The following is a 144,179-nucleotide window of genomic DNA, read 5'->3' as shown; positions in this document are numbered from 1 at the left end:
CAAACAACTGAATAAAAGTGTTTGCATAATATAATTCTTAGCCATGTTTTCTTCACAATCCACTTGTAAATCTAAAAGAAAATTATCACTCCTTTCTTAATAATAATTTTCTTTGTTGCAATAATTGGAATTGTTTTCCAATTGGCCTATTTATCTTGCCTGGCAAGCAGAACAGCTTTCTCTTTTCCAGCACTGTTGCAGAAATCTTACCAGCTTTTCAACATCTAAGAGAAAGAATCAATCTTTTTGGTATTTGGAGAAATGAATTATAAGATGAAAGATGATGTCAAGGTAAAGTTACAGTCAGATATCAACACTGTTTTCAGATGCACATCAAGTTTAAAGATCATAGTAGTGTAGTAAGGTAACAGAAATAACCCAGATGGCATGCAGAGGAAAAAATTAATAAACACATAGCCAGGAGCCATAGCCAGAGAAAACCACACACGTAGCCAGGAAGAGGTTACACTAGGTCACAAAAGAAATGATAATAGGATTAGGAAAAGGGTAACAGAGTTGGGAAATCCCCGAATTTAGCAATGACCGGTCAGAATAACAAAAGCACAAAATCCAGTTCCAAGATAACATAAACATCATGACCATTTACATAAAGCAGATACCTTTGTATAAGCACCCCAAACAGGAAAACACCCTCGTGTTTTATGATAGGATTAGCCCAAGGACGAGATAACGGATGAACGAAACCCGAAGACAAAAGAATCAAGATCAGAGCAATCATCCAGAATAAAAGAACTTTTGTAAAAAACGAATTTTACACAATAGCCTGGGGCAAGAAAAACTGTATATAAAGGGAAACCAAACTGTATATGGGTGCTACAGACCCGGGAACGACAGCTGCGTCTCAGCCTTCCCGTTCCTTTTTCTTCAATAAAACTCATAACTTCCAGGCGGCTGTCTTCACGAAACTTTCTTTTAGCGTCGGGGGTGACTCCCGGCTGGGAACAGACCGGAAACCTTTGCCTTCCAACAGTAGAAAAAAAGCAGAACCAGAAAAGCTTTCTGTCTGTTAAGAACTTGAGAAGCCTGAATAGGTGGGACATTCAGTTAAAGAATTCTTTGTACCAAAATCTTCAAAATCTCAGAAAGGGCAGTCAAAAATGTAAATTAAAAACCATCAGCCAAATTGTCTGTAGTGATCTAGAGTAGCAGCCCCCAATCTCTCCGGCTTTGCAGACCAGCGGGGGAAAGGGGGGGACAATTCTGCACAAGCAGCAAATGAGCATGCTCACACAGGCAATTCCATTTGCAAGGCCCGGGGTTGGGGGGCCCTGATTTAGAGACTTCTCCTGCATAATGTAAGTTGAGGACCAAATTCCGTATGTTCCTTGTTCTTTAAAAGCAAACAACCTCATACCATATAAATATTTTCATAAGTAAGCATTTTAGTGTAAAACGTTTAATGAAATTTAATAGGCAGAACAAAATCTAGAAAGAAAATAACTTTTTTCTTCAACAATTTAGCCTAGACAAAATGATATCCAATAAAATTTGTTTATTTTACCACTAGGTGTGAAAAAAATAAACCATTACTTTATAGCATGTGCTCTAAATTCTTTATGCATTTGTTTAATCAGACAGAAATAATAAAATTAAGTATTTTGGAAAAGTTCTAAGGCAACTTTAAAGGCAGAAATAAAAGGCCTCTGGTTCAACACATTATTCATATAATTTTCATATAATTTTCTACAATGCATCACCCTGGGCTTGTTATATTAAATGATTCACCAAAATGAAGCACTATTTTTTTTTCAAGTATTTGTTTGGGGTTTTCATTATTAATCAGTACTGTATACAATATGCCTTTGGTCAATTCTGGTTGCTTTAAGTGTTTGTTTGTTTTTGAAAAAAAATGTATTGGTTTTTACAAATGTTTTAAGGAAAAGGGGTTAATAGGTATAAAAATTTTTGACAGCTACATCATGTGGAAGGTGGTAATCCCCCCAAATCTCGCAACTTTTACAAAGAAAAAAAAGGAAAATATCAAAATTTGAATAAACATTGGCAGCTTTTGATGTTACATTAAATCATCAATATATTCAATCATTTTTTGTATCACTTCCAACAATTACATTATAACAACAATTGCAATAATGTTTCAACTCATTTTTGTGACCTGAGTCTTCTCAGTGTTGCATCCTCCCCCCTGTCTGCTGGCAGAGCCTCAGCCCCTCGCTCTTTCATATCTTGTTTGCTGTCCCCTGTTTCATCTAGGAGGGCATTGTGTTTTTTTAATGAAAGCCTCTGCCTCCATAACTGTATTAATTCGAATTCTGCTGCCCTCCCTGAAAATCAGCATACCTTCTGGCAATAACCATCTAAACTAGACTCCTTTATTATATAATTTCTTTGCTAAAGAGGAATATTTCTTCCTCTTATCTCTTACTTTCTTCAGAATCTGTTTAAGAATGGTTATTTCTTTGTCTTTATATTTTAGTGGTTCCCCGCTTTGAGCTCCTAGGACCTCATCTCTTGTGGTCTTTCTAAGAAATTTGACATGGATTTCCCTTGGAACATTGTGTGTTCTAGCGTATGCTGAATTGATCCTATAAATCAGATCAATATCCCACCATAGCTATTGTTTATCTCTTTTGATATATTCTGCTAAGATTGTAGTCATAATCTCCTTAAGATCTTCATTCTCTGTTTCTGGCAAGTTTTGGAATCCAAGGAAAAAAGACATTCTTTCAAATTCCATCTTTATTATATGATTTTCAAATTCTATATTCCCCTTCTGAATTGTCTTAATCTCCTCCCTCATCCCAGCCGCGCCCTCCTCCAGTACACCTATTCTCTGTTTGTTTTGTGTGGCTTGTTGTTGTATTTCTCTGAGCTGGTCATTTAAATCTGTCAGTTGTTTTTTCAATTCATCCTGTCCCTTTAAAAGAGTTTGAAGCATTTGGTGAACAGATAAATCCTTTGAACTCTCTTCAGGAGCTTTAGGTTGTAGAAATGACGCCAGTTGTGTCTGTTGAGTAATCGGGCTGGATGTAGAGGATGTTGGGGCCGAAAATGCCTTACCAGGTGGTAATTTTTTAGGGCCCATTATTAAGTTCAGAGTCTGTACAAAGAAATGGCATCTGTGGAAAAGCACAACCAAGAGAGATCGTAAGGCAGGCAAGCCCAGAAGAGAATGTTAGTCTTCGTATACAGCTCCAAGCCAAATAATTGAATCAAATATTCCAAATCCAAGGGAAATACGTGGTAGGAGAGGCTCCTGGAGGTCTCTGGGGTGTGAAATAGTACAAAGCCAGAAAATCTTTCAAGAGAGGAACTTCATTCGTAAAGGCAAGGAAGAAGGAGGAAGTTGGCCATCTTGGCTCAGCCTTCACAGGAGGTCAGAAAGCAACAAGTCAAAAGTTCCCATAAAATAGTTTAAAAGAATCAACTCAGCCATCCTTTCTCGCAATTGTAGTAAAAAGTCATTCTCCCATTGCTTAGAGGAAGTGAAAGTAGGTTTTTAACTCTCTCTCTCCTCCAAGAGAGAGAGATATTACGAATGCCGCTTTTCCGAGGAGGGTGGAACCCCCCCACCAATCTTAACACTTCCAAAGTTTGAAACAAAGCTTTGAAAAGACTGCTGTTCATCAATTGAATAGATTAGCAAGAGATTTGGGGAGACTTCCCACCTCACCGCACTTCAGCTGTAGCCTTCAATTAGTTGTTTCCTTCCATGCTCCGCTCGGCGAAGACGCGCGGTGACATGACAGCGCCGCCACGCACCCCCCATGCTTCCCAGCTCCTGGGGCGAAGTTGGAGACCCCCCCGTGGCCGCCACTGATCCAGGGGGTCCCAACAAGCCACCCTGCGGCAGAGAGCCCCTACAAGGCCCCCTGTGCTCCCAAAGGGAGCCTACTGAAAAGACGAGTAGTGGACGCGCACGTCCGTCGCCTTCAGGGACCGGAAGTCGTCTTGCTTTAAGTGTTTTTTAATACTCAATAAAGCTTCAGTTTCAAGTAATTGCATAAGATTCATGCAAACAATGATAGAACATACTTTCCTTGAACTGAATTAGTAATTTGAATCCCTGCCAATATTAAAAAAAGGATTATTAGTTTTTTCCTCATTTGGAATTCATTGATTGGTTGATTGATTGATTCATTCATTCATTCAACATCTTTCAAAACTGATGCCTCTATTTCCTGTTGAAATACTTTTAAGCAATTCACCCTAATATTTAGGTCAAGCCATTCCCCACTGCTGATTTTTGCCAACTCAGATTACATTTTCTACTTCAACACATTTTGTTCTATACGTATAGTAAATTTTAACTTGCAGTGGTCACAGTAGACTTTGTCCAAAATAAGACTACAGATTCCATTCATACTCTGTGATGTTCAAGACAAGGACATTACTTTTGATCATTTTCATTAAAATACTGGTATTAAAATACTATTTGTATAGGTAACTCGGAAAATTTGTGTGTAAAAAAAAAGGTATAAAAATTCCCAATAGGGGAATCTCCCCCCACCCACCCAGAAATCTATAAAAATGAAATTTTGGGGCATTTGCACACTAGCTAAACTCCAGTGCAAAACTGAAATGTTTTGTAAATAATTGCTAACATTATGTTATACAGGTAGTCCTCGATTTACGACCACAATTAAGCTCAGAATTTATGTTTCTAAGTGAGAAATTTGTTAAGTGATTTGCCCCATTTTATGACCTTTCTTGCCACATTTGTTAAGTGAATCACTACAGTTGTTAAATTAGCAACACAGTTTTTCAGTGAACCTAACTTCCCTATTGACTTTGCTTGTCAGAAAGTCTCAAAGGGGATCACATGATGCCTGCAACTGCCATAAATATGAACCAATTGTTAAAACCCGAATGTAAATCATGTGACATGGGGATTCTGCAATGAACGAAAGTGTGAAAAATGGTCATAAGTCACTTTGTTCAGCGCTATTGTAACTTTGAACGCTCACTAAGCAAACTGTTCTAAGTCAAGGACTACCTGTATTTATTCTGTATGGACAATTTTTAAGATTTCCCACAAATCTTAATATTCAGTTTTGCATTCCAAAAAGTGGCACAATGTATATCTATGATGGTGAACCTATGCTACGCGTGCCACAGGTGGCACACAGAGCCCTCTTTGTGGACACGCGAGCCGTCACCCCAGCTCAGCTCCAACACGCATGTGCACATGCCTCCTGCCAGCCAGCTGGTTTTCAGGTCTCTCCCGTGCAGGGGCGGAGGGCACAGCGCATGTGGAAGTGCATGTGCATGTGCAGGGGGCGGGGGGAACACGGAGGGTCGCACACCCATGCGCAGAGGCGAAGCAAATGGGGGGTCACACACACATTCCATTATGGATGCGTCTCTGCTTGCATTTTCAGCACACGATGACAAAAAGGTTAGCCATCACTGATATACAGTATTTCCCCGAAAATACGACAGCCATCGTAACCTGGCTTTTTCCGTGGCTTCCAACCCGAGTCTTTCGGCAGTGGCCGCTCTGGGCACATCCTCTATGGTTGTGGCCCAGCTGCCTGCAAAGCATACAACCATAGAGGGTGCGCCCAGAGCAGCCACTGCCGAAAGATTTGGGTTGGAAGCCACAGAAAAAGCCAGGCTGGGATGGCAGCGGTGGCGGAAGTGCCCTGGCTCCATAATGAGAGCTGGGCCATGCATCGTGAGGCTGGGTGGTGGGTGAGCGAGAGCGGAACACCCGCTCATGCAACCCCCCTCTCCAGCCGTGCAGTGCGCCATTCACTGGCATTTAGAAGGCGCCAAGCTGCGGGAGGTGGGCAGCGGCGAACAGGCACTCACATGGCTTGGCGATACCCCTAGGTCAGTGAATAGTGCTGTGCCCGGCTGCAAAGGGGCTTTGCCGGGTGGCTGCTTGTGAGGGTGGTTGCTTCATGGTTATTGTGCGGTGCTGCTGCGACAGCGCAACACAGCCATTCGCCCATGAGGCTGTGCCTGGTTCTTTGGGAGCCCGCTCACAAGAGAGCAGCCGCCCAGAAACCCCCCTCTTCAGCTGGGCACAGCGCTGTTCACCAACCTAGCAGTATCCTGAAGGCGGCAAGCAACGCAATCACCTTTGCCTCCCCCCAGGTTCCCGCGGCTTGGCACCTTCGGGATACTGCTAGGTTGGTGATCGGCGCTCTGCCTGGTCGGAAGTGTGGGTTTGCCAAGGGGGCTTATATGCGGGGGGGGGTTATATTTTTGCCCACTCTAAAAATGTGGCATGGCTGTATTATGAGGACATGTTGTAATTTTGGGGAAACACAGTATATTGTTACTGATTATCAGCTAAGTACACAAATCATGTTCCAATTTAATATACTTAATAATAGGACAAAAAGAAGAAAATAAAATAACATTTATTATAGCTAAACTCATATGTTCTAGCCCAGGAGCAAATTGATCAGAGATAAAACAAAGTGTTGCAACAGTTTTTAAATACCATACCACAAAACCCACCCATTTAGAAATTTATATTTTCCTGTATGTAAATATATTTTTGAATATGTTTATCTATTTAGAGCTATATTTTTTATAATGTCTTCCATTTTTTAAAAAGGAAAAATCTATTACAAACATCATAAAGGTATCAGGAAGAGCATCCAGCCAGTGAATTCTCAGCTCCATCCAGTCACCCCGACTGTACCCTGAATTAAGAGACTACAGGATCATAAAAAGGAAGTTTTTCTTTCACCAGCAAAATACTTTTCAGGTTATTTTACAATATAAAAACATTTTTAAAAATCAAAATTTTAATACAAAATTCACAATTATTCACTCTAAAACTGGTATTTTAATAACCCCGTTGATTGGAATGATTTTCAATCATAGGAGTGGTATTAATTAAAACAGACATACAGTAAACAATTGGATTTTTACAGTCTATTTAAAAGCAAGTTAATATGGCAATAAAAGGAATTTGTCCCTAAACATCAGAATGCTGTAATGAAGAATTCAAACACTTTAGAGTTGTAATTGGTAATGTTTTAAATGAGCAAACATTTATAGAACAGTGCTATGCCATATGAAGAAACAAACTACTGGAATAGCATAGATTGCCTGTGAATCGGTTATTTGAACAATTATCATAACATACTGATTGTTTACTTGAATGGAAAATTGGAATGCATACCCTGATTGTGTGCCAGTATTACATGGACCTTCAAGCTAAAGAGAGGAGAGCAATAGTATCCAAGATACTATCTAGATTAGAGAACCTAGCTTGTAGATAATAGCATAATAATGTTTGGGATAATATTAGATTTGGTTGTGCTTTGGCATATTAGCCAATATCTGCCAATATAAGATCGTACTATCCCATAAACACATTTAAGTAACACGGGAATCTGGTCTGATCTTAAATTCTGCAGTTCTTAGCGAAATGTATTCTGCAAGTTGGCCATGTATCCAATTTTACTGAGGATAATTTAAAGGGTTGTCAAAAGTCAGTTTACTCACCATCTATCTGAAAGGTTATCCAATCCAAATCCAAATCCAAGGTAAACAATTAAAAGAGAGGAAGTAAGGGAATTTTCCATTAATAACTATAAGCTACTATCATAGCCCTTTCACTATGGCAAGAAATGGTTATTTAACTAGCAATTATTTTTCTGATTATTTGCCTTTATACTTTATCCTAAACTGCACATTTAATGTAAAAATATGTCATGTTTTTCCTTTTTGTTGATGATGCAAAAGTAGCTACCTAAAACTTTTGGTGGGCTCTTGTCTCTTGTCAATAATCTTCATTTGGGTAGCCCTGTTACAGTTATTTCCTAACTGCGGTATGTTGTAGTATGATGGATGTTAATGGCAGCAGTATGTAAATCAGCACAAGTTTTCAATTAAATTTCTCACAACAGACTTGACTGGTATCATTCAAAATATGTTTGGCTGGGCACGTCATTCTGATTTAAATAATATTTATTTATTTAATGAATGTGTATCCCGTCTTTTTTATTTTCACAAAAAACTCAAGGCAATGAGCATATCCAACACATCTTCCGCCTCCCATTTTTCCCACAGCAACATATACCAAAGGTTTAGAGTGACCTATGAGGCTTCTCTCTCTCTCTGGTCTCCTGCTAGACTCTTCTGATCTTCATAAGCCTTTCGGTTCTCCATCTCTTGGCTATTTTCTGTCTGCTAAGAGCAGTGGTGGGTTTCAAACATTTTTGGAACGTCTTCTGTAGGTGTGGCCTGCTTTGTGGGAGTGGCTTGCCACCCATGTGACTGGGTGGGAGTGGCTTGCCACCCATGTAACCAGGTGGAGTGGCCAAGACGATGTCACTGAATTCTTTGCCCCAATGGATAAACTACAATAAGATTAAAATAAGTACACAAAACAATAAAAGAGTTACTTACAGAAGGAAGATGACTGTCCTTGCCAATCTTCAGTATCACTGACTGCAATGAATGGCCTGCACGAAGAAGAGACACAGAAATGAACTCTTCCATTGCACGCACTGCATTAGGATGAAACAAGCACACAAAGCAATAAAGACAGCTACTTACAGAGGGAAGATTACTGCCTTGCCGGGTCTTCTGCACACCACCACCTCACCACTTTGCTCCAATAACCTGCACAAAGAAGAGACACAGAAAGGAGGACTTTAATTGCATGCACTGCATTAAGATGAAACAAGCACACAAAATAATAGAAAAGGAAGATTACTGTCCTTTTCTCCGTCTTCTGCACCACCACTTCACTGCCTTGCTCCAATAACCTGCACTAAGAAGAGACACAGAAAGGAAGACTTTAATCGCATGCACTGCATTAGGATGAAACAAGCACACAAAATAATAGAAAAGGAAGGTTACTGTCCTTTTATGTGTTGAAGTCACCTACTGACCATCTTGCTCCAATGAATGGCCTGCACAAAGAGTTTCAGAAAGGAAGACTTTAATTGTTTGCACTACTATATTAAGGATGAAACAAGCACACAAAGCAATAAAACATAAGAAAGATGACTGTCCTAGCGGTCATACTCTGTTGCCTCTTCATCCTGTTAAATAATACTAACTGCAGAAGAAATAAAACAATATTGGACTCAATTGTGGTTGTAAACTGAGGACTACACTACAGGTAACAGAAGGGACCTCTGTTTTTACCCAACAATGTACAGTCTTTTCAGGAAGAATGTCCCCCAATAAACAGGAAAGATATAGTCTTTCATCCAAGAAGTTAGATCAAGAATGAATGTTATAGGTAGATTCACAGAGCAATACAGATTTCTTTTTCTGAAATTTAATTCTCAGTTCAAAAAAACAAGAATATATGAATTAGGTTCAGTACTTAGGTCGGTCCAAGTAGCTATTCAAGAGTTAGTGGTTAGAAGCAATGGTAAAGCAAAATATGGATTTAAAACCAGAAATATTTTATTGGCTATTTGAAAGGGAACACAATACATATTTAATTTTACACATGTTAGCAACTGCTGGAATTGTGTTTGCACAACAATGGAAAAACAGAAATATGACAATGAATAAATATTAGAATGTGCAGGAATAAATAAATTGACAATTAAAATCAAGAAGGCTTCGAATACTTTTTCATGTGAGATTTGTTTTATCAATTGCTAACTAACAGAAATTAGAAATCTAAAAGTATGAAAGAAAACACCAATTATGTAAGGAAAGGTCACTAAAATGTATAAGGAAATATTATTAGTACTTGGTCATTATTAATGTGTAGATAACTGCGGGACATTACACACATACACACTATGATAGTGCCAGGAAAACACCAAAAAATAATAATTTTCCCCCAAAAGGCTGCAAATGAAACCAGTTTTTTTCCCCTAACCCTAAGGACAGGAAAGACAAACCCACTGGAATAAAAACCATCAAGGCATTGTGGGAAATTATAAAGGACAGTGCCAGGAAGCTCACAGAACCAGCAATCACCTCACAATTACCATAAACAACCAGGTATCACACAGAAACACACAAAATCTGACAAAGCTAACTTGCACCAACCTGGCCTGCCCATAGAAAAGCAGCCACTTTGAGACACATAAACCATGCACCAACCTGCACACTTAAAAGCAAAATATTGCATCACAAATAAACCATTTGCAAAAAGGAATAACATTTCTTGTAATAAATATATTCTATAAACAATACATAACTAAAAATTCACTAACAATTATTTTCAAAAATATTCTATAAATAATTTTTAAAAATCCTTAAAAACCATTAAAAATATTCTATACACAATAAATTACAATAAAACCATTTAAAATATTCTATCCACAATACTTTGAAATGTATTGAGTATAGAATATTTTTAAATGGTTTATTTTAATTTATTGTTGATAGAATATTTTTTGAAAATAGTCTTAACACAATTTAAAAAAAGATTCCACACACAATAAATTACAACAACACCATTTAAAAATATTCTATACACAATACATTTAAAAGTATTGAGTATAGAATTTTTAAAAATGGTTTATTTTAATTTATTTTGATAGAATCTTTTTTTAATAGTCTAAGACAATTTAAAAAAAGAATTTACACACAATAAATCGAAATAAACCATTTCAAAAAATTCTGTACTTAATACTTTTAAATAAAACAATTTAAAAAAATTCTATACACAATAAATAAAATATTCTTTAAAAAAACATTAAAGCATAAAAGAAAAAAAAAACCAGGTCACTTACCAGCAGGCAGAATCAGCAGCTCTCCAATGCAATGGATGTAGCAGGGATCTGGCAGGTGACGAGGCAGCAGGTAAGCTAGACTGAAGGGACAAGGGACAACCTGGTCAGCTAGGCCCGCCACCTGGCAGGCTTAGCCAGCCAGGCAAGGCTGGAGATGGGGGGAGGGGGTGGGGGGTAGCAAGAAACCCCCTTTCGGCCACATGGTGTACACCAGATCGTGGCTTTCGCAAGGCAAAGCCTGAAGGCCTTCCCTTGCGAAACTCGCAAGCTGCCGTAAGTTAGCCTGCCACCGCCACCCAACTCCTTTCGGCCACGCAGCGTACACCAGCTCGCAGCTTTCGGGAGGGAAGGCCTGAAGGCCGCGAGCTGGCGTAAGCTAGCCTGCCGCCGCTGCCACCCCACCCCACAGCCACTGCCGCACACCAGCTTGCCCCCTGCTGCCGCCGCACACCAGCTCGCCCGCTGCCACTGCCTACCTCGTTTCGGCCACACGGCGTACACCAGCTCACAACTTTTGCGAGGCAAGGCCTGAAGGCATTCCCTCATGTAAGCCGTGAGTTGGCGTAAGTCTAGCCTGCCACCGCTGCTGCGCCCCCCTGCTGCCATAGCATGCCAGCTCGCCCCCTGATTGATCTCATTCAAGACAACAATGAAACTGCATACAGATGGGAGGTTGAACATGCGACCGGAACAATCTGGAACTGAACACACGCAAAACCGTATAAATGGTGGTAGACTTTAGGAGAAACCCTACCATACTACCACCTCTTACAATACTAGACAACACAGTATCAACAGTAGATACCTTCAAATTTCTAGTTTGTATCATATCTCAAAACCTAAAATGGACACCTAACATCAAAAGTGTCATCAAAATGCAGAACAAAGAATGTTCTTTCTGTGCCAACTCAGGAAGCTCAAACTGCCCAAGAAGCTGCTGGTACAGTTTTACAGAGGAATTATTGAGTCTGTCATCTTCACCTCTATAGCTGCGTGGCTGAAAGGAGGTGGGCGGCGTTAGGGAGGCGAGCTGCCATACGGCGGCAGGGGGTGAGCCGGCGGCAGCAGCAGGGAATTGAGCTGGCGTGCGGTGGCAGTGGCGGCAGGCTAGCTTATGCCAGCTTGCGGCCTTCCCTCACGAAATCTGCAAGCTGGTGTACGCCGCATGGCTGAAAGGAGGTAGGAGGTGGCAATGGGCGAGCTGGTATGCGGCCCACCTCCTTTCGGCCACGCAGCTTTTGCGAGGCAAGGCCTGGAGGTGTGCGGCGAAAGCAGCGAGCTGGCGTAAGCTAGCCTGCCACCGCTGCTGCCACCGCCGCACTGCTGCACGCAATCTTGCCCCCCGCTGCCGCTGCTGCCCACCTCCTTTTGGCTACGCAGCGTACGCCAGCTCGTGGCTTTTGTGAGGCAAGGCCCACGCTTAGTTGCTTACCTGAGGGAAGCAGCAATCTGCTGGAAGACGAAGCGAAACAAAACGAAATGAAGGGAGGACCCACCACGCTTTTAACAGGTGTTAGAGGCGGATGGGTTGACTCCAACACGCTCACTGATTGGCTGGACTGCAGCCAATCAGTGAGCGGCGGGCTGGGCTACTTTAGTGCAGACGGGCGGGGGAGCGAGCGAGCTGCGACAGAACGTGCAGGGCATGAGTGAGCGACAGGGCTGGGGCAGGCGTTCCAGAACTTACTTCCGGGTCCACCGGTGGAACCTCTTCTAACCGGTTTGGTAGATTTGACCAACCAGTTCTACCAAACCGGTGCAAACCAGTAGGAACCCACCTCTGGCTAAGAGACACAGAGAAGAAAGATACAAGAAAAAGGGATCTGGGAGTCCTGACACTTAGATAAGTTTCTTTCTTCCACTTTCTTTCCAAAGTATTGGGCACACTGCTTACAAGAAAAAATAGAATTCTTTATTGGCCAAGTGTGATTGGACACACAAGGAATTTGTCTTTGGTGCATATGCTATCAGTGTACATAAAAAGACAAGATACATTCATAAAAATCATTAGGTACAACACTTAATGATAGTCATAGGGTACAAATAAGCAATCAGGAAACAATCAATATCAATATAATCATAAGTGGGAGAAAATGGGTGATAGGAAAGATGAGAAGACTAATAGTAATGCAGCCTTAGTGAATGGTTTGACAGTGGTGAGGGAATTATTTGTTTAGCAGAGTGATGGCATTCGGGGAAAAATGTTGTTGTGTCTTGGTGTATAGTGCTCTATAGCATCATTTTGAGAGTAGGAACTGGAACAATTTATTTAGGTGGTAGTATGGTAGGGTTTCTCCTAAAGTCTACCACCATTTATACGGTTTTGCGTGTGTTCAGTTCCAGATTGTTCCGGTCGCATGTTCAACCTCCCATCTGTATGCAGTTTCATTGTTGTCTTGAATGAAATCAATCACTGTTGTATCATCTGCAAACTTCAGTAGTTTAACAGATGGGTCATTTGAGATGCAATCATTGGTTTATAGAGAGAAGTGAAGCCCTGGGGGGCTCCTGTGCTAATGGTACATGGATCTGATGTGATCTTGCCTAGCTTCATCTGCTGCTTCCTGTATTCTTGTATTTTGTATTCATGAATTCAATAAACTTTCAATATATTTGAACTGATATTATTAACTGGCTGTTTACCTCTATATCTGTAGAAGACATTGAAGTGTCAGAATATTTATTAGGAATGCTGTTGTTTGATGTACAGTATTAATAAATGATGGCAACCCTATTTTGATATGTGTGAGATGAGTTCTAATAAACAAATAAGGCCTTAACTTATAATCACAATTGGAACAATTACTTTGCAGCACAACATGGTTATTAAGTGAGTTTTAACCAATTTTATGACCTTTTTTGGTTTTGTTAAGTAAATCACTACAGTTGCTAAATGAATCCTGTGATTATTAAACAATTCCAGATTACCACATTTACTTTCTTATCAGAAACTGGTTGGGAAGATTGCAAATGGTGATCACATGACTCTAGGATGTTGTAACCATTGTAAATACATGCCAGTTGCCAAGTGTCTGAATATTGATCACATGATTGTAGAGATGCTGTGAAAGGACTGGTTGTAAGTCACATTTTTCATGGCCACTGTAACTTTAAACAGTTGATAAACAAATGGTTCTACGTGAAAGAGTATCTGTATATCAAATAATGGTGATCTATAGCTCTGTTCTATTAACTACATATAGCAGGGTGTCAAACTCGATTGCATTACGGCGCATATCAGTATTTTGTTTGTCTTTGGGGGGCTGGGGTTGGTGTGACCTGGTAATCGCAGCTGACTGGGTGGGCATGGCCGAGATGGGCCAGGGTGGCATGGGCCAAACCCTCACCATCTCCAGTATGGCCCCACAGGACAACTCTGGGCCTATCATGGGCCGGATCTGACCCACGGGCTGCATATTTGACACATCTGGCATATAGAATGACAGATACACTTCAAGTTCTATGCAATGAGAAACATGGTTTTAAGGCACAGTAACTTTTGGATAAGTTCATAGATAGGAAGTTACCAAAGTGTGTGAATTAGATACTAGGTACAAGTCAACTGATATATGACAGAAAAGAACATAGCTGCAATTTGTTTAGCAGGCAATTACAATTCTAATTTTTACTAAATGAGAAGTGAAACAGATGACATAGCAAAGATACTTGGTAATTACTTTGAAGTATCAACAGGAGGCCTTTTTGTTTTTCTATAAAAAGTTGTACAACATAAGTCATTTTGATATATCTAGTTATTTTCTGTTGATTTCCAATGAGCATACACTTTTTCTATTCTATTCAATGGGGTATACAAGTATAGACACTGAGTAATAGCAGAAGGGCCATAACAAAAGATAGAACACATGTTTTACAAGCTGAACATTCAAATTTCAACCTACACAATTTTTAATCTATAAGAACCACTGCCAACCATTGATCTAGATAACTATTGGTTTAATTTGATATAATGCCTCTTCCCTTACTGTCGTATATAGAACCATTATCATTAAACCAATTAGCTGCTTAGAACTAATAGTCTATTTATAGTAGCTGCTCAGAAAAAACAGTTAATACTGTGATACTGTGCAAATGGAAAATGCCTAACATTTTCCTTCTAACAATTTAAGCTGTGTGTGTTATTTGAAGTTCCTTGAGGGCCATTAAATGTTCTTCCAAATCTAGCTCTTTATACATGTTCATGGGCAGGGAAAAAAACGAAACGACGGGCTTATACGTAATCTGAGCTCTTATGAGATCTAACGGCTTTATGTCATGCCACTACTAAAGCAAAATATTTGATGTTTTGCAGCTAAGAAGAGTGGTAGCTCAGTCTTTTTTAAATTAAATCTGAGCTAAAAATACTATCAATTATATGTGGATTAAGCATTATCCCTGAAGAGAAAGGAGATGCATCCATTCATGTGGAACTGGTAGAGTTATCTGCCTTATTGAATGCACAGAAGAAAATGCATATAATTTTGTGGGATTTTTCTATTTTGTTCCTTAACACTGTAAATGAATTCTCTATTCTTTATACCATATAGACTCATAGAAAACTTTGCTTTTGATGTATGACTTAACACATTCTTGTAAAAAAAGAAAACAAATGAAAACAGGTGTGGGTTTGTACAGTTCTCACCCTGTTGAGGTAAACTATTGAAAACCTGATTATTCCATGAAATGATGGTGGTGGTGATGATACTGGGTGGGCTTTTTTTGTTATGTTTATCTTGTCTGCAGAATAGCCTCACGAATTATTTTCCAGTCCTTAGTGGTGCTTTTTTACTTCTATCTCAGTAGATTTTTTTTCTTTATAAGCAGTTCAGAGTTGTCAAGGAATAGGACAAGGTCAAATTGGGAAATAATGTAACAACATAAACAAAAATCAAATATATAAATGCGACTCCTCCTCCAAAATGGCTGCTGCCCAGTAGGGAAATTTTTCTCCCCTACCATAGATCTGCTGTTTTTGTTGCCAAAGCCAGTTCTTCGGCAGCGTTGCTCCGACTTTTGGATGGCTGTAGACCCACTAAATAAGGGCAATCTGGAAGACTGCAGCTCCCTGTGGGATCAGCCGCAAAGTCATTGATCTTTTTTTCCAACTCTTCTTATCAGCAGAGTGTTCTCGTAAGCAAGCCTTGGTTTTAACTTCACTTTTTAAAGTTTTGTTCTTTATCTTTAAATGTTAATTGGCTGGCTGAATTTATTTTACCCCCATGCTGGGTTTTATCTGGTTTTTTTCTGCTTTTTTTCTTTCATCTATTTGGTTATTCTCATTAATTTCCTACTTTTCTGTATGGAAACAAGGCACGTGCCTTTGGATGGTGAAAGTGCTTCTACGGGATTTATATTTTATTGGACATTTACTACAAGGAATTTGTATTTTATTAACTTGCAAAAAGGTTTTGGATTGAAATATCCAGTAAATAGTTTCCCTATTCTTTTGTCTTTTCCCTGTTTTGCTTATCTACTACATATTGGATTACAGAGAGAAGAAAGCAGATACTCGGGAAAAACATGGCAACATGCAACATTAGCTCAGTGATGGCTAATCTTTTCTGGACCGAGTGCCCAAAGCATGCCCAAACCCCAAAATGCAATGTTCGCAGGTGCAGACTCATGCGCCCTACACCCACGCACATGTGTGCGTGCCCCCTGCATGCCCCATGCACATGCATGGCAGAGACCAAACCACCAGCTGGCTGGCGAGAGGCGCACCTGGCACACATGCCATAGGTATGCCATCACGGATTTAGCTGAAAGTTTTTCTTAAAAGTTTGATGAACTCATAAAAAACATGGAAAACATTCAGGGAAACTCACTGTAAATAAATCACATCACGAAAAGAATGTGATTTCATAGCAGTAGATTTCTTGGGAAGAAATATAGACTCAGAAATAATAGAGCCAACTTCATATACCTTCCTCAAGTCCAAATCTGTACCTCTACATAATAGTAGAATTCTACTATATATAATAGAAAACTGTCTGGATGGATAAGTGGTAAATTGGTCTTTTTTAAATGGATTGAAGGAGATTGGAGAATGAACCAATTTCATTTAACGGGGGAACAATTTCATCTTGATCTTTTTGGAAGATAGACTGGCTTTGGAGATTAGACTTATTGTATTCAATCAAATCGCAATTGATAAGAGACATTATTAAGAAATAAGCATGGATATTTGATGAGAGACCAATCAGGGCTACTTTTTGGGATGATTTGGGATAGTTAAGAACAGTGGTGGGATTCAGAAAATGTTACTACCGGTTCTGTGGGTGTGGCTTGATGGGGGGTCATGTGACTGAGTGGGCATGGCCAAATTGACATCACTCATGCCCCTGCCAACTCAGTCACATGAAACACCACCACCAAGCCACACCCACAGAGCTGGTAGTAAAAAAAATGAATTTCTACCTATCTACCTATTTCCTGCCCAGGTCTGGCATAATCTGTCAAAGGACACCTCCTGAATGCTGCCCACATTCCCTTCGCCAGTCCCGTTTCCACTCCTTCAGAGGTCCTAGCCCTAGCTCCACTTTCTCCCCCATAACCACTTCTTTCTTTGGGCTTACCTTCCTCCCGTGGTGACTGGTCTGGACTCCAGAAGGCAAGCTCTCTTTTTTGGTGGGACTGCAAGAAGCCTCCCAGCCACCACCTCTTTCCAGCCGCTACCAGGCACCGGCAGCTGGTTGGAGGCCACCAAAAACTACCAGGTCTTGAACGTGTCGAAGAAACCGCTGCCATAGCCACCTTATTCTTCGTGCTGGCCATGCACACCATTCCCCAGCTCTGGCCTTCCCGGGCAAGTGCCTCTAGTGCAGCAGGCAATGGGATGCACGTCCCCGGATGGTGCGAAGAACAGGGCAATGACAACAGCAGCTTTTTTGACACGTTCAAGACCTCTGGTAGTTTTTGGTGGCCTCCAGCCAGCCACTGATGCTGGCAAGCAGCTGGCAAAGAGGCGGCAGCTGGGAGGCTTTTGGCAGTCACATTGAAAAAGAGAGCTTGCCTTCCGGAGTCTGGACCAGCTGCTGCAGTAGGAAGGTAAGTCCAACGAAAGAGGTGGTCATGGGGGAGGAAGTGGGGCAAGAGCAGGGGCCTCTGAAGAAGCAGAAATGGGACTGGCAAAGGGAGAGTGGGAGGCATGCAGGAGGAGGCCCGGGAAGGCCAGACCCGTGGAATAGTGCGTTCTCCGACCCGGCCAAGGCGAATGGCAAGTGGGTGGAGGTTCTGGGGCCTCAGGAAATGGTGTGTTCCTGGGCCCAGGACCCTGACCAAAGGTGAAGGGTGAGAAGGTGGCATGCTTACCTTTGGTGAGCTGAGATGAGCGGGTGAGGCACAGAGGCAACTGGCAAGGCAATTAGCTGGGCTGCGTGGTAAAGGCAACATATATAGGGCTGGGATGGGTGGGGCAAGGGGCGTGGGCAGGTGGGGCAAGCGAACGTTGAGTGGGCGGGGTGAGCAAGTGCTGAGCAGTTGGGCGGGGTGAGCGAGCAGTGACTGGGCCGGGGGCAGGGCCAGCCAGAGATCACTATCAATTCAGCAAACCAGGTCAAATTTCCCCTACTGGTTCAGCCGAATAAAAATAGTTTTCGTCTGACCCCCACCTTCAATATTATGACTGGATATGAATAATTTAAACAAATTGAAACAGATTCAGAAACAGTGAAGGGTTAGGGTTAGAAAACTAAAATTAATTCCTCCAAAGAAATATTGAAAGGAAGAAATATTGAGCCTTTGCCCTCAAGAAGAGAATGTTGAGAGGGGAATATGATTGTGCTCTTGAAATACTGTAAGGATGTCACATAGATCACAATCATCCCACAGTACTGGACACAGAATGATGGATTTAAATTTTAAAACAGCATAATAGCAGAGGTGGTATTCAGTAGGTTCTGACTAGTTCTGGAGAACTGGTAGCGGAAATTTTGAGTAGTTCAGAGAACCGGCAAATTCCACCTCTGACTGCCTCCACCACCATCTATTCTCTGCCTCTTGAGTCCCAGCTGATTGGGAGAGAATGGGGATTTTACAGTATCCTTCCCCTGCCATGCCCACCAAGCTCGCCCACCAAGCCATGCGATGCCCACCAAGCCACATCCACAGAACTGGTAGTAAATTTTTTTAAATCCCACCACTACATAATAGGATATATTTTGTATAGTATTCAGCCATAGAACTAATTACCAAGGCAGGCAGTGTAATTTCTTTTTCTGGATGTGTTAATGTGAAATCTGGACACTCATTTATCACTCTATCATGCTAAGATGGTTTGCCACATATTAAATGTATTGAATTGAATGAATGGCTACTATTCTTCTAAGGCAGTGATGGTTAACCTTTTCGGCAGCAAGTGCCGAAACTGGAGCATGTGCGCATGCGCCGGACCACCAGAACCTGGAAGAGAGCAGCTGGCGGGTGCGCATGCACGTGGTAGCCAGCTGTCTTCCAGGTTCTGTTGCATGTATGTGTGCTGGACAACTGATCTTTGAAGTATGCCCCTTGTGTGGCATGCCATCTCTATGGCATGTGCGCACTGGAACCTGGAAGAGAGTAGCTGGCTGGTGTGCATATGTGCCAGACCAGCTGTTCGGCATGCATGTGCATGACAGAACCCATAAGAGCAGCTGGCGATGGTGCGCATGCCCGACAGGGCTCTGTGTGCCACCTCTGGAATGCGTGCCATAGGTTCGCCATCACAGTTCTAAGGCTTCCAAAATCTCAGTTTATGTTGTGCTGTAACTGGATTTTTCTGAATTATTCTTTTTTTATTATTATAGGCAGTCCTCTTTTAGCAACTGCCTTATTCAGCAACTGTTTGCAGTTATAACAATGATGAAAAAGTAATTTTCAACCAATCCTTCCATTTACAACCTTTTCAGATCTGTAAAGGAAAAGAAAGCTGAAACAAGATCATAAGCAGAGTCCTGGTTTCACCTAGCAACCGCTTCACTTAATGACTGACTTGATTCCAGATATGGCTATTAAAAGAGGACTACCAGCAATATATACAAGTTGAGGCCTCAAAATCAAATGTTGCTTATGTAGACAGTTGTCAAAGTCTTCTAGGCTTCACTTTCTGATGTAAGAAAATTCTCTAGGATAGGAAACATTGCTACCTTATTTGTATTTTCAAGTGCGCTTTGGCTTCTTCCCTGTAAAAATGACAATCTTTGAATTGAAAATTCAAAATGAGATGATCCACGAGTTTAAACTTATTCCTTATACTTAAATATCATTTGCTAGTTGTTTTGAAACTTTCACATGTTCTTCTATATGCCTTAACATGCCTACATATGTGCAGTCTGAAATCTCTTATTTCTTTTTAAATAATGCTTGTACTTCAGGACTACTCTATCTCTGGTGTTATCTCTCTCTTTGTAATATACTATTTATAAAACAGTCTCATTCAAAATAATTCCAATATGAAGGGCAAAAAAATAAATTCACAAAACATATTAACAGAAGCTAACTTCATAAACTATAATAAAACAACACTACACATTAAATGGCATAAACATATAAAGTTGACTAAAATTAAATACATCTTCAGTAAATGGTAATGAGCCTTGGTGACAACCAAAATAGCATAAACAGATGCAAATACGGCTAAGCTGTAACACGTATGTGTTAAAAACTAATCAGGCTGCTTGATCGGCTAAAGCATGGATTGACTTTCTAAAATATTCTATGATTGGTTCATGTCCATATTCTATAAATAATTTTGGCTTGCCATAATACCCAAAGTAATAATACATGAATAAAATAGAAAGTAGAATTTCATGACAAGAACCTTCCTTATCTCTGTCATATGAATACATTTGGTTACTTTGCATTAACTTTAAGTTATCCATTCTTAACTTATCAAAGAAAAAGTTAGTTACTGATAATAGAATTACTTCATTAAATTCTAAGTATATTGGCAAATCTATGCCTGAAAAGATCAGGTTTTTTACAAATGAATGCAGTTAACTGAATCAATGAAATAATGAAGACAAATTGAGAAAGAGCGTTATGCTAATTATTGATTACTTACATATGAAGGCAAATAAAAATAAATTTCCTTTCTACTGAAAAGACCAATCAAAAAATCTATTTTAAATGTTTTTTAAATTTTAAAATATTGGTAATTTATGCTACTGCAGAAAACAAATACTGTATATCTGAAAATGTATGACACCACTTTCTCCACTAGATGTCAGAATTATACAGCAATTTTTTTTCAAAGCAAAACTACCCTCTCACTAATATCATGTTCCAGGTATAAATGTACGGTAGCTAATAAAGGTGCTTCATCGAGATCAAGTACTTTCAGGAACGTGCTTTACATGTTTTCCAGTAGACTCGAGGGAGGGGCCACACGTGGGATAGTCCGAAAGCCTGATTGGTACAAAGACGGAGGGAAATTTCTTTTAGCCTCCTCTTTTCCCTGTTGGCTCCCAGTTCCTCTCAGTCTTTGGTCCAAACAACTGCTTTGATTCCCAGTATTTCATTGAGAGAAATAGGTAAATTTTATATTTCTACCATTCGATCCATTGGACCTTCTAAATTCCAAAACCAGCTGCTGCCTCGCAGGGACAGGGTCCTCCATCTTGCAGCACGTCGAGGGAGAGCTAATTGGCTTTCCGCTCTCCTCTCGTGGCACTGGGAGCTCCGACCAATCCCCAGAACTATGGGGGTGTCGGGCTCCTTATAGCAGCTCCACGAGTGAGGCTCCAAAGCGGGTAGCGCCATTTGGGCTGGTGGCGGTTTCCATTTCTCAGCCGCGCACCTTTCAATCGAGCCGCGGATATACAAACAAGCTGCAGCAAATCTCAGAGGCCATTTAAAGTGTGCAAGAAAGCTCTGGTGGCCATTTTGGAGTACGCACATGGAGGCAGCCATTTTGAACACTAATTGAGCCTCATTGCATTGCGGCCAGGGTCGGCCCAGCATTTAACGCTTCTGCGCTCCGCTCTTTACCTGCAAGGCCTCTGCACCGGCTGGCGTCTCTAGATAACTCCACAGAGTTCAGACGCATAAGTGGCCAGATGGCTGAATCACAGGTCCAAGGGAAGGCCACATTGAGACCAGATCTGGGGGAATGGAAGGCCCTAGAACTACGGTGGCAGCAGCCAGGCCTTCTGCTGCTCAAAGACCATCAAGGGCAGCCCAGAGAAATGAATTGAGGTGCCAGCGTGCCCTCGAAAAGAGGATTGCCAGGGCAGAACAGCAAGCACTGGCCACTAGGCCCAGTACCCACAGTAGGTCCAGGTCCCCATTAAGGCTAGGATCTTATCAATCGGGCTCTCCTCCCAGGGGCTTCAGCCTTTCTTCCCCTTCTGTCTCTCCTAATAGGCCCATCAGACAAACTGGCATGGAGGTGTCTCCTTCTCCTCCCACATCTACCCAAGGGATCTGGGAGGATGCTGAGGATCCATTGGAAGGTTCCTCCAGGGGGTTTCTTCCTCATCAGGCCCTAGCTCCCCTGGAGCCACTGGCAGATCAATATGAGGGTGAGAATTTAGAATTATTGCCGAGAGCATTAAGAGCCTGATTTCCTCAGCCATATCAAAAGGGGTTACTTCAGCCCTCAACCAAAGGGAATGCCCCCCCTCCGAGGGATAGGGTGTCCCATTCCCTTCAGCAACCAAGGGATCCTTCCTCTGCTCAGAGGCAGGTTCCTGCTAGGCCTCCTTCCCCCTCAGTGGTTAGTGAGGGATCAGTGTTAGGTGAGGAACCTCATCAAGACATGGGGTTTGTAGTGGGCCCTTATCCCATTCCAATGGAGACACATGATCAACTCCCTGCAACTCATCCATCTGCCAGCAGATCTACGTCTGTCAATGAAATGGTGGCTGTCCCCACTCTTCAATGTGGGTCTCATATTTGGGAACAAGATCGCATCACCATCAGCACTGACGCAAGCTTATTCGGTTGGGGGGCCCTGATGAACTCCAGGTTGGCGCAGGGGCGTTGGACAGTGTCGGACGTACTCCACAATATAAATTGGTTGGAGCTGAAGGTGCCCCGGCTGGCCCTCCAACAGTTCAAGGACTCGATCTCAGACCATCATGCTCTTCTTTTAACCGACAATGTGGCCACAAAAGCCCATATAAACCGGCAAGGCGGGACTCACTCCAGAGCTCTCTGGCTGGAAGCCCTGAAACTCAGCTCTTGGGCAGAGAGACATTTGGCGTCACTGGTGTCGGAACACATTTCAGGCACAGCCAATCACCAGGCCGATTGGCTCAGCACCGTGACAATAGACCACGGGGAGTGGCAGACCCACCCCTACCTGTGGATGCCCTTTGGTCCAGATGGCCTCCGGGTCTACTATACACCTTCCTTCCTCTCCCACTGACCCCGGGGACCTTGAGGAAGGTAGTGGTAGAGAGGGCGGACATCATTCTGATTGCGCCACACTGGCCCAGACGGCCTTGGTTTGCAGACCTCGTCCAGCTTTCAATAGCTCCCCTGTGGAGGATTCCTCAGGAGGAGCTCTCCCTGTGCCAAGGGGTCCTGATCCACCCAGAGCCTTAATGGCTCCACCTGACCACCTGGCACTTGAGCGGAGCCTCCTGAGGAAAGCCGATCTATCCTCCCGGGTGATAGCTACAATAGAGGCATCCAGGCATCCTTCCACGAATTTATAATTCCACGTGGTCGGCCTTCGTTAGATGGTGTGCCCCCCTCTAGTTATGCCCTACCAAAGCTTCAGTCACTCAGGTCCTTGAATTCCTTCAAAAGGGATTAGACGGGGGTCTCTCCCATACCACCCTTAGGCATCAAGTAGCAGCCTTGTCCTCAGTCACATTCAGGGACAGTCATTTGTCTCTTGCGCACCTTCCTTTAGTCAAGAGATTTCTAAGAGGAGCCTCAACTTGCGGCCTCCCCCTATAACCAGGTTCCCCACTTGGGACCTTCCATTAATTCTCAAGGCCTTGACAGGGGCTCCCTTCGAGCCATTGTGCACAATGCATCTTAGGTTTCTGTCCATGAAGGTGGCCTTTCTAGTCGCTGTAACTTCTGCCAGGTGCATTTCTGAGTTGGGGGCCTATACAGTCTCCTATAGTTTACCTTTGACATTCACCTTTGAGGAACTGGGAGCCAACAGGGAAAAGAGGAGGCTAAAAGAAATTTCCCTCAGGCTTTGGACCAATCAGGCATTCGGAATATCCCACATGTGGCCCCTCCCTCTCGTCTACTGAAAAGAAACATTCAGGTAAGGACCAACGTTCTTTTTCTCTTCACATGGTATTTTTTACTGCAGGATTTCAAAATATGTACATTTTGTCATAAAAGGGGCATGTTTTGGAGAGAGACTTTCTACTCCAACCTAGTCCCCAATGTTCAGATTTTACGTGTCCCAAAACAGTCAGTTTTAATATTTTGTCCAAGGCATAAAAAAGTATTAAAAGAAGAAAGTTGATGGCCAGTATATTAGATATGAGGAATTGTTTTATTACTCTTTACTGCAAGGGAAACATGCATGGATATGTATCCAGGAGTCTGGATACTGATAGGCAAAACGTTCAGAGAAAAACATTAAACATCCTCAGTCTGATCATCCTGAGTCATGGAATAGCCATGTTGAACCCCTTTTTTATTCAAAACAGAAAAGTCTTGGAAGTCTTGAAACTACCACTTTGTTTTGGAAAGTAGTCAAATGTTGCTGAGTTGAAGCAGTTCACCATGGAGGAAAGTGCTAAAATGTTTATCAGTTTCAGAAAGAATTGAAGCAAAAAAGTGATTTTACTATACTATGCTCTATGGACATAATTTAATAAATAAATAAATGCAATAAGCAGTAAATTTCTTAAAGCATGGCAATATACAGGTGAAACTTGAAATATTAGAATATCGTGCAAAAGTTCATTTATTTCAGTAATGCAACTTAAAAGGTGAAACTAATATATGAGATAGACTCATTACATGCAAAGCAAGATAGTTCAAGCCGTGATTTGTCATAATTGTGATGATTATGGCTTACAGGTCATAAAAACCTCAAATCCACAATCTCAGAAAATTAGAATATCACATGCAATCAATAAAACAAGGATTGTACATGGAACAATATCGGACCTCTGAAAAGTATAAGCATACATATGTATTCAGTACTTGGTTTGGGCCCTTTTTGCAGCAATTACTGCCTCAATGAGGCATGGCATGGAAGCTATCAGGCTGTGGCACTGCTGAGGTGTTATGGAAGACCAGGATGCTTCAATAGTGGCCTTCAGCTCTTCTGCATTGTTCGGTCTCATGTCTCTCATCTTTTTCTTGGCAATTCCCCATAGATTCTCTATGGGGTTCAGGTCAGGCAGATTTGCTGGTCAAACAAGCACAGTAATTGCACGGTCATTGAACCAGGTTTTGGTGCTTTTGGCAGTGTGGGCAGGTGCCAAGTCCTGCTGGAAAATGAAGTCAGCATCCCCATAAAGCTCCTCTGCGGAAGGAAGCATGAAGTGCTTCAAAATCTAGATGGCTGCGTTGACCCTGGACTTAATGAAGCACAGTTGACCATCACCAGCAGATGACCTGGCTCCCCAAATCAACATAGACTGTGGAAACTTCACACTGGACTTCAAGCATCTTGCAATGTGTGCCTCTCCATTCTTCCTCCATACTCTGGGTCCTTGGTTTCCAATTGAGATGCAAAAGTTGCTTTCATCAGAAAAGAGGACTTTGGACCACTGAACAACAGACCAGGTCTGTTTTTCTTTAGGCCAAGTAAGACACTTCTTTTTTTTTTTTAAACAAAGTTTTATTGGTTTTTTAAAAATAATAGGGAAAAAGGTAGAGGAATGGTTACAAATTTTGGCAGTTGCGATGTGCGGTAGGTGCCCCCTCCCTCCATACTCATAAATACATTTACACAAAATTCATTGCTAAATAGTAATATATAGTCAGCATATGAGTTCAATTAATAATTTCGAACCATTTATGTCAAACAGATTTTCTTATTCATTTTTGTGATCTGAGTTTTCTCGGTATTGCCCCATCTCCCCCTGCCGCCAGAGCTCCGGCCCTTCCCGTGTCCTTTATGTCTGTTGTAGAATCATCTGGTTTTTCTAGGAAGGCTTTATTTTTTTCCATAAAGGCCTGCGCCTCTATGGGTGTATTAATTCTAACTCTTGTGTCCTCCCAGAATATTAGCATACCTTCAGGCATCAGCCATCTGAACCAGACCCCCTTCTGGTATAGTTTCTTCACCAATTGCGAATAGCTTTTTCTTTTCTCCCTCACTTTCTTGGGGATCTGTTTCAGGATGGTTATTTCCCTATCTTGGTATTTCAAAGCTTGCCCCCTTTGTGCACTCAGAATTTCATCTCTTGTACTTTTTCTGAGAAATTTAATGTGTACTTCCCTGGGTACGTTGTGTGTTCTAGCATAAGCTGAGTTCACTCTATAAACCAGATCTAGTTCCCACCCCATCTGTTGTTTCTCTTTCTGAATGTATTCAGCCAAAATACTTGTCATAATGTCCCTTATATCTTCATCATCTGTCTCCACCACATTTTGAAATCTAAGGTAAAAGGACATTCTCTCAAATTCTATTTTCATTTGTTGGGTGTCAAGTTCTTTGTTCCCCTTCTGCATCCCTTCCATCCCCTCCCTCATCTCAGCCGTCCCACCCTCCAAAAGATCCAGTCTCTGTGAGTTTTTGTTAATTTGGGCCTGGTTCTCTTTAATTTCTTCTTTCATCTCTTTTAATTGTCTTTTTATTTCCTCTTGTCCCTGTAGAAGTTGTTGGAACATTTGTTGAAATTCAATCTCTGTGGTTCTAGGTTGCATCAAAGCTGTTATCGTTGATTGTGTACTAGGACTGGATGTTGTAGATGTTGGGGCAGAGGCAGCAAAGCCAGGCTTCCCAGGAGGTGGTTTTTTACGAGACATTGTTTGTAGAATAAAGAGTTCAGTCAATACAGAGAGTGATCAGTCAGATAGGTAGAACAGCTAGGAGAGTCCAGGAGATTAAAGGTCCAAGCAGAAGGTGATTTTTCTAGTTACACTGGCAATAAGATAAAGTTTTTCACACCAGGGAGTCCAAAGAATAGCAATCAACAAGAGATTTATCTGAGTAGCATGGAGACAAAGAGCGGAAGCCTGAAGTTTTAAAGGTGGAGTCAATTTTCACAGTTCATAAAGACAACGGAAGTGTGCCATCTTGCCCTGCCAGCTTCGGGTTTAGAGGCATAACAAAGTTTTCAAAGTTTCCAAAATTCCCAGATCATCATTGCATTGTAGAGTTAAATCCAAAAATTCATTTTTAATAAGAGCGTGACATCATTGGTTGGCTCTCTCCCTCCTCCTTCCCCTGGGGCTGAGAGCAGAATTGTTTCAAGCTGCCTGTCCGAGAGGGGGGAGAATCCCCCTCCCTCCAGCCGCGCTTCTCCAGCCAACCGAAAGAAAAGTTTAGACTGCTGACAGTTTCTCCAGACTGGTAAAGGGAATGAAAGGGAGTTTTCGCCTCACCGCACCGCAGCCACGTCCTTCTGCTTGTTTAGTTCTGCTCATTGGTTGATGATCTCTGGAGGGCCAGAGATAGGGGTTGTTCCTCTATCCTGGTCCTATTAGATCTCTCGGCGGCGTTCGATACCATCGACCATGGTATCCTGTTGCACCGGCTAGAGGGGTTGGGAGTCAGGGGCACCGTTTTACGGTGGTTTGGCTCCTACCTCTCCGGCCGGACGCAACGTGTGTTGGCAGGGGAGCAGAGATCGACCCTGAGCCCCCTCACGTGTGGGGTGCCACAGGGGTCGGTGCTCTCGCCACTCCTGTTCAACACATACATGAAACCGCTGGGTGAGATCATCCGTGGCTTTGGGGTGGGATATCATCTGTATGCTGATGATACTCAGCTGTACATTTCCACCCCGAACCACCCCAACGAGGCCGTCGAAATGATGTCCCGGTGTTTGGAGGCCGTGCGGGTCTGGATGGATGGCAACCGACTAAAACTCAACCCTTCCAAGACGGAGTGGCTGTGGCTTCCGGCCCCCCCGGTTCAACCAGTTGCTTCCATCTCTGGCCATCGGGGGCGAGCAACTGGCCCCCGTGGAACGGGTGCGCAATTTGGGCATCCTCCTGGATGCCCGGCTGTCCATGGATGACCATGTGACAGCCGTGGCAAGGGGGGCGTTCCATCAGGTTCGCCTGATGCGCCAATTGCGCCCCTTATTGGACCGGGATGCCTTACGCACAGTCACCCATGCGCTGGTGACGTCTCGCCTGGACTACTGCAATGCTCTCTACATGGGGCTTCCCTTGAGATGCACTCGGAGACTGCAGCTGGTCCAGAACGCGGCCGCGCGGGTGATTATGGGGAGGACCAGATACTCCCCTGCAACACCTCTCCTGCGCGAGCTGCACTGGCTTCCTGTAGTCTATCGAGTGCGTTTCAAGGTTCTGATTACGATCTTTAAAGCGCTTCATGGCACAGGACCTAGATACATGCGGGATCGCATCCTGCCCCATACATCCCTACGACCAATCCGCTCACACAGAGAGGGACTTCTCCAGGTGTCATCCACTAAACAGTACCGGGGGGCGACACCTAGGAGCAGAGCCTTCTCTGTGATGGGCCCAGCCCTGTGGAATGACCTCCCCCGTGACATCAGGATTACCTCCGATCTCCGCTCCTTCCGTGTAAAGCTTAAGACCCACCTTTTTGAACTATCTGGCCTGGCTCAACCGTAGTCTTTCTTATCCTCCTGACAGTCCTTTTAAATTTTAATTAATTGTGTTATTATTACGGGGTATTTTAATAGCTGGTTTTTAATATTCTGATTGTGATGTAATTGTTACCTCCTCCGTGCATGTATGTCTCTGTATATGTGTGTATTTAGATGTTTATGTGTTTTTATGTTTTTATCTGTTTTACTGTACGCCGCCCCGAGTCCTTTGTGGAGAGGGAGTGGCTAACAAATTAAAATTATTATTATTATTATTCTTCCGTCAGCCTCACAGCGTAGACGCCGAAGCGTCTCCCCATCATGCTCCCCAGTGCCTGGAGCGAGGCGGCCCCCCCGGCTGCCGCCAATCCAGGGGATCCCCCGCAGTGCCGCCCCTCCGGCAGGAGCCTCTACGGGGCGTCCTGTGCCCCCCAAGGAGTGGGGAGCCCACCGAGAAAGCGCGGGGCGAGCAAAGCTTGCCCATTGCCGTCAGCCGCCGGAACCGGAAGTCCCAAGTAAGACACTTCTGACGTTGTTCAGGAGTGGCTTGACAAGAGAAATACAATATTTGAAGCCCATGTCCAGGATCCGTCTGTGTGTGGTGGCTCTTGATGCACTGACTCCAGCCTCAGTCCACTCCTTGTGAAAGTCCCCAACACTTTTGAATGGCCTTTTCCTGACAATCCTCTCCAGGCTGCAGTCATCCCTGCTGCTTGTGCACCTTTTTCTTCCACACTTTTCCCTTCCACATAACTTACTATTAATGTGCTTTGATACAGCACTTTGAGAACATCCAACTTCTTTTGCAACTACCTTTTGAGGCTTTCCCTCCTTATGGAGGGTGTCAATGACGGTTTTTCTACACAACTGTCAGGTCAGCAGTCTTTCCCATGATTGTGATTCCTACTGAACCAGACTAAGAGACCATTTAAAGGCTCAGGAACCCTTTGCAGGTGTTATGGCTTAATTAGCTGATTAGAGTGGGACACTTTGAGCCTAGAATATTGCACCTTTTCACAATATTCTAATTTTCTGAGATTGTGGATTTGAGGTTTTCATGACCTGTAAGCCATAATCATGACAATTATGACAAATCACGGCTTGAACTATCTTGCTTTGCATGTAATGAGTCTATCTCATACAGTATATTAGTTTCACCTTTTAAGTTGCATTACTGAAATAAATGAACTTTTGCACGATATTCAAATTTTTCGAGTTTCATCTGTATTTAATTGATATGCTGAGTGTTTGCAACATCCTTTCTTAACTTCTGTGCCCTCCAGATGTGACTTCAATTTCCAGAATACTCCAGGCCACATAACATTTTAAAGAATTATGTCACTTTTTCTTCTTTTTTTTTTATACTTTTAGATTTTGTTTCTTTTCCTTTCTTGCTGTATTAAAATAAAATAAAGTAATTAACCTATTAGGATCAGCAAAATTAACCTTCACTGGACTACATTGCTGGAAAAATAATAGCAGTCAGCCAATAATTCTTTTCAGAGTAGAAGTTTTATTTGATTTAATGTTAAGCTCATTCAACTTCCTTCTCCCTTGGCTAAAGAGCACTTTGCATTCTCTGACACTGGAGGACATTCAAATAGAGTAGTCAGATCCCCCTAGTGTCCATCCCAAATCACAATGCTGACCTAGAAAAGGAAATGATTCCCATCACCTAGGTGTAGATGCTATTCTGCATGTTTGGTCCATTACTTTTGCACATATGCTGCTATCTGATGGAATTTAATAACTAAATTCAATTTTCTTGTGCATGCATTGGTAGTCGTTATCATAATATTCCATATATTTCCAATGCAAAAAATGTCCCTATATAAAGATCAGTCAGATTAGGTGATGTGTCATTCATGCAATTACTGATTTTTTTTAAAAGTGAATAGAGACATGCTAAATAAGACTGTTACTGACATGCAGGGATAAGAATAATTCTTTACTCCCTTGATGTAGCTATCTGAAAGGGCTAAGGGGACCAGGACCATTATTTGCACAGATAATGTGAAATAAAACACACATAGGGACATGAACAGTCTCAGGTCTATGAAGGTGTATAACCTTTGACTATTTTTTTAAAAGTTGTGTAGAAAGTTAGCACCCACCCCTCTCCTACAAGAATGAAATATTTTAGGAAATATTAAAAAGGCAGAATATTATATTTCCTCTAAAAGAGAAAGAGAAATTTTAAGGGAGACAGAAACTCAGAGCCACAGTTCCCTGCCCCTAAGCATATACTAAGATGAGGCCAGCTTTTAGATTTGGTAATCCATTCAAGACAGAATATTTTGAACAAAGGCAGAATTAGGCAGAATGATAGGATCAGCCCTCACTCAAGATCCAGACCAGGAAAGCCATTAAGACACAATGGCCCAACACCATTTCAGACACAAGCCTCTTCATTACATCACCCAGCAGACTTCAAAGTTGATTCAGACAAACTGACCCCACATCACCACATGGGAGTCTGACTACAGCAACCAATAGAATACATGCTCTTGCCACAGGAATAGGAAGCTCAAGGGCAAGGCCCAAGAGAGAGTATACATAACTCTCACTCTCCACTCCATGTGTTCAGCTGCACCAGGATCTCAAACCTATGTGGTCCTGTTCATCAATAAACCATCTTTCCAATCAGCCTCCATGTTTCCAGTGTTTTTCTCCCCACTTGGAACTGAACCAGATGGCTATTTCTTCCAACAGTTGCATGTGTGATATTTAAACCAGCTTAAAAGTGTTAGTTTTATTTATTTTTCACCTAGATCCTTAAGGATGCATAGCATAAAGACTTTCACATTCACTTCCTAAGTACTTAAGGTATGAATCTCAGTTGTATCACTCAGAGAAGAAATCAAAATTAAAACCTCCAAATCCGAACTTGTAAATCTGCAGTCCATAATTTGGAAACTGGCATACAGGTAGTCCTCAACTTATGACCACAATTAAGTCCAAAATTTCTATTGCTAAGTGAAACAGTTGTTAAATGAGTTTTGCCTCATTTTCTTGCAAGTTGTTAAATGAATCACTTCAATTGTTAAGTTAGTAATACGGTTGTTAAGTAAATTGGGCTTCCCCATTAACTTTGCTCTTCAGAGGTTGGAAAAGGTGACTACGTGACCCTGGGACACTTCAACTGTCATAAATATGATCTAATTGCCAAGCATCTGAATTTTCATCACACTAACACAGAAGCTATACAATGGTTGTGTTTTTATATCTTTATTCCAGGATTGAAGACCGCAGGACCCAAGCCAAACCAGTGTAAAATAAATGTATTTTTTTTGTGTGTTAATAAAGTTTAGGGATGGTATTTTCTATCAAAGTTAGCATTATATGTAATGCTTTTGGGTTTGAAAGGGTAGCAGGAACCTTCCAAAAGCAAAGTAAACAAAGGTATGTTTTGGAGAATTGTACTGTTTGTTTTGCCGAAAAATTCTAATTTGCAAACTTTTTGATGTTAATTTGATTATTATTATTACTAATTCAAAACAATAAGGATTTTAAAAAAAGTTTTATGAACTACTTGCAAAACTTGATTTGGATAAAAGCGATTGATATGAAATTGAATGCTATGCTGCAACCACTGACAACGAAGCTCTGAGAAATTAAAAAAAAAAAACCTTTTAAGCAGAGGTCCCCAAACTTGGCAGCTTTTAAGACTTGTGGACTTCAACTCCCAGAATTCTCCAGCCGGCATGGGAGTTGAAGTCCACAAGTCTTAAAGCTGCCAAGTTTGGGGACCTCTGTTATAGTTTTCTGAGCTGCATGCAATAAGCTCGAAGCCAAGAACGGCATGCGCCAAACTCTTGGGTGCAATCTACTTTGCGTTCTCTTCACTAGGCTCACGGCCTAGTTTCAGGCTGGCTCTACAACGGCCACGGTCACTTTCCCAAACCGTTTTTCCGACCTCCTTCAGCGGCCAACTTTCCCGGAAACTCCGCAGCAATGACGGAAGACTGCGCCTGCGCCTTCGTAAAGCAACGTGGTCGCGCCAAAATAAACCCCCAAACAAGTTTGAGCACGCGTGCGCAGTGCCGCCCCGAGAAGCCGTTGCCTTGGCTACCGCGCTCCGGCTTGCCCTCCGCTCTTCCCTCCCTCTGACGCCGTAAGAATCGATGCCCGAGGCTTCTTGGATGGGACGCCCCGTTTCAACTGCCGTCGCGCGGCCGGAGCGAGCGGCCGGCGTTGACCTCGTCAGGCAGCCATGCTACTACCCAGCGAGCTCCTGAGCGCAGGGAAAGTGACTCGGTGGCGGCGAATGCTGCGACGCACGTCGTGACTCCAAGCCTTCCTCCCCTTCCATCTCCTCGGTCAGGAGAATGAAGAAGGTGAAGAAAATCCTGGGGCTGGGGAGGAAGAAGAGTGAGCGGCAGTCCCCGTCTCGGAGCCGCGTCGTGGCTTGCGCCTCAGCCCCAGGCGCCCTCCTCTGTAGCGGCGGCGACAGCCACAACTTGCAGTTCAAGGAGCTGAGTAAGCTGCACCGAGCGGCGGCCGAAGGAGACCTCGGGGAGCTCCGACACCTCCTGCAGAAACACGACCTCAACGAACAGGATAGAGCCGGCAGGTGGGAAGGAGAAGGCCTGGCCTCGATCCCCGCTTCGTCTTCAGGCCAACGCCAGCTCTCCTCTTCAGCCCTCCTGCATTACTTGGGCCACCCGGCGCTCCCCCTTCAACGGGCTTCCAAGGGTGGGATTTCACCCCAGTGAGGCCCGTCACTGGTCAAAAACGTGCCCACGTGGAGGACTGTGTGGATGTCATAGGTAGCTGGGTAGCGGGAAATTTGTTCCTGAGGGTCTCTTCTTCGGAGTCTGGTGCTGAATAGAAGAGAATAGGAATAGGGTAGAATTCTTTATTTGCCAAGTATGATTGGCCACACAAGGAATTTGTTTTTGATGCATATGCTCTCTGTACATAAAAAGACAAGATACATTCAAAAATCATAAGGTACAACACTTAATGCTAGTCATAGGGTGCAAATAAGCAATCAGGAAACACACGCAACAAAGTTACAGTCCTGCAGTCATAAGTGGGAAGACATGGGTGATAGGAACTATGAGAAGACTAATAGTAAAAGTAATGCAGCCTTAGTGAATAGTTTGACAATGTTGAGGGAATTATTTGTTTAGTAGAGTGATGGCGGTTCGGGGAAAAACTGTTCTTGTGTCTAGTTGTTTTGGTGTGCAGTGCTTTATAGCGGTGTTTTGAGGTAGGAGTTGAAACAATTTATGTCCAGGATACGAGGGGTCTGTAAATATTTTCACAGCCCTCTTTTGGACTCGTGTAGTGTACAGGTCCTCAGTGGAAGGCAGGTTGGTAGTAATTGTTTTTTCTGCAGTTCTGATTATCCTCTGAAGTCTGTGTGTGTCTTGTTGGGTTGCAGAACCAAACCAGACAGTTATAGAGGTGCAGATGACAGACTTAATAATTCCTCTGTAGAACTGTATCAGCAGCTCCTTGGGAAGTTTGAGCTTCCTGAGTTGGCAAAGAAAGAACATTCTTTGTTGTGCTTTTTTGATGATGTTTTTGATGTTAGGTATCCATTTTAAGTCTTGAGATATGATAGAACCTAGAAATTTGAAGGCCTCTACTGTTGATACTGTGTTGTCTAGTATTGTAAGAGGTGGTAGTTTGGGAGGATTTTTCCTAAAGTCTACCACTTCTACGAAGTCTACCACCTCTTCCTCGGAGTCTGGTGCTAAAGGTTGCTGTGGCATTGAGGTTTTCCTCAGCGCTTCTTCACTGTGTGGGAAGGTGACTTTATGACCTCTTGATGGCATGAGGCACTAAACTGGATTGTGTCCTTAAATGAACCCTTTAAAGAATAAATACCACCCCATGGTTGGAAGCTTGTAATGTGTAAAATGTTCGGTTCTTTTATAATCCATAAATGGGAATAGGTTTCTGGAAATAATTTAGTTTCTTTTCCCACTTATACCAGACACATCGTAACTAGGACACACTGTACAGGTAGTCCTTGACTAACAACAGTTCATTTAGTGGCCATTCAAAGTTATGTCAGTGAAAAAAGTGAGTTATGACCATTTTTTACACTTAAAATCACTTCAGCATTCCATGGTCACGTGATCAAAATTCAGCCCTTGGCAACTGACTCATATTTATGATGATTTCAGTGTCCTGAAATCATTAGATCACCTTTTGAGACCTTTTGACAACTAAAATCAATGGGGGAAACCAGACTTAACTGCAGTTATCTCTTTAACTGTGCTAAGAAAGGTCATAAAATGGAGCAAAACTTACTTAACGAATGCCTCATCTAGCAACATAAATTTTGGGCTCAGTTGTGGTCGTAAGTCGAAGATTACCTGTACCTAGAACCATATTATGCTTAATACTGCACACCTACTTTCAAACGCCCTTCTTATATATGTCTAATAAAATGACATCCTTTCTATTGATTCTTCTGTTCGAGTATCTTTTTTCATATATCACTTTTTTATATGTTGAACCCTGCCGCTAGTTCCTGTATAGGTAGTTCTTGATTTATGACCACAATTGACATCAAAATTTCTGTTGCTATAAGTGAAACATTTCTTAAGTGAATTTCGCCCCATTTGACAATCTTTTTTGTCATAATCGTTAAGTGAATCACTGCTGCTGTTAAATTAGTAACATGGTTGTTAAGTGAATCTGGCTTCCCATTGACTTTACTTGTCAGAAAGTTGGGAAAGTTGATCACATGACCCCGGGAGACTAACCGTCATAACTATAAGTCAGTTGCCACCTGATGTTGCAACAGTTGTAAGTGTGAAAACTGTCATAAGTTACTTTTCAGTGTCATTGAACTGTTGTAAGTCAAGGACTACCTGTATTAAGTAAATGTCACAGTGAAAGCTATATGGAGGAAAGACTGGCTATAAATAAAAGATGATAATGCAAATGTGTTAAGAGTCCTGAAAACATCTCAGTACTTAATTATGGATAGGAAGTTTTGCAGTTCTCTTAAGTTTTAAAAAGCATACCTTAATTAAGATAATGTTTAAATAAACCATTGCTATAATGGGAATTTTCTCTTTCCTCCTTTCTATAGCCATCACATTAATATCTATCAGTGACTGGGAAATAGTGGCTGGATTATTTTAGAATTTGTACTAAATGTCATCGGTTGTTAATTTCAATTGAATTGTATCAAAAGATTTGTATTTGAAATCAAGCAAATAATATTCACTTCTGCTGTATTTTAGTCTTTATTCTTTCTTGCAAAGTATAATTTATTTTTTCAGCTAGGAAGAACTAATTAACTGCAATTTATATGTTGTAGAGCTTTACCACTGAGTATATTGAGTACATGGGTATATTCCAATTCATCATATGCTGTACGCTAGTTTTGAAATACAGTTCAAAGATGCAAAATCAAAATGTTCTTAAGAAAAAGAAAGATGTACTCTACTGTTTGTTACTGACTGACTGACTATGGCTTCTTTTATAATATCATTTCTTTTAGAACACCTTTGCATTTTGCCTGTGCTAATGGATATACAGACATTGTTACTTTCTTGGTGGACAACAAATGCCAACTAGATAGCTGTGATGAAGAGAAGAGAACTCCATTAATGAAGGTATGCATTTAAAATAGTGCAAATTTACTAGTAATATAAAGCCAAATTTTGTATAATTTCTGTTTTAATCAAAACTATCAGTATAATAAATTGTTAGTATTGCTTATAATCAAAAGGAACCAAGAAAAAGCTGTAGCTTTGTTTTGTTTAAATTATAGAGAGTATTACCTAGGTTTATGAATTGTTGTAGACCTAACATCTTCTTAAATATTTAGGCGGTGGAATGTCAGCAAGAATTCTGTGCAATTTATCTGCTTGAACATGGAGCAGATCCTAATCTGAAGGACATAGACAACAACACTGCCCTCCACTTTGCTGCCTCTAATTCTAGTGTATCTCTAGCAAAATATCTGCTTGAAAAGAAAGCTGACATTGAAGCACAAAATAAGGTAAAATTCCAGTAGTTTACTTAATATATTAAGTAGTTTTTGATTTTGTATAAGCCAATACATATTCTGATTTTTTTAAAATTAACATCATTTACAGAAAAAAAACACTGCATTATTTACTGAGAGACTAATGTGTAAATAATAAGTATCTATTGAGTAATAAAGTGGAACTTGAGACTCTTCATTTCTTATTTTGCTTGAACAAGTTGACTAATTTGTAATTTACCTTTAAATAAGCTTTTGCTAGCTTTCACATGGGGGTTTGTTTTGGACATACTTAATCATAATCTCAGGTTCAAATGTCACATAAGGTACCCCTTCCTATTGTTAAAAATAGTAGGAACTTTTTCTTCTTTTCCATCAATTTGGGTAACAGACACAAACTGCCCATTATCCCTCTGCAAACAAGATGTACTTGTTTTTTTGTAGAATTGTGACAGTATCCAATGGGAGTAAATGGTACAAAATAAAGGACTCATTAGATATAGTGGTTAAAGGCATCGGACTAGAAGCTGAGAGATTGAGTTTCAGGTCCCTCCATCTATCTGAGTGATTTCGGACTAGTCACTAACTCTCTCAGCCTTAGTAAGAAGCAAATAATAACCATTTCTAAAAAACATTGCCAAGAAAACTGCGTGCAGCTCTACTTTTTCCAATATAATATTTGCATATAATAGTCAAATCTGTAATATTGCACAAATGTTTGAAATTATCTGAAACTTTAAAGCCAAGTAGAAATATAGAAAATATTATTTCAGAGATGTTTAACTCACACTGAAACCCATCTAGAAGCAGTCTGAAAGAAATAAAACTTCTTATCATTTTTGTCTGGCTTGGGTACAGGACATTGCATTTGTTAAATGCGAAACAGAAACTATGCATATATGTATTTCTTTTTTTTATTACAGGATGGTTGCACACCATTAATTGTTGCTGTGGCTGAAAATAATCGAGAAATGGTAGAGTTTCTTCTTCAACAAAACGCATCTGTGCATGCCACAGATAAATTGGGAAGGTACAGTTTGGGTCATAATTAGTCAGCTGGAATAACATTTTCTCAATATAAAACATTATTTATCAATGGCTTGGTGCTATTGTTAACATTGCACTGAAGTCTTATCTGAAAGTTTTGTTTCCAGCTATATTATAAACTCCCTTTGGGATCAAAAGATAAAACTTTGAAAATAAAGAAAAAATGTAGGTTTCTTAAAATAGTTTACATTTAAAGAAAATACTGATGTTTCTGTTCAATGCCATTTTCAATTTGTTTTCAGTAAAAAAAAAAAAAGCTCATGGGTAGCTTTTATACTTAATTTATTTTTTTGTTATAAACACAACTACCATCTGAAGCCCCAAAGGTCTACTTAAACAACAACCTACTCCCCTATGATCCCCATCCAAAGTACCTTGAGTAACATTGGATTGGATTCTCTCCTACACAATACACCTAGAGAATATGGTAGCAAACATCAATACTAGGAACAACATACTGCAGAAATTATGTGGAACTAAATGGGGAGCTTCAACTGTCACCCTCAATCTAGCAGCACTAGAGTTGGTCTACCCTGCAACAGAATTCTGTGCCCCTGTATGGCTTAACAGCTGTAAATACTAATAAGTTAGATACCAGATTCAACGACACCAGTGCTGGGTTGCAGGCGGTATGCCCTGGTACGAGCGTACCAAAGCCTGCCCGGAGCACTGGATACCATTCCGGTATGGTGTTCCAGAGGGCCCGCCCGCCTGTCTGAGCTCCTTACTGGTCTTTTAAGTCTTTGGCGCTTACATGCATGGCACGTACAGTGTCTGCACGATGCTTTGCTGAGCAGCTGGAGCGTTGCGGAGGCGGTAAGACACGTGCACACTGCGCGCGTGCTGCACACGTCCATGTGGACATCGTAGGATCTGGAACCCACCACTGAACGACACCATGAGGATTATAAGTGGATGTATTAAAACCACTCCAAATTTCTGGCTTCCTGTTCTGAGGAATATAACACTGCCAACTTTATGAAGGCAAGATGCATAAATGAGAGAATACAGAAAAATTAAGAGCAACTCACTCCTACCACTGCATGCTGACCTTCCTCATTCATTAACCGGAAGATACAAATCCAGGAACCCCCCACTGGCACTTGCATAACATCTGCCCAACATCTTTAAATCGATTCCCAGTGGAAAGCCAAATGGATCATGGAATGTGCAGACACAGGAAATTATATAAATGACTCCACAAGAAAGGTGCCAGGCTTTGAACTATCACGACCGCAATGGAAAATCCTGAACAGGATTCTTGATAGACAGAGTCTTGATAGATGCACCTCACACGGCATCTATCAAGACTCTGTATAAATGGGACATATTATCCTCCACTCAGTGTGACTGCAGGGTCCCATATCAGATAGTAAATCAGTCATAACTGGATGTAAGCTGAAAGCATATACTCATCCAGTATCTGATTATTATTATTTTAATATGAATGATGCTGTGCTTCAATGGTTAGATGGCTTAGATATTGGTATTTAAATATAGATCTGTTTAACATTTATATTTTATTGTGTTTACTAATCTAGGTGAAATGTTTGTATATAGTTCATGTATGAGATGCCATACGTTAAATAAATAAATAATTGCAGCTTTGTTTAATGTGAAAGCTCCCCTGTCTTTTTGCAAGAGAGAATAATGCTGAGTAAATACAGGATTAAATAAAGTATTAGTGAAGGTTTGATTATATGCAGTAATTGAGGGGGCGTTCTTCTCTTTCAGAATTCCACTATTGATTGCTGCTTCTAATAAAAAACGTGACTTAACTCATGTTCTCCTCCTTCATGGATCGAATGTTGCCCATAGAGATAAAAGTGGATGGTCAGCAAAAGATTATGCTATGATTAGTGATGATTCCATGTAAGCCGAAACATTTGTCTTTTCATTGTCACATAACCAAGAAACAAAACTATCCTATATGAAAATAAAAAGCATAACATGGATTAAGATTAGATAACATATTAGCAGGCTGTTAAAGTAGCATGCAAACAACTAAGTTATTGCTTTTTATTTAATATTGTTCTGTGTTGAGATTAATTGTGCTTTATTAAAATGTGTCAATATTGAGTAAAATATTTTTTTTCCTTTTAGCCTTAAGCAATATGTTGCTAAATATTCCGACTGCAATAATAGAGAAGAGGGCACATTACATGGTCAAAAAGTTCTGTCTATATTAAGCAGTCAAGAAAAAGACAGAGATACTGGTATTACACTTGGTGCTCCTGCTAAAAATAAAGAAGGTAAAGTTTAATATAGTACAAATGGCTGGTCAGTTAGTACAATTCTGTCCTTTCCCAATGGAAGTAGATATTACTGCTGTTGTTTGTAAAAAAAATGTTTATTTTGTGTTCTAGGTCTGCAGAATATTCCCAACAAAGCACAAAGGTGACAAAGATGCTTCAATAAGAAGCAGGCTGAATTTATGTTTTCCCAAAACTAAATTTCATGGATGTTGCCACACTATAGTGAAATTCTGGTGGCCTGTTATTTAAGCAACTGATTGGATAAAAGTTGCTGGTGTATGACATAGCAAAGCAAACAGATCCATTTTCTTGACTCCTGGAAGCTCATGTCCAAAGCAGTTTTGGAATTTTAAGTTAAAGCTTATGAATACCAAGGAAATAATTGAGCAAGCTATTTTTGTAGAAAAGACGTTGAAAACAGTCAGATTTTAATGAAGGTTAGGTTTTGGCAGAGTGATGTAAAGTTAGCATAGTGAGTTGCACATTATAATTGAATCACACAATACATATGTGTATTGTATGCTTATAAGTGTTTCTATGCTTCTAAGGGAAGCAGCATCAGCATTGACATATCTCTTGTGAATAGACCTGCTGGTTGCAAACTAGTCTTGGCGTAGGAAAAATAACAGGCCACCTTGGCCACAGGGATGCCAGCCACCTCTTGAGTGATAATAACAATTTTGTCAAGGAAAACAGTTTTGCAGGTTCCTTGAATAATTCCTTGAACTCCATTAGCAAGGCAAAGAAAGATAGATTTGTTCCTTTTTGGGGGAAGCCAATAAACAGTTCTGGTCAGATGTAGTAGTGGTGATTTGCCATATTTGCATTCCAGTTAGACTTCTGAGAAATGGGATATTACCTAGGATAATTGATGTACTGACATCCTGATATTTATTTTTTCTTCATTTCTTAATGAAACTGGTATTTCTCAAGACGTATGTCCCCATAATCAGTTTCTCAGCTTGTTCTTGGAAGTTGAATGCCAATTCAATGCTTCCTTTTCAAGACTATTACCTAACTAATATTTTATTGTTGACAAAGTTGCTACTAAGTCCTACTCCTCGTCTATCCTGAAGAATGGGGATAGACAAGAAAGCTTGGTTTGATGCTACTCTCAGCAATCAGTTGGCTCGATTTAGAAAAATATTGCTATCTCCTTGGTATGGAAAATTGCTGATGTATTTAATGTTTTAGCTAAGGGAAAATTAAATGCTATATACTATAGTGATGTTCTTGTATGGTCTGTAGATGAGCTTTCTTTTATAGGGAGGCTGCTTAAATACAAAAATGGGTTGAGAATTATTGATACAATTTTCTTTGAATTTTTAAGTTGAAAATTCTGAAATCTGTTTATGTTAGTTGAATATTTTGAAGCAGTGTGCTCCAAGTTCTGTTCGGTTTATAGACAGAGTTTGCAAAAAAAAAGTTTAATTATTACTTCTGTTGTTAGGTGGTATTATGGTTCATTTCGCAGTCAGCCAGATGTTTAGACTGGATTTAGTGTTTTTATCCAATGCTGAATTGCATTCTTTTGCTGATTCTAGGAAGAAAAAAATGAGGGAACAAGGGGCTTTTTCCTTGCATTTTAATAATCAAAATTTTGGGAGTTGGGGTTGGAAGGAAGCAGTTTGAAACATTTCTGTAGAATGTTCCAGGTGGAACAGCTTTGTTTTATATTCTGAATAAAACTATTTTTGCTTTGTGCATATCTCTTTTTTTTAAAATAATATTTTTTTATTGTTTTTGTCTTTTCATCACATATTACAATCTTTATATCAACAGTTTGTACAATGTTACATCATCGTATCTGTATGTGTTTTCCTCTCTTTACCATTTATTACATCATTATGTCATCTTATCTATACATTTTTATGATCTTTTACATATTTACCTACTTTTATATACAGTTCTATGTTTATTTATGTATATTGTTTTCGGCTTAATTATTTTTCTTATTTTCCAACCATTCATACCATTTATTCCAAATTTCGTAGTATTCTGATTCTTCTTTGTCCTTTAATTTTAGGGTTAGTTTGTCCATCTCTGCACAATCCAAGGTTTATTTTATCACTAATTCGTCCAGCGGTATATTATTTTGCTTCCAGCATTGGGCAAAAGCTATTCTAGCTGTGGTTAATATATGTGTTAGTAGATATTTAATTTTTTTTGTGTAGTTCCCTTTAATTATTCCTAGTAAGAAGCTTTCGGGTTTATACTTTATTTGTTCCCCCGTAATTTGTTGTGCCCACTTCCACATTTTTTTCCAATATTTTTGCGATTCCGGGCAGGTCCACCACATGTGGTAGTAGGTCCCTTGTTCTTTTTTACATTTCCAACAGGTCGGTTTCAGTGTTGGGTACATTTTTGCCAATCTTTTTGGTGGTAGGTGCCAATGATAAAACATTTTGTATATATTTTATTTCAGTGTTGCTGATCTCGTTAATTTATAATTTATATTCCAAATTTTTTCCCAATCCGCTAGATCTATATTATAACCAAAATTTTTGGCCCATGCTATCATACAGCCTTTAACTATTTCTTCTTCTAAGTTTATTTCTAGCAAATATTTATACATTTTCGTTATAAATTTGTTTTCTGGGCCAATTAAGATTTTGTCTATTTGTTGCAGTTCTGTATATATTCCATATTCTTTTATATCTTTTTTGTATCTTGATTGTAATTGGAGGTATAGATCAATCTATATTGATATTGTTCTCTTTTAGTTCTTGGTTCGTTTTCAGATTCCCCTGGTTATCTAAAATTTCACTATACCTAACCATTTTTGATAGATCTAGCATATTGGGGTGTGTCATGGCTTCCATGGTGAAAAGCCATGCCGGTATTTTCATATAGTGTTTTGCTTTAATTTTGTTCCAGACCTGAATCAATGCTTCTCTAATATGATGTGTATGGAAATATTTTTGCTTCTTTTTACTCTCTTCCCATAAGAAAAAGTGCCATCCTGTTTGCAGGTCATGGCCTTCTATTGCTAATATTCTTTTGTTTTTTAAATTTATCCAATCTTTAATCCAAATTAGTGCTGCTGCATTATAGTAGAGTTCCCAGTCAGGTAGCCCCATACCACCTCTGCTTCTATCGTCCTGTAATGCTTTCAGTTTTATCCTAGCTTTTTTCCCTTGCCAGATGAATTTTAGTATTATTTTGTTCAGTTCGGTAAAGAATTTTTTCTCTAATTTTATGGGGATCGTTTGAAATAGATATAGGACTCTTGGTAGTATGTTCATTTTTATAGTTGCTATTTTCCCTAATAATGATAGTTGTAATTTCCCCCATAGTTCTAAGTCTTTTTTTATTTGTTGCACTAATTTTGTGTAATTATTTTCTTTTATGGTTAAGCACTTTGCAGTTAGCCATATTCCTAAATATTTGACTTTCTTTACTACCTGGAGTCCTATTGTTTTTTCTAATTCTTTGTTCTGTTCTTCCTTCAGATTTTTGGTTATTATTTTGGTCTTTTCTCTATTAATTTTTAGTCCTGCGACATCTCCATATTTTTCTAGTTCTTGCATTAACCTGTTCCCTGTTTCTAATGGATCTTCTATAATAAATACTAAGTCATCTGCAAAGGCCTGTATTTTGTATTTTTCATTTTTAATTTTGGTTCCTCTTATTTCCTGGTTTTTTCTAATTCGTATCAGGCTTTCTAGCGTCAGAATAAAAAGCAGAGGTGATAGTGGGCAGCCCTGTCTTACTCCTTTCGTTATTTCAAAGGACTCTGTATTTTCCCCATTCAATAGTATGTTTGCCTTTTGGGTGGAGTATATTGTTTCTATTAATCTTTCAAATTTATTTCCTAAATTCATATTTTTAATTTGTTGTTTCATGTATTGCCAATTTAAATTATCGAATGCCTTCTGTGCATCCAGGAATACAAGTGCCACTTGTTTCCCTGTATGCACCTCATAATACTCCAGGATATTAGCTATTGTTCTGCTTTGTGCATATCTCTATTGCAAATATTAGAAATAAAAAGTATAGCTTCCATATTTGTAATATCTTTAGGAATTTACAGAAAATTCCCATTTTCTATGAAATGGCAATTCTGAATAACAGCAAATAGCCAGTTTGGGCATTAGAAAAGTATCTACAAACAAAATGACAGTTGAATCAAAATTTAAACAAATAATTATGATATTCCATATAAGGTGGGATTTAGATATTTAGTTGCAGTTTTAATTTTCAAAGAACAAGGGGAAAATACCATTGGACAGAGAATTTAAATGTTTTATTCTTTTTTAATGTGATTGCTACAATTACTACTTTATAAACAGATACATGTTTACATTTTGAATTTTTATTGTTAAAGGCTTTGTGCTAAATAGAAAAATAGATAGAGAAGTGCAGGAATTGCTCAACAAGTCAGGAAAGGAGTAACTCTCTGCAGGTCAAATAATAATGTAATAATTTATTTAAATGTTTAGTTCATAATATGGATAGCTTGCTTGTTTTCTTCTTACTCCTTTTAGAAAAGGTAGTGATAGAGGACAATATTTGTAGCCCAGGTTTGAAATGAGGAGTGGGTACTCTCTTCACTTGGTTCTTTTCTTGCAGATCTTTCATTACCCAAACTTGATAACACCATCAATGCTGGTGGGGAGTGGGTTTGCTTTCAGTTTATATGTGACTGGCTCTGTCAGTGTTGGTGGGAATGATGTTGGTAGTTATTTGGTTAGGCTGTTTACTATCAATTTGCTTTGCAAGTCCTTGATTGGGGTATCGTTTAATTAATTGGTGATCTGATGTTAATCTTGATTAATATCTGTTAATCTGAGTGATGAATGCTAGTGGAATATTAGTCTTTTTGTTGCCTTTTTGGCTTGTTGATTGTCTCTTGAATGATATGTATATGCTGTTTATGTCTACATATGTATTGATGGCTGATTTGTCAATGCTAAGCTTCCAGAAATTCTCTAGCATTTTTTGGGCTTGGCTTAGTTTAGGATAGTCACAGTTTTCCTTCTGACTGCTAGTTGTTGTTCATTGATGCGTTCTGCTAGTCTTCTGCCTGTTTATCCTATGTAGTACTTGTTGCAGTCATTACAATGTATGTTGTAGATGACTCCTGTTTTTTCTTCTGAAGCTGCTGGATCTTTGGTTTATTTAGGATGTTTTGAAGGGCTTTAGTTGATTTCTATGCTACATGGATGCCACATGGTTGTAATAGTCTGTTGGTGGTTTCTGAGATATAATTTATCCTTTTTAGAGCTTGGGTTGTGATATATTGAGTTGCGTGATCAGGCACTTTTTGATGAAGTGTGGATATCCATTACGTTGAAAGATATTGTATAGATGATATGTTTGAGATGAGATGTTTAGGATTGCTGCAGTGTGATTGTGCTTGTCTAAATAGTGTTTGTTTGTTTCTGTTTTAAATGTATAGGCCATCCATCTTACCTCAAGGTATTTCTGGGAGGCTTACAATCATAAAAGATATGAATTATATAAGAACATTAATAGTTTCAACTGGAAAATTGTAACTATCCTAGACCAAGCCAATATCAGACCAATAATGAAGAAGTAAATAATATGGAAATCAAGGAACTGTCAAACTATGTTTCTCCGGGTTGACCCTTATAGCAATTCTAGCCTAATGCCAGACTTTCCCTAACTAGGTCCCTAGGAAATAAAGATCATTTGGTTGGGGTAACAGTTTCTTTTACTAAGGATTAGTGGTTACAGTGAAAGTAGGCTAGTACTAAAGTTTGCATGCAAAGAGTTACAGTATTCCCCCTTCTCCCCAGCCCTCCCTGCTTAACCAGTTTGCCTTCGTCCAATGGTGGACCGCCTAGGTGTTTTGGGAACTGCTCAAATGTTTAGTGCCACTTGGTACAGTTCTCATTCCTTTCTCAGGCTTCGCGGCCTTGAAGACTGGAACAGGCTGGTTCTCACATTTCTGGCTTCTGTCAAACTTGTCAACTCCTCCCCTTTGGCTCGCCTCGTTCCTTTACATGCCAATTGCCTATTTCCTCTTCCCACCAGCCCCTAACAATTTATGGCAGGCTGCCAGAGAAGCGCTAAGCTGAAGATGGCAGATCTGACACTAACAGTAAAGAGCCCAACTAAAGAACCATCAAGACTCTCCCACCAACAATGACAGGGTAAGCCATTAGGATATAAATTGAAAGCAAACCCCACTCCTTACTAGCACTGATGATGTTACCTAGTTTGGGTAATTAAAGGTCTGCAAGAAAACAACCATACTCAGAGAGCATCAAGGAGCTTAGATCAGAAGGCAACTGATGAACCTGGATTGGTTTCAGAGAGAAGAATTTTGTGAGGGGGTATGATTAAGTTAGTCAGTTTGAGTGAAACCGTTAATTCCACTTGAAATTGGCTTCTGATGGGGGGACTCTGAATTGTTCTTATTGGTGTATCTTCGTGTTTTTGAGTCCATGGAATTCATTGATTTTTTAATAAGATCTGGGGGATGAAATGATAGAAGAATTGCTTAGCCAACTATTGGCCTCCTACCCACCTTGGCCTCCTACCCACTATCCTACCCACCGGACACCACTGATTGCCTCCCTGCCTGGTCCCCAGAGGCGCCCTCCATGCAAACTAAGTTGAATTGGCCACATCCCCTGTTCACATACCCGAAGGACAAGCACAACGCTGATCTGGCCCTCAATGAAATCAAGTGTGACACCCCTGATCTACATCATATGCTTGGGTGCTTATTAATATAAAAATTGGGCTCAGACTTCTGAATGCTAATTTGTGCATGCACGTGAGCCTTTTTCATATTTCATTTTTAGAATAATATGTCTTTCTTTTATTGAACAAATAGAAAATTGCTACTATTGAAATGGAAATTCCATAAAACAAGCAGTAAAAGTATTAAATCATAAACTTTCATGCAATCTAAGATGCAATTAACTGCAAATATTTATACTGAATATAACTTCCAGTTTAAAAATTAGAAAAGCTTACAATAAATACAAAAATCTAATTAAATAATGTTTGCCAACTTTTGCATAGCTACTGAGTAAGTTATTTTTTTACTTTTAAGATATCTTTCTACATTTAAACTTGTGCAGTTTGATTTACCGTAATATAAAAAATCTTTATAGTTTTTTCCCTTGATTTGTCTGCATTTTTATTTTTCTTTGTGTTTGGGTTTTTTACAGTTCTTGATAACCACTCTTCTGGAGGTTCTACAAGGTAAGATTTAAATTTTGATTTGAATTCAGGAAGTTCCAGAAAAAGATAGATTCTTATTTATGTGTATTTGTGTTTAAGCAACTATGAAAAAACAGATGATGATAGCTGGCTTTCTTCAGAAGAGGAGGAACTAGGCTCCAGTCCCAAGGTAGGATTTTGTACAATGAAGACTCAAAACCTCTAACAATGAAAGACTTGTTATGATACTAATTAATACTTGTTGGGATGGAAAGAAAATATGAACTTCAATTTCGATCAGCGGTTCTCAACCTGTGGGTCGTGACCTCTTTCACAGGGGTCGCCTAAGACACGGGCGCACACTGCCCTCTTCTCTCTGACAGCCGCCTGGTTAAAAAGCCATTCCCCATGGTGTTTGTCCCTGGGGGGCTCCACAGAACATCCCAAGACCGATGCCACCACATCAGCCCTCTTCGGGACAAGCCCTCCAGAAGGACAAGGCCCCACTTGTCCCCTTCACGTTCCTCACCTTCCAGCCATGGAAAACATAGGCACGCGCATGCCCCGCACAATTACAGCCCGGAGCAGGACCAAAGCCCCTCTCCCAAGTGGCCCTTCCTCCCTTGGAGGGCTTTGGGGGGGAAGCTTCTGCAGAAGCCCGGGTGAGTGAGAACAGGTTCACACCGTTATGAAGTCTCTGAGGCTGTAATTGTATGGGGTGTGTGCGTGCACCTATGTTTTCCATGACGTGGAGCCATGCTGAGGCTCTGGGTGGCCAATGACTCCGGAGCCCATCTGCGGAGGGCCGGGTCCCCCTCGCGTTCCTCGTCTTCCCAGATGGGATCCGGAGTCATCGCCGGCCGCACAGAGCTTTGGCAAGGCTGCATGCCGTGAAAAACATAGGCACGCGCATCCCCCCTGCACAATTACAGCCTCGGAGTCTTCGTTAACGGTGGGAACTTGTTCTCACTTGCCCGGGCTTCTGCAGAAGCTTCCCTCCAAAGCCCTCCAAGGGAGGAAGGGCCAGTTGGGAGAAGGGCTTTGGTCCTGCTCCGGGCTGTAATTGCGCAGGGCATATGCTCGCCTATGTTTTCTATGGTGTGGGGCCTCAGCTGAAAGATGAAGAACGTGAGGGGAACCAGCGGGGCCTCGTCCTTCTGAAGAGAACCTGTTCTCGAAGAGGGGAAATGTGGTGGCATCTTGGGATGTTCTGCGGAGCCTCCCAGGGAAAAATGGTGCTGCCAGGTACTTTTAACCATATATTTTGGTCCTACGAATGCAGAATGCTGCAAAAAATCATAAATGCAGGCCAGTTGTTGAGTGTTTCAAATGTGATTGGAACACTCAACAAGGTGACCACAGTATGTGTATCTCTCTGTGTGTGTGTGTGTGTGTGTGTGTGTGTGAGAGAGAGAGAGAGAGAGAGAGAGAGAGAGAGAGGGTGGGAGGGAGGGAGGGAGGGAAACAGAGATGGACAGACACAATGAGAGACAGAGAGAGAGAGACAGAGAGGGGGAGGGAGGAAGGAGGAGAGAGACAGACAGAGAGACACATATAGTGAGTGATTAAGTGAGTGAGTGAGAGACAGACAGACAGACACACACACACATATACACGCAGAGTGACAGAGAGAGACACACATACAAAGAGACAGAGAGGGAGAGAGACAGAGACAGACAGATAGACACACACACACACACACAGAGTGAGTAGGAAACACACACACACAGAGTGGCAGAGATGGGGGAGGGAGGAGAGAGAGACAGTGATACAGAGAGAGAGACAGACAGACACACAGAGAGAATGACAGAGACGAGGGAGGAGGAGAGAGACAAAGAGCCACACAGAGAGAGGCAGACAGAGAAAGAAAGGAAGGAAGAAAGAAAGAAAAAGAAAGAAAGAAAGAAAGAAAGAAAGAAAGAAAGAAAGAGAAAGAAAGTGGGAGAGAGAGATGAAAGAAAAAAAGAAAAAGAACTTATGGCCACAATTGAGCCCAAAATTTTGGTTGCTAAGCAAGAGCGTTGTTAAGTGAGTTTCACCACATTTTGTGCAACTGCGCAGCGAGTTGGATGTACCGAACAATGCTCTGCTATTTCACATTGCGCATACTGTCGCAAAATGTAGCAATGTAGTTTACTCTTGTTATATTAAGACTGTTATCCATGCTACATCATGCTTCAAGACAAAATTTCATTTATTTGTAATTAGAAATAAATATTTCACAATATATAATTACATATTGTTTTTGTGATTAATCACTATGCTTTAATTATGTTCAATTTGTAGTAGTGAAAATACATCCTGCATATCAGATATTTACATTACGATTCATAACAGTAGCAAAATTACAGTTATGAAGTAGCAACGAAAATAATTTTATGGTTGGGGGTCACCACAACATGAGGAACTGTATTAAAGGGTCGCAGCATTGGGAAGGTTGAGAACCACTGATTTAGATCTTAAATTTAATGCAATACATACAGCTTGAGCCGTGGTGGTGCAGTGGTTAGACTGCAATATTGTTGGCTAATTCTGCTGATGGCCAATTGGTCACACTTTGGCAGTTTGAGTCTCACTGGCTCAAGATTGACCCAGCCTTCCATCTTTCTGAGGTCAGTAAAATGAGGACCCAGATTGTTGGGGGCAATATGCTGTCTTATACATTTATAAGTCTAGGTTTTTTTGAAAGAAGAGCAAAATGTAAAGATAGTATAGCAATGCTTGTTACAGTGACAACTTCTGTCGGCTTCAACTTTTATACTTAGAAACCAGAAAAACCAAGTTTGGCTCAGCTAATGAAAGTTCCATGGGACTTCTTGAAAAAATGTAAGTTGCTTGAACAAAATAAGTTATGATTATAGTGCTTATGTACAGAAAACATTAACTGTGTTTTAATCTCTGTGTGTGTGTTTGTATTTTGATACAGTAGATGAAAAAGATTGCACTATCCCAACAGAACCCTTAGGCAGTTCACAGCAAAATAAAGCAGATTATGAATTTGAAGAATGCAATGAATCCCTTCCTAAGCCTTTGTTCCAAGTCAAAACCTTCCCTCATTCTGTCCATTCCTCACCTGGCTCCTTTTCCAAATGTTCCCAGAGAATGTTGCATTCTAAACAGGTAATATGTTTGAATTTATCCATTGTATGTTTTTTTTTTATTTATTGTATGTTTTTATACCCACATGTGATTTTGTGAAGATAATGAAAGCAAAAATCAGTCAAAAGAAAATACTCAAAAAAATATTCAAAAAAAATTTAACCACAATAAGCAAGAATTAAATGATTCTGATAGTTCTGTGGCAAGCAAGGAGGAAGAAGAATTTGATGGGAAGAGGAAAGAAGATCAGAAAAATGAAAAAGAGGCAAAGGAAGAGGAAGAAGAAGAAGAGGAGGAGGAGGAGGAGGAGGAGGAGGAGGAGGAGGAGGAGGAGGAGGAGGAGGAGGAGGAGGAGGAGGAGGAGGAAGTGAAAGAAATGGAGGAGCACTTCAATATAGAAAGGGAGGAAGAAAACATAAAAACAATTTGGACCAAGGCAGAAGATAAGGAAGATGAATATGTTGACAAATTAGGAGGGAAAGAACATTCCAGAGAAAAGGAACATGAGAGGGAAACAAATCTGTTTAAGTGTAATGATGAAGTATGTAATGTACAAAGTGAAAAGACGCAAGATGGTACTAATATTCCTAAAGCTTTTATTTCTGGTCATTCTGAATCTTCACATTATCATACAATTACTAACAAGGTAAATAAGGAACAGCCTGAACTTTCTGTTGAAAAAGAATCTAGTCATGAAAATCAATTTCAGAAGTTAAAAAAACTCCAGGACACTGAGAATAATAATAAATTGTCATATGAGAATCAAAAACAGTTTTGCAAAACTGTTTTTTCTTTGGAGAATGTTGCAAAAACTACATTCTTTACTTTCTCAACTAACTCTCAAGAAAATGGCATGGATTCCGTTCTGGATGATATTGAAAGTCATAATTCTGGATCAGAAGCAGAACTTAGAAAAAATACAAGTACACAAGAGAATATTAGGAATCCTGATTTTGCAGGATATGGGATCCCTGGAAAAAAGGAATGTGTGGATTCAAAAAAACTGGAAGAAGCAATATATGAGCCAACAATATATAAATATAGTGAGGATGAACATCTGAAAACTTTCCAATCTGATTTGAAAGTAAGTGAACCTATTGCAAAGGCAAAGACTTCATAAATAAAAAACTGTATTTTAACAAGCTTGTTCATTAATGATATTTTAATGGCACAGGAGAAATAAAATCCATTCCAAATCATTTAGTCCCCAATCCCTGGACTGCAGCCTTTTCAAAACCTGATTGCAGGAGAAATGGGCAAGCATGTGTGTGTGAAGCTCCACTCGCACAAATGGTGGGCAAGTACGTGCACGAAGCTCCACTGGAACTAGCAGAGGGTGCTTGTGATCACACATAAGGTGGGAGTGGAACTTTGCGAGCGCAAGAACCCTCCACTCCAGGGGTGTCCACTTGCATGAGCGGAACTTCATTCACAAGTGCAATTACCAGCCGCGAGTGGAGCTTTGCATGCGAGTGCAAAGACCCTTCACTCGTGCTTGATCTCTATTTGCGTGAGGAGAGGGCATGCATGCGCTCTTATTGCACAAATGGAACTATGTGTACGCCTGCCACTCATATGCTCCTCCTCCTTCGTCAGGCCACCAAGGTGGAAAGGTTGGGGACCATTGATTTTGAACACAGAATCCAGATTAATGCATAGATTTGATAATATTCAAATGAAGCAAAAATATCCAAACTGGCTTAATAGTTCTATATACAATTCAAGATGTTGATTTTCTATGATGCCATAATTACTTATAGCTAGAATACCTACTATTTTATACTTACTTATTCATTCATTTATTCATCAAACAAAAATTACAAATTTGAACAAACAAAATGAAAAAAACCCTAAAATGCGACAGGGCCAATAGGTACCTTAGTGCACTTACACACGCCCTCCAGATTGAATAACCAGTCTTTAAGAATGGCTTCTAATTTTTTTCTCAAAATCAATTTTATAATTGCTATCTTGTCTTTTAATTGTAAATTGCTTGGAAGATGGTACATAGAAAATAAGGCATACAGATTCATACTATAACACAATTATATATATTTATAGGTTAATTTGATTAATAGTTTTTTATTGTATTGATTAATAAAATGATGGTAACAATAACCACTATTTTATTAATGGTAATAATAACTATGCATAATATATGTAACAAATAAATAATAAGTGTACATAGTGAAAATGTATAATTTATGGTCTTGGTCATTTAAAATAAATATTCAGCTTTCTAGTATTATAAAATATCACATTTTACATTATAGTGAAGATACTTCAATTCAGTGTTTCTTAAACTTTTTTCTCTCAGAACTCTTTCCCACTTTTAAAAATTATGGAGGTCCCCCAAAAAGCTTTTGTTTGGATGGACCAGATATATCAATATTTGTCATATTAAAAATTAAAATTGATGCATTCACTTTTCATGATTGTTTGATGGAATTTTAACATTGTATTTTTCAGCATAGACTGCCAAATAATTTTGATTTTTTTTTTACTCCTGGGAGAGTCTTGGAGCACCTTACTAGTGCTAGACCACTACTCTAGTTTATTACTTACAGTACATAAGTGAATATATATTCTTGGCAATATCCCAGACAGTTTATGACTCCCTGATAAAATCACGTATATTAAAATTTTAGTCATAAATTCTAAAGACTTCTTTAAAGTAATAACAGGTCGTTACAATTTCCAATTGCTATATACAATAAACACTGAATGTTGTTCTTTCTGTTAGGAGAAACCTTCAAAAGGTGAAGAAGGTGTTGAACAGGATATTGCCAATAAAAAAAAAATTGTTTGTAGGCAGTCTTCCATCTCACCAAAAGGTATAAGTTTTAGTTATATTAACTAGTCTGCAGTCACTTCTCATATTTATGCATTATAGTTTCATTAAGCTAATAGTTTAATACCTAAAATTCATGAAACCAATAATTAATTGGTTATTGCCATGAATCTTAATATAATTTAATATTATAAGATTAAAATATATAAACAAAATTGTTTCTGGAAATAGCCTATTTGTAATTAAGTTATTTATTATGAACTGGACATCTATTGGGATGCTATCGTTCTTTAAAGTGTTATATATCAGTTTTCATGCTCTGTGTTTAAAAACTTCTGTGGCTGGTTTCTGAAAATCTCTAAGGAGAAGGTTGTTTTCTGAAAACAACTTTTTTTAAAAAAAATTTGGGGGCTGACCAAAAAGATTCAATTAATTTTGCTTTCGCTTCTCAGCAATATTTCAGTAAAAGTAGTGTGCATAGCTAATGTCAGAAGGCAGCTATCAAAACTATGTAGTTATTTAAATGTAATAATTGCCCTATAATCTAGTTAACTCTTTTGTCTTGCCTTATCAAGGTGTGATACAAGAATAGGACTGAGGAATGATAAATTGGCAGAACCAATCAAACATGGGGGTGGAGGAATGAATAGCATCTGGCAATACTTTTAAATCTGAATTGCCACAATCTCAACTTTTGAATAACGAACACTGAGTATTTTGTAAACAATTTACTATTTTATTTTATAGCTAAATCCATTTTGGGTGAGGACAAAGATGAAGAGGAAAAGTATACAGAATCTCCATGGGATTCAGAAGTAAGTTTTTAAAATTTTCTGTGCTCTATGATTTAAAAACAAAAAGCTTCCATTTTAAAATCTGTTTTGATTTATTGTTTCTCATATTAATCAGTTTTAGCTTCTAGTGTTTATGGATATGTCTTTAGTTTGCTAACGATAATGTTGTTAGCATTAAATCAGAATAATTGTTTGACGCTCCAAGGAGTTTAATTTGAGTTATTTTCCACACAGTTACTTACAAGCTTTACCCATTTTGTATTTTTAAAATGGTCAGTGAGAAAAATATTTTTTCAGGGAAAATATTTTATTAATTTCAAACGTAAGACACATGCTGCTATCTCTTTGCCATCTCCATGACATTTCTTTGCTGAAATGAATTGAAACTGCCCCAGTACAAGTGTACAAGTGTGTAGAAAGTATGAATAGTGTTTAATATTGTTTAGTTGAATATCATGTCCATAGAATTAAATAAAGGAGTAGTTTTCTAATTATATGAAATATAAATTAATATGTTATAGGGCAGTGATGGCGAACCTTGTTTGGCTCCCATGCCAAAAGCGGGGGGAGTGCAGGGGGGTTGTGTGAGAATGTGCCCCCCAATGCTATGCGCATGACCACCACCTCCTGTGCGCATGCACGCGTGACCAACACACACACACACACACACACACACACTGCTTTTGGTGCGGTTTTTTCGCCCTCCCCAGGCTCCAGAAGCTTTCTAAGAGTCTGGGGAGGGCAAAAACAGCCTCCACTTCCCCCCACCGGATGCCCTTTGGAGGCCTCAGGAAATTCACTGAAGCCTCCAGAGGGCGAGGAATCCGGAGGTTCGGGAATGGTGACTTCTGGTTTGTCTGTAGGGCCGTTTTTTGCCCTTCGGAGCCTTCAGGGGGCTTCAGGAGGCATTCACGCGCTGGCCAGCTGACTTCGGCGTTCTTTTGAGACAGTTTTTCGCCCTCTGGAGGCTTCCTTGAAGCCTCCAGAATGTGAAAAACTGGCCCTACAGGAAAACCAAGTTCAGGCAATGTGTCTTTCGGTACGGCCACATGACTGTTTTTTGCCCTCTGGAGCCTTCAGGCTTCCCTGAAGGCTCCGGAGGGCAAAAACCAGCCCTACAAGTAAACAGGAAGTGACTTCCGGTTTGTCCGTAGGTGAATTTTTCACCCTCCGGAGCCTTCAGGGAAGCCTGAAGGCTCCAGAGGGCAAAAAACAGTCATGTGGCCGTACCGAAAGACACATTGCCTGAACTTGGTTTTCCTGTAGGGCCAGTTTTTCACATTCTGGAGGCTTCAAGGAAGCCTCCAGAGGGCGAAAAACTGTCTCAAAAGAACGCCGAAGTCAGCTGGCCAGCGCGTGAATGCACGATGGCCACTGACAGGCAACGCCTCATGTGCCTAAGAAATGGCTCTGTGTGCCACCTGTGGCATGCGTGCCATAGGTTCGCCATCATGGGTATAGGGTCCATAGTTGGAAATGTGTTATTATTGAAGGCTTTCTCTAATGTTCTATAGTTTTCCTTTATGAAATTGTCTTTATGCTTAAAGGCTTCTTCAGTTATAAATATATACCTTTTGTGTTTAATAAAATGTTTTTCTTGTATGAGATTCTAGTGTCTTTTCTTATATGGCACACGAGAATAGTGATAACTGATACTGAATTTTTTTGAATACTAGTAGTTCACTTTGCTTTTGGTCCGGAGTTATAACCAACTCATTCTAGGATGCATTCTTAGTTGAAGTAGGTGTGAGGTACTTCAGAAAGGAGATTTGAAATTTAGTGTATCTGAAATTCAGATTTTGTAAAGGTTTTTTTTTAAATCATTTTATTTCCAGCTAACTTTTCTACTCTAATAAATTAAAATGGGAACGGTTGCAATCCTTAATACAAATGTCTGTTCAAACATTTCAGTTGTAAGTAAATGCAAATCAACCATTTCTTAAAAGCTAAACTTATAAATTAAAATGCTTTTATGTTTTTTGTAATTAAAAGCTTTCATAATATGCTCAGAAATATCTTTCTTTTTTGTAGAAAAATAAAGATAAACAAAATGGGTATATGACTATAGTTGTACTTATGTTTCTCGTGTATGTTTCCAATAGTGTACTTCAGAAAGCCCCAGGAAGCCAACTATTAGTTCTCTACCTACATCTCCTGCCAAAACTGGAAAACATATGCACAGTATTATAGAAGAACCATTTAATGGTAAATTCATCATAAATTATCCCTTTTGTTATATCAACATACATAAATATTTTAAATGTTTTTCAGTTGTTTAGATATGGAAAGTATAATGGAATGGCTAAGGGTTGGGTGGGGGGGTTGGTGGGTGGGTTGATTTATATATATTGCCAATATATTCCCAACAAATTTCTATAACTGAGTAAGACTTTATCCTGGGTCTACCTGATTCAAGTTGTGCCTTAATGTACAGGTTATACCTATATATTTTCCTCCTACAATAACCCTATAAAATATCTAACAAAAGAATAAAAAGAAAGGTGCAGATAAGAAAAAAATAGAAAAGGAAAAACAATTAAGAAAAAGAAAGAAAAAATATAAAGAATTATCACAAGTACAAACAATTTTAGTAATTTATCATCTTCTCTTAAAATACAACAAATGATCTATTCTTCCCATATTCTATTTCTTACCTATAAACAAACATATAACACCTACCGTATTTTTCGGAGTATAAGACGCACCTTTTTCCCTCAAAAAGGGTGAAAATCTGGGTGCGTCTTTCACACTGAATACAGCATTTTTTGCCTTTTTTCCCCTAGGAAAACCAAGTTTGCAGGTTAGTACTACTTTTGTTACATGAATTTATTTAATTATTTTTACTACTACATTGTGGTATTTTATTTCATTCTTCACTGAATTATCTTTATAGCAAAATATTGCAAAAGAAAACTTGGTATGTGAATCTCCTGCTCCTGTTGTAAAAAAGGCAATCATAGAAAAGCAAAAATCAGGTAACTACATTATATGGGGCTTAAAATATTATATCATGCATATTATTACATATTTTAAATTCTAATATCATTAATTTCTTTCAGATTTAATGGAAGAACTTGGTCTGGATGAAGCAGATGATATTGAAGGTCCTCAAACACTATGCATATTTATGTATCATACATTTGAAAGTATTTAAGAACATCAGATTTTGTCATATATTACAAAAAATAGATAAATTTTGCTTATGAAACTAAACGTATCCTCTAAAAAAAAGGAATGTACTTGTACTTTTCTGTTAAACTATAGAAAATTGAATTCTTTGTACATATTTGAGATATGTACAAATAAATGTAATGGTTAGTCAAAATAGTTTCCAGTACCTATCAATGTTTTAAGAACCAAATGCTGATATACTACAGATGTAGGAATGTTTCAGCCATAGACGTTTTTGTTATTAATATTGGCAACCTAATAGATCTTTATATTACTTGATTTCAAAATACATTTGATTAACATTTGCTAAACCATTATATGTTGTTGTATTTACTGCTTTGATCTTTTTAAATATTTTTTGTTGTTAGATACATCTGACTGGGATTCTACCAGTATTTCTCTTAAAAGCACTCCATGTGTTAAACCAGATGACATGTTTATGTTGGAAGATCATGTATCTCCACAATTAATAGAAACAAATGTTACACCTGAAATCTCCGTGCTTGTGAAGAAAGTCTCAGATACTCAAAATATAATTTCTTCAAAAGGTAGTTGATGTCATTTTTAATAAAATCAAAGTTTTCTGCAGGAGCGAGGAGAATAGTTCTGATCCCAATTTAGTTAACCCTAATCTGAAACAAATAATTCATTGTTTCTTTCATTCTTCTGCTGAGAACATTCTGCCATCCCGAAATGACTCAGAATGATAGTTTATTATACTGTTTTGTTAATTACAAGGCAAGTTTGTTTTTTTCTTTTTCTGTAGAAAAGAATTCCCTTTCCTTCCTAAAGAAGATTGAAATCTAATAAAGCTGCCCATTGGCTGCAGATAGAGGATGAGATTTTTTTCCCCTCTGATATTCCATTAATAAATCCACAGGCAGTAGTAGCTGGAAGGAAAAACAGATAAAGCACTGTTGTCCTTTCCTGGGTAGAATTCTACAGTGGGTCCAGTCATTACTTTCTTCATTCCATAGTGAATAACCCAGCACCCATCAGTTTCCAAAGCTAAAATCTAGAAGAAAAATATTTATATTTGAAATCATTTTAATAAAAGTTTAAGTGCAGTTCAAGGGAACCTTGAAGCTGCTTTCCAAATCAAGTGGATTACCTCTGAAGATCCTTTAATTTTTTTCAGATGTACTAGTCAGATTTGGCATATGTTACTGGAAGATGCTTCCTCCAGTAAGCTCACCCAAAATTTTGAGAACTTTTGCTGAAGGATATACCTTTCTGTTTTCTATAGCACACTCCCACAAAAAGCCATTTTGGGCTCTTCACATCCAAAATGCTTGTGAATAAGTTTTTTTTCTGGCTTTGGCTTGTTACAGGGATACAAGGAGAAGTTTTAAAGCAATACAAAGCAAATTCCATTGTGCTTTTCCTTTGATGGAAAGATTCAACATTTGTCTTCATTTACAAATCTGTTTGTGAAGGTGAATCTGAATTGCTTTGCATGGGCCTAATGGATAACCATGTAAACATGGAAGCTGTCTAAATCAATGAAAACAGACCTTGTGCTCCATTAAGAAATAGAGAAATCAAAATTCAGGGTTTTGAATTGCTTGTACTTATTCTAAGGTATAGATTCTTTGACAGAAAAAACTGCAGTAATATATAAAATACTCCATATTAAATTGCCCTATGTTTAGAAAAGAATGGATAAAGATAGAATGAATTACAAGACCTCAGACTGAAAATGTGTATCAGGAGCTAGATACATGAAACTAAGTTGATGAAACTGTAATTTCTGCCTTTTTACATATCTATTTTTTTAGCATCCTAAAATGATATTCAGAAGTACAGTGCATTCAAAAAAATATTCAGACCCCCTTCACTTTTGTCAATTTTATTATACTGTAGCATGATTCTACAATTGTTGAAATTCATTTTTTCTCATTACTTTATCTAAAGAAAAAAACTGAAATATCACATTGGCATAAGCATTCACTTTGTATTTTGTTGAAGCACTTTTGGTAGCAATTATAGCCTATAGCCTTTTGCGATATGACACAACTAGTTTAGTACACCTGGATTGGGGGATTTTCTGCCGTTCTTCCTTGCAAACCCTCTCAAGCTTCGTCAGGTTGGCTGGTGACTCAGACAGCCATTTTCAGGTCCCTCCAGAGATGTTGAATAGGGTTCAAGTCAGAGCTCTGGCTGGGCCACTACAGGACATTCACAGAGTTATCCCTAAGTGATTCCTGTGTTTTCCCTGTGTGCTTAGGATCATTATCAGGTTGAAAGTGAAGTTTTGGCCCAGTCTGAGGTCCTGAAAACTCTGGAAAAGTTTTCATTGAAGATATCCCTGTATTTTGCTCCATTCAGCTTTCTGTTAACCCTGACCAGTCTCCCTGTCCCTGCTACTGAAAAACACCCCCACAGCATGATGCTACCACCATGCTTTACTGTTGGGATGGTATTGGGCAGTTGATGAGTAGTGCCAGTGGTGGGTTCCTGCTGGATCGCACCGGATCGCGCGCGCTCCCTTTCAGCGCTCCACCTGGCTTGCGCGCTCCCTTTCAGCGCTCCACCTGGCTTGCGCGCTCCCTTTCAGCGCTCCACCTGGCTCTCGCGCTCCCTTCCGGCGCTGAAACCGGAAGTACAGTCTTGCCCCGCCCCTGGCGAAGCAACGACGCCTGCCTGCGCTCCACCAGCTCGGCTGGGAACGGAGATGTTTCCTCAGCGGAGCGGAGCGCCTGAAAAGTCTTTTCAGGCGCTCCGCTCCGCTGAGGAAACATCTCCGTTCCCAGCCGAGCTGGTGGAGCGCAGACAGACGTCGTTGCTTCGCCAGGGCCGGGCAAAACTGTACTTCCGGTTTCAGCGCCGGAAGGGAGCGCGAGAGCCAGGTGGAGCGCTGAAAGGGAGCGCGCAAGCCAGGTGGAGCGCTGAAAGGGAGCGCGCAAGCCAGGTGGAGCGCTGAAAGGGAGCGCGCAAGCCAGGTGGAGCGCTGAAAGGGAGCGCGCGCGATCCGGTGCGATCCGGGAGGAACCCACCACTGAGTAGTGCCTAATTTCTTGCAGACATAATGTTTAGAATTGAGGCCAAACAATTCAATCTTGGTTTTATCAAACCAGAGAATCTTGTTCCTCACAGTGTGAAAATCCTTCAGTGCTTTTTTGAAAACTCCAAGTGGGTTTACATGTGTTGTGCACTGAGAGGCGTCTGTCTAGCCACTGTGCCATAAAGCCCAGATCAGTGGAGGGCTGCAGTGATGGTTGTCCATCTGGAATTCTGTCCATTTACACATAGGATCTCTGGAGCTCAGTCAGAGTAACCATTGGGTTCATGGTCACTTCTCTTCCTATCTCCCAATTGCTCAGTTTGTCCAGGGGGCCAGTTCTTGGAAAAGTCCAGGTTGTGCCAGACATCTTTTATTTGAGAATGATGGAGGCCACTGTGCTGTTAGGAACCTTCAGTGCAGCAGGAATTTTATTATAGCCTTCCCCAGATCCATGCCTTGCAATAAACCTGTCTCTGAGCTCTGCAGGCACTATGCTTTATCAGCTGTGAGGCCTTTAATAGAGAGGTATGTTCCTTTCCAAATCATGTCCAATCAGTTTAATTTACCATAGTTGACTCCAGTGAAGGTGTAGAAACATGTCAGCAACAATCAAGAGAAATGGGAGGCACCAGAGCTAATGCGTTGTTGCATTAGATCTGAATACTAATGCCAATGTGATATTTCAGTTATATCTTTTTCATAAATATACAGACATTTCTAAACTTCTGTTTTCACTTTGTCTTTATGGGATACTGAATGTAGATTAATGAGAAAAAATGAATTTCAACAACTGTAGAATCAGCTAACATAACAAAATTGATAAAAGTGCAGGTGGTCTGAATGCTTTCTGAATGTATTGTATATATGAGAAGCTTCTCATATCTTATGAATGTATACCGCCTACTCAAGGTATATGAGGACAGCATGGAACTGCAGAATTAGCAAAAATAAGTTGTAACAGATTTTAGATACATGCTAAAAGTTAATCCACCTCTATATTTTTAATGCTTTGTAAAACAAACAAATGTGAGTAGGAAATTAACAGATAAATACCACTGAGCTGTAAATAAAGGACATTATTCTTTATATGCTAGGTTCCTTTGCTATGCTAGGAATTTTTTTATTTGATAATATGCAAAATGCACCTTTACTGTGAAACAATGTTTATATACAATCTCATTTCAAGTAAAACATATCTTGGAAAATGCAAATCAACTAGTAAATTATAATAATTACAAGTATGTTATTCAACATTTTATTATAGGTCAGCAATATATTGAACACAAAACCATCAAAGAATTTAAAAGTAAAAGCAAGGTATGTATACAAAGTTCATTTAAATATTGGTATTTCTTTGTATTATGTGGCTGAAACAAATTTTAACATTTCTGAAACTAAAGACACATTTGATACTAGTTATTAAAATGTAATGAAAGAATATTAATCCTATATCATTAGCTTTTTATTCTGCAGTTATGGATTATGGAATGCTCAATGATGTATACGTAAAGTAAAAACTAAAAGCTCTGCTTTTGGGACAAAAATGGTATTAGAAGGGGTGTCTGTTTCTATTTATAAGTAGAATAATTGAGCTTTAACTCTTATTTATATGATTCCCTGTATATTAAACCATCAAGACATACTACTTCCTTACATGTTTCCTGACATACATCTTGTCACCACAGCACACAGTTTTAATTTTCTTATTCTAATATGTTTTTTCCAATCTGATTCATTATATAAAAATAAATTAATATCATTTATTATACAAATAAATATAAGATGATACTCCTGTCCTTTGTCTATCCACACCCAATTTTAATATTAAAGATTCCTTCTTGGCATGATAGATGGCCTTCCTCAGTCTTCGTATTCCAAATTCATGGACTTAATTCTTAGGCTCCTCAGCAATGGGGAATTTGTGAGAAGCCTGAGAGTGGAAGTATAGAAATTCAAATTAGGAAAGTCTTTGATGAAATGTTACCTGCTTGGAAATTATAGAAATTATTACAACCAATGAATTGTTTTTAATCAAACACACCTATTGACCTAACAGATACCTCTGGGAGCTTTATTCATAAAGATGTTCCTAGAGAGAACCTGTAGTTACCTGCCCTAAAACTACCCTACTTAAACTAGGCAGATTCTACCTTGCAGATTAAATTTTACGAGTTTCCATTGGAGCTGTTGCCATGGGGTTACTTTACTGCGCAAGTCAACGAAGTAATTCCTCCAGCAGCAGAACAATGGAACAATTGTAAAATTGGCATCTTGTAAGGTTTTTAGCAATACTATGAAATTATGTTAGATTGAGTTGTGCTTTGTTGTACTGCTAAAAGAAGTACACTGTAGGTATGAATTTGATCAATTGGAAATTAACATTTCAAATTCAAGAATTTAAACAACTTACCATATTTTTCGGAGTATAAAATGCTCTGAAGTATGAGACACACCTAGATTTTGGGGAGGAAAACAAGGGGAAAATATCTGCCTCTGCCTCCCAGCAATTTGCCTCCTTGCAACAAACAGTACAAACAATATACACCGTTTGTAGTGTTATATTTCAGACAATACTTGTACAGATGCTGTTAAAATTGATGTGCCTTCTGGAAGTATAATTATTCTCTGCTATTTAAAAGCATAGAACTTTTTAAAGCAATAGCCTGAGCCTCTTCAGATCAAGCATTTATTTTAAAAAACTTATTCATTTTGTTAAGTTGTCTAAAATAATAATAAAGTAGTTTTTAAAAAATAAGTGTAATAATTTGAACATTCTGTAGGCATTTATACTTGTTGACTTACCTCCTTGCAGCAAACAGCCTGATTAGCACAAGAAAAAAAAAATCTGCCTCCCAGCAATTTGCCACGTGGAGCAAACAGCAAGTTTTACTTTCAACTTCTCCCGATCATCAGCTGTTAGAGGCTGCAGTGATTGCTATAGCTTATTGAAGCCTCCGCAAGCCCCCATTTGCTGCAAAGAGGTAAATTGCTAGGAGGCAGAGGCCAGAAGGGCTGGTGGGTGGGTGGGTCTACATTCAGTGTATAAGACGCACCCAAATTTTCATCCTCTTTTAGGGGGGGGAGCTGCGTCTTATACTCTGAAAAATACAGTAGGTGCATTGATAGTTGAGAGCGGTACTTGAGAGAATTTTTTCTCTCACAAAGACCTGGCTGGCGTATACAACTGTCATTGCTCCTGGTTACTGTGGACATTAATTTGATATCAGCTTTGAATTTTTTTTGTCACCCATTCTCTGGAGTTTCTTTTTACCCCATCTCAAATGGGGTACCTTATTCAGTCTCAGATTAGAATTTTTATTTGAATATGTTTTCAAAGATTTGGTAGGATTATGGTCCTTTTAATCAGTAATACTGATTATGACACATGATTATGCTTGGTATTTATAGTCTATATTGGTGATAACACTTTTGTTGTACACTGGCATAACACATACAATAATACAATAGCAGAGTTGGAAGGGACCTTGGAGGTCTTCTAGTCCAACCCCTTGCCTAGGCAGGAAGCCCTATACCTTTCAGACAAATGGCTATCCAACATCTTCTTAAAGACTTCCAGTGTTGGGGCATTCACAACTTCTGGAAGCAAGCTGTTCCACTGATTAATTGTTCTAACTGTCAGGAAGTGTCTCCTCAGTTCTAAGTTTCTTCTCTCCTTGATTAGTTTCCACCCATTGCTTCTTGTTCTACCCTCAGATGCCTTGGAAAATAGTTTGACTCCCTCTTCTTTGTAGCAACCCCTGAGATATTGGAACACAGCTATCATGTTTGATAGCTAACATATTTGATATGTCATATAAAATAACATTCAAACATAAATTTAATAACATTTCTATGAGATATATGTTCAGCAGTTGCAAAATATGACTTTCATAAAATTCCAGCAGTTGGTACCACTTCTAGACAGGATTGTGTTCAGTTTGGGAGAGCCATCAGTGAGAAATTGACTGAGTTGAGAAGAGGCTACATATTATTGTATACTTCTATCCCGGAGAGGATGCCAGATATAGAATACTTATTGATTTGAAGATTATGACCTCCATAGGTAGTGGAGAATCTGAAACTGTTTTTTCTTAACTGCCCAATTAGAGGGACGCTGTTAGATAGGATTGACAAGCTATTAATTATAAATATGCCATGACAAAAAAAAGGAAAGCTATTTTAAGTTTACTTATGCTATACTGTGCTACCATGAAAGTATCCTCCAAACATTTAAATTATTTATGTAATAAAAATATATAATTGAAAAAAAGTTTTTGTAAACCAAAAATATTAAAATATTCTCAAAATCCAACCCTTTGTGACATTTAAAACACAATTTAACACACTGGTTTTTGTTTATTAATTTTTCTCTATTCATACTTGCTTGCATAAGGAAAAATGTCTGTTAAACACATCCAGCTCTGTAGAAAAATCAACACATGAAAAACAGACTGGCAAAACTGAAATTGAATATGCTGATGATGAAAATGTAACTGAAGCACTCATGCATAGCGAAGAAGCACATAATGACTGCAATCATTTTAATTCAATACATTGGGAAGAAAAATATGAAAAAATGTGGGTTGCAAATGAAAAAAAGGAAGTCAAGGCAAATTTTAAGAGTATTACAGCAGAACTAAAACAGATGTTTGGAGAAATTAAAGTTTATGAGAAAATGGGTAGCACTCCAAGCAAAGATGGTTTCTATGGTGCAGTAGAAGACATAAAAGAAACACCACTTCATCTACAAAACATAAAAATGGATATTCAAGGAAAGGGTGACATTGAAGATGTAAGATCTGCTGTTACAAAAAGGGAATTAAATACTGATGACTGGAACACAAATAAGAACCCACTGTCTAATAATGCAAATGGAACAAAAGTAAACATCAGTGAAGAAAGGAGTAACAATTCGATTATACAACTGAAAGCAAATGTAGATGGAACTAGAGCTGTAGAAAAATGTCTTGAATATTCATTGCAAAGTCATGGTGACATTACCAAAGATACAGTTTTTAAAACTATAGATGCTAATCAACCAATTACCCCTAACAATGTATACAAACATATTGGTGTAACAAAAAATCCAAGTGAAGAAACTGAATACCATTTTAATAACAGTATCAATAGTTCCAAAGGTACTGATTTTGAAATTGGAAATAAAGCAAAAAATCATAAACGAGTATGTCCCCAACTATCCAAAAAAGATCGGGATGAAGAATTAGAAGGTGATGTTGCAAGATTTAAAAATCAGGTAGGAATACTGCATTCAGCTTTCCTCGCTTTGGAGAAAGAAAAGAACCAACTGCAAAAAGAGGTAGAGAAGTACCTGCTGCTTTCATTCTTTCATCTTTCTTGCATTTCAGTCATTCTGTTCATTTCAGCTCTTCAGCACTATATTAAAAAGCCTTTATGCGTTTATCACATAGTAATGCTAATGTGAACATGGGAAGAAATTACACCTTTTTCATTTCCTTTTAATTTTAAGTACATTCAGAAATTGAAGTATGATACAACTATCATAACAAAGACTCAAAAAACCTGATTTATATAGGTGCTGCTTCATTAACAAATGAATTGGACCACTGTTATACTAATTATAAATTTGGTCCAAGATGTGAAACTGGCTTTTGAACAGGTTCTTAATTGATCTTTCCATTTCTTATCATGCTTGCCTAACACTTTTTACTCTGTGTGAAACATTTCTATCTTATATTTAGTTTCTGTAGTACATTGTTGTTGATCACTTTTTAAAATAATATCTGTTCTGTTTATAATAAACGTGTGTTTATAATTCATTTTTCGTATAACTAATATATATGATTTCCCACTATTTCTGATTAGATGATACTAATTATTAATTTGTAATGATAGTACTGAGTGATTATTTTCTTTTCTAGGGCTTTTCTGAAATATTAAAATCTGTAATAGAACAAATAATTTTATTGATATTTTTATTGCTGTTCTTAAAGCAATATTTCAATATATCACTTTTAGATTGAAGAGAAAAAAATAAAAAAGGAATTGGAATCCGAAGGAAAAAAAAATGCTAATGCTGAAATTCTGGCTGTGAATAATGATGAGAAAATAGAGCAAAAACATTCAATAAGTGAAATCCGACATATTACTGAAGAAAGTGTTTTCCCAAAAGATAAAAAGGAAGCAATTTGTCCAGGGTGAGTATAGTAATAACATTAAGTTGATTTTCGTATAAACTGATTTGACTACCGTATTTTTCAGAGTATAAGATGCACCTTTTTCCCTCAAAAAAGAGGCTGAAAATCTGGGTGCATCTTATATACTGAATATGGTATTTTTTGCCTCCCGAAACCCCACCCCCTTCACCAAAATGGCCGTGCATTAACTTTTAGGAGGCTTTCAGAGTGCTCCTGGGGGTTGGGGAAGGCAGAAATGAGCAAAAGACGGGCCATTTTATGCTCAATATTGCCCCCTCCCACCGCCAGGAGCACTCTATAAGCTGCCTAAAGGCTATCCATGTCCCTTTTTGGGGGGAAAAAAACCTGGCCTGTTTTCGCAAAAAAAATGGGCTGTTTTTGAGACGTTTGGAGAGTGCAAAAACCTTGGTGCATCTTTTACTCCAGTGTGTCTTATACTCTGAAAAATATGATAATTTTTATGCACTGTTGCAATGTACTAACTTCCTTTTAAACTTTATTGTGTTGTTTTCAGCTATTTAAGGCATACAGTATTACAAATGTAACCAAAGCATAGATTGTTATCTTAACACCGACCATTAGTTTAACTCTATGAGCATTGTTTAAAATCATTGTTTTCTCAGGTAAGAATTGTAATTATAATATGTTGCCTTAAATGTTCTACAATCAGAAAATAAGGTCACTTAAAATATTGTACCAAGCCTTTTCTTTAGTCATGACTAAACATGGCATGGTGTCATGATTAAAACTGAATTCTTTTGCTTCCAGAGTTTTTCATCCATCATTAAATTACAGTCTTTCTTCAAATTTTTAAGTAACAATTAGAAAGGTGAACACAACCTCAAGACAGGTTTGATTCCTGTCACTATTTCCACACAATTTTCTTTGCAGTGGTATCAATTTAGTTTATCATTAATACTTTATAGGATTTTTTGTTTAACTTGACATAGCCAGCAGCTCTTGGATTCCTAGGTATTTTTCCATCCAAGCATTAACTAGGATCTACTTTCCTTAGCTTCTGAGGTCAGCCAGGATCAATCAGGTGCAATATTTTATATATTTAAAATAAATATAAACAACTAAAATAACCAAAATAAAAATCATCGTACATCAAAATACTTATCTTTTGTGTGACTGAAAATACTTTGTTGATAAGTTACCAATGGGAGCAAATGTAGTAAATCTATTCTGCCTCTTTGTGCTATCAGAATAGCTGAAACAGTTTAAGTATGGGTAGTCCTCGACTTATGACCACAATTCAGCCAAAATTTTCTACTGCTAAGCGAGATAGTTGTTAAGTGAGTTTTGCCCCATTTTATGATCTTTCTTGCCACAGTTGTTAAGTGAATCACTGCAGTTGTTAAGCTAGTAGCACCATCCGACAAGCCATCTGAATTGGCTTTCCCATTGACTTTGCTTGTTAATAGGTTGCGAAAAATGATCATATGACCTTGGGACAGTGCAACTGTCGTACCATATTTTTTGGACTATAAAATGCACCGGAGTATAAGACGCACCTTAGTTTTTGGGGAGGAAAATAGGGGGTAAAAGTTCTGTCTATCAGGTATTTACTTTTATTCCCATAATACCAGAGAAGCAAGCAAACACAATAGTATAATAAAATGACACTTTTTGCCACTTTTTTTGTCTCCTCAGAGGTTGGGGAAACTCTTAATAAGCTTAACTAGATGTCTGGGCATTCAGCCAAAAGCACTTCACACCTCTAAAAATGTAACAAAACTGAATCAACAAATCAGCCCAGGTTTGCCTGAAGGAAACCATTGAGAAAACTCAGATAGCCCATAGGAAAAATCCCTGCCTTGTCCTTAAAGGGATTATCTCCAAAAGAATAGAAACTGGACAAAAGAACTACCTCTTAAAACAGTCTTCAAATCTTTTGGCTTCTCCCAGCTGGAACGGGAAATTTTTCCAATAATAGGCTGCAGTAAAAATATTCAAAGCTTTTTTTTTAAGCTTCCAAAAAGCTACATTCAGAGTATAAGATACACCCAAATTTTCAGCCTCTTTTTTGGGGGAGGGGGGGAGTGTGTCTTATACTCTGAAAAATATGGTAAATAAAAAGGTCATAAGTCACTTTTTTCAGTGGCTCTGTAACAGTCACTAAACGAACTATTGCAAATTGACACTACCTCTACTGGAGATCAGATAGGAGTTGTGAAAGTTGACAGGGTTCCATCCTGTTCATATTCTAAGACTTGTCAGAAACTTTTTTATACATTCTCCTTTTCCCAAACTAGGAAACGCACTCATTTTGCTTATTAGCATAATCACAATTAGTTCAACTCCCCACTGGTGGTGTCTGCTTGAGATATTTTCAAAATAAAAGGCCTAAGACTTGAGAGTGTAATTGGTTATCATGTATGCATTAACTATTCTGACTTTTTCTCTTCCTGGTAGTGAATGCTCTCTAATGACAGAAATCTTCCACTCTTTATAGAATGTTATGAGAGTGATGGTAACCATAAATTTGAGTCTTGGTAGTTCGGACATTATAATGGTTAAAATGCTTTTCTACAAACCAGGAGATTGAGTGCCATGCCTCCTTTAGGCATGAAAACCAGTTTGGTGACCTTGGGCCAGTCATTTTTTCTCAGCCTAATCCACTTCACAGGGTTGCTGTTGTGGGGAAATTACAAGGCAGCTGTATTAGGTATATTTTCTGCCTTGAATTTTAAATGTATACACATGGGATAAAAATCTAATAATAAAATAATAATTATCTGCCCTTCGGGACTCTTACTTGATTTTAAATATGATGTTCGTGTACTGATAACAGAAATATTTCAGTTTAAGCACAGGTGAAGACCAAAATTCCTTCGATTCACTGAGAAGCATTATGATAGATGCTTTGCGGCTTCATTTCAGATTTTTCCCAGATGCATACAGCTATATATCATTACATTGATACAATTAATGTAATGAACTTTATATGAATTATATGAACTTTATTCATATAACTTTGAATTTCTAAATCCAGTATGTATCAGAAATTAGCAATTGTGCCATTCATTGAGTCTTAGTAATATGTCTTCATTTCATTTTTATATTTTAACTTTTTCATAAATAAAATTATATTTAAAGTAGTGTTCAATTATTTATTTATTTATTTATTTTTATTTTGAAAAAATCCTCCAGTTTAAAAGCTACAAGAAAAAGTGAAATTAAAAGGCGGAATTCTAAACAGAAGGTCAGTCAACAGCTTTGTAATAATCTACATCAGCCACAAGATGAGAGCAGTTTGAGTGAAGCATCACTTGAAGAAAGGTATGGGGATCTTTTTTAGAATTCATGTAAAATTCTGTCTCATTTGGAATTAGATCAGTGGAACTCCTAGCCAAAACTTACTAAAATTCTATAAGAATTCACCCTTGAGGTGCATCCTCAGTGTCCCTGTACAGTAGCTTTGCTCTCAAATTTGCATATCAACTTTTGGATCCTAACGGAAGCCTAGACATCATACATATGCTGCAAAGAATTTCAAAAAGAGAAAACTGACTAATTTCTTAAAGGAATCATGATGGAAGTCCACTTGATAGAGGGAAGATCCAGAGATTCATAGATATCTAGGCTGCACTTCTGCTGCATCATTAAGCTCATTAGATTCAGAATGGATGATCTAGGATTAGCAGCTCTAAATTTTCAGAATTTCAGGATAAAAAATACATTAAAATCTTAATACATTTTTTATACTTATTTTCAGATATCCAGCCAAATCTGTGAATAGAAAAAATAAGGTAGGATAAAACAAGCTTGCAAAATGTTGCCATCAATTTAACTCATATTTCTAAAGCTTTAAGTGAAAAGAACAGTAAAGTCAAATCCAATTTGGATTTGACTTTAAATACTAAGATTTTTAGCAATGCTTTGGTAAGATAGATAAATTGTGAGTTCTCAGTATGCTCCTAAACTACTTCCCAAAACTATGGAATGTATAGTTTGATTAGTTACAAAATGAAAATCAGTAAGCTAAGGTTTCTTGTATCTCCACTGTAATAACACTAAAAAGTCTAAAAATAGAATAACAGAATAAATTCTCATTAGTTTTTTTTAAAATAAGCCAACTTTATCCCTCTAAATTATCTACCACAATCTCTGCCTCATTCCTAATTTTTATTGGTAAATATTTGTAACAGAGATTGTCAAGCTGATTCACAAAACCTAAATGCAATAGAATTAATACCAGAATTGATTTAAAAATGTTCTTCAATTATTTAAAAAAACAACTTCTGTCTTTGGTCCCTGGCCAATCACAGTGATATTGTCTCCATCACCTTGTCTTCAGATAAAGATAGGTACTCCCAAAACATGCAATATCCATATGTCTCCTGCTTTAAATTTAGGCATCATCACAAATCAAAACCTATTACTTTCTTGTAATAGTGATATCAAAATTATCCAGGTTGCTTGCTGTGGTCCAGGATTGAATGTAGCATATTTTCTTTGCTTTAGTCCTGAGCCTTGGGCAGAGTTCTTTTGAGCATTGTATGCAATTGTATTGTGCTTATTTGTCATTGAATGTAAGCAGTTAATAAAGAATGAAGACACATACAGTTTTGAGGGAAGAAATGAAAGATTTTGAAAAATAGAAACAATTGTTTATTTCCCTACATGTCGCTGCTCACAGATTTAAAATCAAAAATTGGAACTAGGGAGCAAGTTATGGAATTAAGAGAACATATTTTGGTAATAATATTGTAGAAATAAAGAACTATAAGTCAGTGGGGCTTTAACAGAAATTGGTGCCTTGGGGAAGCTCTGCAACAAAGTCCCCATTGACTGTTTGTTGTAAGTCCTCTGGGAAGGTCTCAAATGGTGATAACGTGTCCCCAGACACTGCTACCATCATAAATACATGCCAGTTTCCAAGCGTGTGAACTCTGATCCCATGATGATGAGGACACTGTAGAAGTTGTATGTGAAATTTCATTTTTTCAGTGTTGTCAATAACTTTGAATGGTCACTGAATGAATGGTTCTATGTCAAGGACTATCTGTTTCTGAAAATTGCTAATTAGGAAACTGTACCTGGGAACAGCAGCCATTGACATGTACCACATTATACTACTTCACTATCAAGGCAGAATTGTCAAACACAATTTAGAATGCATAAGAACATAGCTCAAATATAGAAGCTTCCACAGAAAGCAATATATTAATAGCTTTGTATACCTTGGTATAAATGATTTAAATAATAATTTATGATTAAAAGTACAGTCCTTTATGCAGACTGAGATATTGGTGGGTTCATGACTCCTGGTTGTGATATCAGGGTAGTCATAACTCTTAATATTAAATTGATGTATTAGAAATACTGCTTTGTGAGCTATCAAATCATGATTTAATGTGGCATCTAATTAAGTCAGTCTCTCCATTTGTAAAATTTTCTTAGTAGAATTTAAAGTTAATAAAAGAGAAATGAAGGACGTTTTGATTTAGAATATAATTATGTTTAATTCTACTTGTTTCATTTATAGCTTTATAGAACATTGAGTATTACTAATGATCTGGATGACTTAACTCCATCTTCAGATTCAACTACAGAGGATATTGAGTCACTTTCTTCCATTTATAAGGAAGCTATAGTGCTGATAGAAGAACTTAGTTTAGATTGTAAAGGTGAGCAAATTTGTAGTTCTTCTGTATAATATTGCCAAGAAGTATTTTTCTTACCCCTAATCTCAGTCGTGCTGGTGGTAAGATACAGCACTGTCAGATTTGAAAAACGAATCCCTTTGAAATGGAGGAAGTAGAGTTTGTGACAGGTCTTCTGGCAGTGCCAGTTCTCTGTGCATCACTTCTAGCTCTTCACCTGGAAGAACATTGTTGTATTATCTGGCAAGGTCACAAATAGTAATCCAGTTGCCAACTTGCCTCCGTTTGCCAGCTTGCTAAAGTAAGCTAATGAGCATTAGAGAAAACCTTTTTGTGCTACTTGAATTTTCCTTCCATATTTTTTTCTTTACAGATAAATATAAGGACTATATTGTGATATAATTACAGTAATTACATTACTGCAATGTAATGTAAGTAATTCAACTTAAAGAACAAAACTAATATACTCTGCTTGGATTTAAAAAAAATATTAATATGAATATATATTTGTGTGTCTTTTTTTCATCAAATTGTAATGCAAAAAACATTTTAAAAAGTGAACCCACATTGTTTCCTCAGTTATACTTTATTGATTACAAATAGTTACACAAGAAGGAAAATGGCCCAAAGAAGATATGCAACTCTGGAAGTTGAAATATGGAGCTTGTTTTCATCTTAAGCTATCTGGTTGGCCCAATCCTTTTACTAATATTGAGAATGGTGACCTGACAGATTTTCTGGAACTAACCATGCTATGACTTTTTTGGATAGCTTTTCTATGCCCTTGGGCTCTAAGGAATTCCTGAAAACAGGATTTGAATACCCTTTGCTATTGTAAAAAGATGGGTTTATCGACTTTGGGATCCTCCCGAATAACTGAAGTCCCCTACAGTTTGACTATTTAGAGAGACAGAGAGACTGGGAGAGTAGTAGAGATGGAGGAGGATGAGCCTTAACAACAAGAAATGAGGGGCTGCTTCCGATGTTTCATGCATTTCTCTCTTAACTTAAATGGATAATAACTATGTGATGATTTTTGAGAAAGATCTATATTATACTTCCGCTATGGTAGTAGCAGCAGAAGTGACCAAGCAAGTGTAATGTTTCTACTATGGTCTATAAAGGGTGATAAAGTTGGTGTTTTGCCTGCTTTTTTCTGGCTATGAGGTGATCCTATTATCAATGCCTAATCATCTCCCTGTCATAAGTTATTAACTTCCGCAAGAGTTGGAGCTCTTCAAACTTTTTGCTCTTCGTGTCCCATCCTTTCCACCCCCAAAATGTGTGACATTCCATCTCAAAATTTGCTCATGTTTCCTCCCAGAGATCATAATCCACATTTTTAGTAAGTTTACTCTAAAGCTAAGTAAACATATCCATGTATTTTTAAAAAGTAATTGGATCCTGCTTCTTTCTTTGTGACTGAGCCATTGATTATTTCTTAACTGCCATGGAAGAAAACATTTGAGTATTTTTTTAGAGGATGGTTGTCATTCTTCTTTTTAATCAAATATTGTATTGGATAAATAATGTTAACACATGATTTTTTTTTCCAAAGTAGATTCTGTAAATCTCTTGAAAGTTCAGAATATATTTCATGGATATGAACGACTAATTGAACATGAGAAGGGACGTTATATTCAATTGCTTGAAAAAGTAAAAAAATTTGAAAATCAGAGAAATGACTGGCAAAAAAATCTGGAAGACTTGAAAGAGATGAAATCTATATTGGATCATCAAAAAGTACAATATGAAAGTGAAATCACCAGTCTGAAGTAAGAACTTTTAAATAAATAGTTTATTTTGGTATAATTTCTCCCAGCACTTTTTTTGAGTTAAAGAAACATTAAAGCAAATTGAATCAATCATTTATTGTTTATTATTATTTATTAAACTTGTTTGCTGCCCATCTCACCATAAAGCAAGTCTTAATTTCTGTTTGGATGTTAAACCATGTAATATTGTCTGAAATAAAAAGAAGATTCAAATTTTTAATGTGAAATGTATCAATTGGAAATTAAATGACAGATCAAACTATTTGATTCACTAGATTTAAACTATTTTGTCATAATCGGACCACCAGAGCAAGTAAGCAAAGCTAGTTCCATTTTACACATATGTTTTCTTGCTGTTCATGTATTTATTGCGCAAATCTATCTTAAACGTTTACTCATGTATTCCAGATTTTGTCTGAAACAAGAGGAAGAAAAAAGAATGGGGGCTGATATTCTAAATGAGAAAAATCAAGAGCAGTTAAAGAAGAAAGATGAGCAGTACTGTATGCAGATGGAAGAAAAACAAGAGCTTGAATTGATGTTGAGAAGCAAAGAAATGGAGTTAAAAACACTAACAAACCACCTGAAACAGGTATAGTTAAATCAAAATGGTTTTCCATAAATGGTAATACGTTGCGTATATTGATTTGCATTTCCAACATTTTGGGGAGGTATTTGTTGATATTTTAGCTAACCTTGTTGGTGCCAGGTGCCATCTATAAAACATTTTGTACTGGTTTTCCTTGTATGCAACTGAGAGTGTCATTTTTAAGTTTGTTTCCCAAAATTTTTCCCATTTGTCTAATTCAATATTATATCCAAAGTTCTGCGCCCATTTTATCATTTGTTCTTTCACAATTTCCTCTTCCATTTTATACTTCAGGAGAAATTTATATATTCTCCCTATCATTTTTCTATCTGAGCTTTGAATGATTGTATCCAATTTGTGTGGTTCTGTTTCAATGTCATATAATTTGGTATCTTTATTGTATTTAGTTTTGATTTGAAGGTAAGTTAGCCAGTCAACTTTCATGTTCTGTTCTGCCAATTCTTCAATTGTTTTTAAGGTTCCCTGTCTATCAATTAAGTCTCTATATCTTAGCATTTTGTTCAAATCTATAAAATTTGGATGAGTCGTCCTTTCTGTCGGTGATAGCCAATTCGGAATTTTCACATAGTGGTTTTTTTTTTTATTTTGAGCCATTTTTTCAATAATGCTCTTCTAATTAAATGATTTTGAAAGTATTTGTGCGTTTTATTTTTATCATCCCATAGGAATGTGTGCCAGCCTGCTTGCAAACCATGGCCTTCCAAAGTCAAAATTCTTTTATACTTTAGCTCTATCCAATCCTTCGCCCATGTTATTGATACTGCCGATGCGTATAGATCCCAATTTGGTAATGCTAAACCTCCCCTCTCCTTGCTGTCTTGCATTGACTTTAGTTTAATCCTCGCTTTTCGTCCCTGCCAAATAAACCTAGCGGTTATTTTGTTTAATTCTTGAAAGAATTTTTTACCCGGATTAATAGGTGCGGCTTGCAACAGGAATAAGATTCTTGGTAGAATATTCATTTTAATTGTCGCTATATGTCCCATAAATGATAGTTGAATATTTTTCCAATTTTCTAACTCTTTTTTTATTTGTATCACTAATTTATTATAGTTATCATCTTTAATTGTGGAACATTTTGCCGACACCCAGATCCCCAAGTATTTCACTTTCTTAGTTTTTTGCATTCTGGTTGTTACTTCCAGTTCCTCTTCTTGCTTTTTTGTCATGTTCTTGGTTATCATTTTTGTTTTGTTTTTATTGATCTTTAATCCTGCCACTTCGCCATATTCTTCTAATTTTTGAATTAATTTCCGACTAGATTCTAATGGGTCCTCTAGTACAAATACAAATCGGCATAGGCTTGGGCCTTATATTCTTCATTTTTGAGTCTTAAACTGTTTATTGCCTGGTCCTTCCAAATTTCATTTAATAAAATTTCCAAAGTCAATATAAACAGCAAAGGGGAGAGGGGGCATCCCTGTCTGACTCCTTTTTTTATTCCAATCTTCTCTTTTAATTCTCCATTCATCAGAACTTTGGCTGTCTGTTATAAAATCCTTCTATCATTTTTATAAATTTTTCTCCGAATTTCATCTCATCCAATAGTGTTATTATAAATTTCCAGATTACGTTGTCAAATGCTTTTTGTGCATCAAGGAAAACCAGTACCATTTGTTTTTCTGGATGCGCCTTATAGTACTCTATTATATCTAGGATGATTCTCGTATTATTTCTAATGTGTCTGTGAGGTAAAAATCCGTTTTGGTCTGGGTGTATTCGTTCATTTAAAACCTGTTTAATCCTTGCTGCCATAATTGCTGCAAATATTTTATAATCGGAGTTTAGTAATGAAATTGGCCTGTAGTTTTGAATTTCTTGTAGGCTGGTTTCTTCTTTTGGGATAAGCGATATTATTGCTTCTGTCCATGATCAGGTATCTTGGCTTTTCCCAAAACTTCATTAAACATTTCCACTCCTAACTCTTCCAATATTATTTTATTATATTTGTATAGCTCCATCGGTATTCCATCTGGTCCTGGGGTTTTATTATTTTTCTGGTTTTTCAAGACTAGTTCCACTTCGGCTAACGTTATTGGCCTGTTTATCGCCTCCCTTTGCTCTTTTGAGATTGGTGTTATCTTTGCTGTGTTTAAATAATGCTTTATTTTGTTTTCCTCCATACTATCTTGTGCGTATAGTTTTGTGAAGTATTTATGAATAATTTTCTTCTTTTCTTCTGCTTTGTATTGAATTCTTCCCTCATCATCTTTTAATTGATATATCATCCTTTTTTCTCTTTCATTCTTCAGTCTGTATGCCAGCCATCGTCCAGGTTTGTTGGCTTGTTCAAAGTAATTTTGTCTGGCTGCTTTAATTTTCTGCGCTAATTCCTTTTGATTTATTAAGTTGAGCTTATGTTTGATTATCTCTCTTTTTTCTTTTTTTAATTTTATTCTTTGGATCTTTCTGGAGTTCATCTTCGGCTTCCATAAATTCCTTTTGCATACATTCTTGTTGCTCTTTTTGTTTTCTAGTTTTCCTCGCCATATAGGCAATTGTGAGGCCTCTTGTGTATGCTTTCATAGTGTCCCAGAGATTTTGAATTGAGGTATCTTCTTTTTTATTAATTCTAAAAAATTGTTTTAGTTCTTTCTCCAGCATTTGAGTGTATTCTGTTTCGTTTATAATATTTGAATTCATCATCCATCTTTTTTCTTCTTCTTTGACCTTTCCATCTTAATTTTATTGGTCAATAAAAGCCATGTCAATTCTTGATAGTGACTGATGGGGGTTCGAATAAAAGGTATATTGCTTTCTTGTTTTGTGCCTTTCTCTCCAAATATCGTGTAATTTATATTCCATTACCATCTCAAAAAAGGTAGCGTATTTTTTTCGTTTTATTTTTCTTTTTGCTTTCATAGTCCATTTTTTATCCACTATTGCATTATAATCCCCAATTAAGCAAATATTTTCATATTCTAATTCGTTTATTTTGTTGTGTAGTTTCCTATAGAATTCCTCTTGTTTCTGATTTGGTGCATATATGACTATTAATAATATTGGTTTTTCTGTTGTCTCTAATTCCATCATTAATATCCTGCCTTCTTCATCAGAGTAGACTTCTTCGGAATTTATTTTTTCCTTTATATAGGTTGCTATCCCTCTTTTTTTTTCTGCTAGTGCTATGTATAATTTCCCTAGTTTTTTGTTTTCCAATAAGTTTTTATGCTCCCTTTTAATATGCACTTCCTGTATGCAGATTATATCTACCTTCAGTTTCTTAAGTTTGTTAAACATCTGCGCTCTTTTTTTGGGGTGCGTTCAGTCCATTCAAGTTTGTTGAGATAATTGTTATTTCCTGGTCCATCTTTAGATGGGTTTTTTTTTTGTTGTTGCTTCTAGTTTGTATCTGACTTCCCTCTCGTGCCTTCCTTTTCTGCTCTCTCTCTTTCTTGCCTCTGTTCTTCTTTCCTGTTTCTTTCTTTGTCTTCTGATGTTTCTTCCTCTTGGCCTCGACTTCCACTTTCTAGGTCCTCTTTACTTCCTTGTCCTTCTTCCCCTGTGCAGTATTTCTCATAGAATTCCTGCGCTTCTTCTATATTCTCTATCTTATACCTTTTTCCTTGCCAAGACAACAGTATCCCTTCTGGTATCAACCATCTGTACATTATTCTGTTTTTATTTAACTGGTTTGTTAAAAATTGGTATTGTCTACGTCGTTTACGGATTCAACTCTTTTCCCTGGTATGTAATCGTCCCTTCTCTGGTTTTTTTGTATACTTCATTTCTGGTTGTTTTTTTGGCAAATCTTACATGCACTTCTCTCGGGAGCCTGTGTCTTCTGGCGTAATTAGTATGCACTCGGTAAGCTTCATCAATATCCCCTCTCAACTCTTGTTCTTTTCTCTGTAAAATTTCAGTGAAGATTTCATTTATTTTTCCTTTCAGGCCTTCCTCCTTCTCTTCCGGTATGTTTTGGAATCTTAAATAGAATGCAGCTCTTTCATTTTCAAGTCGAATTATTGATAACTCTAGTTCTTTATTCACTTGTCTATATTCTAGCTCCATTTTTTCCATCTTCTGATCTGTTTGTTCTATTTTTGTTTCGATGTTCTGGATTTTCTGTTCATTGATTGCTAAGGCATTCTGTATCTTTTCAATTTTGTCATGCACCGTTTTAATATTTCCTTTCAGTTATCCCATTTCATTTTTCATTTCTTCATGATTCCTCCTTGTCTCTTCATGATTTGTAGCTGTCACTTCTTGGTTTTTTATAAGTGTCTCTTGTATCATTTGAAGCATCAATTGCATACTTTGCATTGTTGGTGCTGGTCCTGTTGTTTCTGCCATCTTTCCGCCTTTCTCCAGTCCCAATGCGCTCTCAATTGATCTTTGATTTGAGGAGGGGGGTGTTGCCGAAGTCATATTTGGTGTGGTTTTTTTTAATTAACTTTCCTGAAGTTGCCATTCTTATCCCCCTATTTATCCTTGTCCACAATTGCATATAAGTTCTACTTTACTTCTACTTTATCAGCAATATCAATGTTATCAATGTTATCAATAATTATATATCTCAGTATTTAGCAATAATTAACCTTCCTTAATATCACGTTTCAATATCTACACATTCTTACGTATTATTCCATTCTATTTTGATCCTTAATTATCATATATCTTAGAATTATATATCACACAATTATCTTATACAAATAGATGTCTCTCAATTGTATCAATTATAAGGGTAATAAGTAATAAGTTTCTCTCTATACATATATATCAGCTTATGTCACCGGCTTCTTCAGACCGCAGGGTTCAAATTTTGATCCACTAGGTGTCACCCTCTGTTCAGTACCACTGTTAGTGTCAATCAGTTAATGCAACAAGTCCAGCGACAAAGGAAAATAGGGGTGGGTGGGTGGGTAATGAAGCCCTCTAATCGTTCCAAAAGAGCAAGAAGAAAAAGTCAACAAGTCAACAACCAACCCGAATGTTAAACAATCCTTCTGTACACTATACGTCTTCTCAACAGTTACTATGTCCTACTCCTGTTATCCATGCCGGGTTTTTGTTCTCCCTCTGGCCAATTTAGTTCAAGTTATTTACGCCGTCAATTCAAGGTCAGTAATTCTGCTCTCACAGCTTTTCGGCAAAAGTCTGAAGAATCTCCTTCTCAGAGCCTCCATCTTTCCAGCTCACTCTCTCTGCCAGTTACGCGTTGTTTTCCTCTTCTTTGGGTTGTCAATAATAGTAACAGATATCTCGATTTCAACTGCTTTCTCTCTTTGCTTCCTTCTTATGCGGTCGCCATTGCTCCGGTCCTGACAAAGTGGCAGGATGATTCCTCGTCCGTTTAGTGGGTTTCTCCTGCCGCTGGGAGGATTTGCCTTATCACCCCAGCGTCTTCAGAGTTTCCCCCTTAATCTGTTGGTCCCTCCAGGATCCACAGCACTCAAAAATGAGCCCAAATGAAGAAGTTAGAGTTAGAGGTCAGGAGAGCTCCCGTTCCTCAATTCCAAGCATGCTGACGTCACCACAGGAAGTTTATTAATACACCTTTTAAAACTTCTTCAACAACATGCTTCCCAAAAAGGCCAGGACTAACCTTTATAGAAGAGCAGTGCTTTTCTGGTAAATCCTTTGCTCATCAGCAAAAAAAACAAGCAGTATAAATGTCAGCAAATAATAGAATGAATATTAGGTATAATAATAATATAATAATATAATGGCAATGCCCAAAGAAAACTTAACACATTCTCTAAGGCAGCAGTACCCTGTTAATAGAAAGGGAGCCCCCCCACCCCCACCCCCCACCAAGTTGGGGTTATGAAGACTGGATGGAATTTTGCCAGCATCCTAAATTAGTTTACATTTGAAATATAGCTTGGGACTCTTATCGATTGACAGAATACATTTTGTAGTAAGAGTCTTGCATTATTTTCCTTCGGTCTATAATAAATTGATTGATACAAGAGGTCTTCATTTAATGACCTCTTGTTTAGCGACCATTAAATTTGCAGTAGCATGAATGAGTGGTGGTTATGACCAGTCCTCAGAGTTCCAGTTGTTGCAGTATTGCTACAGTGATCAAAACATTCATCACCTGTTTCAAAAATATGATATAACCTACAGCAGCCTACATTCACATAGCCACAATATTTAGCATTTCCTGTTGGCTTCTCCCAAGCAGAGTCATTGGGGCAGCCACCAAGAAATCCTTACTGAATGATCTTTGGGATCCTCACTTAACAACAGCAGCCAGGATTTCTGGAAGTTCTGTCACTAAGAGGCATGGTCACGTAATATCATTTTTATGACTGCATTGCTTAGCAAATGACAAGTCTGGTCCCAATTGCCATTGTTAACCAAAGATTACCGTAATGTGATAAAAGGTCCCCTTTATTTTAGTATTTTATACTTGAATAAATATTATTTTTGAAATTTTAGAAAACTCAATTAAATGTAAAAAAAATATACAAAAACACAATTTAGGATTTATTTGTTTAATTGCAGGTAGCAATAGCTTCCTGTCTTCTATGATGAGCTGCCTTATTTATTTCGAAAGAGATTTTCCTATTAATCTCTGTATTACATGACTCAGTCTCTTAGTCTTTCTGTCCCATGTCGATTTTTGCTATAAATTATTATCTAGTTGACTGCTTTTTATCTATATCTTTCTTTTTATCTTAAGAACTTTTATGTGTCCTGATCTTTTCAGGATTCAATTTCATTGGATAATCTCTATTTCTCCAGCTGATGGCGCAGGACGGTCCAGAAGTGGGTTATTCAATTTTGCCAGCATCCTAAAGTAGTTTACATTTGAAATATAGCTTGGGATTCTTATCGATTGACAGAATACATTTTGTAGTAAGAGTCTTGCATTATTTTCCTTCGGTCTATAATAAATTGACTGATACAAGTGGTCTTCATTTAATGACCTCTTGTTTAGCGACCATTAAATTTGCAGTAGCATGAATGAGTGGTGGTTATGACCAGTCCTCAGAGTTCCAGTTGTTGCAGTATCTCTACAGTGATCGAGACATTCATCACCTGTTTCAAAAATATGATATAACCTACAGCAGCCTACATTCACGTAGCCAGCTGCTCCGCAGAGTGTCGCGCAGGCACTGTACGCGCCATGCGCCTGTGTGGAAGCGTGAAAGCCTTAAAAGACAGGTTAGGGGCTCGGGTGGGCCTTCCGGAACACCATACAAGAACGGACGGTATCCAGTGCTCCGGGCAGGCTCCGGTACGCCTGTACCGGGGCGTACCACCTGCAACCCACCACTGGATGGTGGGGACGAGGCCTCTTTGTCCCTTCTGAGGTCCCCTCCTGTGTTAAAGGCAGTGCAATTCTACCCCTCTCCATCTCCCCCCAGGCTCTCTGATTCTCTGAGGGCTAGTTCCATTTCTCCTCCTCTTTTGGAGGTGGATAAAGAGGGTTTTGCTTGTCACCCTTCTACATGCTAAGAACCTATTTCAAGACCAGCACAGAAGCAAAGACTGGGACCCAGGCCGGGCTAGTTCCATTTCTCCTCCTCTTTCAGAGGTGGATGAAGAAGGTTTTGCTTGTCACCCTTCTGCATGCTTAGAACCTACTTCAAGACCAGCACAGAAGCAAAGACTGGCACCCAGGCCGGGCCCCAGCCATTTTGAGGGTGAATTCAATGATTTGCCTGATAACATTCAATCTCTTATTCATAGCTCATGGCATAGCTCTTCAGGGGTGGTCTTCTGACCAGGCAGATGTGCAGCTGATGGCGGCCAGGAGTAAACAAGCCCAAGAACCGGCCTGTCAATCAGGCAGAGCGCTGAGGCCTTTGTCTCCTTCACTGAGGAGCGAGATATCTCTGTTGGTGAGCGAGGACCTCTGTTCCTTCCATCTCAACACGGTCGTGCTGTGACTTGATCCCATCTTCATTCCCAAGATTAATTCTTACTTTCATAGGGCTCAAGAGATAGTTCTCCCAGATTTTTGTCCCAATCCCTCTCATTTTAGCAAGAAATCCTGGCATAAGATAGATGTGTGGAAGGCTCTCCATATCTACAACAAGCAGACGATATCCACTAGGAAGACGGATTGTCTCGTTTCAGCCTTCTGCTGTAGGCTCTACGGTGTCACCTTCCACCATTGGGCATTGGCTGCAAGCTTGCATTGCTTGGGCTTATGAGGCATGGGGTAAACCTGTGCCCCATGGGATCACTGCGTATAGATGTGCTGCTACCATGGCTGCGTGGAACACTCAGGCACCGATTGAGGATATTTGCAGGGCGGCTACGTGGGCTTCTCTATCGCCCTTCATAAAGCACTACTGGAAAGATTGAAGTTAAATTAAACTAGTAAAGAAAAGGAAATAAGCCGCAAAACTAAGCATTATTGGACTGTGTTATCTTTTTTTTTTTTAATCAATGGAAGTTTTGTGAACATTTTTTACTTTTTAAAGTGAAAGTATCGGATTTTCTTCTTCTATTTCTTTTTTTTACCTGTGGATTAAATCTTTTCCTTTATTTCTACAATACTGGTTGGGATGGATTCTTTCTTTTTATTTTGTTTCATTTAACAATTTTGTTTCTTCCAAGCCTGAAACATAAAGAAGATATAAAAGGAATATAAAGAAGGTAGTAATCTTAGAGGTAAAAGAAGTTACACTGCCACTTGGAGGTTGGAGTTTGAGACCTGGAAACATTGCTTTTTCTTTTTTCCCTTTGATCATTTTAACCTTGCACTCCAAAGGCTTCAGCTTGTTTATAGAGAAGAGCATGGGTTGTTTACGCAGGTGCTCTCTGGATGCTTGTTGGTAGCTGGAAAGAAGTGAAAACAAAGATTTGTTTTTAAACTAGAGTGGCAGTGTTTACTAATTGGAAGGATGGCACTACATCAAAAAGAAACCATAACATTACAACAGAATTATGTTTGGAATTCAAAAATTATTAGAAATAACAGAGAGAATTGAGAAGTGATGGGAAAATATTGAAAATATAAATTTTAATGTGGTAAAACCTGATGGAAAAATGGAAGATATCCAGCAAATGGAAAAAGTGGATGCTAGAGTCCTAAAAATCCAAGGGGGAAAAGAACAAAGAGGCAAGATAACCATGGATATTGACAGTGAACTGAGTGTGGTTGGAGATGGAAAGAGTGGAACAAGGAAAGGGAAGATAGATGGAAAGGTGCTTTACTTCAGGTTTCAAGGTATAGAAGAAGAAAGAGAAGAATTGATGGACTTAAGGAGAGAAACTTTGACAAAACACTACGTACTGATAACCAAAAATAAGCTGATTAAAAATATGTAACAAGCAACAAGTTGCGAAGAAAAGTCCAAACAAATTTGATTAAGGAAATAACCAGAAGACTGATTCATAAATGGCAAAGAAATAGGACTACACTATTACTGGAAAGACACAGGTTGAGATATGAAAATCAATAATAAAACACTAGTTAAAATTAGTTAAAATTAGAACATTATGTTAATAATGTAGTGATAATGGATAAAGAGGTAAATAATTGATAATGATAATGTGTATATATGTATTGATTTGATAAGAGGAAATTTGGTAAAAAAATTAAATGGTGAAAAAAGGGGAAAAAGTAAGTTAAACTTAGTCAAACTATTGTTAAATAAATGACTGATAATGATAATAATGTAATAATTTGTACTGACATGATAAAAGGGAAATTGGATATAAATTGTAAACAATGATTAAGAAAAGAGGTCTAAAAATTTTGTTATTAAACATAATTAATTTTTATTTTGAATGTGTTATAAAGGTATAATGTGGCTAGATGATATTGAAAATAGATAAGGGAATGCCACTATGTGGTTTTGTTTTAAATTTTGGAATGTTTGTTATAAAGGGACGTTAAAACAACTATAGTTATATGAAGGATGAGGTATGAGGGTAGCAATATATATAAATATATGTGATGTAAAATATATAACTTGATATGAATCATAGGTGATGACTGTGGAAGGGATGCATGAAAGTTCTTTGTAACCAATTGACACACTTTCTACAATTTGTAATGGAAGATGATTTTAAGGTGTTTGTGTTTATTCAAAAAATAAATATTTTATATTTTTAAAAAAGCACTACCGGTTGGATGCTTTTGTGTCCGCAGAGACATCCTTCGGACTTCTGGTGCTTCAGAGAGTGCATAACCCATTGGGAACTACGGACAAGTGAGTTCCCCGCCCTAGGAACTGCCACTTTGGTATGTTCCACTTCTGGACCATCCTGCACCATCAGCTGGAGAAGGAACATTGGTTCTACCTGAACAATCTTCTCAGCATGGCGCAGGATCCCCTCCGATCAGTTAGGTTAGCTGCGTGGCAGGGCCTGCTCTTCTTTTGTTTCTCTAGTTGGAGCTGCGTCTTGTTGGAATCTGAGCCAAGCAAGAAAGAGCTGGAGGCATGGCTTCAATTGTGACTCAGTCTCTTGGGTCAATAAGGATTGTACAACCCTGTCAGGCGTGCCTCCATCAATAACCAAGAAAGAAAACTCCCAACTCCATGGTTTGTGGAATTAAAGATACTTTTACTGGTCATGAAAAGATAGCAGAGAAAGAAAAGCAAGATCTGAGCCACAAGTACATATCAAACTTTTACCCAGCACCCTCTCCCTCAATCACTCCAACCCAATAACCAATCTGCAACCTCCTAAGGTGTCATGTGAGTTGCATTTTCAAAACTTCTCATTCAGTTGGTATGCAGAGACAGTTGACCTTAACCAAGTCCAAACACAGACCATCAGCATGCGCACAAGATGGTGAGACCCAACCTCCCCTGTGATAACTCCTCCAGCACTATAAGTTTCCCATCCCAAATACCTCAAGCTCCCACCCTCCCCATTTCTATGGCAGCCGATAGCAAGCAAGCGAAGTAGAGGCTGGCAAAACTCACTTCTGGACCGCCCTGCGCCATGCTGAGAACATTCAGGTAGGACCAACATTCCTTCTAGTATTTTGGGTACCGGAAATTAGCTTCTCCTTGTCTGCTTGCATGCACAATTGATTTACATAAGAATATTATATTCCCATCTCACTTTCGGTGTCATTTCTTGTTATCCATAGTATGGTGTAGGCCTTTTTTACAAGAAATATACTCTGTCAACAACTATAATGAAATGTTTATGATTTTTTTCAGGATCTTTTCCTTATTAGTCATTACTAGCTGTGATCGCATTTTTAGCATCAATATGCATTACTTTACAATTGCTCATGTTGAATGATAACTGCCATTTGGACACTAGGTCTCCAGTTTCGTAATGTGCAGATAACTGTTTGGAGCTTTTTGCAATTCATTATTGTTTTTACCATTCTAAACAATTTAATGTAATCATCAAATTTTGCTGTTCCACTAGTCACATCCATTTCCAGATCATTTATATGTATGTTAAATATGTTAAAAAAGGACTAGCCCTATGACAGAACTCTGGAAAGTGCTGTTAATTATATCCATCCAATGTAAGAAATGCCATTTACTCCCATTCATTATTTCCTATTCTTTATCCAGTTGTTTATCCAAAAAAGGATTGCCCTTTATATTCCATGCCTGTTAAGCTTATGGAGAAGTCTTTATGATAGCTTTTTATCAAATAGGAGTATCAAAGGCTTAAAAAAAAATCTAGATATGCATATGGATATATCGATGCTGCCTCACCCTTATCCATGTTTTTTAACATCTTAAAAAAAACTTTAGGAGGTAAAACCTTTCCTTAATAAAGCTATGTTGGTGATCCTTGGGCAAAGTTTGTGTCAACAGTACTTGCTAATTTTATCTTCAATAGTAGCTTCCACTAACAGAACAGATTTTAAGATGACAGGCCTGTAATTTCCTGAATCTCTCATGAGCCATTTTTAAAAAATGGAGTTATATTGGCCACTTTCCAGTTTTCAAGGAGCAAGGCTGAGTGTAGAGATAGGTTGCATATTTTAGTTAGAAGGTCCACAGTGAGTATTAAGGTCCTTAATAATTCTTAGTTCAATTTGTTAGTAAGGCCTAGAATAGTATAAATAAAAGCCCACAACCGAACATCCTGAATGGATACAGCAGGGATATGGCAGAATATTCCCAGAACAAAAGTGAACCTTTAGTTGAAAGTTTTCTTATCACCTTGAGACAACCAGTGCAGAGATTTAATCAGCCAAGGAATATGAATAGTAAAGAAAATACTCCTCTTTTTATTCCAGCTGCTCTATGATATCCATTCTATAATAATACCTTATTCTCAATGAAACACTTATTCTGGCAGATAGAAAGATCCAATATGACCTAATTAGGGAATTATACCAGGTGACATAACCATGATAATAAAATAAGAGGCTTTTGTGATTTGCTTGGTACATAGCAAAAATATAGTACTGTTGAGAATGACAAGTATTCCCTTACAGTGTAGTTCAACAAAATTACAAGTTTTATTAAAGAAACATTAGAGGAGCTAAAAGTAGGGAAAATTAAACCACAGTGGGATTATGGAAGGCATATGTGCCTTAATTGACATTACCTTTTCATAGGTATAAATGCAAGGAACTCCTTTTTATACTTGCTTTGCTAAGGAGGGATACTAGTGATTTGACTTGTTGCATTTTCAAGGGTATTTTGGGGGGAAGGAACTAGAATATTTAGAAATTGTATATTATGTGGAAAAAATAACAATCATAGAACTGAACTGCATACTTCTGAGTTTGCTACAAATTATTACTTACCCATTATATAAACATTTTGATCTGCTATTTAACCACATTTCTTTCAGAAATCCGGTAGCTAAAAATTAAGAAGGCACTTCTTTTTAATTCTTTTTTTTCCTTTTAGAAAAATTAGAATAAAAAATTAATCATTTTTAGTTTGAAAACACATATATTTTATACATTTTGCTTATAATCAGGAAAAAGCTTTGAGAGCAAAAAGAAAATAGACTTAAAAGAATTTTAATGACCTCATAATTACATAGAGACATTTTGTTGTTTATGATGTCAGCTGAAGCAAGGAGATTGGATATGCCAATAATGTAATAAGAAACTTTGCAGATTCTATCCACGTTCTAATGTTTTTGCTCAAACAATAGCAGGGGCATAATCTGCACAAATTCAAATTTAATAATTTTTTTGTCCGTTTCTTCTTTTGACATTGAAGAAGGAGCAAATTTGAGGATCTTTTGTTTAATATTGTGTCTGTTGAAATGAGCAATAATTGCCTAAGTAGAGTAGCACAATGAAGAATACGCAGGAGGCTCAAAAATCATATGGGCAACATCAAATCAAATTATTAAAAATGATGAATTGTTCAGATATTATATAGAAATATCATAATTGGGGAGCTATGGAGGATGAGGCAAACTACCAAGGATATCCTGATTTTTATATAATGAAAACTTCTGATCAGCCTAATCAGGATTTGATCTCTTCATTCTCCAGTCCTTCTTTGGGAAGCTCTAATACTTATAATCCTTTGGTCAGAAGAAACGTACCTAATAGTTATCCAGGAAGCTTGCTTCCTAGTTTTTCCTTTTCTTTTCCTCCTGTGAAAGAAAATAATTTAAAGAAGATTAATTTCCCACCAAGTACAACAGATGTAGGTCTTTCTAAAACCCCTCAAGAGTTATTAAACCTTGTGAATGCTGTTCGACAAATGGTAAGCTTGTTCTAAAATCAATATACAATATTTTCTTTTCTTTTTTTATGTTTTATTTATACATTTTTCTTTAGTAAACATAAAAACTCAGTATCTACATAGGCAGCATGTTGTCTCCGTACAGTTAGTTTTGAAAATAATAACAATAATATACATCTCATTTATAATAATCACATAATTATAGTAATATTAGCTTATTCATACTAGTAAACTTTCATTATATAGTTCATTCTCTTAAACTTTTAAGTTTCTACTCCTGTTTCTGTATTAACCATTAGTAAAACAAGTCCCATGTTTAAAAGTATTCTGTTTCGTCCTTCTCCTTTATTTTGAGTGTTTATCCATCTCTGCGCATTCAGATTTATTCATTTTTATTATACTTTCATTTGTAGGGATCTCTTCATTTTTCCACTGTTGTGCAAAAACAATTGTTGCTGCTGTTAACACATGTAAAATTAAATATGTATTCTCTTTATTGTAATGTTCTGGTAAAATATTCAACAAAAATATTTCTGGTTTTAAATCAATATGTTGCTTTACCATTTTTTCTAACCATGTATGTATTTTTGTCCAATATTCTTTTGCCCCTGGACATGTCCACCACATATGAGATTATGAACCTGGTATCTGATTACATTTCCAACATTTGGCGGACATGTTTCCAAACATTTTTGCCATTCTTACTGTTGGTAAATGCCGCCTATAAAACATTTAATATAGATTTTCTTTATAGGGAATTGACATTGTTAATTTATAATTTTTATTCCACAGTTTCTGCCATTTATCTAACTCTATAGTAAATCCAAAGTTTTTGCCCCACACTATCATGTTTCTTTCACTTGTTGTTCTTCAATTTTAAAGCTCAATAAATACAATTAAATACATTTTATTAGTTTTTCATATGTCCCTAGTAGTATCTGATGTAATGCTGTTGGTTCTTTATAAAAGCCATACATTTCTATGTCTTTCTCATACCTTGATTGTTTTTGCACATGCAACCATCATACTAGATCAATCCCTTGAGTTTACAATTCTTGCTTAGTTTTAAATTCCCATTTTTCATTCAAAATGTCTTTATATCTTGTAATTTTTTTTCAAGTTAACAACATTCGGATGTATCAGTGCCTCCATTGGGGAGAGCCAGACTAGTATTTTCATATAATGTTTTTCTTTGATTTTTCCCCATACTAAAAAGCATTTCTAACATAATGTCTTTGGAAATATCTGTGAATTTTGTTTTTCCCATGCTATAGAAAGGCATACCACCCCAGTTGAACAACATGTCCCTCCAAAATTAATAATCTTGTATGCGTAAAATTTATCCATTCTTTCACCCATGTAAATACAGAGGCCAGGTAATATAGGTCCAAAAACCCCTTTGTTTTTAGAATCTTGTAGCATTTTCAATATTATTCTTGCTCTTTTCTCTTGCCAAATATATTTTAACATCATTTTATTTAGCTCCTCAAAGTATTTTTTTTTGTAACTTTATCGGAATTGTTTGGAACAAAAAGAATAATCTCAGCAAGATATTCATTTTTATTGTAGCTATTCTTTCTACCATCGATAATTGCAAGTTTTTCCACTTCTTCAGATCTAGTTTAATTTGTTGCAATAGCTTAGTATAATTACCATATTTTTCGAAGTATAAGACGCTCCAGAGTATAAGACGCACCTAGATTTTGGGGAGGAAAACAAGGGGAAAATATCTGCCTCTGCCTCCCAGCAATTTGCCTCCTTGCAACAAACAATACAGACAATATACACTGTTTGTACTGTTATATTTCAGACTATACCTGTACAGATGCTGTTAAAATTGATGTGCTTTCTGGAAGTATAGTTATTCTCTGCTATTTAAAAGAATAGCACTTTTTTTAAAAATAGCACTGGGCCTCTTCAGATCAAGCATTTTTTTTAAAAAGCTTCTTCATTTTGTTAAGTTATCTAGAATAATAATAAAGCGGTCTTTAAAAAAATAAGTCTAATAATTTGAACATTCTATAGGCATTTATAGTTGTTGACTTACCTCCTTGCAGCAAACAGCCTGATTAGTACAAGAAAAAAAATCTGCCTCCCAGCAATTTGCCATGTGGAGCAAACAGCAAGTTTTACTTTCAATTTCTCCCGATCATTAGCTGTTAGAGGCTGCATGGATTGCTATAGCTTATTGAAGCCTCAGCAAGCCCATGTTTGCTCCAAAGAGGTAAATTGCTGGGAGCAGAGGCCAAAGGTGGGGGCTGATGGGTGGGTGAGGCTACATTCGTTGTATAAGACACACCCAAATTTTCATCCTCTTTAAGGGGGGGAAAAGGTACATCTTATACTTCGAAAAATGCGGTATGTTCTTTAATAGTTGCACAACTTGCTGTTAATTGAATTCCTAAGTAATTTACTTTCTTAACTATCTGAATATCTGTCTTCATCAGTTCTTGGTTTTTCTTTGTTTGTTTATCTTTAAATTTTTTGACTAGTATCTTGGTTTTCTCTTTATTTATTTTCAATCCTGCAACTTCACCATATTCTATTTTTTTTATTATTAATTTGGGTCCAGTTCAGTGGTGGGTTGAAGGCAGTATGCCCCGGTATGGGCGTACCGGAGCCTGCCCGGAGCACCGGGTACCGTTCCAGTATGGTGCTCCGGAGGGCGGGCCCGCCCGCCCACCCGCCTTACCTGTCCTTTAAAGCCTTTGGTGCTTCCATGCACGCACATGGCACGTACAGTGTCTGCGCAATGCTCCGCCAAACAGCTGGAGCATCACAGGGGCTTGCAGAGGTGTCGCTGGAAGATAAGATGCATGTGCGTGCTGCACACATGTGTGTGATTGCAGCATACGTTTATGTGGAAGACGCCGGATCCAGAACCCATCACTGGTCCAGTTTCTTGCATTTCTTCTAGAATAAATTCCAGGTCGTCTTCAAACGCCTATAGTTTTTTTTCCCCATGCTTTTTATTTCTGAATCTTATCTAATGTTTCTATTTAACACTTCCAATGTTAATATAAATAGCATAGGGACAAAGGGCATCTTTGTCTTGTGCCTTTCCTTATATTAAGATTCTCTTTCATATCCCCATTAACCATCACCTTTACACTTTGTTTAGAATATATTGCCTTAATCATATTAGTAATTTTTCACCAAAGTCCTTATATTTTAATTGTAGTGACATAAATTGCCAATTTACATTGTCAAATGCTTTCTGTACATCTAAAAAGATCAACGCTTATTTGTTTTTCAGAATGTACTTCATAATACTCCAACTTATTCAAACTAATTCTCAAATTGTTTTTAATTTGCCATTTAGGTAAAAATCCATTCTGATCTGAGTGTATAAATTCATTCAAGAATCTTTTGAGTCTCTTTGCTATTAATGAGGCATATATTTTATAGTCTACATTTAGTAATGATATTGGCCTATAATTTTTTATCTGTGCTAAATCTGAATTTTCTTTCGATGTTAAAGTGATATTTGTTTCCATCCAAGTATTTGGTATCTTGACTTCTAACAATAAGTATACTATATTTTCATTTCTTTTGTGATTTAAATAGAATAAATACATTCTGAAAAAAATCTCACAAGGTTGTTTTTTCATCTAAATGCTACATTGAAACTAAGATTGAAACTAATATTTTATTATAGAAAATGTAATATTAGTCCATATCAATTTCTCAATTACTTAGTTTTACTCAATTTTTTAGCATGAATCAATTACTTTGATGGTTAAGAAAACTGTTCATAATGAACCTGTATAGAACATCACCATGTCTAAAGTGACTAGAGAAATCCAAATCCATATTTTATTCAGCTGTAGATAATTACTAACATATTGCTGCCAAAATGACTGTTTTGTAACAGTGTTTCTAATTTTCCTAGTAATTACTTTACATATGTTTAACTATTAGTGTTAAAAAAAATTTTATTTAGTTCAATTTAGCTCAATTGTCAGTATCTATTTAAACCAGAGATAGGTTGCTGCCGGTTCGGCTCGGTTTGGCCGAATCGGTAGTGGCCTGGAACAGCTGAGAGCGAACCGGTACAGTAGCTCTTTTGGCCTGCCCGCCCGCACTCTATACCTGTATTTATGGTAAAAGGTAAATTACGCCTGCATGCACAGCATGCGCCGCCTGCACGAGCCCCAACAATCAGCTGGTTGTTACAGGGGTGGTGGATGGTGTATGCACGCACAGTGCAAGTCAGGTGCCCGTGTGAACCGAATGTGTGCGCGATCAGCAAACCAGTAGTAACGGTAAGTGCAACCCACCACTGATTTAAATATATATTGTATTCTCTGATATAATACAACTTCTATTCCTTATAGTTGTGGCTGTATACACAAGCACAATCTGTCAGATCATAACAAACTGGTCAGTTTGTTACTTTACTACAAGGGTGATATTTTATAGGTTGAAGAAGAACGCAATGAAACACAGAGACAACTTTGTCAAGAACAAAATGCCAGAGCCATACAAGAAGATATTTTAAGTACCCACTTCTGGAGGCAGAAGGAATTGGAAGAAGAATCAAAAAAAGTAGCAAGTAAACACTCAGAGGTATCCACTTTGCCAAATATTTAAAAAATATAAAACTGTTTTCAGTTTCATTGACTACAAATCAAAGTTCTGGTCATTACCTGTAAAGTTCTGTGTGGTTTAGCTACTAGATATTACATTGGATGGAATTCTCTCTCTGTCAGTTTCAACCCTTCCTGTGTGTATGTCCAGGGAAGAGATGCTAAGGATTGTCATTCTATGTGAGGGGAATTGGTTGGAGGCCTTCGGAGTGCCTGTTCCATGCTCTGGAACACCTTGCTTCTTGAAGTATGTGATCTTTCAAATTTATTGGCTGTTATGAAGGCTCATGTAATTTTTTTCACCACAAAATGTATGGCCCCTAAGAGAAATTGGACTGTAGTATTGACAGGTTCCATTTAAATGATAACTATTTAGGGATTTTGCCCTTATATTTATATATTGGTACGCATGTATGGGAGAGAGGAAATGGTAAACTACCTTCAATATCTTAAGTAAGGACATACTTTTATATATCAGTAATTAAATCTTAAACTATGATGTAGATTTAGAACCTGTGATTCAGTAAGAATCAATATTAAAAACGAAATACTGTTTATACATTTGTTCATACATAAGAACTTCCTTTACCTTTTTTGATAATGATGTATTTTAGAGAAAAACATTTGTAAGAAAAGTATTTTTTAATTATTTAAGAGAGCAGCTGTTCATTTTATGGCCTCATTAGATAGAAGAGGTGGCTGAATTTGTTCAGTTTTCCAATACAAGCTGAGTCAAGTTTGGTGAACCTTTGGGTGGGAGATCCTTAGGAAATATTAACAACATCACTAGATTAGCAAATTATAAAATATCTTTGTAGACAAAAGTGGCAAACATTTTTTCACATTATTAAAAAGATAATTCATAGATGACACCATGAATTTACTAGGAGTCAAGTGACTCAAAGGAGACTTTTTCTTACCTTAGAGTTCATTTTAGTCATTTTTCAATTTAAAAAATATCCTACTTTTGACCATAGTTGAGACAGGAATATGTATCATTAAGTGGTACAGTTGTAAATGCGACTGCTTTTTAGCAGCAGTAATCCAGCAGTCCTTGTTACTGTCATTAACTGAATGCTCTGTTTGTTACATGAGTCAACTGCCTGCTGACTTTCTACAATCAAGTCAGTGGGGAAACCAGCAGAAAGTTGTAAGCCCCAGGAACTGCCAAGTGGAGGATGGAGTGAGGAAGTACATGGGAATGTTGGACCTAAGAGCCATTTGGATTTTCAACACGGAATTGAAACCTCTTGTTCTGGAGTTCAAAATTTTCCAATGGCTGAAAATCCTGCTTCTATTGGCATGGAGGATTTTCACTTCTAAGTAGAGAGGCAAGTCTATTAGGACTGAAAATCCTTCATGGCAAAATCCAAGCAAGATTTTCAACCAGAAAGCAGAGAGATTTTAGAAGCCTTTTCGCTCTGTGGCTGAAAATCCTACTTGGATTTCAGCATGGATCTTTTTCAACTAGCCCCAGATATTAGAAAGAGTCATCCTGGCAGGTGGTGGTGGCTTACAACTTTCCCTGCCAGCTTCCTCTGTGAACACATTGTCAAGTGCCCAGATTACAATCACATAGGCATTGTGATGGCCATAAATTCAGTTATGGGTTATAAGACCTTATGTTTAGCACCAGGGTAACATCAACCCATTGCTGAATAAGTAGTCATAAATTGTGAACTAACTATTTAAAACTTTGTGAGCATACTCTGCAAGGAACACATTTTATGTAAACATTAAAGAAAATGGCACAGTATGGAATTTCTTTCTTTTTGTTAGTTCAGTTCTCTCTCAAGTTCTTTAGACAGACTATGAGGTGGGTGGCTTTAGAAGTGTGGTTTATAAATAAACTTAATAAATGTGATGTCTAATTAAATTTTGCTTAAGAAATTGAGAGGTTTTTTATATTGCTATAAATGATCTCCATGGTAGACTAAGCTTGATTAAAATTAAGAAAAATAGAGTATACTATTTTGAAAAGAAAATACATAGTTGTCATATTATCACACATCTGTTATGCTCTATAAGAATGAAAAATAATTGTTGTTTATACAAAAACTATACAGATAATTGTTCTCAGTGTGTTTAATGAATGCTTTGAAAGTCACAATCAGGATGCATGTGTAGCAGCGCCTTTCACATTGTCTCTCTTAAAAACTCATGAGAGACATAATATTTCCATTTCTTAAGTAATGTTTAGATATGTAGATGTTTAGAGTGTTACCTGTTGATTGATAACTTTTATCCAACATAAATTTGTCTGATATCTTAGAATGTAGCTTACATCTCTGGATTCTATGAATGTATTTATTTGTTAACCCTCTGCTTATTAAATATTCAGATAATTGATAATCATGACCATGAAACAGAATTATTACAGAGAAATCAAAAACTCCAAGATGAAGTTGCTGTATTAAAATTAGAACTTGAGCACATCAGGATTCAACATCAGGAGGATGAAAGCAAATATTTGGAAGAAAATGAAAGTTTGAAAGAAAAAAATGAAGAACTTAAAAAAGAACTGAAACTAAATGAAGACGCTTTGACTCAAACGGTTTTTCAATACAATGGACAAATAAATGTATCACAAACTGAGGTTGCAATGGTAGCATCCAAATTGGAACATTTCAAGGAAAATAAAGAAAGATTGGAAATAGAACTTGATTCACTACGCTCTCGTTTGAGTTCTGCTCTTCAGGAACTTGATCGTTGTCAGGTATCAAAAAGTGATCTTGAACGATTGCTTCAGCGAGAGAGGGATGAATGGCTCCACTTAAAAGATAAATTGAACCACGATGTATGTACTGTACGAGAAATAAACAGTGGCTTGTCTCAACAGTTAGGGAAAACTGAAAGTAAAGCTAATAGTCTAGAAAACGAGCTTCACCATGTAACTCACGGTCTCCGGGAAAAGAACTTGCTGTTAGATAGTATTCAAAGAGACCTAAATCAATCACAGTGCCAAGTGAAAGAACTTGAAAATGCACAACAAGTCTCAAAGGATCAAATAAACAAATATGTAATAAAACAGGAATCTATGCAAGAACGTTTAGCACAGGTCCAAAGTGAAAATCTCTTACTCCGACAACAGCTTGAAGATTTTCAGAACAAGGGCATTATCAAAGAAAAAGCAGTGACTGATGTTCAAGATAAATTCAGTGATATTTATAATAAGCTCAGAGCTGATACTGAAAAGCAAGCTCAGATAATGGAAGAGAGAAATAAAGAATTAATCACAAAATGTAATAATTTAAAGGACCAAGTCATTAAATATGAATCTGACAAAATAGACAGAGAGGTAAGTATGATTTATGTTCTGTCAATTCTATCAATGATCATTTTTCAGGATACAGAAATCTAAGCTTAATTTTCCCTTGTCTCCAAGGGAGATATTAATTATATATTAATTGAATATGATGATGAACTTTATAAGTAAGTGAAATATTGCCATTTTACAGCACAACTTTAGATGGTATATATAAAATTAAGCACACTTCAAAGTTATTCTGAATAATTTTTATATTCCTTCTGCTAGTAAATTGTTCATTGCTTTGGTTGATAGCAATGTTGGTCAGGAAAGAAAATTATTTGCGTATGATATGTATCAGTGATGGTGAACCTATGGCACGCGTGCCACGGGTAGCACACAGAGCCATTTGTCAGGGCACGTGAGGCGCTGCCCTGTCAGCTGGCCAGCACGCATGCGCGCGCTGGCCAGCTGAGTTCACCATTTTTAAAAGCCATTTTTTCATCCTCCCCAGGCTCCAGAGGCTTTATAGGAGCCTGGGGAGGGCGAAAAGAGCCTCCCCCGCCCCCCCCCCCCCCCCGGAGGCTTCAGGGACCGTCCGGAGGCTTCCCTGAAGCCTTCGGAATGCTTAAAATGACCCTCCGAGCAAACCGGAAATTACTTCCGGTTTGCTCCGCGGGTCGTTTTGAGTGCTCCGAAGGCGTCAGGGAAGCCTCCGGACGGTCCCTGAAGCCTTCAGGACGCTTAAAACGACCCTCCGAGCAAACCGAAAGTGACTTCCGGTTTGCTCGGAGGGTCGTTTTAAATGCTCCAAAGGTGTCAGGGAAGCTCTGGACTGTCCCTGAAGCCTTCGGAATGCTTAAAACGACACTCCGAGGAAACCGGAAGTCACTTCCGGTTTGCTCGGAGGGTCATTTTAAGCATTCCGAAAGCTTCAGGGAAGCCTCCAGATGCTCCCTGAAGCCTCCGGAGGACCTCCTGGAGGGGGGGAGGCTCTTTTCGCCCTCCCCAGGCTCCTATAAAGCCTCTGGAGCCTGGGGAGGGTGAAAAAAGCATGTAAAAATGGGTGGGTCGCGCCTATTGTGCACGCATGCGCACTGGGGGGGTCACACATTGCATTATGGGTGTGGCACACCTGCACACGACCCTCCCTGCGCTCCCCCCACTTGTGGCACGCGAGCCAAAAAAGGTTCGCCATCGCTGATATATATGAACATAGAGGCATATGCATACATGCCCAAACTATATGATATTTCATATAGACATGAAATATACGTCAAACATTTTTACCTATTATAAATATTACTTGGATAAATTAAAATGCAACCATTTCAGTCTATTTTGTATGAATTATTTCATTAAAAACCTTTTAGAGTACAATAAGGCAATTGCAGCAAGAGCTTGCAGATTCCCTCAAAAAACAATCCATGTCAGAAGCTTCATTGGAAGTTTCAACACGTTATCGTATTGACTTGGAGGAGGATAAACAGCAACTTCTGAAGGAAATAGAAAGGATGAAATGTAAGGTATGCTTGTAACAGTTTATTAAATGCTTTACTATGGGAGCAGAAGAGATGACATCCAACACTTTCTGATGCATTAGTTTTTGAAATAGTTTTGCCATGGTTCTGTTCCTAGATTGAGAAAACCTTCCAGAAAGTAGAATATCATTTGACTCTCTGGCATTTTTACTGTGGGATGCATAAAGGTTATGGTGTCCCCCAGGCTACTCAACTTCTGTATGTAATCCGTGCACTAATGATTATCAAAAATTACAGGCCTGGGTACCTTCTTTATGCAAATAATATTGAGGTTTCTTCTTTTCATCATCATCAAGTATGCTGAGCTTGTTGACTTGTTGCTTGGGCTAGATTGAAGACATTCTGGTTAGAGGAAATCTCAGCAAATGGGGAGGAGCTTTTCCTGTTTTCTTCTTCCTTCAAAGGATCAGTTGTAAACAAAAGTGCCTATTTGCCATTTGTTCATGATGTTTCATTGTATGTGAAACAAGAGATTATCTTGCTTCTATTATCTATTCACTAGTTATTTCCCAGTAAAATTACTGCAATGCGCTCTGTATAGGGATGCCTTTGAAGAAGATTTAGAAACTACAGGAGTCTAGGATGGGGTGACTAGGCTGTGATAGGGTATATCATAGCAGGAGCACATTGCACCTATTTTTTGGCTAAGCCACATTGGCTCTCAAATTTTACAGTTGCAAGATTCAGAAGTACAGACTATCCACTGTGAAAGATCTACTCAGGAATTAAGACATGCTTTGGATATTAAGGAACGTGAAGCAAGTGCGGCATCTCAGAAATTACAGGATCTTCTGGTAGCATCATCAGAAACAAATAATACTATAAAACAATTAGAAGAGCATATACAGAGGTAAAGCATGCTGAAATTTAAATGTGCTAAATTATGAGAATTGATTAAAAAAATTCTTCTTCAGTTTATATTTCCATATGGTATAGAATCATTGAAACACATAAAGAGGAAGAAATATAGTTGCATTGTATCCTGTTTTGAGACTATGTGTTTTCCTTTTAAGACTTGAAATAGAAAATGCCAGATATGAAGCTACAACAAACCAGCAATGTAGTAGAATTGAGATACTTCAAAAAGACCTACAGGATAGTGTTTCTGTAAGTCAGCCATAATATTTTGGGGAAATAAGATTTCATGTTTAATTACTGTTTTTTATATTTTTAAAAAATGAAATATTTCAGAAGCTATTATAGCATAATTAGTTTCCTTCATTTTCAGAAGTCCTAAATAAATTTATTAACATTTTTGAAATCATGAATGTAGCAATAATAAGGAATGTAAATAACAAAATAGATTTTTAGAGAATTTCTGAAGACTGAAGACTTCTGCAACTTGCATAATGACTTGATTTCTTTTGTGGTGATCTAGGTTCATAATCGTCTTGAGGAATTGATAACCAGTTTACAGACAGCAAAAATCAGTTTAGAAGAACAACTAAACCACCAGGTATTCTGCTTTTTTTCATAAGAATGAAATGATCAGCAGTATTTTTGAGACAAGGATAATTCATATATAAGATAATCAACACATTTCCGTTACAGATCATTCCCTTTGATTTCTGTTAATCTTTATATATTTCACAAGAAAAAATCATAGATATCAGAGAGTTTAAGAGAACTGCACTGGCTGTGCAGTTTGGGTGTCGCATGTAGACATAAAGTATAGCCAGTTTTATTCACAAATACAGGGGACTAAAATAAATTGAAACAAGATTCTTACAGTAATAATATGTGAATCAGTGCAGGAAACAAAAGCTAGAGATATTTGGACTTGAGAGCTTCAGTGCTCTTGCTTTAAAAAAAAAAGATTAACAGTATTGGAATGGGCCTTGTAGGTCATCTAGTCCAACCGCCCGCCCAAGCATCTTTGTATAAGGACATTGCAGAATAAGGGGAGAATAAGGATGTCCATATAGTTAATTATTGTCAATTATTTCTGAGAGAATGACATAACTAGTGTAGCATATTCAGAACTGAATGTAATCATATAAGGAAAAAAAACAGCCAATCAGCGTTATTTTATTATTATTGTTTTAATTGTGATTAGTAATTAAATATACTTCTTAGAGTCACTTTACTATTTGAAACTCGTAAAAATCTCTTTTAGGACTTGAGAGTTTTTAAATTACAGTCTTGCAAATTTTTAAATTTCATTTTTTGTTTTTGAAAGCAAGTCTTAAATTGGCAAATCAGTGACATGTGAAACACAGTTTCTTAATAGTTTTATTTTGTATTCACTAAGACTTATTCACCTTGGAAAATTGAAATGAAAATTCTGTTTTAAATTGATACTAGCTTTGGAGATTTTATGGGTATGTCCATATAATTTTTTGTGGCATTAAAATAGTTTTATCATTACCTTCTCTCAGCATGTTTTTCAATTTCATATTCTAAAATCTAGCTTATGCATATAGATAGTCCTTGAATTATGACTGCAATTTAGATTGGAATTTTGGGTGTAAGTCTCAACGTTTATCATTTTTTATTTTATTATATAAAATACAAAGAAGAAAAGAAAATTGGAAATTAAGGGAGGGAACGGGGAAAGGAGTATGTGAGATACAAGGGGGAAGATAAAAAGAAAGAAAAGAGGGCATTGACTTCCAAATCTTCCTGGCACAGTACAAGATAAACACATTCCAACCTCAACTTTTTGCTTTTTGCTACATTAATATATAACTAGCCATTCCTATAACACCAAATCTTTCTAATCAACAAAATCAAGGTCAAAGTTTCATTTTTTTTCTTCACAAGCACGAATTCCAGAAGTGATATCTAAATAAGGGAAAAAAATCCTCTTTAAATAAAGGAGTCAATTTAACCATTCCTGCTTTATCTTCCTTGCTATGGAAATAATGCGTATTTCTATTTCCACCTAGTAATCTTTGTGAACTGTCACCATTTTCATTTATAAAATTTATTGTATTCTTTCAAATTCTTTGGCCTTACTGGAAAAAAAAAAGGGGGGGCTTTTTTCACCCATTTTTTTCAAAGTACTAAACTTCTTAAAAACAAAACACTTTTAAAAATCAAAACTTTCTAATATGTCTTTTTCTTTGACTTCTTAACATATAAGCTTTGAACTTCAGTATTGCATTTAGCTCCCTCCTTTTTTCCTTTTATAAACATCCTTTTTAACAAATAGAGTTTTTCTTTAAACTGCTACATTATTTTCTTTAACTTTCTCTTAATACAGGTACTCTCAAATACATTTTCAATAAGTTTTGCCTACTGTAAGAGTTACTTAAGCATTATTTATATGTAAAAAAATACATTTTCAAATTTTGTCTCAGAACTTCCTTTTAGCTGCACATAACAAGTAGAGAAAAATGCATCCTGATTTCAGTTAACTCATTAAGTTTAAGTCACTGCTTCCAGCTTATCTTCATGGAGTAAAAAATTTTTTAATTCTCTGAAAGTATCAAAGACTTGTAGGCCTTTCTTTTTATCACAAGTTCCCCAACCTTGTTAATGTCTTTAAAGAAAAAGTTCCAAATTTCTCTTTTTTCTCGACATTCTTCTTTCAATTGTGTTGAGAGGTTTTACATTTGAACCATAGTAGTGAAGGTGAAAGAGAAAGTTAATATCCCGTTCTTCCAAACCTGCGATAAACTACTCTGCATTTTCAGCTACTTTTGAAATTGCCTTGGCAGTTTTGTAACATTCTCCACATGTTTACATCTGAGAAGTAGTTTGAGAGGATTTTTTGTCATCAGAGAACAACTGTTCAACAAATTGGTGCATTTTATTTAGAGACCTTTCAAATATATCTCTAATACTTTTCTCCACCAACTTGGCTTCCTCTTTTAGTCAGAATCAGAAGATTTTAGGCACCCACAGCTAAGGAGATCAAGCTACCAGTTACTTCAATCTATATAAATAAAAATGTAATGTTTGTTCAAAATCTCAAATCTCCAAAAGTTCTTCACTGATTGCTTTGAAATTTTGACACAACATTGCATTCGACTACGTGCATGTTTTTATATACATATATTACATAGATGTCACATCTGTGACAGGTAAAAACATGCTTTTTTGAAAACCAGCACCATCTGCTGGAAGTAAAAGCAACACACATATACCATAGCGTTCATTTCTTGAGTATAGTATATTCGGAACAGTTCGGCCTCTCTCCAGCTTTGTCCCGACGGTCCCTTTATATGTGTGGCTGGGCTGCAGCTGCACCCTTTCCCCTTTCCGCCCCTCCGATGACGAGCTTCGCCATTTCCACCAAGGAGAGCTGAAGCTTTTCCCCCTCCCTTCTCTCTCCTCCCCTCCCACCAGGCCTTTGTTGTCTGCGGTGGGGCGGCGCCTGCTCCATCCCTCAGCCGCCTCCCACCCTTAAGCCGGCCTCCCCCCGCCCAGCCCAGTGGAGCTCCAGAGGAGGTGGAGGCAGAGCGTCTCCTCAACCTGACCGGCTGTGCGTGCTCTCCACCCCCCTCACAGGGAGCCAGCTATGTCAGCCTGAGGCGCAGCGGGGCTGGGGCGGCCGCTGGGTGCCCCGTGAGGTGGCAACTGCAGCGCCAATGGCGTCTCTGGATAGGGCCATGGCCAGTGGGGGCTGCCTTGCATCCGCGTCGCCAGGGGTGGCTCCTTCCTCCTCCTCCTGCTCCTCAAGGGACGCCGGCTGCCTCCTCTCGCTGCCACCATTGAGGGAAGCCGGGTCGGGGGCGGCGGCCTCCTCTCCTCCTCAGCTCAGCCAGGCTGGGGCCTTTGGGAGCGTCCTCCAAGGCGGCTCTTGCAGGGGCCACCGTGACTCACTTCCATGCGGGGCCGCCTCTGCTGGGGGACTTGCGCTTTCTCTTTTCTTTCTTTTCCATTTAACCAGACTGTGCCACAGCAACGCGTGGCCGGGTACAGCTAGTAGTAAACTAAAATCACAGCTTTCTATCTTTATCTTTCTCTAACAGCTTTTATTTTCTCAGCACACTTCCTTATTTGGCTTGCCTTAGCAGCCTTCTTCCTTGTTCTTTGAGACAAAAAAAGATTCCTCAAAAAACAGCTCTTCAAGAAATAGTAGGCTGTTGCTAGAAAGAGCCCCTTTTAAGTTGCCTTAAGATAGAATAATAATCATTGAAGGTGATTAAGAAGAGGTAGGCATAACTTACTGTCCGTTTGAAAGGTGGATTTCCAAACGACAGCTTCTTCAACCTCCAAACAGATTGCAGCCTCTTCCCTCCCAGCTTTTGGCATGTAGATACCTTCAGGGTTCAACTCCAGAAACCGTTTTCTGGTTTACAGCTGTATTGAAGGGTTCTGAGGGGAAGTTCTTCAACACACCATGGCCAGGTGGGTCATAAAAGCTGATGGGATATCAGTCCCTTCAGTTAGAAGGCAGAAGAGCAACACCCCAGGAAAAAGTCCTTTGGAGATCTCTTCCCGGGTGTGTGTTCAGTTAGCCATGTTCCCTGGAAGTGAATTTTGGGTGTAAGTCTTGATGGTCATAAGTCAAGGTACCATGTGCCCAGACTCAATTTTACAACCATTTTTATGGCAGCCATTAAGCAAATTATTGGGTCATTAAACAAGCCATGCAGTTGGAAGTCCAAAGCTATTGTACTGTACGGAAACTGGAAAAAGACATCACAAATGATTGGGCCATAAAACACCCATTTTGGATGTGAGTGGGATCTGACTGCAATATCTATCACCCCATTGATTACCAGGGTTGATTTGGCTGATCTGTCTGGATAGTCGAGTATCGTCTTCCTCCTGCATTGTTTTATGTGCATCCCTCCCGAGCTTGGTAGAAGAGGACAACCATCCCAGATAGAATAAGTATACCGATCTTGGTCAAAAGTATTTGATAGCTGCACCTTCCTGGAATCTCAAGACAAGCACTCATTCTGAGACTGTCATACATCTGAATGGTAATTAAACAACCAGTCATAAATCAAGGACTACCTGTAATTCAGGGATTTTTCTGTAATCTCCCATTCAACATACTAATCAGGTCTGATCCTATTTAGTTGATGGTCAAACAAGCAAAAATATGAATCGAGACTTGGTATCATTATTGGCAATTTGCTAAAATGTATTCACTTTGAGAGCTATTGGTGTTTTGAAACTAGTTATGACTAATATAATATTTTTCAAATTTAGAATATAATTGTTGCTATTAGATATAAATATTTTAGCTATAAAAACAATGTTAATAAAAAGATCATAAATATTTGAGAAAGTACTTTGTTTTTATCATAACTAGACTGTAGCATAGCCAAATGAAAAAAAAATCAAGCAGTGTGAATTGCTGCAAGATCCATTCTGGGTCGGTCACTGGAACCAGAGCGTTAGTCTTCCAAGCTTCAGATTTGTGCTAGAGGCCACCCTCAGGGAACTTTTCTCTACTGGAATGTGTTCTTTGGGCTATTCTATGCATCATATTTATGTTCTGCCTTCCTATTGGTTGATTAGTGTGTGGATAGCCGGCGATTGGCTGGTGTTTTCTTGTGCAGCCACAGTGTTCTAGTTCATATAGGACAGTTTCTGCAATGATTCCTGATGTTAGGAATCTCCCGGGTGTCCTTTTTATTTGCTCATACATTTCCCCTTTGAATGTGAAGAAGATATGTTGGCAGTACTGGAGTAATTCATTTGTGCCCTGGTTACATTGTTCTGATCTGTGGTGTAATCTTCTAGGGTTTTTTTAGCTTTTACTTTGTATGCTAAGTAAGGAGAGATGGATGGACACTATATCAAAGGAGACCATAATCTCCTCAGGAACCACATTTAAGGCTTGTAGTTTTGTCAAAAAGTGTAAATTGCTTTCTAATGGCTTTAAAAGACAGTTGGTCCTGGATAAAGATTAATTCTAGACAGGGCTTAATGCTAATTGTGCTCAAACACAGTCTTATGCAGTGCTGTGGACACATTTTGTAAAATCATATATAACCTTTATGATTATTTATATTTACAGAAATATAACAGTAATATATGTGGGGATTCAAAAGAAGCAAACTTTATGATATACTTCGTTTATTATTTTAATGAAAGTATTTGATTCTGTGGATGTCTTTGAATAAGCATGCATGCTTAAAGTGTCAGGTTCCGAAGGGATAATGAAACCAGCCAAACACAGAAATGGTTTGAAATGCAGTTTGTATTCTTCCTTCGGCACAAACTGACCAACAAAGCACTAAGGCAATGAATAAATTGTCAGAGCTGTCACCCTGTGCTTCCCACAACCTTTTATAGCTACATTGGTAATTAAAATAAGCTGCACCCCACGCATGCGCACATCCATCACCTTGTGACCCAGAGCGAAACCACCTGGCAATCATGGATTGTTAGCATGAATTTCTTCAGTTTGTGTAGGTGGGATGGTGAGTCTTGGCAGCTGGCCCAGTCTTCTCTCCTGAATGGCAGCTGACATGCAGCCCCCTACCACGGAGACAGCATTTGGGGCGCCATGAATTACAGTTAGTTAGGAGCTGAAGGACCCCTTTCCCCTGGTTTTGTGAGATGTCTGCGGTGGAATCTCTCTACCAGGTGGGGTACCCTACAGTCCTTGCTATGAACCCAAGATGCCTCCGACAGGGGATAACCTTTCCATAAAATAAGGTATTGTAACCGTCCCCTGTGCCACCTGGAAACTAGTATATCTTGCACTATATAGTGCTGTTCCCCATCTACAGTAACCAGGGGTGGCAGCCGTAGTGGGTCTCCTCTGATATTAGAGGCCTGGATTGATTGGAGCAGGCTGCAGTGGAAGACTGGATGTGTTTTCCCCAGTAGAAGGGGGGAGGTTTCGCTGCACTGTGACCGGGTTAATAACTCGCACGATTAGAAAGGCCCAATGAATTTGGGCCCAAGTTTCTTACATGGCAGCAGCAGACTGAGATATTTAGTGAAGAGGTATACCCTCTGGCCTACATGGAAAGGTCCTTGCGCCTTCCGCCTTTTTCGGCACTCTTTTTATATATGGCAAGAGTGACATAAGGCATCCCTCACCACTTTCCAAACTTTTTGCATTTGGCCTATCCACTCCTGCGAGTTCGTGTCATCAGGACGCACTTGAGGACACTCTGGAATTGGGACGAACTCCTGCCCTGTGGCCACATGGAATGGGGTAAACCCCGTACTTTTGTGCACTGCATTGTTATATGCAACTTGTACAAAGGGGAGGAGTTCAGCCCAATCAGTCTGTTGGTACTGGACATAACATCTCAAGTAGCGCTCCACCATCACGCTTGCCCTCTCCGCTGCACCATTTGTCGCAGGGTGGAAGGCTGTACTAAGTCCCTGTGAAGACCCCACCATTGCCACGAATCTATGCCAGAACCGGGCAGTGAATTGCACTCCCCTGTCTGAAATTATCTTTTTGGGGATGCCATGGAGTCTATAGACATGGGTAATAAACAGTTTGGCCAGCTTCCTAGAAGATGGAAGGCCAGTACATGCTACAAAATGAGCCTGCTTGGAAAACAGATCTATTATCGTCCAAATGACCTTGTTCCCTTGGCTGTCCGGTAAGTCCATGATGAAGTCCATGGCTATCTGTTCCCATGGCCGGATTAGATCTACCACCTTCTATAAAAGTTCAGGAGGCCGTTCAGGCCTGGCCTTCATGGTGGTGCAAACAATACAACTCCTTATATATTCCTCTATGTCCCTCTTCATGTGGGGCCACCAGAACTGGCGTTTTACTAAATACAGAGTCTTGAGGAATCCAAAATGTCCAGCCGAGCAAACGTCGCGGCAACGCTGCAGCACGGCCACCCGTACCACACTTAGTACTTATAACTTCAACCCCTTCCAGGCAAAGCCCTTCCACTGTATTAATAAAGTTTGATTTTCCTGATATCACTGGTCCATTGGGAGTGCTGCTTTGATTGTTCTGGAGAGGTTCTTCCCCTGGGCATACAGGTTTGGTGCTGATGGGGCTTGTTGAGTGGCTAACACCCTAGGCTGTGAGGTCGGGATGATAGCCTGTACTAGATCCTCCCTTTTATTATGATACTGTGGTTTGTGGGAGAGGGCATCAGCTAAGAAGTTATTGCCCCCTGATATATATTTTAATTGGAAGTTGAATCGCCAAAAATACAAGGCCCATCTAACTTGTTTTGGCGACAATCTTCGCAGGGTCTGGAGGGCCTCCAAGTTCTTGTGGTTCGTCCAGAAGGGTATCCCTCCCCCTTCTAGTCCCCCTTCATGTCAACAGGGCCCACTGGACTGCAAACACCTCCTTCTCCCAAATGGGCTAGTTGTGTTCGATCCCAGTCAACTTCCTCGAGGTGTAGGCACATGGCTGTAGGACTCCTTCATTGTTCTTTTGTAAGTGGACTGCAGCCACCGCCACATCATTGGCATCTGCCTGAACCACAAATGGCTTAGTGGGCTCTGGATGTTTCAATAATGGCTCTTGTGCGAACAAGAGCTTCAGACGCTCAAACGCTTGCTGACATGTTGTCCACACAACTGGGCTTCCCAGTCGAGGGTTTGACTTGAGATGTTTTGTGCGTAAGAGGTTGGTTAGTAGAAGGGCCACTTGGGCAAAGGATGGGATGAACTGTCGATAGAAATTGGCAAACCCTAAAAAACTCTGTAACTGCTTGCGGGTTTTAGGAGCCTGCCAGTCCAACACCGCCTTTACCTTCGCGGGGTCCATCTCCACCCCTTTAGATGAAATACAGAACCCAAGGTAATCCAATTGCGTCCTGTGGAATTCACATTTAGACAATTTAATGTATAAATGTGCATCCAGCAGCTTTTTAAGCACTTGATATACATGGGTTACATGGTCCTCCATGGTCTTGGTATATATAAGGATATTGTCTAAATAGACGAGTACCCCTTGATATAGATGCTCATGCAGCACTTCGTTAATTAGCTGCATGAACTCTGTGCCATCAAGTGGTCCTTAGACCGTACATCCAATGGTGGTTTAATTATCCCTTCGGAACCTGACAGTTTGTCAGAGCTGCCACCCTGTGCTTCCCGCCACCTTTTATAGCTACATTGATAATTAAGATAAGCCGCACCGTGCATGCGCATACCCATCTCCTTGTGACCCAGAGCGAAACCACCCGGCAATTAATCATGGATTGTTAGCATGAATTTCTTCAGTTTTATAGGTGGGATGGTGAGTCTGGCCCAGTCTTCTCCCCTGAATGGCAGCTTCAGGCCTCGGAGCTGACATAAAGTGTGAATTTTCTTAAGAGACTATTGTATCTTTGCTTAATATTATTCTCTTCTGAGAAATAAATATTTTATTTTATTTTCAAATAAAAGCACACAATCATTTATGTAGCCATTGATTGTCAAATTAGCAATAAAGATGTAAAGGAAATATGAATAATAGCATTTGAAATGGATTTCAAACAGACTAAACATGAGTTTGAATTCTGCTCTTGTATTAGAAATATAACAAACTTTGGGAAAGAAGGTATACCAACCCAGTCTCCTTTTAAAGAGTCTGTGTATTTTGAGCAAGATGGCTATAACCTTGTCTCCCAGAATTGTAAATCCAACTGTCTGGAGCATTTGTGGATAAGTCTTCTGCTTGTCTGGAGAAGAATTACAGAGCCCGTTTACTTGTTGACTCTTCATTTACCATGGTCATTGGCACTGTCTTCAATCTGCCATTTCCACACAGAAATCTGACCTTTGTTATCTGAATTACGTAAATTCTGTATCTACATAAAGGTGCCTTGACTATTTCAAGGGCTTCTTTGTAATGCTTTTCATTCAGAAGTAATTCAATTTCTCCTCAGGCCCAGAAGGAAAATATGCTTTCAGTAACGGCACATGATGCTCAGAATTTGTGGGAAGAAGAACTGAAATTAAAATCAAAACTTGGGATTCGCCTTTCTGAGCTTGATAAGGAAAAGACAGAACTAATATCTCAGGTAGGTTCAGTATCAACAATTCACTGTGTTGGAAGTGATGAAGAAAAAATTGGTATTATGGTTGAGGTATCAGACTCAGACTAAGGAGAGCAAGTTTAAGTCCATGTTCAGCCATAGAAAACTCACTGAGTCTTGGTGCTTTAGACCAGTCACTGAGTTCAAACTACCTCACAGGATCATTGTGGTAAGGAAAATTGAAGAAATAAAGCATTCATATGAGTTGATTCATGTGAACAATAAATAAGCCTTAAATATCTTGGATTCAAAATTCATTAAGTCTTTCATTATGTATGAGATCAGAACCAGAAGTTATCTGGATGAGAGAAGCAGTCATAATTGATTCAGATGTGAACATCATGCTGTAAAAGTATGACTTGTCTTTTCTCTCATAGATTTTATAGTGGGCATAGATTTTAATGGCGCAGATGAGGGTTCTTTATGTTTTTATATTATCTGCTTGTGTATGTAACTGATAGATTCTCCTGTGCGCTGCTTGGACAGTCCAAGCATGGGTTAACACAGTCTAACTGCCCTAGGACTGAGTGAGATTTTTATTGTTGACCACGCCTCCCTTTGCCTCTGCAATTCAGTTTTAAAAACTCAGTCCGCCCGTTTGGACTGTTGCAGGGGAGTTCCTCAGTCTTATGACAGTTATACTGTACTCCCCAGAATTAATTAACGTGAAATCAAATAATAGAATAAATTCCTTTAAGGTTGACACGCCAGGAGAATTAAAAAAAAAAAGAAATCCAACAACTGGAGTGACCGTCAGGAAACATTAGTAAGGAGCGCGGGGTTCTGTGAGCTGTCCGGCGGCTGCCGGCGCTCGAGCTGGGGGCGGGAAACTTCCCCATCGATCAGCTTGCCCCTTTTCGCGTTTCTGGGCTACCTGGGTGGAGCGCTGAGGCTCTCCAGTATAGCGAAGGAATTTCCTTGACAAGTGGCTGCGGCGGCTACCTTAAGGGGTTCGCGCGCCTTTCGCCGCCTCCCCGAACTAGCGCCGGCCATTTTAAGGCTTTCGCACGCTTTCTTGCCGTTTGCCTGATTCAAAGCTTGCATTTGCAAGGTTTTGCGCGCTTTTGGCCGCAAACCAGGCAATTTCAGAGCCGAATGCTGCGCGCACAGCGGCGGCCATTTTCTTAGTGAAACGGCACTCTGAGGAGAACGGACACAACGACAAGACGTGTTTTCGCCTCAGTGACGGATTCCAACAGCTTGAAGGCCGCGTCTGGGATTCCAGCTCGGCCTGCCTCATCTGACTACAGGTTCCCGCCTAATCTACAGGCGGCACCGACAGGTTAGAGGGTATTGTCCCTCGGGCTTCCCTCCTAACTTTCTGTAAATCAATAGGCGTTCTCAGGCCAGCTGGCCACGCCTTGAGCCCTTCTCCACCTCCATCCCAGCCATCTCACCCTACCTTGCCGCCTCCTACCATGGCAGACAAAGGGTCAGGGGAAATGCAGGCTGGGCCTTCCTCAAAGAGGAGCAAATTAGATCTAGCTCCTAGTGGGGGCAAAGGGGGCAGGAACGGTACCAGAAGGGCATCTCCAGATCCCCAGGGCTGTGGGGACAAGGGCAAAGAAAGCAGTCGTAAGAATAAGGCCCCACAACCCCCTAGGCCTGATAGGTCTCCAAACCGAATGGAGCCTTCACCAGACCGATCCCCAAGACCAACTAGGGAGGAAAGACCTGCTTCCCCCCCAGGGGTCAGGTCACCCCCCTCCTCAGGGGAAATATCTAGGGATTCCTCTCCAGATGCTTCCTGGGGGTATCCCGATTCTCCCAGCTCCTCCATCAGAGAGGAATTGGGGCCAAGTCAGGCCTTCCACACTGAAGGGGATTTTTACAATACCAGAAGGGGCAGGAAGCGTCCCGCTCCTACACCAATCCGTCCCCAGGGAGGACAAAGGGTCCCATCTGTCTGCTGAAATGAGAGAAATAATCTCTCAGGCCATCTCCCAAGGCATTGCTGAGGGCCTACAGCAGAGGGAAGCTCCCACTTCTAGTGGAGCCAAACCAAAAACCCCAGCAAGTCAAAATAGGAAGGATAATCCCCCGTCTCCTGGCACCTCAGTGGCTACTGAGGAGTCAGGATGGGAAGAAGGTGAAATCGATGATTTTGAATTATCCGCAGATGAGGATCTTCCCCCTGATAAGCCAGCTTTCACAGGGTTGTTCAAACCCTCCTTGTTCAAATCCATCCTGCATAAAGCAAAGGCTGCAACTGAATTGGGGACTGCTCCAAAGGGTACCACCACTTCCTCTTCGTCCTCTAAGGACCATAAAGAGGGACTATTTAACGAGCCAGCTCCCACTGTAGATGAAATCCCTGTGCCAGATCTATTTCTAGACGTGGTTCAGAGGCAGTGGATTCAACCAGGCACCCTCACTAATCACAGCGGAGGTGACAAATCACTTTACGCTGTAGAGTCTAAGATGGAAGAGGTCTTAAAGTTACCTGAGGTAGATGCCCCGGTCATATCCCTGACCTCATCCCAAAATCTTCCAGTTGACTTGCTAGAGGGCCTCAAAGCAGAAGACAAGCGCTCTGAAAAGGCATGTCATAAGACTCACCAGGCGGCTGCCTGGGCCATCAGAGCATCCACCTCTGCTTCCTTTTTTATCAGATCCTCTCTTCTCTGGCTCCGCCAGCTGAGATCCAGACCCCCTTCCGGGGGATCTCGCTGGAAACACGACATCAATAAAATCATCACGGCAGTAGAGTATTCTGCGGATGCCTCCTTGAACGCAGCAAAATTTGCGTCCAGGGCCTTGGCGTCCAATGTTACCTCCAGGCGCCTCCTGTGGCTTCGCCACTGGCAGGCGGACATGAAGGCGAAGTGGAAGCTCGCTTCCGCCCCCTTCAAAGGGGGACAACTCTTTGGGGAGGCTCTGGATAAGTTTACCATTGAGACCAAAGACAAACGGAAAATACTACCAGCCACCCTTAAGAAACATGACCGCAAGGGACCTGGTTCCTTCAGGAAACAGACCTTTAGATCTCAGGAGAATAACCAACCTTCCACTTCAGGCACCTACCAGAGAAACTTCTCTCAGACGGGGGATAGGGGTCAGGATAGGAACTCCTACAGCACCAGGGGCAGGCAACACCAGTCGCAGTCCTTTCAGAAGCCCTTTCGTGGCGGCTCCAACTCCCGCCAGTTTCGTAGAGGGAAATGACCACCAAGGGACACCTCCCATAGGGGGTCGGCTCCAGATGTACGCCGACAGGTGGGAGGAGATCACATCAGACTCCTGGGTCCTGAGCACAATCAGGAAGGGCCTAGTACTAGAGTTCCTATCATTTCCACAACGGAAGTTCATCCGTTGCCCAATCCCCAAAAATCCCCAGAAAAGGATTCTCATTGAGATGGAAATCGACCATCTGCTCACAATAAAAGCCATAGAACCCGTTCCAAGGGATCAGGAGAGGCGGGGATTCTACTCCATCCTCTTCCTGGTTCCAAAGAACTCGTGGGGATGGAGGGCCATCTTGGATCTAAAGTGTCTAAATCAACACTTAGCATACAGAAGGTTCAAGATGCAGTCCCTCCAATCCATCTTAGAATGCACAAGGCAGGGAGATCTACTCACGTCAATAGATTTGAGGGAGGCTTACCTGCATGTCCCAATTCATTTGGCACACAGAAGGTTCCTGAGGTTCCACTACGACGGGAGGCATTATCAGTACAGGGCCCTGCCCTTCGGCCTCTCGTCTGCCCCCAGGACCTTCACAAAGATACTGGCAGTACTGGCAGCCCACCTCAGGAACAGACCGATTCGTCTAGAATGCTACCTAGACGACATCATTATCCACTCGTCCAGCCCTGCTCAGGCGCGGAGAGACCTTCAGACAACCATCCAGACACTGGAGAAACACGGCTTCTCGGTGAACAGGGAGAAAAGCCATCTGGTGCCGACGACCCGCATCCAACATCTCGGCGGCGTCATAGACTCCAAGACGTGCCAGGTATTTCTGTCGCCAGACAGGATGAAGAACCTCCAAAACAAACTCTTGCTGTGCAAAAGGAAAAGGTCAGTGCCGATCCTGCATCTATCCCAGCTTCTGGGAATCATGATTTCGTGCATACAAGTGGTTCCCTGGGCCAGACTTCATGCCAGGGAATTGCAGTGGTTCCTCCTGCCAATGCAGAGGGCCAAAACCAGCAACTCACTACGAAAAGTAATCCTGCCACCCAAGGTGATCCGCTCCCTTGCCTGGTGGAGAACAGCAGCGGTGCGAAAAGGGTCTCCTTTCAAGGAGCCCGAAAGGCTAGTAGTGACAACCGATGCAAGCCTGTTGGGCTGGGGAGCACATTGTCAGGGCCAACTTGCTCAGGGAACTTGGACACTGAGGGAGGCGGGCCACAGCATAAACTGGCTAGAACTGAGAGCGGCCCGCCTCGCACTCCGTCAGTTTGCTCCTCACATTGTGGGCCATCATGTACTGTTAGTAACAGACAATGTTGCTACAAAGGCTCACATCAACAGGCAAGGCGGCACTCACTCCAGAAGCCTCATGCGAGAGCCAGAGGCACTGGGCAGATGGGCGGAGAGGCATCTGTCGTCCATCAGATCGGACCACATAGCAGGAACGAGCAATCGGGAAGCGGATTGGCTGAGTCGACAGACGATCGATCACTCCAAATGGCGACTGCATCCGGACATCTTCAATCAGATCGTGGAGAAATTCGGCGAACCGCAAGTAGACCTCTTTGCCACACACAACAACACACACCTACCCCGATTCTTCTCCCGCTATTACACTCCTCTAGCAGAGGGAACGGACGCCCTGAGGAGCCGTTGGCCCCCGGGCCTTCTGTATGCCTTTCCGCCGTTGCCTCTCATTCCACACGTAGTGTCAAAGTTGTTAATGGAAAAGGCAGAACTCCTGCTTGTGGCGCCTCACTGGCCCAGGAGACCCTGGTACGCCGACCTTGTCAGTCTCTCCATTCGCAACCCATGGAGAATACCTCAGGAGCAAATCTCCCTCAGCCAGGGACACATCAGTCATCCGGACCCCCAGTGGCTACAACTAGCCGTCTGGCACTTGAGGGGGATCTCCTGAGGAAACAAGACTTCTCTGACAAGGTCATCCAAACTATCCAGGCGTCCAGGCGACCTTCCACCAACAGAATATATGAGGCCACGTGGAATGCATTTTCGACCTGGTGCGGCAAGAATGGTGTTCAGGACGCTTCAGCTTCAATTCCTAACCTTCTTGATTTTCTGCAGGAAGGGTTGGACAAGGGCTTAGCGCCTAACACGCTCAGAAGGCAGGTGGCGGCTCTGTCCACCATCCTGTCATGTCATTCACGTCGGCCCTTGAGCCAACATCCTCAAGTGAAAAGTTTTCTGAAAGGTGCGGTGAACATCTGCCCTCAGGTGGTTCATCGTTACCCTTCCTGGAGTTTGCCCCTGGTATTAAAAGCACTTACCGGGGCTCCATTTGAACCATTACGTAAGACTAGTCTCCGTCATTTGTCACTCAAGACGGTTTTTCTCATAGCCATCACGTCCGCACGCAGAATATCTGAACTGGCTGCGTTGTCAGTAAGGGAGGGCCTTTGTATTGTTCATACAGACAGGGTCATTCTAAGGATTGATCCCACTTTCATTCCAAAGATGAATACGCACTTTCACAGATCACAAGAGGTGATCCTTCCCAATTTCTGCCCTAAAGCAGTTCATCCGACAGAAAAACTTTGGTATAAATTGGACGTGCGGAGGGCAGTGCGCATTTACATTAAAAGGACCAAGGAATTTCGCCATTCCGAATCCTTTTTTATTTCCTTCCTGCCTGGGTCGCTCGGTCGTAAGGTTTCTTCACACACGATCGGACGCTGGTTGAGGGCCTGCATAAAACTTGCCTATGAACACCAAGGCAAGGCATCCCCTCGCAACGTGACAGCGCACTCAACAAGGAGCACAGTGACTTCGGCGGCGTGGGCGACCCAGGGTTCCATCCTTGATATCTGCAGAGCGGCCACGTGGGCTTCTCCCACAGCATTCATAAAAAACTATAAAATAGACACCTTTGCCTCGGCTGAAGCCTCCTTTGGACGAAGAGTCTTACAGAAGGTGGTTGAGGCTTCAGACTCGTTGGAATCTACCCGCCCTGGGACACAATAGCTTGGGTATGTCCCATGCTTGGACTGTCCAAGCAGCGCACAGGAGAAAGACCGTTGTCTTACCTGAACGGTCGTTCTCTGGGCGCTGCGGGACAGTCCAACCCCACCCAGGGTTGGTGCTGAAGACTGACATTGAGGAGCTACAGGCAACAGGTCTACGTTCCAAGTCTTCGTTTTTAAAACTGAATTGCAGAGGCAAAGGGAGGCGTGGTCAACAATAAAAATCTCACTCAGTCCTAGGGCAGTTAGACTGTGTTAACCCATGCTTGGACTGTCCCGCAGCGCCCAGAGAACGACCGTTCAGGTAAGACAACGGTCTTTCACAATGCTTTTAGGAAGCAGTATTTTTAAACCCTTCTAGCTATTTAAATAATAAATTTGTATTGAGAATTTTGAAAGATCATAAATAAAACAATATTTCCTAAGGTTCAGGTAAATACAGTAGAAAAACTATTTTTACTTCTGTACAAACTGAAAAAAGTTGAGTAAAAGTTCTTTTTACTCTATCCTTTGTGAGTTCTGAAAATGAAAAGGATTTAAAACCTTTTTGACATGGTTTGGCATGCTGTTAGCCTTCACAGATGAGTGCGGTTCAAAAATGTAATTGCAAAAGCTCATGAAAACCCCAAACTTTGTTCCAAATTACCTTATTTGTTTCATAGTACACGCTTCAGCTTCTTAGCAGAAAGTTTTACCACCACTGGAACGTTCTGATAGATTGCTCCTGCACTATAGCATCAGGATGCTCATTTAAAATCGGGGCAGAGTATCAGTGTTTTAATAAAACTGTAATTTTGAAAATTACAAAATTTGGAAATAAATATGTATGTCAAGAAATAAAATATATTTCAACATAGTCATTTTATTTCACAAAGCTCAAAGTGAAGGTGGAATACCATCACAGATTTATCTGTGCGTTAAAACGTATGCTGTTTAAAATGTTGTCAAGTCTGGAAATTATGTTCTTTTACAGTTTGAGAATGAAAAGAAAAAAGTAAAGAAGGTACTAGAATTAAAGCGATCAGTGGAAACGCGACTAGATCAAGAAATGAAAAGGAACAGTGAATTACAAAAAGAATATCATGGGTAACTTTATTGTGCAGATGCTTTCTCTACATAGAATTTTTATTTTAAATATATTTAACATTGGTATAATGAAATAATCTTACATATAAAAGTTAATATCCCTGCTTCTGTGACCTGTGTTTTCTACATATTATGCACTACCTCTTGATTTATAATACAGATACAGGTAGTCTTTGTGCTATATCCATTTATTTAATGTAACAACTGTTCAAAGTTACAAGGGACTTGAAAGCAGTGACTAACTACCAGTTATTGCATTTTCAGCTTTGGCAATGTTCCTGGGCTTATGATAAACATGGGTGCTTGGCAATCAGCATGTTTTTGCAGTACTTGCAGAGTCTGTGGGTCATGTGACCATGATTTATGACCTTCCCAGGAAACTTCTGAAAAGCAAATTAAATAGGTAAATTTGCTTAAAGACCATAACAAAATAGTTATAACACAATTGGACACAATTCACTGAAAGTCTGCATCACTTAGTGATGGTTCTGGTCCCAATTGTGGTCATAAGTCAAGAACTACTCATTGTCCTCACTTAACAGCCACAATTGAGCCCAGTCATTAAGAGGTGCAATACATGACTTGACTTGATTTTACAATCCTTTTTAAAGTGGTCATAAATTGAGTCACTGTCTTAGATAAACGAATCGTGTTTGTTAAGCAAATCCATTCTCCCAAATTTGGGGGGGGGGGGGAGTTGTTGCAGGAAAGCAGCAAAAAGCATTGCTAATAATTGTTGCATGAACATGGTATGCTACAGCTGGTCGTTAAGTGTGAGAAGGCAGTGAAATATCCAAAATGCGATCATGTGACTGCAATGGGGTGTGCCAATCATAACTTTGAGGAGGAATCATAAGTAACTTTCAGAGAGTTTTTGAAACTTCGACTGGTTGTTAAGCACGGAGCAAGAAATGCATGGTGTTAACAAAGAAATGAAGACATTGAATAGTACATTAATAGAATTATAACCTCCAAAGGAATTAACTACAGTGGCAATAAAAGCCGTTTTGCTGCAAAATAGATGAAAGAATATTATAATGAAGAAAACATTGTATACTTTAGCAGTGGAAACTTTTATGTGAATTATTAATTAATTTGTACATCTACAGTATCAGAAAAACAATGTTAAATTGGAATTTTGGTCATTTTAAAATGGCTATTTGTAGAGTAATGAACAATGTCTAAAAATAGCAAATCATTATTTTTCACATTCTTTCCACTCATTCAGCCTTGGTAGAATTGTGCAGCAAAAGTAGCATCTATAGTATACTTTAAACAATTGTAGTAAAATTTATTTTTCTTTACAGTATAAAAAAAGTTCTAAAAATAACTAAAAAGAAGTTAAAAGGTTATGAGAGTGGAGAAAGTTCATCTCAAGTTAGCTTACATGGAGAAATAAAGAATAAATATTCAGAAATCGACAATGAAGTTGGAAAACTAAGAAAAAGGGTATGTACCAGCTATTACTTTAATTTATTTAAATTTCACTCTTACATAACGCTTACATAGTCCTTGTACTAGTGAACAATAAGCTCCAAGCTCAATTCAGAGTACTAGTCATTACCTATAAATAAAACAGTACAGTGGGAAACTGGGTTATTTAACTTTCTTCTTTAAATTGCTGCTTCTGTGGGATGGTGCTTAGGTTTGGACTTGGGGGGCAGTATCTTTCCATGGAAGTCTCAAGGCTTTTGAGCAACTGGTTCCCTTTCTTGTTGGCCTTCTATAATGAAACAAATCTTTCATTTAAGTGGGTAGTGGTGATTTGAGCTGCCTTTTCTGGGCTTTCATTTGATGCACAATTGGCTGCTTTATATAAAGTTTAAAATTATAAAAACTATAAAACTACCCAGAAACCTGAGATAGAGGTATTTATTTATCTGTTTATTTTGTGTCTTTGAATCAGTGTTGACCCCTGTTTATAAAAATCTTTGCACTTATATACCGGTATTAATATTTGGTTTCCCATTTGGATTTTTTTAATTGTTTTAATTGTTTGAACATAGAGTATATTAACTAAAACTTAATATAAAATGTATTAAATTTATATGCTGCTTGAGTCACCTTATTGATGAGGAGAGGAAGCATATGAATTTAATAAATAAAGTATTAGTTAAAATGCTTTTGGTTCACTTAGCTGTTACCTCTCAATATCTGCCACCAAATATGATAGGATTCTTTGTATCCCTGAGCAAATACATTAAATTATTACTTGGCTTTACAGAAAATCCTCAAGGTACGAACCTCATGGAGCCTGCCCATTAGGTTTGTAAGTCAAAAAATTCATCAAATGAATCTGACCATTTTTACAAATTTTTAAAATTAAATCCATTAATTTAATCAAATGGCTCATTAAATAAATGAAGATCTGTCTGTCTTCCAGCCTGCAACCAATCAGCTGTTTCTGCCTCCACTGATCAGCTATTTCTGGTACAGCTGAAGGAGAAACTAAATTGCTTCCAAGCAGCTCCCTTTAAAGTTTACCCCCAAAAAACCAATTTGCTGAAACATCTTCAGACAGCTGCCTAGAGTTGGGGTGAGACGGTAATTTACAGAATTCTCCATTGCAGTTGCTTTAAAAAAAAGAAACACTTATCTTACAGTCTCTAGCCAGCCAGGGGGAACAGGGGAGGGGTTTTACAGAACTCTTGGCTTGCAATAGTAACAAAGATGAGGTCATCTAGTCCAACCCACTGCTCTTACAAGAGTATTGCTGATAAATGTCTTATCCAGTCTCTTCTTAAAAGCCTCCAGTGATGAGGCACCAACAACTTCTGGAGGCAATCTAGATTTAAAACCTTGTTTTAAAAAAATACTGTCGTAATCAGCACAAGCCTCTCCATGCAAAATCCAAAAACTCATATACTGTACATTCGTTCTGATGAAAATTCGCTGAAGGAACCCTCGTATCCGGGGGATTACCCGTATTTTGAAAAGATGGTAGTCTTTTTCCTTTAAGTGTTTCTTACTTACAGGTTGATGAACTTTCTCGCCATTTGGAGGTTGAGTCAACAAGAAGTACCCAGTTGGAATCTACCAATTGTGAACTGCGTGAACAATTAGCATCTATGAAGATATTCCATAAGAATCATGAAAAATTAGAAAAAAGCAAATTGCAATTAGAAGAAGAGGTAGCTAACCTCAAACGCCAAGTACAGAGTAACTTAACAGATCTCAGCCAAGTGGAACAATATAAGAGAGAGATCGAAGAACGAGCTAAACAAGAGATAAGACAAAAACTGGAAGAAGTCAATTTCTTTTTGCAGGTAACTTACTTATTTCCTATCTTTATTATTTTTATCATTAACTCAAGAAAGAGAACATATATGCTATTCCTTCTTCCTCCTATTTTTCCCACAATCACAAATCTGTGAGGTGGGTTGGGCTGAGAGAGAATCGCTGGCCCAAAATCACCCAGCTGGTTTTTACATATCTAAGACAGAACTATAATTCACAGTCCCCTGGTTAAGTTGGTGCCTTAGACATTAGACCAAACTAGCTCTTTTAAATAATTGATGAATATTAATTGTAAGTTATTTCGTTGACAAAATTGCTTAACATTTTGATTTAATCAAGTTGCTACTATTACCTAATATTCTCAGATAATGGTTTAATTAAGATTTGGGTGTACAGCAAGGACTTTTCTTCTAAATTAATGCATTTTATGAATTAGACACAGGCTGCTTCTCAAGAAACTTTGGAACAGATAAGAGCTAATAGTAATGCTTCTTTGAGAAATCAATTGGAGAACAGAATTAAAGAATTAGAATCAGAGTTGACCAAATTTAGAAACAGCCATCAAGATAGCATATTACAAAAAGAATCTACACATACAGAATTGGAGAAATATAAAGGATTGTATTCAGAAGAAATAAAAATACGGAAATCTTTGGGGAGCAAATTGGATAGGTAAGTAAAAAAATGTTTCAATTCTTGAAAACGTATTTTTTTCTTATTTATTTCAGATTGGGTAATGTCAATATGAAAAGAAAAATTTAATATTGTAATCTCACTATGATAGTGATACCTGGTTAATGCAAAGCATTCTGTTGAGTGGTTTCAAAGATACCATATGGTAACAGCAACATTTAAGTATTCATTTAGTAAATCTGTATGCCTGCCCATCTTACTACCAAGGAATTCTAGGTGGCTTACAATACTACAAATAACAGAATAAAACAAGTAAAACATTGGACATTAAAAATAAATATTAAAACTAATATTAACATAGAATATCTAATATTAAATATAATATTTAATTTTATATTTAATAACATTTTCTATTAAATATAGTAATAAAGCTGAAAATATTTATTCAGATTAGTGCTTAAATAAATTAGGAAAATAACCTTTCTCTTTATACTTCTGTTTGTAATCTGAGAATATACCGTATTTTTTGCACTATAAGACGCACCAGACCATAAGATGCACATTAGCTTTAGTGAAGGAAAACAAAAAGGGAAAATCTGCCTCTGCCTCCCAGCATCCATCCGGTATTCATCTGGCTAGCATCCTTGCAGCAAACAGCAGGGTCAACTTCAGCACATTATTGCAGCCCCAGCACGTGGCTTGTCAGGGCTCCACTCCATTGCGCCCACCACCGGTCAACTGAGCTGAGCCTCTGCTGGGGAAGAATGGAGCCTTTGCTGCTGAGCAGCTGATTGGTGATTGGATCGGCCTCCTGGAATACCACCAATCTGCTGTTCTAGGCACCGCTGATCACCGCAACCACCATTTAGTGATTTCCGCCACCTAAAACAGCTGATCAGAAGTATTCCAGGAGGCCGATCCAACCACCAATCAGGTGCTCAGCAGAGAAGGCTCCAGCGTTCATGGCCGTGGTGATGACAGGCAGTGGCAAATGTCACCATAGCACCAACCCCCTCACCACCACCACAATATTCGCTCTATAAGATGCATAGACATTTCCACCCACTTTGGGGGGGGGGTGCATCTTATAGTGCAAAAAATACGGTAGTTCTGCAAATAAAGTTCTTTTTGACATATATGATGAAGACTTAAATATTCAGGGGTTTAACTTGTAGAAATATAAAAGAAAATGGAAATGGGATATTGGCTAAATAAGTCCCTAATATTTTATCATTGTTCAGATAGGATTTACCCTCATACTTGATTAGGCCTGGGGGATGCACTTTGTCAGGCTTATATCTTTGAGATGTAGTGTTTTCTCCAAAACAAGGGTGATTCTTTTAGACTCCTATCAGCTTTGAGAGAGAAGAGGTTGATAGAATTGGAGAGAAGGTATTTTATGTAATCCTAATTAATGTATGAAATGAACAGAATCTTGCTGCTTTCTTGCTGTGAATGAGAGAAAGGTAAATAGATTTCATCTATCTTATAAAGTGATGGTTAGGTTTGATTTAGTATAGATTATATCACTCCACCCTCCCAAGCTGAGTAATCTTCTGCTAACTTTATTTCCCTTTCCACTTGAAAGGTCTAAATGTATAATTTCTAATGCAAAACTTGGAAATCTAGCTTGTCAGGAAATCTAGCTTGTCAGGAAATCTAGCTTGTCAGGAAAACTATAACATCCATATGATTTTTGTACTATTACATAAATTATTGATTATTGCATACTGTATTTTTCGGAGTACAAGACACACCTTTTTTCCTTAAAAAAGAGGCTGAAAATCTGGGTGCATCTTATACATCGAATGCAGCATTTTTTTGCCTCCCAAAGCCCCGCCCCCTTCACAAAAATGGCCGTGCATACCCTTATGGAGGCTTTCAGAGAGCTCTTGGGAAGGGCAGAAATGAGCAAAAAATGGGCCGTATTTTGCCCCCAGCAGCACTCTATAAGCCTCCATAAGAGTATGCGTGCAATTTTTTTGACAAAAACCGGGCCTGTTTTCATGAAAAACGGACCGCTTTTTGCTTGTTTTTGGACCCCCCCGCCCCCCAGGAGCACTCTGCAAGCCCTCCCCCCCCCAGGCTATTCATGCCTTTTATTTAAAAAAAAACGGGCCCATTTTCACGAAAAACTGGACGTTTTTGGGAGATTTGCAGAGTGCAAAAACTTTTTTTTTCCTTTTGGAAAGCTCTTTAGTTGATTGATGAGAATTAGATTGATCAAGTGCTGTGCCAGCAGAAACAAGTATTAGGTGCTGCAAGTTGTCAAGCGATTTCCTTCTCCAGCACATGTATAAATACACCTGGAAACATCTTCCTATCTACTCTCTCTCTCCCTACCTACCAACTGTATTTCTCTTTCTCTCTCTATCCCTCTATCTACCTCTCTGTTCCTACCTATCTACTTTATTTCTCTCTCTCTCTATCCCTCTACCTACCTACCTACCCTCTCTCTCTCCCTACCTACCTACTGTATTTGTCTCTCTCTATCCCTCTACCTACCTACCTACTCTCTCTCTCCCTACCTACCAACTGTATTTCTCTTTCTCTCTCTATCCCTCTATCTACCTATCTACTCTCTCTCTCCCTACCTATCTACTTTATTTCTCTCTCCCTCTACCTACCTACCTACTCTCTCTCTCCCTACCTACCTACTGTATTTCTCTCTCTCTCTATCCCTCTATCTACCTACCTACCTACTCTCTCTCTCTCCCCCTACCTACCTACTGTATTTCTCTCTCTTTCTCTCCCTCTCTATCCCTCTATCTACCAACTACTTTTTAAAAAAATTGCCTCTTTAAAACCTTGGTGCGTCTTATACTCCGGTGCGTCTTATACTCCAAAAATACAGTACTTAAAATTTGCACAGTTATGCGAACGGTCATTTTGTTTTGAAAATTAAATAGAACATTGACATTGAAAAATTGAACATTAATTGAAAAAGGAAATAAAAATAGAAAGAAAAACAATTACTATGTTAAGTACTCCCCGTAGGTATTGACTAATATTTTATGGCAGGAGATACATTCCATTAAGAATAAAATGTGTCCCCTTGTGTTTTATTGATATATGTTTTAGATATGTATCCTTTCTTTTCTCATTTATACTGAGGTTTCAAATCAAGGAAAAGAAAGACTTCATATTCTGCTTTCCAGAATCCTCATCCACTCCCAACTAAGATTCTAATTGTTACAGGGTGCTAACTGTGCCTGAACATACAGCTTACTTTAGCACAGGAGGATGGAGAAAATTGTTAGGACAATAGAGAAAAAAGCAAGTGTTGATTTTTAATGACCGGTCCAGAACTTGGAACACGATAATGAGGCTTCTATTTAGACTGGTTAAAGCTCTGGATAGATACATTTCTGAAACAGGTTACCGTAGAGATACATTACATTTTGCCTGGAGTTCTGACTTTTTATGCAATTAAGTGCATCGTTATTCTAAGATGATATCTTGCTTAACTATTGATTTGTTCCAAACCTTTTGCAGAGCTAATGCGAAATTAGCAGAAGCCAACACTCAACTCTATTATGAGCGTCACAAAAACAAGTCTTTACTTGCCAACAGCTTTATAAGTGGAAGCCTTTCTTCAAATCCTGTCCTGGAAACAGTTCAGATGGGAAATCTTGGCAACAATTTAGCATTAAATAAATCTCTTAACCTTGGAGGAGGATTCCTGAACACAAATGGAACTGCATTAGCCTCAAAAAACAGAATGGAAGCTTACTTAGCAAAGGTGAGTAATTGTGAATGTCATTCTAAGCTGTAATTTCTGTTCTAATTTTATAGTTAAATGAAAAGTTATTTCATTTTGCAAACAATCTTTAACTCATCCCCAAATACTTAACATCTGAATTTCTATTGTTTTTTATGAAAGTTTAACAATAAAATTATGCCTAGATAGGCTCTATGGCATGCTTAAAATAATGATTGAAATTTTGAACATTATTTAAAAGTCAAATTTGATTGTTTTGTGGTTTACCAGTTAAATGTGTGGCAAATTTTAGAAACATGATACTCATCCCATCTTTAGAGACTCTTATGCAGAATTTACAAATAGCAGGAATAGCTGCAAGAAAGTAAGATTTGCAACTTAATAGACCAGACTGATATGTAAAGTCCATCAAGAAGGCACAAAATGTCTGCCTCATTTTAAAAGCATGAATTTTTTTGTTGGCATATAGAATAGCACTTTTGATAGAAGTAATGACTCCAACTTTGATACAAACATTTCTGGGAAAGATCAGTGTTTACTGCTGTTCATTTCTGTAAATACTACATGCTGACTTTTGTAAGCTACGTTGGTTTTCAGTTTCTTTGTTTGTTTAAAACATTTGTATTGCCTCCCATCATATATCAATTGTGGGAGATTTACAACCAGTAGAACAATACAAAAAAAAAAAAAAGCTGACACCGTAGCCCCACTTACCTGCAGCCCACATTCTCATCCCAGCTTCATCTTTTTCCTATTCCAATATTTGGGAGAAGAGCCAGGTTTTAAGGGCTTTCCTGAAAGACAAAAGACATGGGACCTGTCGGTTCTCAGTGGAAAAGGCATACCTTAGGGCAGAGGTTTCAGCACAAAAGGTATACTTCCAAAGACTCCAAGATGACAATGCTTAAGAAACAGGACCTGGAATGTGCTGCCCTATTCCTTCTGTTGGGATGGGCAGATAGGAAGAGGCGTTTCACAGTTGTACAATTGTTCTTGGAGGAGGAGGAAGATAGCATCAACAATGCCTTTAATTCTCCCCATTAGTTTGCCATCACAATAAACTGGTAATAAAGTGTACTGTAATTTAACACTTCATTTAACACCAAGAAAGGAACAATGAAACAAAATAGTGAAGTGTATAATAAATTGCTAGCATATAATGAATTAAAGAATGAACAGAACATGTGATTTTGAAACTTCCTACAAGTTCAGTAGTGAACAAATTAGTCCAAAAATGAAAGGGGAAGAAAAGGAAATTGAGGTAATAAGTCTATAAAGGGATCTGAAAGTAAAATTAATGGGAGTTCAAGAAAAGGAGGAAAGATAGCATAAAAAGAACTGGGAAGTTGAATAAGGAGTGGTTGAAAAGGTAAGGTAATAGTACACAAATCACAGCTTTTTCATTCCCATGGTGTTTTTTTAGATATTACTCTTTGGTTAAAATAGAATAACAGAAAACAACACAAAGCATTTTATAAAGCCCAACATTTTCTCCAAAAGCATTCTAATCAGGGACCCCCTAAGTAAAGTACTGATCTTTCTTACCATGATACTTTAAAATTAATAATAATAATAATAATAATAATAATAATAATAATAATAATAATAATAATAATAATAATAATAATAATAATGGCTTTTGTGAGTTGTTTTCTGTAGTCTTCTCAAGTATTCAGTTTCTCACGTTACTTCATGTAAGTCTGAATTCAATTCTAGTTTATGTCTTACAGTATGAACTCACAAAATCTCTCCAAAGCACATATAGCTTAATGTGTTAATCTGACTACTGAATTAATTACCCTTCTCTGCTCTACCTCTCCCCAGAATGGGACCTTTAGGCTCCCACCCTTGGCTGCACCTCATTCACCTCCAGTCTCCCGCCTCAGCCCATTTACAGCCTGCTTTTCTCCTCTGCTGGCCCTTCCCTGGCCATTTGTCCTGGGCAATGGGCCTCTGGCCCTCCACCCCCACGCCATTCGGCCTGGCCCATTCACCAATACAGCGTTTGTCTTTGTCTTGCCTTTGGTAGGATGGGACAGTTAGTCACCACCCAATTGGGTGGCAGGCAGAAGCCATGATACTTCTGCCTGCCAGCGTGCAATAGGTGATTACAGGGGCTGTGGGGCTATGAGGGAGGTACAGCAGCTGAATGACAGTGGTGCACAGCTTCAGGCACAGGGGAAAGCAACTTCTGGCGTGGAGCAGAAAGCCAACTGCATGTTCAGTGTCAGGCAGGCAGGATCAGGTACAGGGTGGGGTGGGGCGAGAGGGCGGAGTCCATGAGCAGAAGCAACGAAAGGAAAGGCTTTTGTTTTTACCTCTCAGCAACTATAAGCAGAGCAGAAAACAGGCAGGAAGTGGTGGGTGGGCTTCCACCACGGCTTCAAGCATGGGGGAAAGCAGCTTCTGGCATGGAGTGGGAGGCCAACTGCCCATTCAGTGTCAGGCAGGCAGGATCAGGTACAGGGTGGCATGAGGCTGGAGTCCATCAGCAGGGAGGCCAGAGAGGGGGGTGGGGGGGAAAAGAAGGCTCTGCTCCGCAGCTTATGTTTTTTTAAGCTGTCAGTGGCTCTAGGCAGACTGGACAACAGGTAGGCAGCGGTGGAGCTTCCCATTTTTACCCCTCAAGGGAAGGAGGAAGAGTGGAAAGGAAGGAAGGATAGATAGCTGAGGGCCTGTTTATGGTGTCTGGCGGCAGGGATCTCTGGAATACTGGGTAGGACCTTGGCAGCTGCTAGATCTTGACATGTAGGATTTATTCCAAAAGAAAATAGACTGAAAAAAAGACAAATTAATCATCACAGAAGGCTGCAAGGGGGCGGTGAGGGGGAAGACATAGAGGCAGGCTGTGACATTGGGGAGGAAAAGGAATAAGAGAGATGACAGAAGCTGAGATGGGAACTTCTTGCAGCCTTCCACAGGTCAGGGGACGGAATTGGCGGGGGGGCAGGGCGCAATGCAATCTCCTTCCCTCCCTTCCTTCCTTTCCACTCTACTTCCCTCTGTTTATATATCATAAAAGAAAGATGTCCAAAATGAGTCAAACACTAATGAATATACATAAGGAGAAAAGTGAAAACAGTAAATAATGCAAAAAAAGTAGATGATTGAAAGAATACTTGCTATTAGGATAGACAAGCTTCTTACTTTGTTTTAAAGAAACCTGTAAAGAGAGACAGAGAAGGTAAAGAAAAACTAGACATGAGTGAGGAAGAAACTGGAAGTGGAAGGAGACAGAATGAGAATAAGGCATGTAAAGAGAGAGACAAAAAGCAAGTAGGTTAGTAATTTTTTAAAAAATTTCATTACATATATATATATTTTTTTTTTAAAGGGCGATTAAATCCATGTTTGCTGAATTCACCTTATTATCTAATTAAATTTGGCTGAAAAAAATTGTAAAGTACAATGATAATTTAATGTAAAAATCCCAAATTTCTGCCATTAAAGTACCTTGAGATTCAGTGCATTGAGGCATATCTATAAAAGAGCATAGCAATTCTCAAATTAAAAACTGGTCTATTAGAAAGATTGTATCCTGTAAATACCAAGTGTATTCACCTAACAAAGTTATGTGAACCTTTCTCAGATATATATGCAATATTCTTTCTTCTTTAGGTTAGGAAATATTAGATCAAAACATCTATAGCCATTAGTTTTCTGTTTCCTCTAATCTGGAATGTCAAACTAATATGTAACCATGATCTTTATGTTGAAAGAAAATAGGAAGAATGCACTTTTATTTTTGTAATTGCGTGTGTGTTCATTTGATAGAATAAATTTCCTCTGAATTTTGGGAAAATCTGTAGATTATATTGCCAAAATTTCTGCCACATATATGCTCATAGGATGGCAGAGAGAAAAAGAAGCATATTTCTCTGTTCTAGTATGAGGATTATTTATATTATTAACAGTTTTGCTTCCATTGCATTTAGTAAAACAGTTTCATATCAGCTCCAAAGCTAGAATAACAGAGTTGGAAGGGACCTTGTAGATGATCTAGTCCAACCCCACCCCCCACCCAAGCAGGAGACCTTACACCATTTCTGACAAATTGAAAGCTTCCAGTGATGAAGCTTCCACAACTTCTGAAGGCAAGCTGTTCCACTGGTTGATCGTTTTCATTGTTAGAAAATTTCTCCTTATTTCTAGGTTGAATCTCTCCTTGATCAGTTTCCATCCATTATTCCTTGACTGGTCTTCAGGTGTTTGGAAAATAGCTTGACCCCCTCCTTTCTGTGGCAGCACCTCAAATATTAAAACACTGCTATCATGTCTCCCCTGGTCCTTCTCTTCACTAGACTAGCCATGCTGAGTACTTGCAACCATTCATCATATGCTTTAGCCTCCAGTCCCCTAATCATCTTGGTTGCTCTTCTCCGTACATTTTTTTTAAAGTCTCAACATCTTTTTTATAGTGTGGTGACCAAAACTGGATGCAGTATTCTAGGTGTGGTCTTACTAGGGCTTTATAGAGTGGTAGTAGTACCTCACTCGATCTTGATTGTATCCCTCTGTTAATGCAATTTAGGATTGCATTGGTTTTTTGGTTGCTGCTGCACAATGCTGGCTCATATTTAGCTGGTTGTCCACTAAGACTCCAAGATCCCTCTCACAGTTACTGCTATTAAGCCTGGTTTCTCCCAGGCTTGATTTTTCTTGCCTAAGTGTAAGACTTTACTTCTCTCTACATTGAATTTCATTTTGTTAGATAGGACCCAGTGTTCAAGTCTGTCAAGATCCATCTGGATCTTGAGCCTATCATCTAGGGTGTTGGCTATTCTGCCAGTTTAGTATCATTTGCAAATTTGGTAAATTCCCCTTCTATTCCCTCATCTAAGTCATTTATGAAGATATTGAAGAGACTGGACCTAAGACAGAAGCTTGTAGTGCCCCATTGCCTAATTCCCTCAATGTAGTTGTAGTACAATTAAGGACTACTCATTGAATACAGTTTGCCAGCCAGTTATGAATCCATCTGATGGTGATGCTATCTATCCCACTTTTTTCTAGCTTACCAAGAACTAGGTTGTGGTCTACTTTGTTGAATACCTTGCTGAAGTCTAAGTATATATTATGTCCATAGTATTTCGCTGGTCTACTAATTTAGTCACCAAGTTGAAGAATGAAATAAGATTGGTTTGACACGATCTGTTTTTAACAAATCCATGCTGACTTCTAATTATTACTCTACTAATTTCTAGATGTTGGCAGATCTGTTTTTTTATTATCTTTTCTAATATCTTCCCAGGTATTGATGTTAGGCTGATTGGTCTGTAGTTCCCTGGGTCTGGGTATTTTTCTTCCTTTTTTGAAGATGGGAACTACATCAGCTCTTCTCCAATCCTCTGGTAGTTCCCCGTTGCTCCATGATTTTTGGAAGATGTGGTACAGTGGTTCTGAGATGACATCTGCCAGCTCATTTAGAACTCTGGGATGTAATTGATTAGATCCCGGTGATCTGTATTCATCAAGATCAGACAGCTGTTCTCTTACCATTTTTTGCTTATTTTAACTTTTATTTATAGTCTGTATTTTACAGTTATGTTTTTGGTAGGTTGTAAAAAGGCATTATAACACTAACCTCAAAAGACAACAAATCTGACAGTGATTTAGGAACATAAATTGCAACATTGCTGTCTACTTCTCATGGCAGTTCCACAGAATACTATACAGAAATCAAAGGGCCCTGCTGAATGGGGTCAGGCCAGAATATAAAGGGTCATAAAAATTATACCACAGATGTCTCTGTCTATTTAGTCAGCAAGTTTGATATTTTCACACAAGAGAAGAAGCTGTTATGGGAGGAGAGGTATGAACGCCTCCTTCCCACACCCAGCTCTATATAGCTACAGTAAAGCTGGATCCAGTCCATAAAGGAAAAATTATAAAAGATTAGTTTAGGTGACTCTTCAAAAAAGAGCAGCATTTCTTTCTGCATAAATCTGTATGCCTGTACATTAAGTACATTGAGGTGCAGACTTTAGCTTGATTGATAAATATTTTAATAGTTCTATACTAAATTACAATTAGGGATGTTTTTCATTTACATGTATATGAACCTTCAGGATTATATACTAAATTATATTTCCAGTTTCCTTATAGGTTTCATTTCCTGGTTTATCCATAACATTTTTGTCAGAATGCAGATCTGAATAAATAATGAAAAACTACAAATAAACATTAATACATTGCAAACTATGTATTACTTATATAAGTTCTTTTGCTTTTTATACCATTTAAATAATAATTTAGAAAAAGTTTTGGTTTTTTCCTCTTTCAATAACTCTTTAACCTTGAATCAACTTATAGCAAATTGTTGCTGAACTATTGGCATTTGAAAGATAATAAAATATTCAAAGACTTTAGAGTTATTAAGTTTATTGTTGCATATTTCTAGATAGAAATTCTAGCTAGAATCTAGATGAGGTTAGCCATGTTTTAATCTCATTGAAGTCTGAAATAGTTAACAATGATCTTGACTAACATATCTTATTACTTTTAATTGGACCAGTATGAATAATGTCTTGTGAAATAGCTTTCTAGGTAGAGCAGACAGATGATATACTGTACATGTTTATTTAGAAATAAGTCACATTGAATTCTCTTGGAGTTAATTAAGTATGCATGATTGGCTCCTCCAAAGTAGTTTACCATTTCTTTTCACATAGTAGGTAACATTTCTCTTTTCTGATACTCCTTTGTAGATTAGTCACTTTCATTTCTGTCATCAAAAACCATGCACTTATGGCTTGCTCTTTACTTCTTCAGCTCCTTGATCAAAAATCTAATTCTCCCTTCTCTTCTCTGCAACCAGAGACTTAACAAGGTGTGTAGTCAGTATTGCTGAATACCATGTAATTTCTTGTGCTGAACTATTATATTGTCTGATTAGTTAAATACCGCACATTACACTGTAAGAAATAACAGTGAAAATTACAGATATGAGTAAAAGAATCATAAATAAACCATTACAACGTATTTATGTAATGTACTTAATGTGTTTTACTATATTTAGAGTAATTGAAAATTACAGTCATTTTAGTAATTCGATATGATTCATATTTAACTTTCTAATTAGGAATTTCCTTGTTCATAGTTCCACAGTAATCTAAATTGCACATCAATATGATTTCAGAATATGGCTGTAATATTGAGATCTATAGAACGATGTTCCTGATTAATTTACATGGCTAGTTTCCTATGCAAATTTACCAAAACTAAAGTTATTTTAGTGAAACATATTTGTTATAGAAATATCACAGACATCTTCAATCTTCTTGAACTTTTCGCTGTTTGCATAGTTCAGTTTTCTATGCCATACATACTCAAGAATTTCAGAGCAATTAAATGACTTTTGACTTTGTCTCATGACTCGGCAGCTGAAAGGATTTTTATTTGAATCATAACCACCTACAGAAGGGGTGTCAAACTCGCAGCCCGAATGCTTCATGAGCTGACCAAGCCCACCTTCATTTTAACAAAGGGGGGAAAAGTCGTAATACGTCATGTGATGACAATGTGACAATATGAGTTTGACACCCTTGATCTACAGGGAAAGCAGTTACTCTCTTTTATCTCCCTTAAAGCACAGATAGCTATTTTCCCAGATTTACAGCTTTCTAAATTTATTTTCATTCTAGATAAGCATTTTTTTAAAAATTGGCAAAAAGCAATGACTCAGAATCAGAATTCTAGAAAGGATTGTAAAAGACACGTAAGAGCACTATTAGCACGTCCGCTGTACTTCCTCTGCTGTGTTCTGGCCCCGCTATCCTCATAGAAACAACTATAAAGGACCATATTTTTATTTGGCTTTCTAAATACTTTAAAGTTTCTGAGAGGTGGGCAGCATATAAATGTAATAAATTATTATTATTTATAAAGTTCCTTTTTATTATAGATATATTTCAGGAGATAAGAATGATGACTGAATAAACAAGACTGAGCAGCTAAATTTATTAAAACTGAAGCAGAATTGTAGGTAGCATTAAGTTAGATTTTGTTTTCCTTCTCTTTCTGAACAGCCTTTCTGAGAAGGTGTGCTGGATGTTTTCCACCTGGAGTTATTTGTAAAAGGTGGGATACAAATAAATAAATAAACAAAATTACAAATTGCAAAAAAGCCAGGAAAAGTATTTATTGGAGTTATATATTCTCTATCATTGTGGCTAACAACTATTAATAATAAAATACAAATAATAAAACTTAGTGCCTAATTAAAACACATCATAGTAGACAAAGCAGCTTAAATATAGAATATCTATATTGATAAATAGATAAAATTGTGCCTTTGAATCAGTATTGACTCCTGATGACTGCAAGATTTCAGAAGTCATTTACCATTTCCTCCTCCCTAAGGCTGAGAGAGAGAGGCCTATAGTGACTGAGCTGGCTTTGTGTCTCAGTTGCGACTAGAACTCACAGTTTCTCAGGTTCCAGCCTGATGCCTTAAGCACTAAATCAAACTGGCTCTCTAAATACAGAATATTTGCCTAAATTTCTATTGGTAGAAATAAAACAAAGGGCATTCCAAAATCTTACATTAACCAAATACATTTGTAATGATGCCAAGACAGAACTGTTTTTAATATTTAGGTAAATTCAAATGCAGGAGAATACAGCTTTAGCTTTGTCTGAACACACTTTTATTAAGTCCTAACCAGTATTCTTATTTATTAGATAGTGCATATCATATAACACAATAATACAATAGTAGAGTTGGAAGGGACCTTGGAGGTCTTCTAGTCCAACCCCCTGCCTAGGCAGGAAACCCTATACCGTTCCAGACAAATGGCTATCCAACATCTTCTTAAAGACTTCCAGTGTTGGGGCATTCACAACTTCTGGAGGCAAGCTGTTCCACTGATTAATTGTTCTAACTGTCAGGAAGTTTCTCCTCAGTTCTAAGTTGCTTCTCTCCTTGATTAGTTTCCACCCATTGCTTCTTGTTCTGTCCTCAGGTGCCTTATATACCATATAGGGTATAGCTATGGCATGTTTCATCATGACCAGATCAGGCATCTTCAGAATCATATGTCTGTCACCGTAATCTTAGCTGTGCAAGTGAATCCTTCGTTTTTAAGATTCTATGGGTAATCTTGGACCCAAGTTGTAAGTTTTCAAAGAGTAACAGCATCCAATGTATCAAATGCCTATTAGTTAATTTGCCTTGTTTACTTTAGGCTGCAGCTTACCTTCCTTCCTTCCATTATTGGTCTTATTCACTGATAATGTGGTGCTGGTGCTATGAAATGTGGTGCTGCCTACTAGCAGGGCCAGCTTCAATAAAGGATTGGACCAATTCATGGAAGTCAGGGGACCAATGACTATTAGTCTTGATGGCAGTATTGTCTTTGAATGCCATCTGCAGGCAGACTAGTGCACTTCCTTGTGCAGTTGGTTCACCACTATTAGAACAGATAGTGGGATTAGATGAGCCATGGATCAATCCAGCAGGACACTGTTTATATTCTTAGGTACCTGAAAAACTTCCCTAGTTTTCAGCCAACAGTAGAAAGATATTGTAATGGATTCCACCTTTATTCATTTAAAAACAAGATATTCCTTTGAAGACCTGGTGCTAAGGTTGTTCAGTCCCCACATAGGCCAGAAAAATGACTTTTAGATACCTAAATGTGCAACCAGATGCAAAATCTGCAGCTCCATGAAATACTTTACTTTGTGACATGTTATGTGAGCTAATGGAAAAATAATTAATCCACATTGTAAAAATAAAGTGAACTCCAAATCCTAGTGAGTTAGTTCTTGTTAGCTCCATGGCAAGTACTGGTACCACTGGTTCTTCAGTTATTCTCTACAGGATATTTGTCAGTGTTTTTAAGATGATTGAAATTATTCTGAAATCAGATTTCCCTCATCTTGACAAATCACATAAAGTGATCAATTCATGAAAAAGCGCTGCCAGAAACTAACAAAGACTTCTGTGTAGATTGATTTGTTTCTTTTTCCTAATGCAATTTAGTATATAACACTAAATAACAAAGCATGCAAAGAAGGAAAATAAATAGATATTTTTGTAGTGCAGATTGTGCATATAAATTGCAATCACAACCAATGTGGAAGCTGCAGCTGTAAAAATACATAGTTTACATACTTTTTTAAATTGCCTGTTTGCACTTCTTAGGAATCTATGATATTTATAGATAGATAGATGATAGATAGATAGATAGATAGATAGATAGATAGATAGATAGATAGATAGATAGATAGATAAGATAGATAGATGATAGATAGATAGATAGATAGATAGATAGATAGATAGATAGATAGATAGATAGATAGATAGATAGATAGATAGATAGATGATAGATAGATGATAGATAGATAGATGATAGATGATAGATAGATAGATAGATAGATGATAGATAGATAGATAGATAGATAGATGATAGATAGATAGATAGATAGATAGATAGATAGATAGATAGATAGATAGATAGATAGATAGATAGATAGATAGATAGATGATATAGATGATATATAGATATATAGATATATGTATGTACACACATGCAGACAGATTTGTTCTTTTAGTCAAAACATTTTGATTTAGCATTTTAAGCTACCTGTGAAGTCTATCTTCAATTGGATATTATATTATCAGCAAGTGTTGATTCCTTAATGCTAATTCATGATGTAATGTTTTGATCAATGCTAATTGAAAGCTGGGATATATTTTTTTAAAAAACTAAGGGAAAAACCTATGTGAAATTTGCTAAAATATCTTATTAAGTGATACTGTGTTTATGTATTTATAGTTTATATTTAGTAATATTTCAACCATAGTCTAAATATAATTTCAGATGCAGATGGAATTAGAAAAAAGTATCACAAAAGAATTGGACCAAGGTAAATAGCAAATTATATGCTGACAATTTGAAACTTGTTCTGCTGTTTACTTTGTTTCCCCACCCCCTATCCTGCCGCCGCTAAGAAAATAATACTAACTGAAATTTTGAGACATTGCACCTCATCACTTATATTTTAGAACAGGGGTGTGAAACTCGCAGCCCGTGGGCTAGATGCGTCACATGCTGGCTATGCCCTGGTTTAGCAAAGGGGGGGGGAGTCCCAATACCTCATGTGACAATGCGAGTTTGATACCCCTAGGTTTTAGAACCTAAATATGGCCACAGTAAAAGCTTTAGCAATTTATTTCTAGAACATAAAAATATAAAAGCCATTACCTGCTGACCAATAAACTAATCTACATGATATAAATATAGTTCTAATGTATAATACACAAAATAATATAAATAAGAAGGAAAAAGGAAGTATCTAATATTTTAGATACACTATTAGATCATAGGAATATTATAAGCAATTGTTTTAGAGCAGGGGTGTCAAACTGGATTCCTTGGAGCGCCAGATCAGCATTGTAGTTGTCCTCCCAGCTTGGGAGTGAAAGGGAGATGGGACGGATGCCCCCTCACAGCTCCCTGCCATGCAAACCAGGGCGTGGGGGGCCACGGGCAGCCCCCATGTGCCCCATTTTTGGCCTGAACTGCCTCCTGCAGCACCCTGTCAGCCAAAACAGGGGTTGCCCTCCCGGGCCCTGTTTTGGCTAGCAGTATGCTCGAGGCCATTGCTTGTAGACATTTCATTACTCGACTATGTAAGATTACTACTATTCAGTAGAGCTTTGTTTAGTGTGTGTGTGTGCACTCGCACATGCGCACCCACAGACATACTGTACATATACTGTAACTGTCTTTATATAAATATAGCAAATCACTCACTAGCACTGTTGAATAATGAAATGCCTGCAAATAAAAAAGCAAGTTCAGAGCACCAAGAATTCCACAATTCAATCCTGAACTACATGTATTCTCTTCTATTAGAATGTCTCAATTAAAAGTATTCCAGAAATCCTACATTATTATTACGTTATTGGGTATATATATATATATATATACATACATACATACATACATACACATACATACACACACACACACACACACACACACACACACACACATATATATATATATGTTTTTTGAGGTTTACCTCGAAACGTCGTGATGATACTTCCAATTCTACGCGGGGAAAAACCCAAACAACCAAAGACAGACAGACAGACAGACAGACAGACAGACATACATACATCATACATACATACATACATACGTTGTATTTGTACTGATAAATAAATAAAGGGAGACTTAAAAGGGAGATTTATCAGTACAAATACAACACAAATATAAAAAGGCAACATTAAAAATAAAAATATGGTTTTCTGCCTGCATGGTCTTCTGTGATAAGCCGAAGGACAGAAAGAGTGAGTAGTGACCTTCCTCCCATATTTAGGCATACCAGGGGTTGTAACACAAATACATATATATGTTACTGTGAAAGTCAGAAATTGGTGAATGTCGACATTCACCGGTGAATGTCCGAAATATTTGCTAAATACCCTTATTTATGACTTACACTAAATACCTAACCCTAACCCTACGTATTTGGTATGTGTTGACATTCACCGGTGAATGTCGACATTCACCAATTTCTGACTTTCACAGTAACATATACATACATACATACATACATACATACATATTAAATATGTTTAAAGTTTGCAAAGTATACATTACGGCTAGAAAGTTGTTTTTTTCTTCCATAGCAAAATAGTTAAAAATAATGCTCATAATATGTCAAAATTGGCATTCTGATACCATTGTCACTTCAGATATTATGAAACCTGTAAAAATACTGTTGTTTTTCAGCTAAAGCTGAACTTGATGGTGGATCTGTTAGAGTCTCCCCTGTAGGATCAGTTGATGGATCTTCAAAAAAATCAAATATAGACCAAGATCAAGTTTCCACGGCAAAACAGCAGTATCTAGATGTTTTAAAGAAAAACTATATGATTTGAATAAAGTCTGCAAACTTGTAGATATGACTTGATTACTTAACTTTTCAGTAGGATGCATATCTGGCACAGTGCACTTGTTATGTACAAAAAATACTTAATAGTCTTGTGGTCCCTATTTTGTTTTCTTCACAACCCCCATATTTTTTCTTCAGTAAATTCACACTAGCCTATGACCTATAAAACTGCCTTTGTTAAGTTTGTAATTATATGTATATTTAAAAAGTCATTCCTTGATCTGCTCTTGTACTTTTAATTAATTTGCATGTTGTCGGGTAAGTTACTGTTTTTCTGATACATTTACTTTATGCCCTCAAATGCATTCTATACATGGCATTTCTACTTCTGTTAATCACTTTTACATAGGTTCAGCATTAGGCATCCCATACTGATATGCCATTACAGCAGTAGTGCCAAGAGAAATCTGATCTGTATTTTTAAGTAGTGCTAAAAATGCACTGATGATTTGATTATAACAAAACTTCAAGCATTTTCTGTATCTTGAACTAATGGTTCAGGCTATTGTTTATTTTTTAGTTTTCAATGTGGTGCGCTGGTGCTGTAAGGTATCAGGTGCCATTGAGATAAAATATGCTCAAGTGATACAGTGTGTCCTAAGTTTACAATTTCTGGAAATTCTATTAATTTTGAATATTAGCACATAGGAAGCTTACACACACCACAAGATGTATCACAACTTTTAGAAGAATGATAGCTGGTGGTGGAATTGTTTCCTAATTGCAGCTTAGATGGAAGATTAGAAGGATCTTGCACACTGAAGTATAGGTTTGGGATGGAAAGGGAAATTTCATCATCATCATCACTAACATGAATACATTCAATTATTTAAAATGACATAAATTACAATAGCACAAACTACCCAGTCATTTTTTAAGAAATTAAAAATATTTTTATTATAGTACACTTGTATTTAATGTGATTTATTTAATAAAATTTTAAAATCATTGCTTTTTCTGAATGTTGTTCCCAGCAAAATATTCCTTTTGTGTTAGCAGTTTAGAATTTTCATTTCCTTATGTTCTAAGATATAACACTCTAGATAACAGTTTTTAAAGTTGCTTTTTCCAATTGCCATGTTGGAGTTCTAAATACATGAGTCAGTAGTAAAATGTATACTTTAATTTACATAAAGCTGTAACAGTAAAAAATAAGTATAAATGATCCAAATTATGCAAATTTTAAAAAGGAGTCATGCCATTATATAAATAACTATGTAAAGCAGTCCTTATTCTTTTGACTTTCAATGTACAACTGAGTTCAAAGGTTCTGCTCGAATATTTCCCAAGTCAAGGGCTGAATCTGTTTCTTCATCTATTTCTCCAATTACAGCTCTGAAAGAGAAATTTTGATTGCTCTAGTTATATGTATTTTAAATTAAATATCAACGGAACCTGCATTCTATTACAAAAATAGTTACTTCTACTTAATATTCTTTTCATACTTTGCAGCAAACTGAAAAGTATTAATGAAATTCTACAAGAGTATAGAATATCTAGCCCATGTGGATTGTACTGAAATAATTATCACATAAATATACCCCTTGGAGATAATAACTTGCACCAACAATACAGAAAAGTATTTTGTGCAAAAATGACTTTAAAAAAGAAAATAAGCAAATTTTTTTTTTAATCTTAGATATACATGCACACAAAAGTAAGTTCAAGAAAACATACAGAAGGTTCAGGGGGAATATGAAACTTTTGCATGACTTAGTTGCTTAAGAAATAAAGTCTGGTTATGAATGTTAGACAAGAGGTGATATTAATGAACAGAGGAATAAATAAAGCATATGGGTTGGATTATAAAGGAATTCTATATAAATATTAGTATGGAAGTGGTTGAAAGGAGCAAAGGAAAATGAATTTTCATCCGAGGAGTAGCATGAAAAACCTTAAAGCAGGCTTTCCAAACTGTGAGGTACCACTCTTAAGAGAGGTATAGACAGAGTCCAGGGAAGGTGTGAGTCTTTTAAGTATATTGCTACAATACATCCACCTTTCCCAAACTTCCATTTTACTGTGTTGTTTTAATTGTTTGATTTGGATTTTTAAGGGAGGTGTGTACCTTATACTAAAGCAGTGGTTCTCAACCTTCCCAATGCCGCAACCCTTTAATATAATTCCACATGTTGTGGTGACCCCCCAACCATAAAATTGATGTCTCGGTTCCTAAGACCATCGAAAATATGTGTTTTCCAATGGTCATAGGCGACCCGTTAAAGGGTCGTTCGACCCCCAAAGGGGTCCCGACCCACAGGTTGAGAACCACTGTACTAAAGGAAGGTGTAATGGGGGAAAACCTTTTAGGAACCACAGCTTAGAGGGATACCAATAACCTTGTTTCCAGATAGGCTCTCAAATAACAAGTGATTTCATATCTAACTGCAGCTTGGATTACATTAACTTCAAAATGATAAGACTTACACATTATCTCCTCTCACAATGTATAATCCTAATACTACTTGTTCCACTCCTTGTGAAGAACTGAATACTCTTTCATGGCTCTCATCCAAAATCAAATTGATTGTCTGATCAAAGCCCTTGAGAGTGCCCTAAAATAAATACATAAATGCAATCTATCAAATTTTCATTCATAAAGCATATTTGTCACAATTCTTTATTTTTTAACCTCTAAAAATCTGAACAGCAATTCATATTTAAATGAGATGGATAACAATACATTATATATTGACATCAAACCAGGTCTGGACTGTTGTTTTGCTTACCAGTGAGTAATCAATTACACCAATCAATTATAAAGGTAAAGATTTCTCTTTCCAGTCAAGTGTGATCTGGGGGGCAGTACTCATCTGGTTTCCTAGCTGAGGGAGCCAGCATTCTGTGAAGACACTTCTGTGATCATGTGGCCAGCATGACTATACAGTGAGGCGCATGGAACACTGTTACCTTCCCTCTGAAGTACCTATTTACTTACCTGCATTTACATGCTTTCATACTGCTGGATTGGCAGGACCTGGAGCAAGAACAGATGCTCACAGCGTCACCCAGTACTTGGATCTCAAGCTGCCAACGTTGAGTGTCTTAACCGCTAGGCCATCATGACCAATCAGTTATATCCACTTATTTCATTGCACACTTTTTTCTCCCAAAATTGAGTTAGGGTTAATTAATGGTTGACAGTTAACTCTGCAAATCTAGATATCCATGCTGTAATCACAAGGCTGTCGCACCAATTATTTGCACAATGGGCAAAAATGTCCTGAATGAGATTTTAACACTAGTGGCATGCAAATAGCACAACAGCCCACATTCGATACAAGTCGAACATTTTAGAAAATGAGTTTAAGAGGAAATCTCACCACAATCATCCGACCATCTGAAGTAATCACAGCAACAGTACCTAAAATTCATGTCAAGGAATGACCTTTAGGTAGGTAGGTGTGTAGGTGTGTGTGTGCGTGCGCGCTTCCCAAATAAAAAGGATAAGCTCATGCTAATGCTACATAAAGGTTCCCCTCACACATATGTGCTAGTCGTTCCCTACTCTAGGGGGCAGTGCTTATCTCAGTTTCAAAGCCAGAGCCAGTGCTGTCTGAAGACGTCTCCGTGGTCATGTGGCCGGCATAACTAAACACCGAAGGTGCACGGAACGCTGTTACCTTCCCACCAAAGATGTTCCCTATTTTTCTATTTGCATTTTTTACATGCTTTGGAACTGCTAGGTTGGCAGAAGCTGGGACAAGTAACGGGCTGTCACTCCATTACACCCCGCCAGGGATTCGAACTGCCGACCTTTCTGATCGACAAGCTCAGCATCTTAGCCACTAAGCCACCGCGTCTACATATAGAGCCCCTTTAAGAAACTGGATCTCTCCCCATTCAAAACCAATATTTTGGCAATTATGCCCTCTTTTCCTCACAGAAATCTGATGCCTGCATGGGCATATACTTCGTGTGCCTATGCAGGCAGTTCTCTTACGGCTCCATTTTCAAGAAACCCTCCCCCCAGCCCCGAGTCAGTTTGCACCGCCCAGAAGCGCACTTTCATTCTACAGCAAAGTCCGCCCCCTCGCACGAAATCCAACCATCCAAACGGAGCCGATTCTGAAAAAAAAGAAAAGAAAATGGCAGATCTTACAGCCAATTGCAGGCCGCCGAACATCCCCTCGCGCGCGCGAAACAATGGCGAAAACTGAAATGCGAAATATAGACAGCAGCCCCCTCGACGCTTTTCCTTTCCCACCCGGTTCCCGCTTCGACCCTTCAGCACTCGCGTATTTTTCACCGCGTTTGTAGCGTTGCTGGCAAATAAAAGGATACGGTTGATGTAGTTTTCCAACGCGGAGGTCATAGCGACGATCACTATTGAATCCTACGCTCGGTCGCCCGGTATAAGCTATCGCGAAGTTTCCCAATCTCAAGCGAGAAACGAAATCGTCTCACGTGGCATGGATTTTATCCACCGCGCGCATGCGCACGCGCGAGAGAGAAGCCAAAGTTCTGCAGAGCATGCGTTCTGTAGATTCTTAAGATGTGCAAAAGGAGTAGAGTAGTTATATCAACGGTAGGAAATGACACTTCCGGTTTCATTTTTCTTAAGGGAAGTTAAGGTTCCCCGCACAAAAAACATGGCTGGTTAGCAGACCTATATGTTTTATACGCCTTTCTTCAAATGGAAAAGAATGTGAATATAATACGGAGTTCATTTAAAAATGGCGCCAAGGATATCCGAAGGCAGCATTCCTTTCACAGTGAAAGGTGTAGAGTTCAAGAGAGGCTTGGCTATCGGGCGAGTCTCTGGCGGCCGGTTGTTATCAGTCTTTCTCGCGATCGTACGCGGGGCGGAATAGGACTGCGACAGTCCGGCTTCTCCGTCAGTTGGACGCTCAGAGGTCTCCAACCGTGGCAACTTTCAGAATTGTGGACTTCAACTCTTTGCTGGTTGAGGAATTCTGGAAGTTGAAATCCACAAGTCTTAAGTTGGAGACCCCCTGGGTTGGAGGGAGAAGCCCGAGCGGACTGCAAAAGTCCGGACCAACGATGGTAGCAAGAGCTGTTTCGCCACTATTCAGTGCTTGACTGGATTTTTGCAGATGGGATCCTTTGGCTCACTCTCTTCCAAATTCCAGGGCTCGGTGGTGTGTTTGAGTGGGGTATCGGTGTCGCTGAAGGATTATGCACGGAATCAGCCCACCGTAAATTTATTTGCAATTGCATTTCAGAATCAGAAATGAAAGAGCTTCACAGTCTGCCTGACACAGAAATACAATAAAGCCCATGTATTACAAGACGCAGAGGGGAAAAAAATGATATTTTCGCCTATACACACCTGCTTCCCAGATGCATTTCACAGCATGATAAAAGCTTGCTTGAGTATAACTTTTTCGAGTGGAAGTTTGAAACCAGATTTTTTTTTTTTTGTGATGTACCATATTCAGTAGACGTAGTCCATGTACAGTTTCTCTTGGAAATGCGGAAAGCGGATTCATTCAATAAGCAAAGGATATATATGAATGTGATGCACATCAAGCTGAAAAGCGCTCAGCAAAATAAAACAGGTATTAGAGGCTAAAGCAATTTTTGCCACTGCATAAATTTGCATTAGGAGTCATGCTATCCTACTCTATGATGGTTTAACAGAAATCTGAATGTCACACTGAGAAACTAAAAAACTTTCCTCATTCACTGATCAGGATGAATTTACAAAACTGTCCAAAACAGTACTGTGAATGTTTGCATGAGATAAATAATGTTGTTTTAAGAGGCATCTTGGTGCCATACTCCAATTAACATATTAACAGAGTTGGAAGGGACCTTATAGGTCAGCGATGGCAAACCTTTTTTGGCTCGCGTGCCATAAGGGGGGAGCGCAGGGGGGTCGTGTGCGGGCGTGCCGCACCCATAATGCAATTCACGACCCCCAGTGCGCATGCGTGCACTACAGGCGCTCCCCCCCCCCCATTTTACATGCTTTTTTCAGCCTCCCCAGGCTCCAGAGGCTTTATTTCACCCTCCCCAGCCCTCCAGAGGGCTTCAGGGACCTTCAGGAGGCTTCCCTGAAGCCTTTGGAGCAGTCAAAACGACCCTCCGAGCAAACCGGAAGTGAGTTCCGGTTTGCTCTGAGGGTTGTTTTGAGCGCTCTGAAGGCTTCAGGGAAGCCTCCTGAAGGTCCCTGAAGCCCTCTGAGCGCTCAAAACGACTCTCGGAGCAAACCGGAACTCACTTCTGGTTTGCTCTGAGGGTCGTTTTGAGCGCTCCAAAGGCTTCAGAGACCGTCCGGAGGCCTCCCCGACACCTTCAGAGCGCTCAAAACGACCCTCCAAGCAAACCGGAAGTCCATTCCCGAAGTTCCGGTTTGCCCGTAGGGATGGTTTTTTACACTCCGGAGGCTTCACGGAAGCTCATGAAGCCTCCGGAGGGCCTCCGAGGGGGGGCAGGGGAGGCTCTTTTTACCCTCCCTAGGCTCCTATATAGCCTCGAGCCTGGGGAGAGCAAAAAATGGCTTTAAAAAAGGGTGAACTCAGCTGGCCAGCCCGCGCATGCGTGCTGGCCAGCTGACAGGGCAGCGCCTCGCATGCCCTGACAAATGGCTCGGCGTGCCACCTGTGGCACGCGTGCCATAGGTTCGCCATCACTGTTATAGGTCATCTAGTCCACACACACACACACCTTGCTCTCCTCTGCACTTTTTCTAGAGTCTCAGCACCTTTTTTTATACTGTGGTGACCAAAACTGAATGCAGTACTTCAGGTGTGTCTTACTAGGGCTTTATAGAGTGGTATTAGTACCTCACTTGATCTTTATTGTATCCCTCTGTTATTGCAACAGGATTACATAGGCTTTTTTGGCTGCCACTGCACAGAATTTTGGCCAATAGACACGTGAAATTTTGAGAATAAATTTGAATGCCTTGGCTGGCATGCAGAAGCAGGTTGCAGTCACAAAATAAAAGTGACAAATAAAGCAGAATGTTAAGAGGGAGATAATGTGGGTGCCTTGAATCCTGAAAGTGTTACACAGGTGTCTGGCTTTAGTTCTCCACATTCTACACACTGAACTCCTTGTGATGGATTATGGGAGTGGGCATAAGATTATGAACTTTCAACTGGGTGGAATTCCAGGAAGCAAATCAGAGTTGGAATTCCATAGATGTGCCAACATGCCTGTATTATTAAATTGGAACTTTAAGGATGATTCTGCCTTGGACTCTGATTTACTTTTGCATGGTATTTGGAACGCTGACACACTGCTGCTCTAGCTTAGAAGGTTTTAACAAAGATTAAGCATCGATTCACAATAATCATTTCATTTTCACCTTTCTCTGGTTAAAAATAAACTTCAAAGGAACATCTGTGTGCTTTTCTTCTTATCACTCTCTATAAACAAGCAGTAAGACCTTGAAGTGCCAAGCCAGGATAATCAGTGAAAGAAAATAAAAGTGTTTCGTTTCCAATACACAAACCTCCAGCCTCCGAGTAGCAGTGTTATTGTTACAATGTTGCAATTTTCTTTTGTATCTTTTTTGTATTTCAAGTTTTAAAAAAAGTCCGATTCTTAAATGAGTTAGAAAAGCACCCACAGTAATGAAAGGAGAATCTTAGTCCATAGGTTACAAAGAATAATTTAAAAAAAAAATAGAAGAAAACTTAATCCATTCATTTTAAAAGGCTTGCATAAATTCCATCCGTGAAGATAGCATTTTAAAAAAAAGATAACCCACGGTCAAAAACCATTCCAAATTTAATTCCGCTTATTTCTTCTATTCTCCAATTTACATTTATTGTAAGTTTTTTATAGGCAGTCACTTTTAAAACGGTAAAAATTCCTCACCAGCTGGAAACACTTTCTCTTTCCATATCCTTCCGTTTTGGAGCCGCACCGACTTCATCAGCCAAATGGCTGGATTTTTTGTCACCAGCTTGAAGAACTTCTCTTGGATCGATCAGGGACTTTGCGATGTCCCTGAGATCAGCAAGACGTATTCTTCCTGTTCACCATCTCTGCGGGATGGTTTAGGTCCATTTGGACCACCCAGTGGCAAAAGTATCGACTGCGATCTTGGAGCATTGAAATCGCACGTCGTCTCATCGCGACTTCAGCTCCTCCCCATTTTTCACTCTTAAGACCATTGCAACATTCCCACAGTCGTGAACAAAATTCAGTCATTTGGCAACTGCCATGTATTTATGGCAGTTGCAGCGTCTCAAGGCTCAGCTGTAGTTCTTAATCAGGGATTACCGTACTTGTATTTCAAATTTGTTGAGTCATTGGTGCTCACTGAGCTTGGTTGTTTGCTTGACGTTTTATTACCTTACTAGGTAATATCAGTGCAGGTAATCCTCGACTTATGATTGACAGCCAGCAACAGCTCAGCAGCTCCTGATTGCCTAAGGCGTGGCTGGCTAAGCGAGGGCTGTCTGCATTGTTCCCATTGGTCACCCTGCTTGACAGCTCCAGTATAAATAGCTGTCAAGCAGGGCGAGGAACTGAATTTTGTATATAGTTATCTGTTGTCTGGTTCTGTTAAAATAAATGCTGTTCTACTTACCTCAGTCGTCTCACGTCTCCTCAATCAGTCCAGGATTTAATACTGGCGACGAGGATGGGATACTGAAGGTTCCAGCGTGAACAGCTACGGAAGAAGGAAAATTGATTAATTTCCTCTTCATACAAAAAAATTTTTTTTACCTCAGCGCAATTCTTCTCGCTATGGCTTCACTGCCTCCATTTGCGCCCTTCGGCTCGGCCAACGAATCTTGGGCCGGTTTCCTTGAACAGTTTGAGTTTCCTCATTGCTAACAATTACCACTAGCTGCTTTTGGATCGAAAATTCAATTTCTTCCTCAGCTCGTGTGGATCCAAAATGTTCAACACTGCCAGGGCTCTCGCTTCACCCTTGATGGTTTACCAGTTGAACTGGAAACACTCATCAGCAAACTAAAAAACCACTATGCACTGACTCCATC

At 38.8% G+C, this 144,179-nt stretch overlaps 2 protein-coding genes across 6 annotated transcripts; one reads left to right on the top strand and one right to left on the bottom strand.

Moving 5' to 3' along the window:
* The first annotated feature begins 32,408 nt into the window (after positions 1–32,408).
* On the top strand, positions 32,409–136,151 carry ANKRD26 (ankyrin repeat domain containing 26). 5 transcript variants are annotated; one of them, XM_081958282.1, is made up of 40 exons: positions 32,409–32,885; positions 35,784–35,898; positions 36,114–36,287; positions 37,196–37,302; positions 39,054–39,191; positions 39,423–39,571; positions 46,723–46,756; positions 46,835–46,904; positions 49,480–49,540; positions 49,641–49,834; positions 52,557–52,647; positions 53,352–53,419; positions 55,501–55,603; positions 56,182–56,198; positions 56,292–56,373; positions 56,458–56,502; positions 56,938–57,117; positions 60,838–60,890; positions 63,967–64,890; positions 65,571–65,749; positions 68,906–69,034; positions 69,471–69,504; positions 71,244–71,385; positions 72,920–73,136; positions 73,545–73,728; positions 91,719–91,865; positions 94,227–95,183; positions 96,506–96,658; positions 97,348–97,523; positions 97,687–97,780; positions 98,052–98,129; positions 107,395–107,529; positions 114,634–114,746; positions 116,054–116,195; positions 117,722–118,012; positions 118,420–118,655; positions 122,112–122,358; positions 125,497–125,617; positions 133,164–133,209; positions 135,087–135,225. In XM_081958282.1, the coding sequence occupies exons 1-40, from the start codon at positions 32,641–32,643 to the stop codon at positions 135,088–135,090; spliced, it is 6,675 nt and encodes a 2,224-aa protein (XP_081814408.1). In that variant the 5' UTR covers positions 32,409–32,640; the 3' UTR covers positions 135,091–135,225. The 5 variants fall into 5 exon arrangements, with proteins under 5 accessions (XP_081814408.1, XP_081814409.1, XP_081814406.1 ...); XM_081958283.1 differs by lacking the exon at positions 125,497–125,617 and having other exon boundaries at positions 63,967–64,827; positions 135,087–136,151; XM_081958280.1 differs by lacking the exon at positions 125,497–125,617 and having other exon boundaries at positions 135,087–136,151.
* LSM8 (LSM8 homolog, U6 small nuclear RNA associated) lies at positions 136,120–139,674 on the bottom strand. Its single transcript, XM_081958285.1, has 4 exons — positions 139,534–139,674; positions 138,573–138,613; positions 137,677–137,804; positions 136,120–136,584 (listed from the first exon to the last, which is right to left on the bottom strand). Exons 1-4 carry the CDS (start codon positions 139,562–139,564, stop codon positions 136,494–136,496), a joined length of 291 nt encoding a protein of 96 aa, XP_081814411.1. The 5' UTR covers positions 139,565–139,674; the 3' UTR covers positions 136,120–136,493.
* Between the last annotated feature and the right edge of the window lie 4,505 nt (positions 139,675–144,179).

This window comes from Natrix helvetica, assembly GCF_964273705.1.
Source record: "Natrix helvetica genome assembly, chromosome: 6".
Lineage (NCBI taxonomy): Eukaryota > Metazoa > Chordata > Lepidosauria > Squamata > Natricidae > Natrix > Natrix helvetica.
This window is presented reverse-complemented; position numbering and strand designations above follow the sequence as displayed.

Excerpts from the sequence above, each read along its gene's own strand:
- ANKRD26 (XM_081958280.1), top strand. The coding sequence starts at position 32,641 with ATGAAGAAGGTGAAGAAAATCCTGGGGCTGGGGAGGAAGAAGAGTGAG. Across the intron at positions 37,303-39,053 it reads GCCACAGATAAATTGGGAAG|AATTCCACTATTGATTGCTG; the intron begins GTACAGTTTGGG and ends CTTCTCTTTCAG. Across the intron at positions 46,757-46,834 it reads TCTTCTGGAGGTTCTACAAG|CAACTATGAAAAAACAGATG; the intron begins GTAAGATTTAAA and ends TTTGTGTTTAAG.
- LSM8 (XM_081958285.1), bottom strand. The coding sequence starts at position 139,564 with ATGACCTCCGCGTTGGAAAACTACATCAACC. Across the intron at positions 137,805-138,572 it reads CAGATGGTCGGATGATTGTG|GGCACTCTCAAGGGCTTTGA; the intron begins GTGAGATTTCCT and ends TATTTATTTTAG. Across the intron at positions 136,585-137,676 it reads ATTGTGAGAGGAGATAATGT|AGCTGTAATTGGAGAAATAG; the intron begins GTAAGTCTTATC and ends TTTCTCTTTCAG.